At 42.3% G+C, this 111,945-nt stretch overlaps 3 protein-coding genes across 4 annotated transcripts; 2 read left to right on the top strand and 1 right to left on the bottom strand.

Moving 5' to 3' along the window:
- The first annotated feature begins 52,860 nt into the window (after positions 1-52,860).
- Positions 52,861-73,870, top strand: HNF1A (HNF1 homeobox A). Of its 2 annotated transcripts, none has more exons than XM_075276401.1 (9): positions 52,861-53,180; positions 65,651-65,850; positions 65,930-66,116; positions 66,525-66,730; positions 66,811-67,122; positions 68,636-68,824; positions 70,917-71,038; positions 71,240-71,354; positions 73,746-73,870. In XM_075276401.1, exons 1-9 carry the CDS (start codon positions 52,861-52,863, stop codon positions 73,868-73,870), a joined length of 1,776 nt encoding a protein of 591 aa, XP_075132502.1. The 2 variants fall into 2 exon arrangements, with proteins under 2 accessions (XP_075132502.1, XP_075132509.1); XM_075276408.1 differs by having other exon boundaries at positions 70,917-71,068.
- Positions 73,871-74,212: 342 nt separating this feature from the next.
- C1H12orf43 (chromosome 1 C12orf43 homolog) lies at positions 74,213-94,336 on the bottom strand. The gene is made up of 6 exons (XM_075276519.1): positions 94,210-94,336; positions 86,536-86,599; positions 86,372-86,470; positions 85,840-85,907; positions 78,008-78,098; positions 74,213-74,693 (listed from the first exon to the last, which is right to left on the bottom strand). The coding sequence occupies exons 1-6, from the start codon at positions 94,301-94,303 to the stop codon at positions 74,213-74,215; spliced, it is 897 nt and encodes a 298-aa protein (XP_075132620.1). The 5' UTR covers positions 94,304-94,336.
- On the top strand, positions 94,333-106,710 carry RNF185 (ring finger protein 185). The gene is made up of 7 exons (XM_075276521.1): positions 94,333-94,429; positions 101,435-101,653; positions 101,835-101,853; positions 102,243-102,355; positions 102,459-102,513; positions 104,186-104,303; positions 105,876-106,710. The coding sequence occupies exons 2-7, from the start codon at positions 101,484-101,486 to the stop codon at positions 105,971-105,973; spliced, it is 573 nt and encodes a 190-aa protein (XP_075132622.1). The 5' UTR covers positions 94,333-94,429; positions 101,435-101,483; the 3' UTR covers positions 105,974-106,710.
- The last annotated feature ends 5,235 nt before the right edge of the window (positions 106,711-111,945 follow it).

Below are 111,945 nucleotides of genomic sequence, written 5' to 3'. Positions count from 1 at the left end.
ACTGTGAGTATAAGATGGTAGGCGTACAAAAACACGTGTGTATACTGCACACATCTGCTGTGTCCACATATGTATGTGTGCAGTATGTACATATACATGTGTGCATAGAGATCGTATATGTATGTATGTTACTTGAGTTTCTGAGAGTGTATATAAAGTGCCTTGCAAAACGATTCATACTCCTTGAACTTTTTCACATTTTGTCACTGTACAACCACAAACTTAACTGTATCTTATTAAGATTTTGAGTGACAGACCAACACATAGTAGCAGATAATTGTGAAGTGGAAGGAAAATGATTCACAGTTTTCAAAATTTTAATCAAATAAAAATCTGAAAAGTGTGAGGCGCAAAAGTATTCAGCCCCCTGTTCTCTGATACCCCTAAATAAAATCCAGTGCACACAGTTGCATTCAGAAGTCACTTAATGAGTTAATGGAGCCCAGCTGTGTGTAACTTAGTCTCAGTATAAATACACCTGTTCTGTGAAGGCCTCAGTGGTTTGTTAGAGAACACTAGTGAACAAACAGCATCACAAAGACCAAGGAACTCACCAGACAGGTCAGAGATAAAGTGGTGGAGAAGTTTAAAGTAGGGTTAGATTATAAAAACACATTCCAAGCTTTAAGCTTCCCAAGGAGCATTGTTCAATCCATCATCTAAAAATGGAAAAGTATTCTACAACTGCAAACCTATCAAGACATGGCCATCCACCTAAACTGTCCGATCGAGCGAGGAGAGCACTGATCAGAGAAGAAGCCAAGAGGCTAATGGTCACTGTTGAAAAACATAAGAAGTGCAGTTTGCAGTTTGTCACAAGCCATATAGGGGAAACAGCAAACATGTGGAAGAAGGTGCTCTGGTCAGATGAGACCTAAGATGAATTTTGTGGCCTAAATGGAAAATCCTTTAATAGTCCCACCATGGGGAAATTTCAGTGTGTTATAGCAGCAAGATAATACGGATACAGGATAATAACAAGTAATATATTACAGAAGGAGACACACATAAGCTCAGAATAGCAGATGGGAGAAAAATACTAAAAATCATAGCAGCTAGAGAAAAAAAGAAAGAAGACTTCAGGATCATTTAGCTCTTTCTCTTCACTTGGTCTGATGTAGATTATTTAGCCTGACCGCGGTTGAGAAGAAGGACCTGTGATAGCGCTCCTTCTCACACTTGGGGTGAAGCAGACGGTCACTTACAGTGCTGCCAAGTCCCATCAAGGTCCCATACATGGGGTGGGAGTTATTCTCCAGCATGGAGCTCACCTCGTACAGTATCCTTCTGTCACCCACCACCTGTACTGGGTCCAGGGGGCTCCCCAGGACAGAGCTGGCCTTTCTGATCAGCCTGTCAAGTCTATTTCTGTCCCTGGTTGATATACTGCTCCCCCAGCAGGCCACACCGGAAAAGATGGCTGAAGCAACCACAGAGTTGAAAAAGGCCCTAAGAAGTGGCCCCTGGACTCTGAAGGCCCTCAGCCTCCTGAGCAGGTAGAGCCTGCTGTGACCCTTTCTGTGCAGCACATCCAGGTGATCAGCTCAGTCCAGTTTATTATTGAAGAGCACACCCAGATACTTATAGGTCTTGACTCTCTCAATGCCTGACCCTTGGATCTCCATCGGAATTGGAGAAAGTGCTATGTGTAGTGGAAAAGTAACCCTGCTTATCTCCCTGAAAACACCATCCCCACTGTGACACATGGTGTTGGCAGCATCATGCTGGGGGGAGGAATTTTCTTCAGCAGGGACAGGGAAGCTGGTCAGAGGTTATAGGAAGATGGATGGAGCTACATACAGGGCAATCCTGAAGGAAAACCTGTTGGAAGCTGCAGAAGATTTGAGATTAGGAAGGAGATTCACCTTCCAGCAAGACAATGACCTTATACTTACAGCCAGACTACAGTGGAATGGTTTAGATCAAAGAATATTCATGTGTTAGAATGGCCCAGTCAAAGTCCAGACCTAAATCTTATTCTAGGTCTGACATGAACATTGCTGTTCACAGACTCTCTCCATCCAATCTGGCGGAGCTTGACCAATTTTCAAAGAAGAATGGACGAAAATCTCAGTCTCTAGATGTGCAAAGCTGGTAGAGACATACCCCAAAAGACTTGCAGCTGTGATTGCAATGAAAGGTGGCTCTACATAGTATTGATACAGGGGGCTGAATACTTTTGCACATCACAATTTTCAGATTTTTATTTGATTAAAATTTTGATAACCCATGTATCATTTTCTTTCCACTCTACAACAATCTGCTACTTTGTGTTGGTTATCACTTAAAATCTCAATAAAATACATTTAAGTTTGTGGTTGTAAGGTGACAAAATGTGAAAAAGTTCACGAAGTTTGAACAATTTTGCAAGGCAAATATCTATATTTAGATACGTGTGTGTGTGTATATAGATTTATATATGTATAATATACTACAGTACAAAAGTTTTAGAGTTTTAGGCAGGTAAAACTGCAGAAAAATGGGTGAGGCAGAAGCACAGATATTATGATTCCGATTGTATCCATCATTCTCTACAGCTCACGGCAATCGCTTGAAAGTTGTGCCAAGCAGTCAAACTCTGGCTCAGACTGCTACCTCATTGTCCAATCCTGAACTGATGCGGGGTATTTAAATACTTGTTGGATACCTGGATTACATTGTAATTTGGCTATGTTTTTTAGTACTTATCTGGTACTGACTCCTTGTCTCAGACCTGGCTTGGAGCCTGTTATGCTTCTGTCGTTTTGGATATTTCTGAGCTCTACTGGTTTTGTCCTGCCTCGTATTTTCACTCTTACCTTCAGTATGTTATCTGGTCTTCATGGGAGCCTTCGGGGACGTTCACACTACCATTGTCCGTTGTTAGCATCCGTCATAAAATGTTAATAACGGACACTAACAGATTTGTCAAAACTCTGTTAAAAATCCCATTGATTTCAATGGGATTTATTCTGTTGTCTGTTAGTGCCTGTTTTCACCAAATCTGTCACAGCTCCATTATTTTGCTGGACATAATAACGCAAGGTACAAGACTTTTCGGTCAGTTCAAAATAATTTATGACTTATGACAGTTGTTAAGTGTCCGTTATTTTTTAACATTAATGTCTAAGGATTACGGAACAATATCAAATAATGGACACTAACTAATTAAATTAAACTAAATTAAATTAATCAGGTAAAAAGGGGACACATTAAAAGCAGTTAGTGTCCTTTCATGTCCGTTATGATAGAGCTCTTTTTTTTTTTTTTTTTTTTTTTTAAAGAACCTTATCATAATGGACATCCAGCAGTAGTGTGAACACCCCTTAGACTCTGCTAACCAGAATAGTGTTGGATTAGGTAGCTTGCTTTGGTTTCTGCCTTTGATGTGCCAGATTCCTGCAGTGTATTTGGAAATGGCTTAAGCAGCAATTCCATCACTTGGGAATTGCTTAAAGGGGTTGCCCAGGCAAAAATGGACAACTCTTTTAAAGTTTAAATAAACTGGGGACAGTGAAAAAAAAAAAAGTATACTCACCTGTCCCCGCTCTCCAGTGTCCTCCTGTGCCTCCTGTGTTATCTGCTCCTGTGGTGTCTACCAGTGTTGTGCTGAAGCCTCTGATTGGTCTCATGACCATTGAGGCCAATCAGCGAAGGGCCTGAATGTCAGTACCTCTGAAATCATGGGACCACATCCTGAGGCCTGCTGAGGCCACTGATTGGCCTCAGCGGTCACATGACCGCTGAGGCTAATTAGCAACTTCAGCACAATGCCAGAGAGACCTAGGTGAACAAATGCACCACAAGCAGCGGGACGACAATGGAGCAACTGGGACAGGTGAGTATGGATTTTTTAAATAAATTTCAGTGCCCCCAATGTATTTAAACTTTAAAAAGTTTAGCTTGTACAACCCCTTGAAGAGGTAATTTCATTACAGTACGAATGTCTTAGGCTAAGACCCCACGTTGCAGAAACTCAGCTTTTTTTGTTGCAGAATTTGCTGCAGTTTTTTGAGCCAAAGCCTAGAATGTCTACAAAAGGAATGGGAAATATAAATTAATTGTCCTTATACATCTTCCTTCTGCTCAATCCACTCTTGGCTTTGGCTCAAAAAACTGCAACAAAATCTGCTGCAAAAAAAGCTGCTTTTCCGCAACGTGGGGCCTTTTTTAACTCCCTTAAAGGGAGTGTGTTGTGTCTCAAATGCCTTCCAAACCAATAATAATGCTTTATAGGGGCCTTTGATACAAGCAGACACAAACTTTTCTGGCCACAAACTACTGAAGCAAGGTAGAGAAAATCATCTTTTCATGGATATGTAAATCAGCCTCAAGTGCACTGGCTTAGAGCCTTATTTGCCTACACATGGCCACAAGTGCACTGATGTAATCTATAATTGCCACTCAATATCACCCCTTTAGCAGTGAATGACATTTTCAGCCTCTACCTGTGTCACAGCAGTTTGTATGTAAATCTAGTAATGGGCCTGCCCCCAATACATTTGCAGGTTCATTTGCATATTCAAGATGGTTATTTCTGCATTGCTTCAACAGCTTCCCCTGCATAAATACATTTCTGTTCCTATTAAAGGTCTCTATACAGCACTATTAATGGCTGGCAGCACTATTAATGGATTAGGAGGCATTTTGGCCTTGACAAGGGGTTGTCTATCTCCCATGTGGTGTAAGCTACGATAAATATCTAAACATTGTTTACAACTTTATTGCAGTTTTGTGAGTTTGTGTGTGTTTGGATGTTCGGATGTTTGTTCCTCAATCACGCAAAACCCGCTCGACCGATTTGGCTGAAATTTTCCACAAACATAGTCACTACACCCGATTGCGCAATAGGCTACTTTTCGTCACAATAGCACACATACGTTTGTGCCAGGACCCCCACAAATCCCAAACTCACACCACCATCTCTGCAATCTCACACACTTTGGACCATAGCAAGCCACAAAATTCATATTGCCCTCTGCAGCTTAGGCCCTAACCCCACACAATCACATATACATATACTTTGCCACTTTGCCCCTCACCTTAACGATACTCCAGGAGGCGCTCTATAACGCTCCGGAGCAGCCAAGTTTGCCGACCCCCACCGCTCTGACAATCCGCGACACCGCCCACCCATGCCAATACCCCTAGCCGGTCTAATAAATGCAAAAAAAAAAGTTTAAAAAAAAGTAAAAAAAAAAATAAAAACAAATAAAAAGGATTACAAATTCTAATCACCCCCCTTTCCCTAGAACACATATAAAAGTAGTTAAAAACTGTGAAACACATACATGTTAGGTATCCCCGCGTCCGAAATCGCCTGCTCTACAAAGCTATACAAATATTTTTCCTGTTCAGTAAACGCCGTAGCGGGAAAAATGGTCAAAAGTGCCAAACCACCGTTTTTTCACTGTTTTGATTCTGATACAAATTTGCATAAAAAGTGATCAACGCAATAACAGTCCCCGAAAATGGTAGAAGTACAAAGTACACCCAGTCCCGTAGAAAAAGACGCCCTATGCATCCCCGTACACGCACGTATAAAAAAGTTATGCCTGTCGGAATATGACGACTTTTAAAAAAAAAAAAATTTAACATAGTTTTGGATTTTTTTGAGGGGTCAAAATGTCAATAAAACCATATAAATTTGGTATCCCCGGAATTGTAACGAAACACAGAGTACAGGGGACATGTCATTTTGATTGCACAGTGAACGCCGTAAAACCAAAGCCCGTAAGAAAGTCGCAGAAATGCATTTTTTCTTCAAATCCATCCCATTCTGAATTTTTTCCCTGCTTCCCAGTACATTATATAGAATAAATAATGGTGGCATCGGGAAGAAAAATTTGTCCCAGAAAAATTAAGACCTCATATGACTCTGGGAGCGGAGAAATAAAAAAGTTATGGGGTTTAGAAGGAAGGGAGTCAAAAACGAAAAACCAAAATCAAAAAATGCCATCGGCGGGAAAGGGTTAACTTCAAATACTTCTGTCCCAAAGTCACTATGTAAAGTTTCTCACAACACCGTATATATAGCAGCTCAAATACAAAATAACTTCAACACAAAAGTCTCACATACTCTCTGAATTACAGCAAAAACAAGATACACAGTTACATTTCATATCCCATACCCTATACACACTACAAAAACCTTACCCACGCCTGTATATACCCACTTCTACAATCACCGCAGACGAAGTCGCGGGTACCAGCTAGTGTTACTTTATATTTTTCTTTTCAATTCAGCGGCTTTCATTGATATGCTGATATATGAATTGCTGTCCAAACTGTAAAGACTTCCTGTAATAAATTTTTTCATACAGAAACTAGAGTACGTACAGTCATTTGGACAGGAGTCACATTTGGAACAATGGCAAACATCCAAGATTTATTATCTAGAGTTATAGGCACTTGCAATGACTGACTATAAGAAGTGAGAGCAATTTCCCATATTTACCTAGTACAGAGGAAGAATAAAAGTTGTGATTTAACTTGACTATATAAACCATTAAGAATCACTGCATTCTCTCTAAGCAAAAGATAAGGAGAATGTAATATCTTACAATACATTGTATATCCCTCATCAAACTGCGAGTTCTGAAAGGTGTCTACAACCTTCTTCATGGTTACCTTACCAATTACAATTGTAGGATCAAAGTTCCAGGTTAACATGAAAAAAGAGAAACACAAGTCTTATAGGGCCTCGGCTGTAGTCATATATACAGGTTTAATATGCTCACTATAGACACAGATGGATCACAAGACAGGAGCTAAGGATTCCTCATCATTCCAGAACTTTAAGCTAATATGTTCACTTGCTCTTGTTGCAAAGTTGTATGCCAGACCCAAATATTTGTGAGAAACAGATGTTCACAGGGTGTGGGTGTATGTACCGTATCTCCACCCGTTTTTAACTTTTGTTATGGGGTGTTTTAGATCTAGCCCTGGGCAAACAACACTGTAAGTCAGTCAGACTTGAATTTCCATAGTTACCAAATTTTATGTGTCCCATCACTTGTTTTAAAGGGTGCCTGTCCAAAGTAAAATTAGATATAAACCTTATCCCAGTACCTTATAGAGGTGATTCTAAAGTTTCCACATTTGCCTCTGTTTGTTGGTTCTGGAGCTCATTTTCATGTAAATTGGCATTCATTCATATGCAAATGAGGGAGAAAATGCTTTGTTCAGGAATATAGAGCTAAAACCCATTCCTAGCAAGCTCAGTCACAATTCTAAAGGACCTTCATTGGCATATGAACAAAATATCTAGCTAAGTAAAATGGGGCTCCAAAGCTAAACAACAGAGGCATATTTGGAAACTATAGAATCACCCCTACAAGATACTATAATAAGGTTTATAACATGTTTAATGCTGACAGACTCCCTTTAATGGACTGTACACAATTGCAACAACATGGCTGCTTGCTTCTAATCGTAGTCCCACACTTATCTAAAATTTGTGGTATTAGAGCTCATCTCAATTCCACTTATTAGAGCTCATCTCAATTCCACTTATTAAAGGGAGTCTGTCATCAGGAAGATCATAATCAAAGTAATTACGGTACCATGTGGTGTTCCTCACACTTTCTAACCCTATCTATCCCTATATTAGAATTGCAACTTGTTATCGAGAGAATTGCTGATTTATTCATATGCAAATTTGGTGAAAGAGATTTTGGAGCATTTCTTAAGCTAGGTTCCCCTCTGTTCTGGGCTCTCTGTCATTTAGAGTAGACTGTAGACTATATTGGGGTCCGCTGGGTGTCAGTGAGGTTTCTGCCAGTTTTGTACTGAAACCGGTGGAGAGAAAAATCCTCCATGCAGGACTTTTCTGTCTCTGATGATTTTCATCAGTTTCTGGAGTGGATATGAACCTAGCCTTATCTGCCCCACCCGGACTTCACTCTGAACTGTAGATAACCTTCCCTAACTGCTGCCCAGCTTTACCCACCAGCCTTTGATTGACAACATTCTCCCTTGGAGAGCTGGGCAGCAGTTATGGGAGGAAATCTATAGCACAGAGCAAATTCTGGGGAAGATATTTTGCTAAGTTACACATAACTAAAAAAAAGTGGTTTCTCTGCAATGCTGAATGAGAAAGGCATCTTTAGAAAATGTGTAAGGAGCACTGCAAAGTATTGTGATTCTTTTGATTACAATGTTCCTGCTGAGAGACTCTCTTCAAGCTGAAGTATGCTACCAGATACCACACGTTAAAGGAATTATCCAAATTTTAAAAAATATGGGTCAAATAACAGGATGCAAAGGTGAAAAACACTATCTAATATTTATCCTGTTTAAATTCAGCCTTGTTTATCTGCTTTATTTTCAGGTCATTAACCTCAGCCGTGGTTATTCCTTTGCAAGCTCACTGTGAGCAGTTCAGCCAGCAAACAAAACGTCACATCAGCAAGTGACCTCCTTGCTACTCCAAGCCCTATATTCTTGCTCCTATATTCCTTGATTTTTCCACTGTGCTTTATTTGTGACACATTTGAGGAGTTTTTTTCCCAGATGTTATTCTGCCTTTACCACTTTTGAATTTTGTCGTAGAAGGTTAGCGTAGGTTTTCTCACCGTATAAAATCACAATTCCATGTGCTGAATTTTGCACAATATTTATTGCACAATTGTCTTTTTGGAAAAGTTAGGTGCACAATAAACCAAAAATAACTAACACACGTATACAACATTATACAAGGAGGTGCACAAAAAAGTCTAAGAAAGGCACATTTGTGATAAATAAGGGGAAAAAAAGCACAAATGATAATTAATAGAGATGAGCGAACACTGTTCAGATCAGCCGATCCGAACAGCACGCACCCATAGAAATGAATGGAAGCACCTGTGACGCCGGCCGGCCACCGGCAAAGTCAGCGTCACAGGTGCTTCCATTCATTTCTATGGGTGCGTGCTGTTCGGATCGGCTGATCCGAACAGTGTTCGCTCATCTCTAATAATTAACACCCCAAAGGCCTAAACTCTAAAAGTGACAACATCCTAGAAATTCAGACTCTAACCTCATTTTTCAAGTTCATTTTGAGAATTTTACCATAGATAAGTAACTCATAATTTCGGGATATCTAGATATAGTTAGAATATAGCTCTAATATGTATCGTGGTTAAAATATATTAGAAATCCCAATACAAAAGTCCTGTTGAGAAGGCATAGATATGTAGGATACTTAGGGTCCTTTCACACGGAGGAAAATGGTGAGGAATTTGGTGTAGAATTTCAGCGCTGAAAAAAGCCTGCCATTGACTTCAGAAAAAGCAGAAAAAGGAACCCATTGAAGTCAATGGGAGGCTTTTCTTCAGCACTGAAATTCCACACCAAATCCCTCACCATTTTCCTCCGTGTGAAAGGACCCTAAGGGCTAGTTCACACGTGAGTATAAGGGGAGGTTTTTGACAGCGGATTTCGCGTCCAAAACCTTATAATGGTGGTCTATGGAGACCGCCGGGCTTCTGTTCTCCGCTAGCGGCGAGCTGCTGCTAGCGGAGAAAAGAAAGGACATGTCCTTTCTTCAGGCGGAAGCCGCGCAGGCTCAGCCGCGCGGCTTCCGCCCCCGGCAGCTCCCTCCTATGTCGGCTCATTCGTTTGAGCCGACAGCAGAGGGTTAAGCCGCGACAGCGATGGTCGCGGCGGGCGGGTTTTGACAAGAGAGAGACGCGTCTCGCCGCGTCTCTCTCTGTGTCAAAACCCGCGCGGGCAGTTCACGTGTGAACTAGCCCTAAGTATCCTACATATCTCAACAAGACTTTTGTATTGGGATTTCTAATATGTTTTGACCGCAATAAATATTAACTATATTCTAGCTATATCTAGCTTATAATAGCAATTTGGATTCACTTAGATGTTTAGGATAAGTACCATAAAGATGGTTGGATATATTTTACCTAGTGCATTTAAAATTGTCTGTACCTTGATGTAGAACAGCACTATATGATGTCATTAGGTCACCAGTAGATACACACCTTTTCTAATAACAGATGAGTCAACAGTAGATAATTTGCCTCTAACACAAGCTGTAATGCTGGTTTTGTAGGTAGAAGTTGAAAGTTAGTGCAAGGTTAAAGCTGTACATTAGATTCCTGAGTACAATTAGCAATGTATTATGTTCTGCATATTGCTGTTTGCAATGAAAGAGGCACAAAGAGGAAAGGGTACAGTCCGAAAGAGGGCTGGTCAGCTCTCTTGACATATCTGACTTAGTAAATGCTGAAGATAAGCAAATTAATTCATTATGTGGCAGGTTAAACCTGAATATTACAAATTGTTTGCTTTGTAACTAAGCCAAATACTTTGAGGTTTAACTCAGATGAACTAAAATGGCTGCTGTTACATGCGTCGCACATTGAATATACAGAGGAGAGGTGTGTGTCATTCTGGCATCACAGTATCTTTTTCTCAGCCAATAATGAGTGATAGGCGAGACCTTACAGTGCTGATGTCAGTCATAATGTAATGCTTTTTGCAAGGCGGAGAAGAGCCATTTTGTAATAAAGAAAGCTAATGAAAAGACACGTTATTCATCATTGCATAATCCACAGCAATGACTCCATTTTCTACTAGAAAAAAGCAGTAACACTTGTAACATAACTGTAGAATAACAGGAGGAGATGTAGAACAGGCAGATAGATAAATCATAGGAGTGGAAAGAGGGAGAATTTCTGCCCTGTACTGTGAGCCTGTGTCTGCATAATGTTCCACATATACTGGACAGTTAACCTGTTCATTGCCAACAATCTAATTTAGCTATATCTCTTTTTTTTTTTTGCTGTTCTAATGGCAAAACACGGATGTAGCCTGTGCTAATTTGAAAAATCTCCATTTCATAAGCTTTTTTTTTGTTGCCTAATATACATGAAACTGCCATTGTAATGTCAAAACACTGACTCAGCCTGTGCTACTTTAAAAATCTCTGTTAGGCTAAGGCCCCACGTTGTGGAAACACAGTTTTTTTTTGTTGCAGATCTTATTGTGGTTTTTTGAGCCAAAGCCAGGAGTGGATTGAGCATGAGGGAGAAGTATATTTGTTTTTTTTTATAGAGATCCCATTCCTTTTGTAGCCATTCTTGGCTTCGGCTCAAAAACACTCAACAAAATCTGCAACAAAAAAAGCTGCATTTCCGCAATTTGGGGCCTCAGCCTTAAGAGGGGTTTTTTTATTGTTAGATAATAGCTATAAACTGTTATTTCACATCTGCTCCCATGAAGGAAAATTTTTGACAACTGTAACATCTTTGCCTGTTTGGTCCTCTGCGCCCCCCTCACTTGCATGCTGCGGCGCAGGAGGTGTGTTCAGTTATGATTCCTTACTTTAGGAATAGTACAATACTGTCTGTTCTATTCCCTCTCCCTTTAATTGCTTTTTCCACCACACCCATCTCTTACACCTTTGTTTCCCTCTGCTCCTCAAATAGTTGATCTCAACCTTACTTATGAGATTGACATCTTTCTTTCCAGTCAAGTCTGAGGCGGGTTCTTTCTTTCTATATATTTTTATTCTACAGTCCTATGAAAAAGTTTGGGCACCCCTATTAATCTTAATCATTTTTAGTTCTAAATATTTTGGTATTTGCAACAGCCATTTCAGTTTGATATATCTAATAACTGATGGACACAGTAATATTTCAGGATTGAAATGAGGTTTATTGTACTAACAGAAAATGTGCAATATGCATTAAACCAAAATTTGACCGGTGCAAAAGTATGGGCACCTCAACAGAAAAGTGACATTAATATTTAGTAGATCCTCCTTTTGCAAAGATAACAGCCTCTAGTCGCTTCCTGTAGCTTTTAATCAGTTCCTGGATCCTGGATAAAGGTATTTTGGACAAACAATTCAAGTTCACTTAAGTTAGATGGTCGCCGAGCATGGACAGCCCGCTTCAAATCATCCCACAGATGTTCAATGATATTCAGGTCTGGGGACTGGGATGGCCATTCCAGAACATTGTAATTGTTCCTCTGCATGAATGCCTGAGGATTTGGAGCGGTGTTTTGGATCATTGTCTTGCTGAAATATCCATCCCCGGCGTAACTTCAACTTCGTCACTGATTCTTGAATATTATTCTCAAGAATCTGCTGATACTGAGTGGAATCCATGCGACTCTCAACTTTAACAAGATTCCCGATGCCGGCATTGGCCACACAGCCCCAAAGCATGATGGAACCTCCACCAAATTTTACAGTGGGTAGCATGTGTTTTTCTTGGAATGCTGTTTCTTTTTGGACGCCATGCATAACGCCTTTTTTTTATAACCAAACAACTCAATTTTTGTTTCCAAAATGAAGCTGCCTTGTCCAAATGTGCTTTTTCATACCTCAGGCAACTCTATTTGTGGCGTGCTTGCAGAAACGGCTTCTTTCTCATCACTCTCCCATACAGCTTCTATTTGTGCAAAGTGCGCTGTATAGTTGACCGATGCACAGTGACACCATCTGCAGCAAGATGATGCTGCAGCTCTTTGGAGGTGGTCTGTGGATTGTCCTTGACTGTTCTCACCATTCTTCTTCTCTGCCTTTCTGATATTTTTCTTGGCCTGCCACTTCTGGGCTTAACAAGAACTGTCCCTGTGGTCTTCCATTTCCTTACTATGTTCCTCACAGTGGAAACTGACAGGTTAAATCTCTGAGACAACGTTTTGTATCCTTCCCCTGAACAACTATGTTGAACAATCTTTGTTTTCAGATCATTTGAGAGCGGGCTGTCCATGTTCGGCGACCATCAAACTTAACTGAACTTGAATTGTTTTGTAGAAAGAAATGGTCCAAAATACCTTCATCCAGGATCCAGGAACTGATTAAAAGCTACAGGAAGCGACTAGAGGCTGTTATCTTTGCAAAAGGAGGATGTACTAAATATTAATGTCACTTTTCTGTTGAGGTGCCCATATTTTTGCACCGGTCAAATTTTGGTTTAATGCATATTGCGCATTTTCTGTTAGTACAATAAACCTCATTTCAATCCTGAAATATTACTGTGTCCATCAGTTATTAGATATATCAAACTGAAATGGCTGTTGCAAACACCAAAATATTTAGAACTAAAAATGATTAAGATTAATAGGGGTGCCCAAACTTTTTCATAGGACTGTATAATACGCTGCTCGACTATACTACGCTTGACTGGTTCTGACCTTGGCTAGCTGACCTCCCATTTGTTGTTGTTTGTCTTTGGCTGCATTCTATGTTATCACCTAGATCAGGGGTCCTCAAACTTTTTAAACAGTGGGCCGGAGGCAGAGCAGGTCGCACAGACATCGGGAGCGGTGCCCTCCAATAGGTAAAGTGAAGTGCGCTCCATGGCCTGGCCCGAGCTCCCCAGGAGCTTCATTATAAATGCACGCCTGCCGGCGTTGTCGGCAGGGCCAGACAGAAGTGCTTTGCAGGCCACATGTGGCCCGCGGGCTGCAGTTTGAGGACCCCTGACCTAGATCATAAGAAGGGACAGCCATCCACTTGTTCTCTGCCACCTAGAGCAGGGACAGGGGACGGGTTCAGCTTAGGACTCACTGTCTTGTCATTCCCTTCCTCCTTTTAGGATTGCAGATGCAGTTCCGAGCCAATAGAGAGAACCAGTACCACTGATCAAAATAGCAAACATGATGCTGAGCATCCAGCGCTCCCTGAGCCACATCAACTCTGACCCCTGTGGGAAACCGCTCAGGTAGATGCTTGTAGCAGTGCAGGAAACAGAGACACAGACACTGGATTGCACACAAATTCAGGCTTTATTAACTTGTAGTGCATTAATTGCCTTTGCAAAGGCACAAATAAACAAAACAAAACCTTCTCGGCTGAGAACTACACTAAACACAAGCAAACTTTTCCCTGTCTGTACAGAAGCCTGGCTACCAGACTCCCACCTTGGCAACAACAACGGGTGGCACAGTACCTTGCTCTGTAGATTCAGTTTGGACAGGTCAGCTCTGTCAGTGTGGTGCCACACTTTCCAGTCTTCACTCACAGACAATTATCAGGCCTTGATTAGTCAGCTGACCTCCCTGGTATGGGCCTTTACTAAACACCCTTTAGGTGCCTGGCTTGGAATGTACCGGTCTTCCCAGACCACTCCCTTCACTCTCTCACATACCCTCCACCCCTCCAGTTCTGACCCCTCAGGGCGAACTCCAGACACCAAACAATAAGCCCGGGACAAAGCATCTGCATTGCCTTGCAGTCTTCCGGCTCTGTGCTCCACTGTGAATCTAAAGTTCTGAAGTGACAAGAACCACCTAGTGACCCTGGCATTCTTGTCCTTGGTCCTGCTCATCCAAGTGAGGGGTGAGTGGTCGGTCACCAGACGGAACTGCCTTCAAAGCAGATATTACCTCAGGGCCTCTAATGCCCATTTTATGGCCAGACACTCCTTCTCCACTATGCTGTAGTTCTTTTCTGCTCGGGTGAATTTCCTGCTCAGGTAGGTGACTGGATGTTCTTCTCCATTCACCTCCTGAGACAGGACAGCTCCCAGCCCTACATCTGATGCATCCGTCTGGACCACAAACTCCCTCCTAAAGTTGGGTGTAATGAGGACAGGAGAAAATGTCCGCTTGCACAGTGTTGTAATATTGTAAGCGGCCATTTTCTTGTGGCCTGTGGGCTGCTCTGCCCAAGGCTCGAGCTCTAGAAGTTACAAGCCACTGCCAGAAGAAGACGCTGAAGAGGACGCTCCTGACGAAGATGGAGGCGGCGCTGGAGTTCTCTAACAGCATTGGGGACTCCCCCAGTGCTGTTTGAGCACTGGGGCCCGCCCCCAGTGCTGAGAGAGATCTAATTTGCATACCAACAAGAACTGGGATTGTAGGCGAACAGCGGCATGGAGAAGACAACAAAAGGTAGGAGACAAATAGCCTTTCTTAAGGCTATTCCAACGAGGTACCTAGAAAAAATAGTGTGTGAATGATAGGATCCCTTTAAAATAATATAAAATATGGCTAAAAAAAAATCTCACATACCTCCATCAACATAAAAATAATGTGTAGGTGTCAGAATATGGTGCCCCTCCAACAGCATGTAAAACAAATAAAGAAGTTCGGCATGGGGTGGAAAACATTGCATTTGCACAATTTTCTAATGCATTTTGTTTGTACAGCATTCACTATGTAGTTTTTATGTACACCATTTTGGGGATGGTCAATGTTTTTATCTTTTTATTCTCTTTTTCTAGCTTTATTTATTTTAAAGGGGTTCGTCTATTTTTTTTTTTCTTCCCCCACTAAGATGTTCACCATATGGGATAAATATTTTTTTAATATGTTTATAGCATTTTCAGAAGTGGAGATACCTAGTGGGGAGAATTTACTATTCTCTCTCCACCAGAAAACTCCCATAGATGGCAATGGTTGTGACATATCTTTGCTGTGGGGGCCTTTTATGTGCCAAAGATTTACTACTTTCTGTACTCCAGTTGCCACATTGTATGAGAGCGCAGGGACCTGGACAGAGACCTGCACTTATCTGTAAAATGAGCCCACCCAACCTCCATGTCCTGCTACTTACCTGACTGCGATCTCGCTTTGAAGACTGTCAGTTATGGTTGGCTTTACTGAAACAGCATAGCTCTGAGCTATGCAACGCTGTTTCTGTATGTTCCATAGAAGTGATTGGCACTTATGGAAACCGAGTAGAACCGTGATCTACGTTTTATCCGTAAGGCCTTGTCCACTTTGGGCTCCCCCGAACGGAATAATGAACGCATTAAAAAGTGAAAAAGTGGTGAGCAATGAAACCACACAGAGCCCATAGACCATAACTGTTTTTTAATGCGTTCAGTATTCCGTTCGGGGTATGCCAAAGTGGACTCCCTGAATGGAATACTGAACGCAGATGTGAACCAGGCCTAAGTCCCATTCACTTTTACAGGAGATACAGAAACCTTTCCATAACGCCTAACCATACCTGACAATGTTCACAGCAAAGTCATGGTCAGGTAAATAGTGGGGCATGGCGGCTGGAAGAGGCTCATCTTAGAGGTGGAGATCCTAGAGGTGGGACCCACATCTATCAGACATTTTTATATATTTCTATAATCTATGAGCTAAATTAGTTATCAGTAACTAAATAAGGCATCGTGCAGTTGTGAAAGGCACTAAAGTTTGAGTCAAAACAGAAAATTCCAAAAGCGGAAAGTAGAGAAAGAAAGAATTAGAAAAGAGAAGGTTTAGAGGGTGGGGTCAGGGAAGGTATAGGGTGTATAAGCCGATGGCTGGTCAGGTAATGGAGGGGGTGTACTTCTCACCCAGACTACTAAGGTGGGTGAAATGAGAAAACTCCAGAAAGAACGTTTCTCAGCAGATAACTATTGTCTATTGAGGGTTATTTCAGAGTTCTGGTTACTGGGATGGATTTTTAGGAAAGGCAGGTAGGTTGGTAGTGGGACCTGTCATTCCACCCGCCTCCAGTCCACACTTTGGGGATGTTCCGGCAGCGACTCAGCTGCAGAGAGTCTGCTCATCAAGGGAAGCTTAAGAAGTCAGCTCCAGCAGCAGACTGGGGGAAGAGCTTGGCTGGAGAGCCAAAGAAAGAGGTCATATTTTTGGAGCTGTGTCCTGAGTGATTGAACTGACTTTTTGATTTCTGTTATCCTAGGTGAGGTAACCTATTCTATGTTGTTTAGTTAGAGCCTAGCCAGGCAGGTATTTATTTTTGTATTGTTTCCTTTTGTTGCTGCACTATATTTTTGAGTAAAAATAAACTCTACCTTTGTTTTAGACTAAAGAAACTGGACTTGTGTGTCTATGCCACCCCACCTAGCAACCCCAGATCCTGACAGGTGGGTAGGGTGGATTCCATCTCTATCTAGATAAAGACAATGGACAGATTCTCCAAAGCTCCTGGACCTTCTCAAACTTGTTTAATGTGGTAGATAGAATTTGGGACAAGTGGTCCTTCACTATTAGTCATTTGACTTTTGTAGCCAATAAGACTAGTGACGGAGTAGGAGTATGGCTGTTATGTCCACACCCATTTGAGCTTCTGCGCCTTCCACTCGCATGCTGTGGCGCAGGAGGCGTGTTTAGTTTTCATCCCTTGCTTAGGGTTTTTGTTGCTTTGTCTGAACTCTGTCCTATTTCTTCACCTCTGTAATTGATTTTCCACCACACCCATCTCCTTCACCTTGGTTTCCCTCTGCTCCTCTAATAATTAATTTTAGCCCTACCTGTATATCTGACAGCTAACACCCTGCTCCTTAACCCCCCATCGGAGCTCAGCTCCAATGGGCTTTTTTTTAACCCCTTAGATACCGCTGTAATGTTTGACGGCGGCATCCAAAGCGCTCTGTTATGTTGCATGCAGCGAGATCAGGGGGTGCCGGCATCTATAAATTGCAGCCTGGGGTCTGGCCAGTGATCCCAGGCTGCTAAGTGCCCTCAAGTACCTGGTTGATTCTGTCTGTGATGGAGGAAGTGAGCCTATAAATCTGGAAAATCTGTTACACTTCAAAGCCTTCTAAAATCCAAAATAAATTAAAGAACGATTAAAAGATGATGCCAATATAAAGCAGAGATATTTTTCCAAATTTCCATCAAATTTACTATTTTTTTTTATAAATAAACACAAAAATATTGATTCGTCTTTTCCGCTAACATGAAGTACAATGTGTCATGAAAAACAATCTCAAAATCATTTGTGTAAGTTACAGCGTCTCAAAGTTCTTGCCATATAAAGTGACACATGTCAGTTTTGAAAAATTAGGCCTGGTCGTTAAGGCACTTTTAGGCCTGGTTATGAAGGAGTTAATAAAGCCACTTTAATTAAATTAATTGCCCCCTCATTTTATGCTGGTTCCTGGAATCTTCTGCATTTGTTTACCTGGTGCAGCTTACTGCTGTCTTAGCTAATGCATCATGGTACTTGTAGGCTGAACTGGGGGCCCCCTACCTCATCCCTACAGTGAATTCTTGATAGTGATGGTTATGGGAGCTAAGGAGTTTAATCAATCTTAGTGTGTGACGATAATCTGTGGGTCTCCTTGGCTTATGGGCTAGATGGAAGCTGCAATCTCAATACTGATGCCAATGTTGATGGGCTACCTAAGGCTCCTGGGCTCCAGCGTGACTGCACCTTCTGAACCTCCCCAGTTAGGCCCCTGCATACTCGCACTCTCACTACCTCCCTGTCTCTCTAGCTATCCCACCCACTACTAGCCCTTCCTAACTAACACAGCTCGCGCCTTTGCAGTAGAGGTGGATTGTCGGCTGCAGAGCACAGAGCAGCGCTGGGACCATTGCGCACGCCGGCAAAGTCAGGAAAGAGGGAGGAGTCATCCTGCAGAAGGAAGTCTGAAGGGAAGAGAGATAAGTATGATGGGGTGGAGGATGGGAGAAGTAGTGACGTTCCATTTCCAGAAAATGGTAACCAGAAAATGTCCTTCGGGTGGTCATTTCTGGGATGACTGGAAATCCCTACACTAAACACCCTCCCACCTTCTACTTTCTAAATAACATAATCAAAAATGTATATTTACCTATAGGGATATACAGTATATTTACCCAGGGACATTTTCTGATTATCTGGTGATGATCCGTTTCCCCATTGCCAGACAGGGATCATCACTACTACTTTCCCCGCCATCCACCCCATACTTACCCAACATGCTTCTTCCAGCGATTCTGTACTGATTCTGCAGGGTGCACGCTTTTCTCCTCATCCACACATGCACAGTAAAGGTGAATCATCGCTGGAGGAGAAGAGCAAGCACAGAAAGAATCAGTACAGGAGGAGGAGCCATCTCGCTGGAAGAAGCTTGGAGGGTAAGTATAAAATGTGGATCGGGGGTTGGGTTGAGTTGGTAAGATAGGGCAGGATAGCTAGAGAGACAGGGAGAGGCGTATGGGTGTGGGGAGAGATAAAGGAGAGGATGAAGAAGGATGGGAGAGTGAGAAAAGAGGAGGGTGAGGAAGAAGAGCGGAGTAAGGTTAGATGGATTAGTGAGGAAGTTACATTGCAGGAAGCATGTAAACAAATGTAGGAGATACGAGGAGCTCCCAGAGACCCCCAGAAATCACTCAAAACACAGCTAAAGGTATATGCGTGCATTTATAGCACTAACAGACATTTAAAAAAAAATACATTTTTGTCTGGAAAACCTCTTTAATTCACACAATGGGATTGAGGACTCTGCTAGCAAGAGTTTACAATCTGTGAGGTAGAGGGGATGATACAAGAGGTAAGCAGGTCGGCATTGGAGGTAGCTTTGCTTATTCAGTGGTCCAGACATATTTGTCATAGAGTTTGATTTTCCGTTCTTTGGACTCCATAGACTATAATGAGGTCCGCTGGGTTTCTGCCTGAAATATGCAGAGAGAAAAGAACTGCTTGTAGGATTTTTCTCTCCGCCTATTTCAAGCAGATTCGGGGGCGGAATCCCTGAACAGAGTGCAAATGTTGGTGTGAACCTAACCTTACATAGAACAATTCATCCCCCTCCATCAGACTTCAGCTGACCATCAACCCCAAAATCTTCACCCCTATATCCTCAGTTTTATTACCCTACCTTATCTTACTAATATATCACCTCATGAGTGAATTGCCTTTATGTAGCATCCTGCCAGTGCTGTTCTGAGTTCATTTGGAAATGCCCAAAGAAGAAGCCTTTGTGCTTTGAAAGCTTACAAATGTAATGATTCTGGTTAGCCAATAAAAGTATCATACCTATTACACTTTTTCCACAAAAGTATTACATATACTGCATATTTTGTTCCAGCTAACACAGTAATACTCTATTTTTCCCTACATTTTTACAGGAAACCTAATTATTGTGGCCAGCAGGTGGCAGCATCACACAAAGATGCTGCCTCTTATAAATGGGAAGCTTGAGGACTCATGCAGGCAGTGCTATTGACTTGGCAATAAAAGGTGAGGGGATGAGAAGGGAGTGGAGGGGCAGTCTGTTGTTTCCTTCCAACTCTCCCTACTACCATGAGAGTGGTTCATCTGTGGTGCTCTGGATGCTGAAGCTGCTGAACACAGACAATGCACTACCTATTTCGGCCTTCACAACTACGCATACTTTTAGCTCTTTTCACCCCTGTGATCTGAGAGCCATAACTTTTTTTTTCCCATTGGCACAGCCATATGGTGGCTTGACGTTGCCGAGACAAGTTGTATTTTTAAATGGAAGAATTATGTACATATAATTCAGTGCTTTGTTTTTACATCACTCCCCACATGATATTTTATGTTTTTTTTTAACTTATTTTTTAAAATATTATCATTATTGAATAGAGTAAAGCTGGTCCGCACTAATCCAAGGCTCAATAAAATTTAAGAACCAAACAAAAAGGGGTATCCCCAAAGCAAAAAATGTCTAAAACCTAACTTTTATTAAATATTGTTAGGTTTTAGACATTTTTTGCTATTGTTAGGTTTTAGACATTAACTTTTATTAAATATTGTTAAAAAGTGTCTAACAGAAAATGAGTACAGCCCCTCTGATTAAAGAGCTAAATACTAAAACCTACACAAAGCTGTAACACCCTATTCTGCCTGTGACAAAGTAGAGTTATATCTAATGTTGAGCTGTACCGCTAGATCTGCTCCAACATCCTAGACCTACATTTAGAGTAGTGGCAAAAATGTATACATGGCAGTTAAACCCCAATCAAAACACTAGGGTTAATGAACAGGCTAACCCTGTAACTTCAGAGAGTCCACAACCCCAGTGTAAGATACCAATCTTGGGTTAACTTCCACCACCTTAGGGAAAAGCTTTGGTGGGCAATAAAAATAACTGTTGAACGACTAGATGCTGTGTTCACACTGGATTAATGTCTCAATGTCTCGACGAGTTTCATGTCCCTAAAAATTCATCAGGAGACTATAATGGGACTCCTAGATGCATCCCTGTATTGTGGTGCATCCCGTCTAGCCTGCACCTTACGTTCAAAATTAATTGCGGTGAGAACCGCAGTTGGACCGGGACCCTGATGGTGGATCCCGGTGATACAAAGAGGCCGACACTGCGTTACCTACCTTCCGCTCCTAAATACCTCCGGAGCGAGACTCAGTTCCACCCTCCCTTGGAGGCGCGCCTTATCAGATGTCCCTACTGGGAACAACGCCCTAAGGCATCACACAGGGGGCATGTCCTGGGAGGAGTTAACATCAGAACCTGCCCAAGGAAGACATCGCTGTCCACAGAGAATGTAAAGAATGTAAAACTATTCATAGGTAAGTATCCAACAACCAGTAAGTGCTACAACGGTAAAACAAAAACAAAACAATGATATCCTCATAATTCCGGAGGAATCTGATAACTACTGTACTGGTTGCATGTGGCAAATTTTGTAATCACATAGGACCACCTAGTGAAAGCACCGGAGTCATCAATCTGCCAAGGATGACTGATCCACCCGGCCCGACCCCAATATAGCCTCCTATTTGTCAGATTATGGCCAAAATCTGCCCGTACACCCCCTGCGTGAACTAAGCCTTAGGGTGCTCTAATAATGGCTGGCATAGTGGATTATATTTCCCTTAAGATGTCAAGTGATTATAGACACATACATTTCCCCAGTTTAGTGTCTATTATGTGGGCTTTAGCTATCTCGATTCTAATGTGGAGATAGGGCAATTTTAAATAAATGTTATATCATCCTGATTAAAATAAGTGACAACTTAATGTACTGACAGCTATTAGTTAAAGTTCCTTTTTTGTAAAATGATAGTGAATAATGAAACAAACTGTCTCTCTGCTATTGTTTGACCCCCGTACATCATAACACTAAAACTTTTATTGCTGGTTTAATGCAGAGCACCAGAAAATGCATAATTGGCAAGAGACACGTTCATTCTTATGTATTTTACCGTTTAGCGTTCAACCTTCACATTAAATTGACATTCCTTAACATTTCTCCTGGGAAGGATTTCCCTTAGGGTGCATTCACACGATGTCTTTTGGCACGTAATGTGCCACGTAGACGCCGCAGGATCTTTTGCGGGCCGTATACGCTCCCATTGTTTTCAATGAGAGCCGGTACCGTATACACGGCGCTATTTTGCAGTCGCTGCAAAATCACGGCCGCAAAATAGCGCCGCGTATACGGTACCGGCTCCCATTGAAAACAATGGGAGCGTATACGGCCCGCAAAAGATCCCGCGGCGTCTACGTGGCACATTACGTGCCAAAAGACATCGTGTGAATGCCTCCTTTGGGGGCATTCACATGGAGAAAAATGGTGCTGAACTTGGTGTGGAATCCACGTTACATTCAGGGCTGAAAAAAAAAGCCTCCCATTGACTTCAATGGGTTCTTTTTTCTGCTAGCACACCAAATTCCTCACAATTTTCCTCCGGGTGAATGCTCCCTAAGGCTAGGGCCGTATCCGCAGCACTAAAGCACTGCGGGAAGAACCGCTGCATGAATGCATTGCGGTTCTTTCCGCAGCGCTTTTAACAGAAAGTTCACAGAGTTTTCCTCTGCGGACTTTCTCTTAACATTATATCTATGGGAAAGCCGCTGGCGTTTTCGTAGATATAATTGACATGATGCGATTTTCACATGAATCCCATCCACTTTGCCTGCACTGTACAAATCGCGGCATTTCCGGTCCGTGGGACCCCGGCCTAATGGGGCATTCACATGGAGTAATGCGGTGCTGATTCTGGCACAATAACTCGTGTAAGAATCAGCGCTGATAAAAAGTCTCCCATTGCCATTGACAATGGGTTTCGTTTTCCGCGCGGAACACAATGAAATCAAACGGAGGCATTTTAACCCATTGATTTCAATGTGTTCTGCATGGAAAATGAAACCCATTGAAGTCAATGGGAGTCTTTTTATCAGTGCTGATTCTCACGCGAGTAATCGTGCCAGAATCAGCGCCGCGTTACTCCATGTGAATGCACCCTTACTCTGGGATCCATTCCTACGTTTGGTGGCAAACACAGTGTGAAGAACAGATTGTTCTGGCAGGCTATACCTACGCTGGTACCAAGTTTCCATTGTGTTCACCATGTTGGATACAAAATATGTTACATTTATCAGTGAAGTCCTGGGTTTGAATCCAACCAAAGACAACATCTGCAAGGAGTTTGTATGTTCTGCTGGTGTATGCCATGATTTCGTCTGAGTACTCCGGGTCCTCCCCCACTGACAGGGAACTTACATTGTAAACTCTTAATGGGACAGTGACTGACAATGTCTGAAAAGCGCCATGGAATATGTTGGTGCTATACGAGTAGGAGAAATAAATAATAATAATACAGGTGAAAGCGGGAATATTAAACATGTAATTTATTTTTTTACATTATATACCGTGTTTCCACGAAAATAGGATGTACCCCGAAAGTAAGGCATGGCAGACATTTTGCTGCCTTGCCTAATATAAGGCGCTCCCCCGAAAGTAAGACGTAGTGAATAGAAATGAATGGAAGTAGCCGGCAAGCGGGGGGTTAATCGGCGTGCCGGGCGCTTCCATTCATTTCTATGGGAGCGTGTGTGGGCACCGACCGGAGGCATTAGTGCTGGTTAAACACCCTATGCCGGCCACCCGGGAGTCAGGCGGCCGCCATAGCCGCCTGGTGTCTGCTGGTGTCAGCAGACATCCAGCGCTAATGCCTCCGGTCGGTGCCCACACCGACCGTGGGCATTAACCCTTCTGGCGCCGGTGATTGCCGGCACCTGGAGCATGCTCCAGGGCCGACGTCACGTTGGCATGACAGCCGGGAGTCTTGTAAAGGCTCCCCGGCCTGTCTGCAGTGCTTTTGTTTTGCAGGCTTTTGCAGGCTGCTCTATGCATTGCATTGCATTAGTGATCAGACCTTTGCAATTGCATTGCAAAAAATCGTCATTTCTTTTGAAAGCAGGTTGCCTGTCTGTAACGTATTACAGGGGGTTAATAAATGCAAAAAAAGAAAAAAAAATATATATATAAAAAAAATAATAAAAGTATTAAAAATTCAAATCAACCTATTTCCCTAGAACACATATAAAAGTATGTAAATACTGTGAAACACATATCGTACATGTTAGGTATCCCTGTCTCCAAAATCGCCTGCTCTACAAATCTATAAAAATATTTTTATACTGTACAGTATTTATTAAATGTTAATTTTTATATTTAGCAATATATGTGAATTCTTCTTTGAAAAAAATAAGACACCCCCTGAAAATGGCGCATCTTTGGGAGCAAAAATTAATATAAGACACAGTCTTATTTTCGGGGAAACAGGGTAGATGGTGGACATGTTTGTAACTGGATTTTGTTGGTTACTTGAAGCGCTTTTATTTTTTAACATGTTAAAACATTTTATTTTTTTAACCTCATAAGATCATGGGGTCTTCTGATCCCTGATTGAATACGCTGCAGTACTAATGTAATATGGTGTAGTCTGGCTGAGAGCCAGCCAATCAGGATGGAGAAGTAAATTTGGCAAACCAGGGAGCCTATCTCAGGCCTGGGATGCCATAGCAGCATATCAGCTCCACCAATCACAATATGGGGGAGCCAATGAGGGGAGCCACAATGGTTAATAATTTCTTAGATGCTGCAGTTGCCCGTGATGGTTCCATCTAAAGGGGTTAGACAGTTGCAACCACAGTGGAGACCTGTTGCTTATGTTGCTAGCTCAGCCCCTGACCTGACACCATGTCGGTGCAGTACATGTACCACACTGAGTATTAAGGAGCTTTGCTCTGCACCATACAAGTATTTCTGAATGATATAGTCATACATCAGTATTTATGGCTACATATACAGAATATGCCATAAATGGTTTTCTCCTCTGGGATCCATATCTACATAGAGATCAGGACCACAAGCTACTGTGAGTGGGCCGAACATGTGCATTTTACTCCATTTACTTGTATAGGAGTTCCAAGAAACAGCTAAGGCTGCCTGCTAAGTAAGCGTAGCCCTCATTCATTCCCTTAAAACTGCATTCCTCTGTGAGAGGATCAGAAGATGGGACTGCCAGAATTATAGGTACAGACTGAACACTTTCCAGAGAACCTGAAAATTTTGGAAAATATGTAATGAACCTGAAATGACAGCTTGCTCATTTCTAGTTAAGACGGAAAAACTAAAATAAAAAAACAACTACTTTGTTAGTTTGTTTTTCAATCCAAATGATAAAATTCTTGGTCTTCGCTTTCATCTGTCACTAACTACAGTTATAAATGTGAGGTTCTTAGCGCACAGTTTGATGAATTGTGCGAGCCCATCTGCCCCGTCTCGGCGACCTCATTCAGATGGGTCCCTACACTAAGACTAATTTACCTCTATAATAAATGCTGTACTGCCCCAATAGGCAAGACCCCAGAGAGCAAGTACTTATAGACTGAACTGTAACAGTGACTATATAAGAAGATTATCTCCTGTCCTGTATAAAGTGTGTCAGGGTCTGGGGCTTGTTAGGTGGGGTGGCATAGACACAAACGTCCAGATTCTATAGTCCAAAAACAAAGGTAGAGTTTATTTTCACTCAAAAAGGTAGTGCAGCAACAAAAGGAAAACAATACAAAAATAAATCCCTGCCCGGCTAGGCTCTAACTAAATAGAATAGGTTACCTCACCTAGAGTAACTGTCACATTATCACGAGCATTAGCAAGAGTGGGATCTCTCAACTGTGCAGTACCAAAATTATCCCGTGAGACCTCTAATTCAGGTATATTAGGCTCAGGAGCTGGGGGAAGAGGATTCATCTTCCTCTCCAGCTAGGACCTCTAATGGAAAGGTGTCGCCCTCCTCATGCACTTTGGGCGTGGGCAGGGTTTCCACATTTGGCTTCGTAGTTTTACCTTTTCCCCACAAATTCCAAAACAAAGGGAAATCACGTTCCAAAATCACATTATGCATAAGGTTTTTTACAACATCCACTTCATAATAAACAGATCCTAATATAGTCTCTATTGTGACCTTGGACATGGGGTAGTCCTTGACATACCCATGGATGCAACAAGCACTCATACGTTTGTCCGGGATAAAGTCCCCAGCTATCAAGCTGGTATGCACCAGAGTGACCAGACTACCAGAGTCCAACAACGCCTGGACAGAATGGCCATTCACCACAACTTGGCAGACCTGAGGCCCAGTCTCTAGTCCCGGTGCTGCAGCAGAGACAGGTCTGGCAAATAATGATCGACGCCCAGCAGCGTCACAGTCCATTGGCTCAGAGGTGAATGGGCACTGGGCAACAATATGTCCCCGCTCATTGCATCTCCAACACTGTACCAGCCCTGGTTTCTCCAGCAGAGAGTCCCTTCTTGGGCTGGTGGACTGCCTAGAAAACACATCTCCAGCTCTTTTCCCTCCGCTCTCAAATAACGGAACAGTCTTTCCGGCAGGTGCCCTCCACCTGGTGTTCCTGGGGGATGGTCTTGCAGTAAAATCATCATGGAGTTCTGCCTCAGCCGCCAGGTACCTCTCCAGAAGGCTGACAAGCTGGTTGGCATCTTTAGGGTCTCCATGTCCAACCCAGTGCTGCAACGCAGGAGGAAGAGCTCTGGTGAATCGGTCTAGGACCACCTTCTCCACCATTTTTGCAGGGGGTAAAGTGTCTGCTTCCAACCACTTTTTCACCAGATGAATTAGGTCATACATCTTGAATCTGGCAGGCTTGTCCATATGGTAACTCCAGGTATGTACCCGCCGGGCACGGACAGCAGTGGTTACCCCTAGCCGAGCAAGAATTTCCGCCTTTAGTTTGTCATAGTCCTGGACATCTTGCTGGCAGAGGTTATAATAGGCCTTCTGGGGTTTGCCTGTCAAATAGGGTGCAATGACGTATGCCCAGTCAGCAGCTGGCAGTTTCTCCTGTTCGGCCACTCTCTCAAACAGAGTCAGGAAGGCCTCCACGTCATCATCTGGGGTCATCTTTTGCAAAGCTCTTTGCACAGCCCACTTCTCATCTCTGTGCTCCACAGGTGTTTGCAGGCCAGTGACACCAGTCTCTTAAAGAAGCATAATCTGCTCCAACGGTTGGTCTCCTGTTGCTGCACATTGGACTGTACGAGATGCTTCAGTATCTCCTCCATAATCCAGGCTAGTATAGCGGCAGCAGCCTTTACCCAGGACATAAATTTTTTTTTTCTCCAGCAAGGAGTCGACGTGTCATTGCCCCTATCAACCGCTGTATGCCCGCATCCTCCACCAATTGTCAGGGTCTGGGGTTGCTAGGTGGGGTGGCATAGACACAAAAGTCCAGATTCTATAGTCGAAAACAAAGGTAGAGTTTATTTTCACTCAAAAAGGTAGTGCAGCAACAAAAGGAAAACAATACAAAAATAAATACCTGCTTGGCTAGGCTCTAACTAAACATAGAATAGGTTACCTCACCTAGAGTAACAGAAATCAACAGGATGTAGAATCATTCAGGACACAGCTCCAAAAATATGACCTCTCTCTTTGACTCTCCCAGCCAAACTCTGCCAAAGTGTTGCTGTTGGAGCAACTTCTTAAGCCTCCTTGACGAGGAGACTCTCTGCAGCTGAGTCGCTGCCGGAACATCCCCAAAGTGTGGACTGGAGGGAGTGTGGAATGACAGGTCCCACTACTAATCCTACCTGTCATTCCTAAAAATCCAGCCCAGTACTGAACATTTACCAAAATGCTCAGCAGGCGAAAGTTGTCTGCTGAGAACAAACATTCCTGGAGCTTTCTCATCTCACCCATCTGAGTAGTCTGGGTGAGATGTACACCCCCTCGATTACCTGACCAGCCATCGGCTTACAATTGTTAGTATAGGGACCCATCAAAACACCAAGTGGTCGATGGGATGCACCTTTGGCCTTTTTTCAGAGAATATGAATGATAACATAAAACCTTTTTCTCCACTCATGGTTAGTGGTTGGGTGAAGCCATATATTTTCAAACTTCTGTGTTTTCTCTTTTTAAATCATAATGACCATGTTCAAAAGTTCACATACACCAGTTCTTACTACCGTGTATTACCCCCTCTGACATCAATGACAGCTTGAAGACTTTTGTGGTCATTGTGGATGAGATTCTTTATTTTCTCAGATGGTAAAGCTGCCCATTTTTGTTCCTATAATTTCCAGGACTGTCAAAAACAGTCCTGAGTGTACTATGCTCTCCTAACTGGAGCGGAAGCAGACCACGAACTTTTGAACAGGGTCATTTTGATGTTTTTGATCTTCATCATGATTTAAAAAGAAAAAACACAGAAGTTTGACAGTAAATGACTTCAACCAACCACTAACTATGAGCGGAGAAAAAGGTTTTGTGGTATCATTCATATTCTCTAAAAAAAAGGCCAAAAAAACAGAAAATCTGCAGGGGTATGTAAACTTTTGAGCACAATTGTATATAATGGTACTAATTACTAACATGTCTTTCAGTCTTTACATATGCATACCTATATAACCATATCATATAGATAAGATACACTAAGTAGTAGATGGGATGTAGAGTGTGTGGATAAGATATCATTATTCACTAATTAGTGACATCACTATATCACTAATATAAATAGATAAATAGATAGATAGATAGATAGATAGATAGATATAAGCACACACTGTACACCTAGTGTATATACAGGCAATTATTAGGGTTGAGCGATCGGGATCGGAAAAGATCGGATTCCAATCAACAATTGAGTAAATTTCACGATTGCGATCGGAATTCCGATCCCGATCTTTTTAGGTGGGATCGAGGTCGGAGGTTATTTCCCACAATGCTTTTCTACTGGCCAAGCATTGTGGGAAAAGCTAACAATGAGATGAGCGAGTTTCGAATAGCACTCTCCAATACGAATGAATGGATGCAGCCGGCACACAGGCTGTGCCGACGTCCGGCCGCTCAACCCCCTGTGCGCCACCTGCGCCATTCATTCTAATCGGAACGTGCTATTCAAAACGGCAGTTTTGAATAGTAGGTAGCTAACACTTACCTCCTGCACAGATCGCTGCCGCTCCCCGCTGTTCTTGCTCATCTTCTCGCCTCGCTGCCCCCCGCCTCCCAGGTTAGTGTTACAGACCTAGGAAGAAGGCAAGGCTTGTGGCTTAGGAGAGTGTGAGCGGGTACTGGGAGGGGAGACGCATCAAGACGAGAAGTTGCGTGAGAACAGCGGGGAGCGGCAGCGATCTATGCAGGTAAGTGGACACCAGGGGGGACTAAGTAGCCAGAGGATTTTTTTTTTTTATCACTACACAGCGTGGAGTCTAAAAAGTAAAGCGTTCAATTTTTGGATTCCATGCTGTGTAGGGAATAGGATCGTTGTTAAAATCTGATCTTCGATTATTAAAAAAATCCCAATGACTTGCATTAGGATTGGAATTGGGATCAGGATCAGGTTTGAATGGAAAATGATCGGAAATTGGATTTTAAAAACGATCCTGAAATCTCAAGATCGGCTCAACCCTAGTAATTATGTTACTTACAATCTCTAATTATACATTTATATAGATAAGTATGAACAAACCTTACACATACTGTAAGGTATTATAGAGAAACCTTTTACTACTACTACTTACAATCTCTACATATGTAAATATATAGATAACTAAAGAATTTAGATTTACTTATTAATGACATTACTTACACATTTCAGATATACAGTCCTATGAAAAAGTTTGGGCACCCCTATTAATCTTAATCATTTTTAGTTCTAAATATTTTGGTGTTTGCAACAGCCATTTCAGTTTGATATATCTAATAACTGATGGACACAGTAATATTTCAGGATTGAAATGAGGTTTATTGTACTAACAGAAAATGCGCAATATGCATTAACCCAAAATTTGACCGGTGCAAAAGGATGGGCACCCTTATCATTTTATTGATTTGAATACTCCTAACTACTTTTTACTGACTTACTGAAGCACAAAATTGGTTTTGTAACCTCAGTGAGCTTTGAACTTCATAGCCAGGTGTATCCAATCATGAGAAAAGGTATTTAAGGTGGCCAATTGCAAGTTGTTCTACTATTTGAATCTCCTCTGAAGAGTGGCATCATGGGCTACTCAAAACAACTCTCAAATGATCTGAAAACAAAGATTGTTCAACATAGTTGTTCAGCGGAAGGATACAAAAAGCTGTCTCAGAGATTTAACCTGTCAGTTTCCACTGTGAGGAACATAGTAAGGAAATGAAAGACCACAGGGACAGTTCTTGTTAAGCCCAGAAGTGGCAGGCCAAGAAAAATATCAGAAAGGCAGAGAAGAAGAATGGTGAGAACAGTCAAGGACAATCCACAGACCACCTCCAAAGAGCTGCAGCATCATCTTACTGCAGATGGTGTCACTGTGCATCGGTCAACTATACAGCGCACTTTGCACAAATAGAAGCTGTATGGGAGAGTGATGAGAAAGAAGCCGTTTCTGCACGTACGCCACAAATAGAGTTGCCTGAGGTATGAAAAAGCACATTTGAACAAGGCAGCTTCATTTTGGAAACAAAAATTGAGTTGTTTGGTTATAAAAAAAGGCGTTATGCATGGCGTCCAAAAAGAAACAGCATTCCAAGAAAAACACATGCTACCCACTGTAAAATTTGGTGGAGGTTCCATCATGCTTTGGGGCTGTGTGGCCAATGCCGGCATCGGGAATCTTGTTAAAGTTGAGGGTCGCATGGATTCCACTCAGTATCAGCAGATTCTTGAGAATAATGTTCAAGAATCAGTGACGAAGTTGAAGTTACGCCGGGGATGGATATTTCAGCAAGACAATGATCCAAAACACGGCTTCAAATCGACTCAGGCATTCATGCAGAGGAACAATTACAATGTTCTGGAATGGCCATCCCAGTCCCCAGACCTGAATATCATTGAACATCTGTGGGATGATTTGAAGCGGGCTATCCATGCTCGGCGACCATCAAACTTATCTGAACTTGAATTGTTTTGTAAAGAGGAATGGTCCAAAATCCCTTCATCCAGGAACTGATTAAAAGCTACAGGAAGCGACTAGAGGCAAAAGGAGGAGCTACTAAATATTAATGTCACTTTTCTGTTGAGGTGCCCATACTTTTGCACCGGTCAAATTTTGGTTTAATGCATATTGTACATTTTCTGTTAGTACAATAAACCTCATTTCAATCCTGAAATATTACTGTGTCCATCAGTTATTAGATATATCAAACTGAAATGGCTGCTGCAAACACCAAAATATTTAGAACTAAAAATGATTAAGATTAATAGGGGTGCCAAAACTTTTTCATAGGACTGTAAGTTGCAAAAGACTGAAAATCTGCTATATTGAAAGGCGGCCCATTGTCAGTCTTCACTGTTTCAGGTATGCCATATGCAGAGAAAATCTTGTCCAGTTTTGGTATAAAGGCTCTTGTAGAGGTGGTGGAAACAGGTTCAATGACTGAAAACCTAGAAAAATAATCTATGACAAACAGTAAAAAGGAATGATCTGGCAAAGTGAAGAACAGTCCACGGACTTTCTGGCAGAGGAGACATTTGAACTGGTGCTTGACTATGGTCCCCCCGTAGTTGCTCGGCAAGGTATACATGTGGTAATAAGTGCTTCCACTTCTAGTCCTGGAAACCATACTTTCTCGCTAAGCAATTGCTTTGTTTAAACTATACCTTGATGAGCCTGATGAGCCAGATCGATCACTCTACGTTGAAGTTTCTGAGGTATGACCAGGCGGTTGTCACGCAGTAGTATGTTTGAGTCAGATACAGAGAGAGAGTGTCTTGCATGAAAGAAGGTCTGCAAATGTGCTGTTTTACCCTGTGGTTGAAGACGAGTCTCAGCTAGAAAAGAGCGCCAGTTCTTAGACCGAACAGCATCAATAACTAACTGGAGTTGGGGGATCAGAATCCACCGCATGTTTAATTTCTTCTATGGTCATTGCTCTTGGCACAGAATGTGTAACAACAAAATTTACATGGGCAAGTCATCTTTGGCAGCCTGTGGTGAAGGCTGTCTTGAAAAATAGTCCGCAGAGTTCCCAGCTCCTGCCTCATATCTCAAATGAAAGTGGTAGTTCTGTAGGTGGAGTAGCCAGCGTTCAAGTCATGGGGGTGGCTTTGATGAATCTTTATTGTAGATTGGAACGAGAGGTTTATGTAACTTACCACTGTGAATGGACGACCAAAGAGGTAAAGATGAAAATTAAGACATCCCCATACAACTGTAAGAGCTTCTGCTCAGTTTGAGAATAGCACTGTTCTGTCTCTGTTAAAGCCTTGCTCGCATAGGAGACTGTGGAGATGCTGCCAGTTTTGGACACCAGAGTTAAAATTGCACCAAGGCCTACAGGACTGGCATCCACAATGAGCTCAGTAGACTTTAGTTGGCCACAATAGGCCATGCCTTTATCACTAATCAGACTGGACTTTAGTCTGTCAAATGCTGATTGATGTTCAACCATCCATGACCAAGGAGTATCTTTTTTTATAGGGGTTCAGAAACAGCAGCCAGATCAGGTATGAATCGTTCACAGTATGTGACCAGACCAAGAAAACTCCGAACATCTGAGACATTTTGAGGCTGGCTAGCAGAGGTTATAGCAATTATTTTCTCAGGGTCTGCAGAAACACCATTTTCAGAAAAAATATAGCCAAAAAAAAATTAATGACATCTGGTTGAACTCACATTTTGACCGATTTATGGTTAGATTTCAGGTTTGCAGTCTCTGAAAGACTTGTTCTAGGTGATTGTCATGTTCCTCTTGGGTTGTGCCAAAGATAAGGATGTCATCACTGACATTGAGGACTCCAGCTACTCCTGAAAGAATCTGTGATGAAATTCTGAAATATTTCTGAAACCGATGAAATGCCAAAGTTCAGCCTCTTGAACCTTCTTAGACTGACATGACTGCTAAAAGTTGTTATATATCTGGAGTCTGGATGCAATTCAAGATGATGATAACCAGATTTTAGACCAATTTTTGAGAATATTTTTGCACCATTTAGATCTGTGAGAATGTCAACAATGGTAGGCGTAATGTGCCTTTCTCTTTGAATGGCTCGATTGGCATTGTCGCATATCCACCCATAATCTGATTTTACCAGGCTGCTTAGGTTTAGGTGCAGCAACAATTGGTGAGTCCCAGGGAGTTGGGCCCTCCACACGTTCAATGACATCAGATGTCTCCAGGTCTTGCAGCTCTTTCTCCACCAGCTTGCAGACATGGATGCACCTGTGAGGTTGAACTGACGGCTGGACTGACTGGTCAATGTGTAATTTCACTTGAAAGTCTTTCAGCTTTCCTATGCCTTGAAAGAGTTGAGGATATTTCTGCATAATAGTTTGGACAGAAGAGTGTGTTACGCTGTTTGCCAGTTTCACTAGGCCCAGAGATACCGCACTACTGCAGCTATGAAGTGTGTCTGCAGAACACTCCACTACATAGAAAGTGTCCGTGATGGATTTCCCATCAGCCATTAGTAATGCCTGAAATTTGCCACTTAGGGGTAATGCAGTAGCTGAACCATAAGAATATATCTTCAGGTTAGTGCATTGCAAAGCAGGTTTGTTCTTTAGCTAAGTAAAAGTGGCATGACTAATAACATTGACAGACGCCCCTGTATCTACCAGTGTCTCCACCGGATTGCCATTTATTAAGATGACTTGTTTGGGATTAGTCATTGCATGCACATTGTGAGACCCCTCCTCAGTCACTGAGAATGCAGAGGAACAATTACAATGTTCTGGAATGGCCATCCCAGTCCCCAGACCTGAATATCATTGAACATCTGTGGGATGATTTGAAGCGGGCTGTCCATGCTCGGCGACCATCTAACTTAACTGAACTTGAATTGTTTGTCCAAAATACCTTTATCCAGGATCCAGGAACTGATTAAAAGCTACAGGAAGCGACTAGAGGCTGTTATCTTTGCAAAAGGAGGATGTACTAAATATTAATGTCACTTTTCTGTTGAGGTGCCCATACTTTTGCACCGGTCAAATTTTGGTTTAATGCATATTGCGCATTTTCTGTTAGTACAATAAACCTCATTTCAATCCTGAAATATTACTGTGTCCATCAGTTATTAGATATATCAAACTGAAATGGCTGTTGCAAATACCAAAATATTTAGAACTAAAAATGATTAAGATTAATAGGGGTGCCCAAACTTTTTCATAGGACTGTACATATAAAATACATATACACAACATAAGGACCTCTATATACATTATTACTGACATGACCTACAATCTATTAATACACTTACATACCTAAACCTTACACATACTGTATATAGAAATACTCATCACTAACATTACTTACAATCTCTGACTATGCATATTTTCATATATTCACTGACACCTTACTCACTATATACACATATGTGTGTGTGTATATATATATATATATATATATATATATATATATTTATACACGCTGTACACATATTATAAATTGAGTTAATTACTTACAACCTTTAAGTATACATAAATGTCTATATATACTGTATACGTCCAGTTGTCCTCCTCTGCATACTGTATGGAGTGCACCTAAAGGAGAATACACAAGGGCTCGGATGAATTACATGACAATAAAGAATGTTGAACAATTGCTCAGCATTTACATGATAGGGAATAGAAACAATGGGTTTTATACAGAACTAAAAGAATTATGAGCTTCGAAAGCCGACAACACGGATTAGTTATTAGAAAGGAACATTCGAACCTCAGGGAATCCAACACTGAGAAACCTTAGGAACATTTATCACCATTTTTCATTAGAATATCCTCAAATTAAAAAAGAAATAATACAAAATATCTCTCCCTATCTTATCTCTAGAGCCTGTCACTAGGGAAATACTCAGCTATCTAGGCCTGTTCTTAGATTTCAGTCATCATTTATATTTAAAAAAATTGGTGTAAATGATGATATATCTGGTGATCCACTGGCCCCGCCCACAGTAATGCCTCGCCATTAAAAGGAAGCAGAGTAAAAGAAAAGGAAGCAGAGTAAGGCTGAGGAAACTAACAATCAACAGATAGATAAATAAGGTGATGCACGTGAGTAGAGCGTAAAATAATATAAAATGCATTAAAAATTTACTTTTAATAAATATTGTTTAAATGTTACATAACCACACAATAACATGGTAGAGTATAAATGGGCTAAACTGTGTGTGTGGCAACACGTATGCTACACTCTGAAGGTTGTGTCAAAACTGATTCAATGATGTTGGGTAACTCCCTAAAGATTGACTATTATTGGGAGGCTTTTTTTTGGAGGCTGACTTTGAGGTGGATCTCAGCCTTACAGATTTTTTTGCTTTTTTGACCCAAAGTCAGGAGTGGATTGAGTAGAAGAGAGAAGTATAAGAACTTTATATAGAGTTCCCATTCTTTTTAGGAAGCCATTCTTGGCTTTGGCTCAAAAAACTGCTACAAAATCTGCAACAAAAAAAGCTGTGTTTCTGCAATGTGGGGCCCTAGCCTTAAAATGCCAATGTCTCCTGTATGAATGTTGCAGCGGCTGAGCATTTGTTATGTGAGAGAATATCTGTGCTACTTACCTGGACTGGACCTCTACAATCTGTCAGACACAGGACATGTAGGTTGTGATATAGAACTGATGATGTCATGTGCTTTGTGAGGTCATAATGGTTGTCATGGCAGCAGGGGCCTCACAATGTCTTCCAGACCAGAGGCTCGTCCTAATAGAATGCCTGTCAGATAGATGCTGATAGATAATAATATTTTGATATAGTATGATATGAGTATATAAGATTATAAGATGACACTGTGATGTCACCTAGTGGGACCTACAAAATACTGGTCCATCATATTAGTCTCTGCCGCACTTCCACACATGTTGCACAGTTACCACCACACAAACAGACATGTCCTGCGGCCTGGTCCACCATCACATTCCACTATAGCACGTTGTTGGTGCCTCTAACAGAGTATTGGTATTAAAAAAAACCTAAATTTTAATTTTGGTGGCTTTAAATAAAAAAATCTACATCAATACGATGTTGTTATAAGTATGTTCTGTATGTTCTTTTCTGCTTACTTATTTTGCTTTGTCTGCCTAGCAACAGTGAGGTAGTAATGGAGGAGGAGCTGAGCTTAGTGGGAGGAGTTGTTAGACAGGGAGCCATGATGAAGCATGGAATAAAGAATGCTGATCTATCGCATAGTGGACTTGTTCCAGGTGATCTACATCCTCGCTACAACACTGCAATTGGCGATGAGGATTAAGAATCATCAACTAAATGGCTGAAACACTTTGAGATATTCCTGCAAGCACTGAACATTACTAACAATGCAAGAAAGAAAGCCATGTTGTTACATTATGCAGGGGAGAAAGTCTATATCTTCACAACTCTGCCCAATACAGGGTAGAAAATATGCAAATCTAGTCTCCTGGATGGAATTAGGAGAACAGAGTGCACTCTGTACACCACCCTATAGAGGGCAGCATCCTTAACATCATGAACGACTCAGTTATAAAGTCTTTTAATCATAATGTGGATTTAATTGCTAAATCAGTATTTCTGTCCCAAAAGGAACAGATTCCCAACTATGGACAGCGCTGTTTCGGCCTATTGGGCCATCCTCAGCATAGTGTAGGGTACAATACAATACAATAGAATACAGGGTAGGACAGTGACCATGAGATATGCAGAGCAGCATTAACTAAGCATTTCAGTCAGTCAGCAACAGAAAACATTGATAGATATCATGTCTGCTTAAAGAGGACCTTTCACCACTTTTGGGCACATGCAGTGTTATATACTGCCAGAAAGCCGACAGTGCGCTGAGTTCAGCGCACTGTCGGTTTTCCCGATCTGTGCCCGGTGTAAAGAGCTTAGGGTGCCGGTACCGTAGTGCTCTATGGTCAGAAGGGCGTTTCTGACCATTAGCCAGAGACGTCCTTCTGCCTCGCGGCGCCAATCGCGCTGTGCTGTGGAGCCGGAAGGAACGCCCCCTCCCTCTGCTCACACAGCTCGTCCATAGACGAGTATTATCAGGAGCGGGAGGGGGGAGTTCCTCCCCGCGCCACAGCACAGTGCGATTGGCGCCGCGAGGCAGAAGGACGTCTCTGGCTAATGGTCAGAAACGCCCTTCTGACCATAGAGCACTACGGTACCGGCACCGTAAGCTCTTTACACCGGGCACAGATCGGGAAAGCCGACAGTGCGCTGAACTCAGCGCACTGTCGGCTTTCTGGCAGTATATAACACTGCATGTGCCCAAAAGTGGTGAAAGGTCCGCTTTAAGACAACTTGCAGCTTACTGTGAGTTTGCAGATATAGACAAGGAAATTCTGATGCAAATCATACAAGAATGTGTCTCATCTAAAAGAAACCAGGAAGAAAGAAGATTTTACAGCAGTGAAGACTGGTGAGTATGCAAAGTGGGAATACCCCTTTAAGGAGACAAACACTCAGAGATTCCACCATGACTTTAGCAAAGTTACTAGACATTGCACGTATTCATGATGCAGCAGAGAATCAAGCTAAACTTATAGAGAACACAGACTGTATACCAGAGCAGCCATTTTCTGTAGCAAAGCTCACTCAGAAGCCACGTATGCCTCACACACAGGCAGCAACCTGCTACAACTGTGGAGGTCTTTATCTTCATCAGAAACCATGCCCAGCAAAGGGAGTAACTTGTCATAACTGTGGGAAACAAAATCACTTTGCAAAAGTTCGCAGATCAAAATCACAATCTTCTTTCTCTCTGAAAAACAAGCCAAGCAACAGAAAGTTCAGGCAGTGCAGTGTCCCCTGCTGATGAGCCCAGCAGCACCTGCTTATTCTCAGTGACTGAGGAGGGGTCTCACAATGTGCATGCAATGACTAATCCCAAACAAGTCATCTTAATAAATGGCAATCCGGTGGAGACACTGGTAGATACAGGGGCGTCTGTCAATGTTATTAGTCATGCCACTTTTAACTAGCTAAAGAACAAACCTGCTTTGCAATGCACTAACCTGAAGATATATTCTTATGGTTCAGCTACTGCATTACCCCTAAGTGGCAAATTTCAGGCATTACTAATGGCTGATGGGAAATCCATCACGGACACTTTCTATGTAGTGGAGTGTTCTGCAGACACTCTTCATAGCTGCAGTAGTGCGGTATCTCTGGGCCTAGTGAAACTGGCAAACTTTGGCATTTCATCGGTTTCAGAAATATTTCAGAATTTCATCACAGATTCTTTCAGGAGTAGCTGGAGTCCTCAATGTCAGTGATGACATCCTTATCTTTGGCACAACCCAAGAGGAACATGACAATCACCTAGAACAAGTCTTCCAGAGACTGCAAACCTGAAATCTAACCATAAATCGGTCAAAATGTGAGTTCAACCAGATGTCATTAATTTTTTTTTGGCTATATTTTTTCTGAAAATGGTGTTTCTGCAGACCCTGAGAAAATAATTGCTATAACCTCTGCTAGCCAGCCTCAAAATGTCTCAGATGTTCGGAGTTTTCTTGGTCTGGTCACATACTGTGAACGATTCATACCTGATCTGGCTGCTGTTTCTGAACCCCTATAAAAAAAGATACTCCTTGGTCATGGATGGTTGAATATCAATCAGCATTTGACAGACTAAAGTCCAGTCTGATTAGTGATAAAGGCATGGCCTATTGTGGCCAACTAAAGTCTACTGAGCTCATTGTGGATGCCAGTCCTGTAGGCCTTGGTGCAATTTTAACTCTGGTGTCCAAAACTGGCAGCATCTCCACAGTCTCCTATGCGAGCAAGGCTTTAACAGAGACAGAACAGTGCTATTCTCAAACTGAGCAGAAGCTCTTACAGTTGTATGGGGATGTCTTAATTTTCATCTTTACCTCTTTGGTCGTCCATTCACAGTGGTAAGTTACATAAACCTCTCGTTCCAATCTACAATAAAGATTCATCAAAGCCACCCCCATGACTTGAACGCTGGCTACTCCACCTACAGAACTACCACTTTCATTTGAGATATGAGGCAGGAGCTGGGAACCCTGCACATTATTTTTCAAGACAGCCTTCACCACAGGCTGCCAAAGATGACTTGCCCATGTAAATTTTGTTGTTACACATTCTGTGCCAAGAGCAATGACCATAGAAGAAATTAAACATGCGGTGGATTCTGATCCCCCAACTCCAGTTAGTTATTGATGCTGTTTGGTCTAAGAACTGGCGCTCTTTTCTAGCTGAGACTCATCTTCAACCACAGGGTAAAACAGCACATTTGCAGACCTTCTTTCATGCAAGACACTCTCTCTCTGTATCTGACTCAAACATACTACTGCGTGACAACCGCCTGGTCATACCTCAGAAACTTCAACGTAGAGTGATCGATCTGGCTCATCAGGCTCATCAAGGTATAGTTTAAACAAAGCAATTGCTTAGCGAGAAAGTATGGTTTCCAGGACTAGAAGTGGAAGCACTTATTACCACATGTATACCTTGCCGAGCAACTACGGGGGGACCATAGTCAAGCACCAGTTCAAATGTCTCCTCTGCCAGAAAGTCCGTGGACTGTTCTTCACTTTGCCAGATCATTCCTTTTTACTGTTTGTCATAGATTATTTTTCTAGGTTTTCAGTCATTGAACCTGTTTCCACCACCTCTACAAGAGCCTTTATACCAAAACTGGACAAGATTTTCTCTGCATATGGCATACCTGAAACAGTGAAGACTGACAATGGGCCGCCTTTCAATATAGCAGATTTTCAGTCTTTTGCAACTTACAGTCCTATGAAAAAGTTTTGGCACCCCTATTAATCTTAATCACTTTTAGTTCTAAATATTTTGGTGTTTGCAGCAGCCATTTCAGTTTGATATATCTAATAACTGATGGACACAGTAATATTTCAGGATTGAAATGAGGTTTATTGTACTAACAGAAAATGTACAATATGCATTAAACCAAAATTTGACCGGTGCAAAAGTATGGGCACCTCAACAGAAAAGTGACACTAATATTTAGTAGCTCCTCCTTTTGCCTCTAGTCGCTTCCTGTAGCTTTTAATCAGTTCCTGGATGAAGGGATTTTGGACCATTCCTCTTTACAAAACAATTCAAGTTCAGATAAGTTAGATGGTCGCCGAGCATGGACAGCCCGCTTCAAATCATCCCACAGATGTTCAATGATATTCAGGTCTGGGGACTGGGATGGCCATTCCAGAACATTGTAATTGTTCCTCTGTATGAATGCCTGAGTCGATTTGAAGCCGTGTTTTGGATCATTGTCTTGCTGAAATATCCATCCCCGGCAAAACTTCAACTTCGTCACTGATTCTTGAACATTATTCTCAAGAATCTGCTGATACTGAGTGGAATCCATGCGACCCTCAATTTTAACAAGATTCCCAGTGCTGGCATTGGCCACACAGCCCCAAAGCATGATGGAACCTCCACCAAATTTTACAGTGGGTAGCATGTGTTTTTCTTGGATTGTTGTTTTTTATTGGACGCCATGCATAACACCATTTTGTATGACCAAACAACTCAATCTTTGTTTCATCAGTCCACAGGACCTTCTTCCAAAATGAAGCTGGCTTGTCCAAATGTGCTTTTGCACACCTCAGGTGACTCTTTGTGGCTTGCTTGTGGAAACGGCTTCTTTCTCATCACTCTCCCATACAGCTTCTCCTTGTGCAAAGTGCGCTGTATTGTTGACCGATGCACAGTGACACCATCTGCAGCAAGATGATGCTGCAGCTCTTTGGAGGTGGTCTGTGGATTGTCCTTGACTGTTCTCACCATTCTTCTTCTCTGCCTTTCTGATATTTTTCTTGGCCTGCCAATTCTGGGCTTAACAAGAACTGTCCCTGTGGTCTTCCATTTCCTTACTATGTTCCTCATAGTGGAAACTGACAGGTTAAATCTCTGAGACAACTTTTTGTATCCTTCCCCTGAACAACTATGTTGAACAATCTTTGTTTTCAGATCATTTGAGAGCGGGCTGTCCATGCTCGGTGACCATCAAACTTAACTGAACTTGAATTGTTTTGTAAAGAGGAATGGTCCTAAATACCTTCATCCAGGATCCAGGAACTGATTAAAAGCTACAGGAAGCGACTAGAGGCTGTTATCTTTGCAAAAGGAGGATCTACTAAATATTAATGTCACTTTTCTGTTGAGGTGCCCATACTTTTGCACGGGTCAAATTTTGGTTTAATGCGTATTGTACATTTTCTGTTAGTACAATAAACCTCATTTCAATCCTGAAATATTACTGTGTCCATCAGTTATTAGATATATCAAACTGAAATGGCTGTTGCAAAGACCAAAATATTTAGAACTAAAAATGATTAAGATTAATAGGGGTGCCCAAACTTTTTCATAGGACTGTATTTTGATTTCACCCACAGGAAAATAACTCCTTACTGGCCTCAAGCCAATGGCGAAGTGGAACGCTTCATGCAATCGATCAACAAAACTCTTCAGTTTGCTACCATGAAACACAAGGATTTTCAGCAACAATTATACAGATTCCCTAGACAGTACAGAGCCATCCCACACTCTACTACAGGAGCCCCACCAGCAACTGTGCTTTTTGGCAAGCTTCCAAACATCCCTGTAATTTCCGCCCAGACTCCATTGATCCTCAATGGATGAAAAGATAATGGACAGACTGTTGCACATTCATTAGCAAAGGGCACTTGGCAGATCACCACTTCTTAAAAATTCTTCATGAAACCTACTTGGTTCCCTCTAGATTACATAGTTTTTACCCTACGGTTTCACCTCTTTGTTTTTGGGGCTGTGTGACTTCAGGCGACACCCTCCATATCTGGTGGACTTTCCCCTTAGCCCAGCGCTTCTGGACATCTATCAATAGGATAGTGCAATAATGTTTACACGATCATGCTATACAAAAAGATTAATGCCACTATTTCCAATACCCATCCACATTTGATAGGGTATGGTCTTCCTGGATTAATAGGTCCAATAACCTAGGTCTGTCACACTGTCTCCAGCTTTAATTTATGACCTGGTAGAGTGATACATTTCACCTCCCCCGACCTGTGCACTACAGCGCTGTATACACTTATTTTCTCCACTTTATTTTATTAGTTAATTACATTTTTATCCCTATTCTTCTACAGGATCCTTATTTTCGATTGGTTACCCTGCATAAATACAGCGCTCTGTGTGCTCTAATCTCATTTGATTTGTTTCATTCACAGCTGTTTTGCACTGCTGCTTTATTGTTGCTGTATTTCAATAAATACCATTGAAACTATAAATGGCACATTTACACATTTACATTGACATACCTCTTTCTGTGGTTCCAAAGTTCTCTGCTGACTAAGGTAATAACATGACTGTATAAAGGCTGGAGCACAGAATCACACTGGTGCGTGACACAAATCTAAAAAATATCACTGAGGGAGTAACTATTAAAATCTAACTTTTATTAAGTCCGTTTAAAATTGATTCATAAAAATGAGTAGTCTAAAAAAACAAAGTGTAAGAGGACAGAACAATTACTGATATGCCTGTGGTATAATATATTCACCACTCTATTTTTGCAGCTATTTCAGTCCTACAGACACTCTAACACAAAACCCTTATGTGATGCTAAGGGAGTTTTAAACAGGTGCATATAGCACACATAATCGGGAGCCTGCGATCCCTTTAGGCTGCCGATGTTGAGGCTAGGAAGACTCAGATTCGTTCATCAGGAGGAGTTATTAAACTCACGATAGTAGCAAGAAATTTGTGGTCAAAACCACGATTCCCCTGCCCCAAATGGTAGGACAGGGTACTTTGTTGATATATAAAGTACCCTAGAGTGGTGAATATATTATACCACAGGCATATCAGTAACTAGCAGTATCCGTGACTTCGTCAGCGCCGCCCCTAGTCCCTACGTAACATGTATGTGTTTCACAGTATGTAATGATATTTTAAAGTGTTCTAGGGAAAGTAGTGTTTTGTTTTGTTTTGTTTTTTTTGTTGGAGGTTGTTATTTTTGTGCATGTTTGTGTAAATTTTGTTTCTGCATTTATTGCAGTCTGTAGGGGTCTGGAACCCCAGGGTGTGTGATTCGTAATGCGATGCATTACAATGGTAATGCATTGTAATGCATTGCATAATAGCGGCACTTCGATTGCAGGCCATGTAGCATAGGGTGCAATAGAAGCGCCGGTTTTATGCAATGCATTGCATAATACCGGCGCTGCTATTGCAAGTGACGTAGCATCGGGTGCAATAGAGGCGGCAGTGTTATGTAATGCATAGGCTGCAAAAGCAGTGTGGGTTTTATGCTATGCTTTGCATAATGGTATGCGCAATGATGTTCCACATTAACCCTTGCATCGCCTCAGTCACAGCTGACTGAGACGGCATTTCCTCCGCCGGCGCTGCTATGTTCGTTTTCCGCTCCGGGGCCGGCGTCACGTTGCTATGGCAGCCGGGAGCCATGCTCAGGGTCCCCGGCCTGTCGGTCTTTCGCTCCTACTGCAGCCTATGCCACGTAGCCTGCAATATAAGCGCCGGTTTTATGCTATGCTATACCAGCACTTCTATTGCAGTGAATGTAGCCTAGGCTGCAGTAGGAGCAAAAGACCGACAGGCTGGGGACCCTGTGCAAGGCTCCCGGCTGCCATAGAAACATGACGCCGGCCCTGGACCTTGGTGTGGGTGCCGATGCGGAGAAGGAACATAGCGGAGAAGGAGCAGTGCAGCACCCACGCACCGGGGGAGGACATCAGGACAGGTCAGCTGTGACTGAGGCGGCATTAGGGTTAATGGAGACGATGATGACAACGGACACCCCCCCACCCCGCTGGACTCACCTTGTGTATGGTGTGTAGTCCGCAACATCTGCCGGTCCTGTGTAGCCGGCCGGCATGCTGGCAGTGTGTAGGCGGCCTGCCGCCATGTTGACTACGGTCTCCCCGGTCAATCGGCCCGCCCACACTTTGCAACGTATGGTGCCGCTGTGCTGGCTCCATAGCCCGCCCACACCCTGCCATGCACCAATAGGAGGTGCGTGGAAAGACCTGGGCTGGCGTAATGCCAGCTCCTACAGCAGAGCCGGAGAGAACTTTTGAGGGTCGTGGTGGCGATTTGGGGTGAGTGACCCACAATTAGAGTAGCCTATTACCCCTTCCCTTCCTGGGCATTGTGTGTGTGTGTGTGTGTGTGTGTGTGTGTGAAATTTCAACAAAATCCATTCAGCCGTTTGGCTGTGATTGAGGAACAAACATCCAAACATCCAAACTCACAAATATTCACATTAGGATTGTTCTGTCCTCTTACACTTTGTTTTTTGGATTACTCATTTTTATGAATCAATTTTAAACTGACTTAATAAAAGTTACATTTTAATAGTTACTCCCTCAGTGATATTTAGTATTTTGAGTGACATCCCTTCAGTGATATATATATGGCACAAATATAATTGCCACCACTAGGTGAGCTCAGTAGGTTTTCTACTGCCCCTATTGACCTCTTTAACAAATCTACGTACACTAAGCGCCCACTAGTGGCAGCAAAAAGAATGTTATCCAATCGCTCATAAATGGCTCAGGGAGGGATTTCCAAGAGATACAAACCCCAAATGCCCCCCTCAGCCATCAATAAACAGACTTCTCCCATGATGGATAATAAAGATGTTTATATTCTGTCTGTACTTATTGGATTGATATATATCTAGCTTGTGTGATTTGCTTTTGGCTACATTTTCCTTAGTGTGTGTCTTTTATGTCTGTAAGTGGAGCCCAGCATAATATGGTGGTGCTAAATAAAGAATAATAATCTTTTATAGAAATGGAAACAGATGCACAGAGTAATCTCCTAGCAGATGTAGCATAAAATACTAAAACGCAATTTGCAATTGAAACAAAATTGGTTTTAAAAACAAACTATAAATAGCAGCACTTACATTACAGAAATATAGTTATAGGGTGCTAGTAAATTGTAAACTGTCTTTACTCAATGTCTACTCAATAAATAAATATCTAACTGTCTATCTATATATACGTGTGTGTGTAGATGTGTGTATATATATATATATATATATATATATATATATATATTTACTAAAAACTGTATTTGCATGGGCATACTTATCATTTTCGGTGCACCAAAGCAAAATTATACCTGGGGCCCCTATTCAAGATTTTTAGGGCATAAGCCCACTTTACCGAAACTACTCGCTCATTTGCAGGTCAAATGCCCCACTACTGGCCTCCAGACAATGTATTGTCCACTTAACTGACCCTCCCAATATAGTATATTGCCCCTTTTATGGCTCCCACTTAATATATTCTCCCTTTTTATTGCCATCCCATGGTACATTTCTCCCTTTATTGGCCTCATATAGAGCTCTCCATATTAGGCTATTTGTTGGATTTTTACATTTTACTCAGGAGGTGCAAAACACTATGTCCAGACACTGAACAACATCAGGACATGATGGTGCCCTTTGAGGCCAAAGTGGAGTGGGCCCAGACAGGAGCCAGGATGGGTGAGTAATTTAACAACTGCTACCTGTTGGAATAATCCAATAGGTAGCAGGTGATTTGAATAAAAAAGCCATAAGCCCTAGGCAATTGTGTGGGTTGCGTTATGGCCAAATACACCCCTGACAATATGCACTGTACTACTGTACTCTATAGATAAAACAGGCCACTTTCACATTGTCAGTATTTGGTCAGTATTCTTCGTCAGTATTTGTAAACCAAAATCTGTAATCATTACAAAACACAGAATAGATACAAATGTTTACATTATAGTTTTGCTCTGTGTATATATACAGTTTCTGAAATTTCTTCCCTTCTAGATATTCTAACAGTTAACTGTGAATGGTGTTATTGAAAATTGGAAGTGCTTGGGAACCACAGAACGTCGCCACTGTGCCATGGAGCAGTGGAAGCATGTTCTTCATCTGGTATCCTGATGGATGAGTTTGGGCATGGCGAGTGCCAGGAAAAGATCACCTGCTTGACTGCAATGTGCCAACTGTAAAGTTTGGAGGAGAAGGTATAATGCTATGGAGTTTTTCAGGGGTTGGTCTAGGCCTTTACTTCCAGTGAAGAGAAAGCTTAATGCTCTAGCATACCAAGACATTTTGGACAATTGCATGTGTACAATTTTGCAGGTTCTGATTGGAGAAGACCCCTTACTATTCCATCATGGCTGTGCTCTGGTAGACAAAGCAAGGTCTATATTGGCATTTGTGGATGAATTTGATGTGGAAGAACTTGACTATCCCACACAGAGTCCTGACCTCAACCCCATCCAACAGTTTTGAGATGGGCTAGAATGGAGATTATGAGCTAGGTGCTATATCAGTGTATATGATCTTTTGGATGAATGGACAAAAATTCCTAGCGACACTCTCCAAAATCGTGTAGAATGACTTCCCAGAAACACAGCAGTTGTTTTAGCTACAAAGGAGGGTGAACGCTATAATGTGTATGGATTTTGAATGGGATGCCTTAAAAGCTTCAATAGGTGTACTGTATAGGTGTCCAATACTCTTGTCCTTATAGTGTAGCTGTCATATGAACACATGTTCAACTGATGCTGTTTATCCATGACTATGTGTGAACGAGTCCTTAAAGAAATATTTTGCAGTTCAGTTCATGGGGCTTATTCACACAACCACAATAAACAGCTGTGTGAAAACCATTTTTGCAACAGCCATCATTTGATAGTTTTGACATCACATTAAATTCAATGTGTATATTAAAATGGCCAATTTTTTGCTGGTCTGTTTTTGGGACATAGATAATGGTGTGTGAAAATCATGGGTTCTAATGGCCCTGTCATGGCCATTACAAAAACAGCACTTGCATGGACACCCACCGCCGTTTCATGAACATTAGGAATGGTGAAGTTTTGTCTATTTCACATATTTATGAACTTGAGAAACTCGATTTTGGGGCAGATTTTCAGGCGGCTAGACCAAGAACAAACACAGTGTAAGGGCCCATTCACATGACTGTGTCCAGGTTTTTCTTGTATAGCACACTGACCCATTCATTTCTGTCGTCCCATGCACATGACCGTGTATTAGAGTCTGGACCGCAAAACCCATTCTACAAAGATAGGACAAAAAAAAAGTACATTGTGATTCCTATATGGGGCTCACAATCTACATTCAGAAAAAAAAACTTTACAGAAAAAGACAATGTGGGGCCTTAGTCTATAAAGTGGGAAAATATCTGTACAAAACAATAGTGTGGTTCAAAAGTCAATGTCACATAGAATCAAACATAAGGTATATTAATCCTGAGGTTTTTTTTAAACTCTTTCTGAATCCTTCCTCATAGAACATGAGTATTTATATGCTAAGTATTATACAATATTTATGTATTACACCACATCCGCATAATCCTGTGCTGTCAACTATGACTTCTAATTATTTCCACTTGGTATTTTGTCAGTTTCTCAGGAAGTATAAACCATCAAAATGCAATTTGTCGATCCTACGAATCTGGACTACAACAGTTGAATATTCTCACCCTATATGTTCTACAGTAGAACACTCCTTTTCCTGGGGTTTGGAATGTTTCATTGTGGTTCATAATTCTGCAGTATTCTTTATAGTTTTTTTGTTTGATTTTACCATCATCCTGTTTTACCATCATCCTGCTTGTTTGGTTTTTTTTTGTTTTTTTTTTCATTGTTTATTTTCAAGCAAAAATGTAAAACCCTTAAATTTGTCTTGCATTGTGCCGATCTCAGTAAATTCTTTTTTGGAGATGTTAATGATCAACTTTTTCTTAAAGTAATTTGGCTTATGCTGCACTGATGGTTTTAGTAGCACAATATAAAATTGTTTCCAGTGTGATGAATTGTCACTAAAATAAATACTTTCTGTACATTCTTTGTTGGGCCTCATTTACACATAGGTAATGGAGACAATCTTGAACTAGACACTAGACATAAAAAGTGAGTTCATATAGTGCAGTCAGCTTTCTTGGGTACTAATTAGAGATGAGCGAGTAGTATTCGATCCAATATCGAATACCATTATAGTCTATGGGAGAAAGCGGGAATGTTGTTCAGGTTTCCATGGAAACCAAAGTTCGACATATTGGATCCTCCAAGTTCAGGAAGTAGCAGGATGAGGAGCACGAGGAGGTTTTTGAGTTGAATTCAATGGAATTTTCCTGTGTGGTATTCGACCGATACGAGTTGTAAGCCGATGGCTGGTCAGGTAATGGAGGGGGTGTACATCTCACCCAGACTACTAAGGTGGGTGAGGTGAGAAAACTCCAGGAATGTTTGTTCTCAGCAGACAACTTTCGTCTGCTGAGCATTTTGGTAAATGCTCAGTACTGGGCTGGATTTTTAGTAATAGCCGGTAGGTTGGTAGTGAGACCTGTCATTCCACCCCCTCCAGTCCAAACTTTGGAGATGTTCCAGCTGCAGTGAGTCTCCTCATCAAGGAGGCTTAAGAAGTCAGCTCCAGCAGCAACACTTTGGCAGAGTTTGGCAGGAGAGCCAACAGAGAGAGGTCATATTTTTGGGAGCTGTGTCCTGAATGATTCTACTGGCTTTTGATTTCTGTTATTCTAGGTGAGGTAACCTATTCTATGTTTAGTTAGAGCCTAGCTGGGCAGGTATTTTTGTATTGTTTCCTTTTGTTTCTGCACTACCTTTTTGAGTGAAAATAAAACTCTACCTTTGTTTTGGACTAAAGAAACTGGACTTGTGTGTCTATGCCACCCCACCTAGCAACCCTAGACCCTGACAGAGTATTTGATCGAATAGTAGTATTTGATCGAATACTATTCGCTCATCTCTAGTACTAATAATGTCTCGTTCTCAAATACCTCTAAGGGTGCATTCACGTGGAGGAAAATGGCGCTGAATTTGGTGTGGAATTTCAGTGCAGAAAAAGGAATCCATTGAAGTCAATGGGAGGCTTTTTTTCAGCGCTGAAATTCCACACCAAATTCCTCACCATTTTCCTCCATGTGAATTGACCCTAAGACTTTAATAGGCATGAATGGTGTAACAGCCAGAGAGCTGCAAAAAGAAATATATGAAGAATCACAGTTAACAGGTAATGCAAGGAAATGGGAACTCAACATCAGATGGAGAACTACATGGATGACGATAACAGACGAGCATGATAGCATTGGGTAATGGAGCAGACAAATGATGATAACAAACAGACAAACCCAAGAAATACTGAATATAAGTAGCATAAGAGAACTGAAGTAAAGCAAGCAGGTGCAACAAGGAGCAACAAAGAAGAAATACAAGCCTCAGACTAGATAAAACTAAAACATATCAAAAAGATATAGACAATGCACACGATGCCAGACTAAACCAAGAAAACTATGCTATAACTGGAATAGAGCTGCTTAGCCCTTGTCATTTTGATGAAGGCTAGCCAGTCTGAACTCTTCCCTAAACAGTCTACTCAGGATCAACAGTTAAGAACAGTTCGCCTATCAGATAGTGCATAACAATACTGAAACTAGTGTAAGGGGAGGGAACGTCTGCCGATACCTAATAAGTACTTATGGATAGTTGATGAAAAATCTGCTCAAATTGTGTTCAAAATTAGTTTACATTTCTGGCAAAGATTAGAAATTAAGCATGTGGGAGGAGTTAGAGAGTGAATGATACAGCACCGCCGTTCCAGCAGGCTCACTCCCTGGCACACCAATACTTGCTCTTGAGCAACGCAGCCCAGCAAATACTAACATAATGATGATGATGATAATAATCTCATATTGTATTGCCTAGACATAGTCCATAGAACTCACCTGCTTTTTGTGATACAATTTAGTTAGTCCAGAGGTCCAGTCTTGCTGCCCCCAGCTCTGTGCTAAATATGATTGATCCTGTTATACTGCTTTTCAGTGCTCTCATACATATTCCGCAGGAGTCTGTACCATAGATGAAACTGCTGTGCTCAGCCATATGCACCTGATTAAACTAGACGTTCATGAGTTGTGCTCCTAGCACATTGATTCATTCAATTTAGTTAGTTCCCGCCATACATTCCCTATCAGCCTACCTAGGCCACAGTGCTGAGTGCTTTATGGAATGCTATAGGCTGTACGCTCTATCAGGTATCTTCTCCTTGTTCTTATTAAAATCTTGAGGTTTACTACACTGTCTGTCACCAAACTGCTAAACAATAATTCCAGGTTATAAGGTTGACAATGAAAATGTTCGGATTGTCCATTTAAAACATTAATAATGATCAGAAATATTAAAACTGTTTGAACATTTTAACAGATGTATAACTGTTCATCCAAGGAACTCAGGGGTGGTAGTGCTGCTTCCGATCACGTGATCCGGTGTCTAGCATGAGGCTGGTACCTCTGGGTCCATCATCAAAAGTCTGCCAGAAAAGACTTTTAGTTAAATATTATTTGATTATGTAGGATTGTGATTCATAGATTAGACAAGTAATGACAGTGTATACAGAAACCCATACATAAAATCAGTAATTAAAACTGTATCTGATGTGAGTTGGAATGTTTATGATGGTTTTCTATGTGATTGCTAAAAATCTATATATTTGTAGATTGCTTATCACCCTGTTCATCAATGGATAAGTGTACGGCCCCTTTCAGCAGGGCTGTTTTAACTTTTTTAGTAGGCCCAGTTCAAGTGCCTTCCCCCCCCACACACACACATAATGTAATGTTTCCTCAAGTAGCCCCCACATAAGGCCACCTGCCCCCTAATTTAGTATCAACATATATTAAATACAAATAAAAAAAAAACAAAGTTGTACTCGTCTAGCTACCATTCCCAAGGTATTGTCTACATCACGTCACCCTGCAGAAGACAGTATCAGCCAAAGCCTGAATGGTGGAGCATAGATCTATATTCAGCTCTATCTGTATCTAAGGACGCAGATAGTGTTGAAACTGCTACCTGCTGCCCGGAACAGTGGGGCAGCACCTAAGATGTGGGACTGTTCCTCTTGATCCAGGTCAGTTGAGGGGGCCCCCCCACTTCCATAGGGCCTGATGCAGATGTGTAGTTTGCCCTATTGTTAAAGTGGCCCTGCCTTTAGACTGAGTTCACATGAACGTTATGCAAAACAGCCTTGAAAAATGTACATGCTGTTTTGCACCCAAGGGACGCACATTTACACAAATTTCTCATACATTTATGTGGACTGAGGTATCTGTGAAAAAGGATATAAAGTAGAAAAAGAATTGTGTTTTGATGGTCTATTAAAATGGATTGTCAAAAAATTGGTCATGTGCAAAGTTCCCACTCACATGAACAGATTGCAATGCACAATTTAACATGGACGATTATGACATTTATGCAAATGTAGTCAAGATTTAACTTTTTTATATTATGGATCCCAAATTTTCTTTTTCTTATGTGCAAGAAATCACACATTCAGATTACAAGACTGACAAAACTGGTGCAGGGCTTAAAACCTAGACTGTTCTTAGGTTTGTATCTCCAGCTTTTGTTTATGGTTCTATTGACCTTGCTGGGACATATTAATGAAGTCTGTGAACCTGCTAACAGGAACTGCCTTACACTGCAGCAGAAGGCGACTGACACCTGTGCTGAGTTAACCCCTAAACTGTTAGTCATCTGCTAGTGCGCATTAACTATGCACTACATTGTGTGAATATTAACTATGTACTGCATTCTGTGAATATTAACTATGTACTACATTCTGTGAATAAGTCATCTATAAATGGAAGCACATTGTTGTAACAAATCTTTATTCATTTAGAACCAACATAATCCACATCACTTTACACTTTGGAGTAGCAGTAAAGATAATATACAGATAAATAAGGAACAATGAGACAAAAGAGTAATTCATCTTTAAGGGCGTACAATCTAAATGTAATTGTTAATAACTTTTTTCTAGTATAGTTTGGATGAAAAGTAATTCTGCTACCAATAATACACCTGCTGAAGCTGTATCACAATTGTGTCCCCAAAACACGATTTATTAACATTGTCAACATGCAGCAACCAATAGCAAACACTCATATACTATGATTTTAATCTTTTAGGCCTTGTTCATACAGTGCTGGTGTGAAAGCAGGATTAGATTGACAAAGGTTTACAGATTTCTATTATACTTTTAGAATCCATTTCTAAGTAGAGTAAAAACCAGAAGTATAACCAAATCTGCACTGTGTGAAGGCCGTCAGAAAGATCATCGGTAACAGGTTCCCCTAAATCAACTTATGAACATTTTTGAAAATATTATATATATATATATATATATATATATATATATATATATATATATAACGTTTTTTCAAATATGAAATGAAAAGCAGTTGTTTATTAATACTAATACTATAATACTATACTACATACCATGTATGGTAAAGACAACAGTTATGGTGCCATGTAGTGGACCAAAATTTCATGCCTGTGTTTAATGTACCCCAGAGATTTACGCCATGTCTTTAGTGGGTGCTCTTAGTGTCCTCGTGCTGTGCTTTAAATGAGCAGGCCAGTGTATGACCATAGACTTGGGGGGCTTTTATGTATTATATTTCAGTAAGGGGTCTGTGGTTATAAGCACTGAGAAACTTTGTTTTAAGTTATAGGTTGAATTGTTTTAATCGTAATCTAAAAAAATGAACATTTTATGACCCACGGTAACCTAGTATCAGTTATTTATAATCTCTATATCCTTATCTGCTTCCTTGGGTCGTTTTTGAATGTCTCCTCTTTTTCTCTCTGATTTTTAGTCTTTCCTACTCTCATTTCTTTATTTCCTCTTACTTGCTCTTCCCTTTCACTCCCCCCTCTCTCACACATGCACTTTGTGCAGAGTTGGGGTCCAAAGTTCAGTAACTTGTGAAGCGCAGGGATAAATATGAACCTTGGAGGATTTACACTGCTCTGATGTAAACAGAGAGTGACAAGGGTCCCTTATCTGCTATGTCTCAGTGAAGACAGTCCGGGGGGTGACCACTTGCTGGTTGTGGCCGCAAAGCAAGTATTTTTGGGGGGAGGAGGAGACAGAAGGTGGGTAGAGCATGGGCTCCCGCCTGCTGATCCCTATTGCAACCGCAGGATGGTGAGATGTTAGCAGGTAACATTGAGGATGGCGTCTCAACTTACTTACTTGCAGCAGGAGCTACTAAAGGCATTGCTGGAGTCAGGTGTCACTAAAGACACTATTATGAAAGCTCTGAATGATGGCAACAATTATCAATACCCCAGAGATCCCCTGGACGATATGAGTAGTCTGGAAGATGGAGAGCACTGTGTACAACTTCCCAATGGGCTAGGGGAGCCTCATATGTCAGAAGACGACAGTTCCGAAGATGGGGGGGATTTCACACCTCCAGTTATTAAGGATTTGGAAAGACTGAGCCCAGAAGAAGCTGCTCACCAGAAGGCCGTGGTGGAACGTCTGCTCCAGTAAGATCTTTGTACTCTCCATGACACTTCCCTACACTCAATACCTTATTCTCCATACTTTTCTTCACAGACTGTTTTCCTATTCCATCCACCTTTTTCTGCATTTATTTATTAAGTATAAAAAATGTTGTAAATTGTAAATGTTAAAATAGTAACACCATGAATGTGGTCACTTGCATGCAGAATACGATTTATCTTCAATATGTACACGGGAAGGACAATCTAATGCAAAGCTCGCAGACCATCAATCCATTATTCGATGACATGTATAAACCACAATCTTTCTTGATCCTGAATCTTAATGTCTGGCAATTTGTCTGCAAATCCAGTTATTTTTCCCAGAAAGTGTATAGCCTAGAAATAGTTTTTCTTTCTCAAATGAGATATCTTGTCATGGTTCAGTCTCCCAACGCCACGTATTAGGATACCAGGGTTCCAGATATTTATATTTTGTAAAGTCCTCTTTTGTGAGTCTTTTCCATCCATTTTCCCAATTGAGTATTGTCTCTTCTTTAGTGATGCTGATCTTTCTTACCCCCTAATTGAGGTCCTATTCCTTCTGCTTATGTTGCTGTGGGTCCTGCTCTGAATCTCCTCAGGGTGCTGTGGGTTCTCCTAATCAATGGGGCTCAGGGGGCCTGATCTGGTTACTAATTATCTAGGCCCTCCATAATTTGTGCACTTATAAACCAAATGGCCTCTGCCTTTTGTGATGATTAACTCTGATGATTAACCGCTCTAATGCTACTTTGAACTGAGATGACAGCGATAGTGCTGCTGCGGACTGCTCAACAAAACTGTTCTGCTTGACTGCCTGTATAGGGCAAACCATTCAGCTGGGCAGATACAGTTCACTAAATTCCTTCCCTAATCTGGTTTATTAAGGTCAAGTTTTTAACATCTAATGTTAATGACAAACTTTTCCCGAAGACCGTGTTGAGAAATCCCCTCTACCCATTAGCAGCCCTGACTAAGTATATATTGGGACGCCCAATCAATCTTACCTGTAACCATGTCCACATTGCAATTCCAGGTTCAGTCCAGTTCTAGAATATGATCTGCTCTCTGGATAGCTTAGCAGCAAGATACTGTGCTCCAGCCACGTGTAACCTAAAGAATGAACTGAGAGACAGTGTCTGCCTGTTTTGGGTCTACTCAGATAGAAATCTCTTCATATGAACTTTCCATTTAAATTGGTTAAGGTGCTATAAATTATCAACCAGCCTCTTGTTTCCTCTGAGTTGATAACTAACTAACTGGGTTACTTATTGTTCACGGAACAAAAGGGAGGTGAAAACGCCCTTAGAAATGACCTTTAAAGATAGAATATGGGGCTGTGGGGTATCACCTGTACCCAGAGAGGTGTTTGTATATTTCTAGCAGGTCCCATTCAACAGTGGCTCCAAGCAAGACACTGTACATGTTGTGCTGCACAAGATGGCTATTACTGAAGATCACAGTGTAGATAACCATTACTACTAAGGGACGGAAAATCTGAGGTTTTTTATATGGCTTATGATATAGAATATGCAAAAGTAAATCTAAAGAGTAACTATGTTATGTAACATATTATTAAGTATATGCTTGTTTTTTAAAAAACCCTATGGGCCACAGATGGCCCCTTGGTATACAGTAAATGTAGCTCCCTGTTCCCCGTACATAGCAGTTATTGTTTACCGTCGGGTTGGACTTTGCGCTCAGATAAGCTGGTATCAGTAGCTAAGAGAAGCACCATTTGGCGCTGGGGGAGGGTTTGCTTTGTGTGCTCAGGTGTGTATAGACACACTCTCTGCACGTATTGCAGCTTTGCAAAATTTAAAATTTACTGCTAATATATCACGTATGCAATAAAATCGTAATGTGCTTATTAGTATTTTTGATAGGTGTATATGGCCTTTTTATATGTGCTCATCGTTCTTATATGCACTTTAAAAATCAATGTTCCCTTCCATTATATACAAACAGTAATGGATCCCAGCAGGGGCAAGAATAAGAGAACAAGCCCATACACTACACATGATGCCATTTTTGCTTCCAAGGGGTTGTCACATCAAAACAATACCTGTCCATACACCCTAGTAACCCATGTGGAGTTCAGCAGGAAGAAGAATAGGCCCATTAATTTATTATATGGTTGGCCATTCAGTATGCAATACACTCCTCTTATAGTCAGGCCCACATGGTAAGCTGGCTAGGGGGTATAGTTGTGTGTGTGTGGGGGGGGGTATTTAGGTACAGAGTAAGTGACTTAATGAGTAAGGGACACTTTGTTCCAGGTGAAATCTAGCTACAGCTCTGAGCTCACACATCAGAAACAAATGCCATTATTGACAATACACTACATCAGGTGCCCCAGATACTATACAACTATTGGGGGCATTATCAAATATCTAAATTTTGATTACCTATTTCCATATACACTCAATAGAATGACCACGCTCAGCTTAATATCTATCCTATATAGCACATCATCTTTCCTATATTTCTGAGTATGTGTGTAACTCATGGTCTAATGTTTCACTTACCTGTGCTGGGCGTAAGATGCACAAATGTCCTTTGGCCTATACATATCATTCTTTGTTCTGCATTTCTGTTAATGTGGACACATGTAATATTGAAAATCATTATTCTACAGCCTAAGAGTACATTCACCTCACATCTCTTACATCTGTTTAGTAGGTGCATGTAATGTATGCAAAAATCAGATGCAAATCAATGGTAATTTTATTATATAGTCTTAGTTAAAGAAAAAAGATGGACAGAAACTGATTCTTTTTTTTTTAACATTCACTTTATGTCAGTGGATGATCATACTAAACAGATGTTAAAAATGGGACAGTAATGTACCCTAATACATAGATAGATAGATAGATAGATAGATAGATAGATAGATAGATAGATAGATAAAACAAAATCCTGCTCGTCCGAGCGACTAAATAAATAGAAATGACAACCTAACTATACTTGTGGCTTACTCTCCTCCATGCGTAATGATCTCTCCACAAGTCACAGAATGCCTAGAATTTGAAGGTTGTTAAAAGTGTTTTCCAGGACTTATATATTGTTGACCTATCAATAGGATAGGTCATCAATATATGATTGAACAGCTCAAACATTCAGGAGCCACACCAATCAACTGTTTGAAGAGGCCACAGTGCTCAAAAGCATTACTGCCTTTTTCCTGTGCCAATAACATGTTCATCAGTCAAATGGTACAGCAGCATTGGAAATGAGTTACAATTCCAAGCACAGCCCCTGCCATATGCACATCGTGATGCTTAGTATTCTGTAAAGGGGACACAGTGCCTACACAAATGTAGCTTTTTCAATCGGCTGATCTGTGGGAGTTTTGTGTGTCTGACTCCCACTAATCCCATATTGATAACCTACCCTAAGTCCTGGAAAACCTCTTTAACGGTAGCTCAGGCAAAATGGCTGACCCTATAATTAATTAGAATATACATCTATAGAATAAAAAATTTAAAAAGTCTTGAAAGATAAGAAAAAAAAGTATAGTTAAGGAGTTTCAATCAGTAAAACAATACAAGTAATAGAAACTAGAAAATTTAGATACATAAAGTATTTAAAAATATTTTCAAAAATGTAAAAAAAAAACTATTAAAAATCACCCCACTTTCCCAAAACCAAACATAAAGAAATTAAGCATACCCACTGTCTGAAAGTACCTGAAATACAAACATATAAAAATGTTTTTACTATGTCTCCAATGCTGTAGAAGGGAAAGTAACATCAATGGCCAAAAAAACTAAAATAAAAAGAGACAAAACCATCAAGTGTTACCTAAAATGGTATAAATAAAAAGTACATCTGGCTCCACAAAAAATATAATTTACTTATAAAATTGGTGACGGGTTCAATACTCATTTCACCCGCTGTATACCTGCTTGGTTTGTGGTGTTGATCAGATAGTTAAGGGACAGTATTGTGTTGCTCCCAGTCTTGTTAACCCTGCCATGTAATATTACATACTTGGTGTTGGTAGTTTTAGATGAAAATGAACCTTTGTGATGTTTGGGCGTTGTCCTATGGGCGGAGTTTGGCCAAGCCCGCTTCATGGTATGTCCCCACATACTTATGGCTTTTTGCTAGGTTTGACAAAGTGGGCAGTGTTCTATAAGTTGGAGTTCTTACATAGCACTCGATTCTGGCACTATTATGACATATAACTAGAGATGAGCGAACAGTAAAATGTTCGAGGTTCGATATTCGTTTCGAGTAGCCCCTCAATATTCGACTACTCGAATCAAATATCGAACCCTATTATAGTCTATAGGGGGAAAATGCTCGTTTCAGGGGTAGGCAACATTCGATCAAATTATACTTACCAAGTCCACGAGTGAGGGTCGGGCTGGATCCTCCGAGAAGTCTTCTCCGTGCAGCTTCCTCGCAGTGTCTTCCGGCTCTGAATTCACTCTGCCAGGCATCGGGCACTACAAGCGAACATGTGCAGTCAGCTCTGCCCAGGCCCAATGCCTGGCAGAGTGAATTCAGAGCCGGAAGACGCCGCGGGGAAACTGCACGGAGAAGACTTCTAAAGGTAGGAGACGAACCAGCGTTGATTGGCCGACTGTATAGCATTCGGCCAATCAATGCTGGTTCTGCATCGAACTTTTACATTCGAATAGGGAGTGGTACTCGATCGAGTATGAGTATTTCTAATACCATAGTATTCCATCGAATACCTACTCGATCGAATACTACTCGCTCATCTCTACATATAACCCATCTGCTGTCCTCCAGAGTGAGGCTGATGTGGCACAGATGACTAAGCAAGTGACTAGCTTTATTACAACGGATGCCGGGTCTGTATTGGCATTGTGAAGGCTGGATAACTGACTGGTCTCACCATCTATGAGCGCGCACGCAGGGCCAGTGGCATAGAAGCGACGTCATCTCACCGCTGGCTTTGCATATGTAACCCCACCCACCAATGACGCAACAAAGCAGGAAGAAAGAAGATTTTACAGCAGAGAAGACTGGTGAGTATGCGACGTGGGAATACCCCTTTAAAGCTATTGGACAGCGAGTTGCCAACTTGAATATCCAGAAGGCTTCTCTCCTGAGTAACTTTCTACTCCAATCCACTCTATGTAATGGCTTGCTTATTTTTCCATAGCAACAAATTGAAAAAAAAAGATAGTACTCCCTGTATGACCAGTAATATCATACACCAGATTGTCATTATTACAGTCAGACAAATGCTCTAAGATACGGGCTGTCAGTAAGATTGTATATCCCACATAGTGTAAATTGAAAGATGCACATGAATTCAGATAAACAATGTATTTGGAATTACAGTTGATAAAATCTTTAATATTATATGATTTGGATCCATCTCAATTCATAAAACTATTAGATCTCTTGGCAGTGGTGTAACTAAAGTCTTGGGGCTCCGGTGCAATATTTTGTCCAGGGCCCCCTACCTCAGCCCTACAGCGAATTCTTGATAGTGAAGGTTACAGGTGCAAAGGAGTTTAATGTGGTTAGTGTGGTTAGGGGAATCTGTGGGTCTCCTTAGTTTATGGGTCAGATGGAAGCTGCAATCTCAATACTAATGCCAGTGCTTATGGCCCCCCTAAGGCTCCTGGGCCCCGGTGTGAATGCACCCTCTGCACCCCCTCAAGTTATGCCCCTGTTTCTTGGCAAATTTGCATACTTGACACTCGGGGGTTCCACATGAAGCCACTTTTTTGGGTACGAGATGTGGTTTTTATTGGTTTTGGGTTTCATATTACTTATTGATCACTTTTTTTATTGCATATTTTGAGACGCAAGTTGGCAAAAAAAATAGTTCCTGCTTTTTTTACGACATTCACTGTGCATGTTAAATAATGTTTAAGTTTTATTGTATGAATTTTTACAAACATGGCGATGCCAAATATGTACAGGTTTTTTACTGTTCTTTTTATACATAATTATTGGGAAAATAGGAACTTTGGGGGCTTTGTTTATTAAATATTAAAACATAGGAACTTTTTTTTTTTACAATTTTCTTTTTACCCAACAGAGGATTTGAACCAGCAATCTTGTTCTTGTGTTTAGTTTTATTAAAGACACTTTCCTCCTGAAGCTTATTTGTACTTTTAACCCCTTCCCACTCTGTGCCATACTATTATGTCATGCTGAGTGTATAGTTAACGCTCAGTGCTGTAATAGTACGGCGCTGTAATGCCACAGGCACAGAAGTTGTGCCCACAGCATTACCTCCAGCAGCATTTAACATAGCCAAGGCCCAGGACTAGTCACCAGAGTCAGAAGATACTCCGATTCTGGTTGATTAACTCCCTGGAAGCCACGATCAATAGCGATCACGGCATCCAGGAGGCAAGGGGCAAGAACGCCACCCCTGGGATCCCTCCCTCCTGACTGCCATTCCCTGATACTCATAATATTAATACATTTTATTTACATTTTTAATATTCTGCAGAACTTTACAATTTGTAAGGTTCAAGTACAGACACAATGAGGCATTACAGAGTAGTAAGTCAATTCATAGGGAACCTATGTGCGATGTGCTGCAATACTATGTGTATTGATGTACATTGCACTGAAGATCAGAGATCCCAGTTTGAAGTCCCCCTGAGGGACAGTAAAAAGAAAAAAAAAAAAAAAAACATAAAAAAAATACCTTAAATTACATAAATAACATTACAAAATTATAAATAAATATGTCAGGTATTGCATGTGCATATAAGCCCCCACTTCCCAAAAATAGCATTATTTATTTATGGTGAATGTCATAAAAAATATATATTTCAACGCACAAAATAATGTATTTTGGTCACCAAGCTTTACCAAAAATTAGCAATAAAAAGTGATCAAAAGGTCATACCAACCAAACATTGCTACCAATAAAAAGTACAACTTGTCCCACAAGTTTTCATTTTCAAATAGTGACGTTTTATTTATAAAAGCTGTAAAACATGATAAAAGCAATATAAATATGGTGTTGCTGTAATTATAATGACCCAATGAAAAAAGTTGCGAGGTCATTTTTAATGCAGAATAAATGCCATAAAAACAAAATGAAAAAATCTATGAAAGAATTGTGGGTCTTTTCACATGGACCCCCCAAAACCATTGAAAAAAGCTAATCAAAAATGATATGTACCCCAATATGGTGCCAAATGAAAGTACAACTCCACAAGCAAAGAATAAGACCTCACTAAGCTATGGCAACAGAAAAATAAGAAAGTTAGGAATTTTGGAAGGAGGTGAAGAAAAAATATGAAAAAAGTTGACGAGCATTAACATACAAATTACCCTGCGTCCTTAAAGGGTTCACTTTTCAGCCATGTCCCTCCTTTCCCTTCTTTTCTCAAAGCTATACATATTACGTTCTTTAAGCTTCTCCTGATATTATTTATTCTTCAGACATTTTTGCAGATCACCTTTGCACTCGTTATCTACTTAGTAAAAAAAATAAAAATAAATCAATAAAGTTTGTTTCACAAACTTTGCCCTTAGTAAATCCATGCTCCAACATGTTGCTGTTTATAAGGGGGTCAGTTTTCTTCCTGTTTAGGAGGGTTTCCATTATCAGGTCTATTAGTGAGAGAAAGAAGAAAGAGTGTCGGACTACTAAAATGAGAAATGGGAAAAATAACTCTATTAATGGGGATAAGGCTGTCGCTCATTATTTTTATAGTTACTTACCGTAGTTCTGTTTCAGAAGGGGCATCGCAGTGGCTTGGTGGTTAGCACGGTTACCTTGCCACGTCAAAGTTGTTGTGGTTAGTATTGTTGCTTTGCAACAATCATTCGGTAAGGAGTTTGTATGTTCTCTCAGTGTTTGCATGGGTTCCGTCCCATATTTATTTTGCTGACCTATTTAGCACCATCATATTTGGTAGCGCTCTACAGACGTTGTCAATTTATATCCTATATAGGGCTCCTAAAGATAGGCCATCAATGTTAGAAACCAGATAACTCATTTTAGGATTCTGAGGTGGATGCCATCTAGACCCATTGCCTTATGTGACTTTAAAGTGTCAATTCACCCATAACATCAGTTTCCAAAGACTCTGGGACTGATCCTTTACAACTAGTGGTAATATCATACCTATACAAGTTACAATTCTGAAAGCGGCCTTCTGAAAGTGAACTAAACTAAAGTTACTGTTCAAATGGTCAGTGACAGCCCTATTCCTATTAATATGGGGATTTTCCCCATTTCCAATCTTAGTCTTTCTTCTTTCTATCATGAATATACCTAAATAAGATTGTATCCCCATTCTTGATATTCTTGGCCATTTCTTCTTCTTGTGCTGCTTTAGCAGTATTAATAATGTTTGGCATCCTTCTATCTAATTTTATACAGACACTTCTGGTTTCTTTCTACCTCTTATTTGCCCCTTCCTTTCTTTTACTATGTTACTTACTTTCTTAGTAAACCATAGTGGGCTATTTCTCTTCTTACTTTTGCTAGTCTGCCTAACATACAATTTAGTTGCAATAAGATGGCTCTTTTATCCATTGGCCATACACTTCTACTGTTTTATTCCACCTTTTTAGTCTTCAGTAGTTGATACCTTTTTTTGGCTAACTAATAATGATGACAGATTACAAGCTTTCAAGGCTCTAGGCCTCTTCCTCAGGTACAGTATAAAAACAATTTCTGAAGGATGCATATTTATGTACAAAGGGGACACATACATCCACCCTCCCACCTAACATTCTATTCTTATGTGTCCCCTTTGTAAATAAATATGCATCCTTCAGAAATTGTTTTCATACTGTACCTGAGGAAGAGGCCTAGAGCCTCAAAAGCTTGTAATCCGTCATCATTATTAGTTAGCCATTAAAAAAGGTATCAACTACTGAAGACTCAAGTTTTTTTTTTTTTTAATATTTCATACCTACTGGCTGACACGGTACAAAAACATACTTCCACCTTTTTAGTCACTCTTCCATTTAGTTGAAATTTGTTTTTCTAAAGTATAATCCTTTTGTAGTAGAGTGCTGTATGTCAAACCATAAGCATTGGTGGTCACTGGAAACCACAAGTTCTTCCACCATAACCTCAGTCCCCATTTATGATGATTAAACCTAGATTTTTTTCAAGTATGGCATGCAGATCCCCTTTGAAATCTTTCAATGAATTAACCATGACAACTGACGCTGAGTTCACACTAGCACCCGGAATCCGTTTTCAGGTTTCCGTCTTCTGCAGCTTTCCGTCTCCTGCGCTGTTTTGTGCAGGAAACGGAAACCTGTATGAACAGAGACTGGGTGCAGATGTGAACGAGCCCTTATAGTGGCAGAAATAAAATCCATATTCTCACTGCTCTTACAGTAAAGAAGCCTTATTTATGATGGTGGTGAACTTTTCTTTCCTTTTTTCTGTCAATTTATTTTGTGTATTTGACACACGGTATAAAAGTGAGATGACATTACAGTGCAAATTCTAAGGATATCCTGATATCAGACATTGTATTCCTTCTAGAGATACAGAACTACAGAGATTCGGGCAAAAGCTTTACAAGAACAAGTCTTCAGCAATAACTATATTGTGTTAACTGTAGCTCTAACCCAAAGGTTGCCCTACCCTCTATTTTTATTTTATAGCCATGTTTTTCTTGATAACTCTTAACCCTTTTAGCGCCACCTAGGTGCCAAGGTTCATTTATTGATTATCATACAAGATACTTATTAAAAAAAACAACTTCACCTTCATAACATATGAATTATGAAGTATATGTACATATACACACATATATATCTATAAATATACATATTCAAAAAAGCATCAGCAAAGTCTCTAAGCCAAGGCTGGTAAAGATATTTGCCTAGTCATTAGGTTTTACTAGGTTGCATGAGTCTGTGTTCCATTTCTCAGCAGTATCATGTGAACAGAACTCAGACTCTCCGAATCCTACAGCATCTTTATTGTGGACCTGAAGTCAGTCTTTATTTATTACTATGAGACACTCACCATGCATCTCATAGGAATACATAGTAACTATCGTGTGGTCCACACAGAAGACACTCTAGGGTTCAAAGGGCCAGATAGTACAGCTCAAGAATGGAAAGGAGATGCATAATCCTTATCCTTACTAATATTATAAATGTAAAAGTTTGTGTGTTTGGATGTTTGTTCCGCTATCATGCCGCAACGGCCGAACGGATTTCAATGAAATTTTCCTAGAATGGCACCCGGAAAAGAACATAGGCTCCTCACAATCCCCGTATATTGCCGGTTTGGCCGTCTGCGAGCACCGAATTCACGGTCCGTGTAGGCTGAAGGACCTCAGATTACGTCACCACGTCAGGCGCAGGGCTCCGATTGGATCAGGCCACTGCGGGGGCAGAGCTATAGAGCCACAATCTGGCCGCACACTGATATGAAGAAAATGGCGTCATGCATGCCGGCAGCCAACAGCCACACATGCCGGCATCGCTGGAGCCCGGCGCACGGCGTGGACTGGTGAGTCCACCGGGGGTCGGAAGGGGTAGACGGCACTCTGCCGAGCTCCTGCAAACTGCCGTCTACCTGTGCCGCGCGCCGTGCATGGCCGCAGCCGCTGCACAGTCTCCCAAACCGATGCACCCCTGCAACCTTGGCAAACGGGGAGCTCGGGGTGGGGTGAGCCCGCGGTCGCAAGTTTGGGTGTGGGGATTGGTTTCGGGAGGGCAAAAATGGGGGGGCACAGAGTGTGGGAGGGTATGTAGAAGGGGGGGAAAGGGGGCCCAGGGTTGTGTGGGAAAGGGGGGGGGAGGAGGCCCGAGGTCACAGGTTGGGGAAGGAGGAGGGAGCGAGGGAATGGGGGAGCGGGTAGGGAAAAAAGTGGGGGGAAAGGGGCGAAGGAGTGGGCCGGCGGGGGTCCATGGGTGCACTGGTGTTGAACGGGCCCGCTGCGCCCACAAGGCAGAGGTGGGGGGCCCGGGACGGCATTGCAGGTGGGGCACGCAAGGGGTGAGGGGGCCGCGGACGAAGTCGCGGGTATAGCTAGTTCATAATAAAAATGCTGGAAATAAAAAAAAAAGAATAATAGCAGTTTTGATTCATGTAACATGACTACCAACCAAACAAGTCAAACATTTTTTTCTGGGGTGCTTCTTTAACCTTTTAAGGGTGCACAAAATTTTGTCCTTAACATTTGATAATTTTTTTCAGTTTTTCTCTTGGCAAAATTCTGAAAGCCATATCTTTTTTATCCCACTGTAGCTGCTTGAGGGCTTATAATTTGCAGGATATGTAGTGGGGTTTTTTTCGGTGCTTTACTCATGTTGCACAAAAATAAACACTTTTCAGAAAATTTTTTAAAAAAATGGTCTTCGATTGCCATGTTCTGAGAGCCATAACTTTTTTATTTTCTATTAACCGAGCTAATTGAAGGCTTGTTTGTTTGTGACACTAGATGTTCTATTTATTGATAGCATTTCTGACATATAGCTTTATTTTCATGACATGCATCTTATTGGATAAATAATGCATTGTTTTTCTAGTAATGGTTGTTATTAGAGATGAGTGAATATGCTTGATCGAATATGTCGGCAGCATAGCTCCCGGCGGCCAGGAAGGTGGGAGGGGCAGTAAAAATTCCAAGCCCTGGAAGTGTTTTTGCAGCTGGAGCTATGCGGCTGAGGTATTCGATCGAGCATATTCGCTCATCTGTAGTTGTTATGAATGCAGATATACGAAAAATGTTTTATTTGTTTGCATAATAAACACGTGGAAATGTTCATAACTGGATTTTGTGCTTATTATAATTTGTTTTACTTGTTAAACTTTTTTTTTTTTTTTTTTTTAGCCCCATTAAGGGACTAGACCATGGGATCCTCTGATCCCTGACACATATTCTATATTCTATCTGATGACATGTAACCAACCAATCAGGTCCTGTCTTGGGCAGGACCTTATAGACAAGTAAAGATGGTAGACCTGGGAATTTTGATCTGACCCCAGGTTGCCATTGCAGCATATCATCTCCCCTGAGCGCTAAGGATCTTTGCTTTTCGCTGTACATCTACAGCACAGTGTTAAGTGGATATATACTTAGATGATAGCCACTTTCTATATAAAAAAAAATAGAAGAAAGTCCAGAACAGCACCAGGGTAATAGTGAAATATATTCCATGTGTGTAGTCAACATTTCAGCTCTAGTGAGCCTTTGTCAAGCTTTCCTAAGTCAAACTCAGCATCTCAATAATTTATAATGCTGTGAGTTCCAGAAAGACTGCAAGTCTACTGACCTGTACTAAAATAATACAGGGAGTTAAAAACATAAGAAGGGTTCTGTGATACTACTTCTTCAAAAAATCTTCTAAAAATGCTAAAACTCCTGCATGTCTGGTTGAGGCCCGGTTAACATCTGCATTTGGGTTTCCATTTGGGGAGTCCGATTGGTGAACCCCCTCCCCGGAGCAGCTAACTTTTCCAGCATAATGATCAGTTTGTGCTCTTCAATACCTTTTATACAGTTAACTGGGTGTTTTTCAACTTCTAGGGAAGACCCCTGGCATGTAGCCAAACTGGTGAAATCTTACTTACAGCAGCACAATATTCCTCAGAGAGAAGTGGTGGACACTACAGGACTCAACCAGTCGCATTTATCTCAGCACCTCAACAAGGGTACACCCATGAAAACTCAAAAGCGAGCAGCTCTGTATACCTGGTATGTCGGTAAACAGCGAGAGATTGCAAGGCGTGAGTATGACTAAATACCTAAGAGTCCTGATGTTGCGAAACATATATAGTGCCCTCATATATGTTTTTTTTATGACAGAGTTCACACATGCAGGCCAAACAATGATGTCAGATGACATGTCTTGTGAAGAAGTACCAAATAAGAAAATGAGAAGGAACCGTTTCAAATGGGGTCCAGCTTCACAACACATCTTGTTCCAAGCTTATGAACGACAGAAGAATCCCAGCAAGGAAGAACGTGAAGCACTTGTTGAGGAATGTAACAGGTAAAGAACAGCGGCAGAGATGGCTATAAGCAAAATATAAGAAGTCAAGACTGAACACAAAAGAAAAATGAAAAAGCTCATCTGTGTCTGGTGAAATACATACACCTAAACAAAGGGGCTCATGTCAACTTAAAATGCTATAATGTATTTGATACCAAAAATCACATATAAAAAAACAAACCGCAAAACAAAAAGTAGAAAATAAGTATTGTCTTTCTTAATATATCATCTAATATATAATGTATAGTTCATTTCTAAATGACAAATATCCAAATACATAGGTCTCTTCATGGCTTAGGCATATACTGCATTTACCACATAACATCCTTTGTATTTATATAGAATAACAATGTATTCCTACTTTTCATAAATAATAGCCTTTATTAATTTTCCTATGTAAACTTCAAGGGCAGAGTGTCTACAGAGAGGGGTGTCCCCATCACAAGCTCAAGGCCTCGGCTCTAATCTGGTGACAGAAGTGCGAGTGTATAACTGGTTTGCAAATCGACGCAAAGAAGAAGCGTTTCGACACAAGCTTGCAATGGACACATACAGTGGCCAACAGACCTCTGCACCACCTCTGGCAGCCCATGAACTTCCTACAGCTAAAACAGGTAATAAGCACATATATGTCCCAAAAAAGTTCTGATGGGTTATTACATCACTTAATGCTATATTATTTATCTGTAAACAGGTCTTCGTTATTCCCAAGACTCTGGCACTGACCGAGTGACCTCCATGGTGACCAGCCAAAGCAGCCTTTCGCCATCTGTTATAGAGCATAGCCACAGTCTCATGAGCAGCGACAAGCTGATTCCAACAGCAGGGGGCTCCCTTCCACCTGTCAGCACACTAACTGCTCTGCATAGCCTGGACCATGGACAACATGCTCTGAGCCAAGCGCAAAATCTCATCATGGCTTCACTCCCCAGTGTCATGACAATTGGCACAGAAGCAACACTTGCACCGGCATTTAGCAATTCTGGCCCTTCAACTTTAGTTATAGGTAAGTGAACCTTTTAACCTATTATATTTAGAAGGTGTTCACTCATTGACATTACAAATACTCGTACCCAGACAGCAATGTCAGATTTCTGCAATTCAATGGGTAGTTATGTCTTAGAGCTAATTCACACGGAGTTCCACGTGTACACATTCTGTCGCGGCTGCCGCGTCGGGATGCCGGTGCAGTGCACTGGCATCCCGTCATGGCATTCCGCTCTGGATTAGGCCCAAATAAATGGGCCGGAGCCTCACGCCGCGGCTGATTTAGCTGCGGAATCCGCGGCAAGATAGGGCAGCTCGCTTCTTTTTTCCGCTACTAGCTAGTGGAAAAAAGAAGCGAGCAGCTCCCATTGAAGTCAATGGGATCCATTTTGAGGCGGATTCCGGGTCAAAATCTGCTGCCAACTTCCCCCGTGTGAACTAGCACTAAGACAGATACATAAATAGTTACAGGTGTGGTCCGATCAGACACTGGGTCTTACCACAAGGTGATGTAGAAGTACACCCCCACCTACAGATGCTATTTTGGGTAGTCTACTACTTGAAGAGAGATCGTTGACTGCTAGACATGCCTCCACAATGCACTGAAAGACATTTTGGGGGGAACATCACTAAATTGGGAGAAGCAGGAAGATCTCTTTGACAAATTGCTAGTTTTCTAGGCTCCTCTGACCTGGCTTTTAGAAGCTGTTGAGAGCAGTGGTTACTTGAGGGCACACACACAGTGATCAGAAAGTCCCTACAGACCACTAGAAGAGAGGATTATTTGATCCTCCAAGCACAAGTAGCTTCCAGTTTCATTGTCCACCATCCAGACACAGTTGGCTCATTCATTAAACACCCATGCCTCTGTCTGCTGTTAAATATCATGAGTTACAATATTCACATGAAAGGGACACAAAATCGTTAAATATATACTGTTGACATCCATTTCTGTCTGGATATGTCATGGGTAAAAGCTATTTAGTGACAGGAATCTCTAAGTTCCTAAGACACACATACACTATGGGCATAAATGATTGGCAGACATTGGTGGGGATCACACTTATAGGCAATGCACACATGAATACACAGAGAGCTGGGTGCAGTCCCTGACCTCTAAACATGACAACTGTAACTAAGCTAGAAGTTTGACCATTGACCAATACATTTATCGCTCATCTGTTTTATCCCCATATCTTCAAGAAGTCTTCAATAAATTTCCAGAAACTGTGAGTCCTCCTGCTATACCCCATACGTAATCTATGGGTAAGAATTAGGATCAACAATATTATTTTTTACATTTGGCCAGCATAGCTGTCCCTCAGCTTGGTAAGAGAGATATCTTTTACACCAGCACCATTTCCAGGCACTTAGCAGAAGGAAATTTGATCAACTGAATTGATAACCATGCCCATTGCCTATATTAAACTTTATAGATACATGTTATGGATGAAGCTGAAATTAAGAAGGATATGCAGATTTGTGATATATTGTAAAGCAGATTTTTACTCCATGTTAACTTTATGTTTCAGGTCTTACATCCCAATCTCAGAGTGTCCCTGTGATAAACAGTGTTGGGAGCAGTTTGACCACCCTGCAGCCGGTTCAGTTCTCTCAACAAATTCATCCTTCTCACCAGCAGCCAATAGTACAGCAGGTCCAAGGCCATATGACACAGAATCCATTCATGGCCACAATGGCTCAGCTCCAGTCTCCACATGGTAAGAGACTACTTAGATTTAAAGAGGTCCTGACATTTAATGAATATATGTATTCCGCATGAAGCAACAATTTGGAAACAGTTTATTTCTACTCTATATTATTCTGTTCTGCTTATTCCTCCTTAAATCTGACAAGTAATCTACTGGGTAGCACCATCTGACGTGTCCATATACAGTCTGACCGTGTCCGATCAGTGCCAGACTATATTGGGACACACTCCTTTCATAAGGGTAACAGTAACACCCAGTTGTCAATTTATTCATAAAGATTCAGTAGCAATAACAGAAGAAAAGCAGAATGTAGACCAGTGATGGCGAACCTATGGCACGCGTGCCAGAGAGGGCACGCAGAGCCCTCTATGCTGGCACGGTTGCGGTCTCCCAGATCGCTCAGTAACGGGGAATCCGGTACAGGATTCCCCGTTAGTGAGCAATCGCTGCTTTCAGCTGGATGTGCAAATGCACATCCAGCTGAAAGCTGTCAGTGTAGGCCGTGCGGTACGCACGGCCTACATTGACTATACAGAGTGTGACCTCTGCACTGGTGCGGACATGATGACGTAAGTCATTAGCACCCGTAGTGAATAGGTGAGAGGACGCCTGGCGGCCCTTCAGGTAAGTATATATGTGTATTGTCTGGGGAGGGGGCTGCTCTGGACCATTTTGTGCTGTTGGGTAGAGGGAACTACTGTGGAATATTTCATGCTGTGTGGGGAGGGGGCTACTGTGGAATATTTCATGTTGTGTGGGGAAGGGGCTACTGTGGACCATTTCGTGCTGTTTGGGGAGGGGGAACTACTGTGGATCATTTCATGCTGTGTGGGCAGGGGGCTACTGAGGACCACCTCATGCTGTGTGGGGAGGGGGCTACTGTGGAATATTTCATGTTGTGTGGGGAAGGGGCTACTGTGGACCATTTCGTGCTGTTTGGGGAGGGGGAACTACTGTGGATCATTTCATGCTGTGTGGGCAGGGGGCTACTGAGGACCATCTCATGCTGTGTGGGGAGGGGGCTACTGTGGAATATTTCATGCTGTCTGGGCAGGGGGCTACTGAGGACCGTCTCATGCTGTGTGGGGAGGGGGCTACTGTGGAATATTTCATGCTGTGTGGGGAGGGGGCTACTGTGGACCACTTCATGCTGTGTGGGGAGGGGGCTACTGTGGACCACTTCATGCTGTGTGGGGAGGGGGCTACTGTGGACCACTTCATGCTGTGTGGGAAGGGGGCTACTGTGGAGTATACAGGTATAATCCCTTGGGGGGGGGGCCACCGCGGGGCAAATTGTACTGTCTGTGGGGGTCACTGCAGGGCAGATTGTAGTGTGTGTGGGGGCCACTGTGGGGCAGATTGTCCTGTGTCTGTGGGGGCCACTGCAGGGCAGATTGTACTGATTATGTTTTGTTTTTTTATGTAGATTGTGAGCCCCACATAGAGCTCACAATGTACATTTTTCCCTATCAGTATGACTTTGGAATATGGGATGGAAATCCATGCAAACACGGGGAGAACATACAAACTCCTTGCAGTTGGTTTTATGCCCTTGGTGGGATTCGAACAGCAGGATTCCAGCGCTGCAAAGCTGCAGTGCTAACCACTGAGCCACCGTGTGGCCCCCTGGCAGATTGTACTGTCTGTGGGGGCCACTGCGGGACAGATTGTACTGTGTGTGGGGGGGCCAGTGCAGGGCAGATTGTACTGTGTGTGGGGGCCACTGCGAGGCAGATTGTACTGTGTGTGTGTGGGCCACTGCAGGGCAGATTGTACTGTGTGTTGGGGCCACTGCGGGGCAGATTGTACTGTGTACAGACCTTTCAGTACAAGCTCTGTAAAGCCCAATTCACACGACTGTAATTTGTGAGTCCGCAATTGTGGATCCAAATAGTTTTAAGGTTAAATTGCCGTGTTGGCACTCCGTGATAATTTATTGGGTTTTGGGTTACAGTTTGGGCACTCGGTCTCAAAAAGGTTTGCCATCACTGATGTAGACCCATGGCAAATGATGCTCCACAACAGATATTACATGTGAAATGCAAGTATCAAGAAAATAAGTAATATTGGGATTTTCTCAATGACACTTTTATTTCTACAGCTCTCTATGGCCATAAACCTGATGTTGCACAGTATGCTTCTGCTAGCTTCTTTCCACAAACAATGGTCATCACTGACACGTCTAACCTGGGAACATTAACCAGTCTGACCCCCAGCAAACAGGTAACAGTCCACATAGTACAGCCGTCATTTGTTGTACATACAAATGCATAATATATGAGACTGCATAAACATTAATTCCCTAACACATATGATTAAAACTCTCCTTTCTTCTGGAAGTTATGTGAGAATGATCTTTCAGGGAAGCCATGCTTGTTATTTATTATATTTCATAAATTTATTGGAATGTTCTTCTTTCCACAGATCCATTCACTGCACTCGAGTGCACAAGGAGATTCCCAGAGTTCTCAGCTTCAGAGTCAGGACACCAACATCCTGCATCTTACTTCCAGCCACAGACTCTCCCCAAGTCCAACCAGTAAGGAGCAATCTAGGAGTAAGAAACAGTTTGATGTACACACAATAAGTCATCAGGCTAAGTTATTCCTGAATCTGAGTTGCAGATGTGTCTCTGGAGTGGTGACCCTACAGTTTCTGAACTCATTAGGATGGGATCCCACTAAGTGATGGCACAATTACACACCCTTCAGTTTCCCTTGTCGCAGGATCATGGTAAATCCCGTACAGAGGACTGATGGAGAATGGGGTCTGTAGAAATCAGGGTCTTCAGACACATGCAAGTCAGGAAGGAAGTAGATGGATTCCACCAAGCTCTGTTGAAGGGAATGTTGCACATCTAATACATTGACACTGGTGTGGTTGGGGGGGGGGGGGGTGTTATATTCTTTATGAACATTCATCTGAAATAGTTAGGGACATGTATTAGACATGGAGATTAGAACCCCCCTTCATCATGTTGTCTGAGGTGCACTAAAATAAGTATCCATTCACACTGCTAACATTAAAATGTTATGGGGTTGATCATTCTCTGTACATATCTCAAAGAAAGCCATAGATCCCTGACCCTTGCAGGGCTTTCTGGCTTAGTGGGATGAGGAAGGTGGTTTGAGGCCCATCTCCCTTTAAAGAGGGCTTGCACATACCACATCCTTGTATATGGTTTATGTAGCACACTGCGGCTTTATCTTTAGTAACGCTGGGTTCACACCAGCGCCTGAACTCCGTTTTCAGGTTTCCGTCTTCTGCATGCAGAAGACAGAAACCTGTTATGCCGATTCCGGCTGTGAGCGCCGGTGACCGTTTTATGCGCTCCACGGCGAAACAGTTTTTTTTAAAACCGGACAAAGAGTACTGCAAGTCCGATTGTGTCCGGTTTAAAAAAAAAACGGTTTTGCCACAGAGCGCATAAAACGCTCACTGGCGCTCACGGCCAGAGACTTTTCAATCCCATTCAAATGAATGGGATTGAAACATGCCGGCAGGTTTCCGTCTCCTGCCCGTTTTGTGCAGGAAACAGAAACCTGCAGAATGGAGTACGGGCGAAGATGTGAACGAGCCGTTAGGTGACGAAACTCAAAGAAAAAAAAGATAGGCACTGATTTACTTTGTTGATAGTGAAAGATGTGTTACTAACAAAGATAGATAATGTTTGTGTATCTCATACAACACTATTATTTATACAATGGGATTTATACATCTAATATTTGTAACAGTGATTATAGTTAGTCATGCTAACTATAATGTCAGTGGGGATCCATTAAATCTTGTGATTGAACAGGGATATTCACACTGATCACACCGTAAACCGCTACTGTCTGTGCAGCAAAAGTGTACACAAGTCACTGCCAGACAGTTGATTATGATAAAAGGATGCAGCCAAACAAGGTAAGTATATTACAGTGGAACTCAGGGTAGAACAGGTATAATTTTAATATCCGTGCGTAGTAGAATACTGTGCCTCAATATGCATCTAAGACAACCACTACACCACTCGAGGGCGACGGGGCCGAAAGGTTGCTGATGCCCATGGCAATATGCTAGTCAGCAGCAGTCTGGGATAAATTTCTGATACTGGGGAAAAAAATATTAGAAGGTAAATAAGGCATGCTATATGACTGTCAGAAATTTTTGACCACGACAAGAAGAGTATTTCATTACTTTTCCAACCATGCCCCAAGTGTTAAAAGCTGCAGAAAAAAAATGGAGTGGAAATGCATTGGGGTTTTTTCCCCGCAGCATTTTTGCTGAGTTTTTCTCTGCAGATTTTATTCTATTAAGCCTATAGAGAAAACGCAAGCGTTTACACAGATATAATAGACATGCTGTGCTTTTCAAAAAGCGTTTTTGAAAGCACTGTTTTTCTATAGCGTTTTTTTTCTGCAATGTGCGGGTAATGCAAAACGCTGCATTTTTTACTCTGCATTTCCACAAAGGGGGCGATAGCCAAAAGAAGCTTTTCATTCACAGCTCATTTACATGGATTAATATAGAAGAATGGAAGCATGCTGAGAGACCAGACATGTTGATTAGTTTTTCCACTATCCAGCCTCACAGACTTGACAATGCAGAGACAAATGTGTGATGTAGTGGTATTAGCACATGTGTGATGTAGTGGTATTAGCACAACTGCAATCCTGACAATATATTTCCAAGGTATAGCTACAGCATGTATAACAAAAGATGCATTGAAGCCAGAGTATGCTTATAATGAATGTTGAAAAAAAAAATTGCATTATTATCAATACTATGCCATCCATATTATTATGGTTATAGTAAGAGAACAAAACCACATCCCACATTAATGAATAAGACTTTACTGTCAATGAATAATACAAAATATATTAGACTAATGGCTCATGCCCTGATCGCCCTCTTTTTTTTTTTTTTTCTAAAATCTTTCTTCATACAGTGTCTTCAGCAAGTTTGGTACACTACCAGAATTCCAGTACCCCAGATAGCCACAGCCACCTCCTATCCCCTTCACACAACATGGACAATTATATGTCTACGCAAATGACATCTTCGTCGCAGTAGAAGAACTGCAACCACAGCTCTAACTGCCAGTACGTTCCTTGGACTCATGAGACATAAAGGATGTGCAAGAGCTGATCAGTCATTGTCAGACAGGTTGCAGGAATACAGTCCATGAAGATTATCTTCTTCATCTGGAGATTTGGACAGAATCATCTTGTGTAGAATGACTATTGTGTACCTACTCTATTGCGTGGACAGAAAACTACACAGTTGAAACCACTGAACACTTTACCATTTCTGATGAACTTTTATCAATATAAAATAAGATTTGTGTTTATGAAACACACAGTATTTGCCTGGATAAGTCATGGATCATCCACAAACAAGAGCTACACATCAGTCTCATTCATTACAGTTTTCCTTCTTTTTCTTCTGTTTTGTCTTACTTTTTCCGAACACTGGATTTACAGTCTCATTACTAAATTCTATTTCCTTCTTCTTTTTCTTAGGTCCATCCTTTACAACTTCTGACTTATGACAATCTGAATGAACCTTATTCTTTTTAGATTCTTTTTCAGATTCTGAATGAATTTTCTGGTCATCTGATTGAGTCTCATCACTTGGTGCTCTTTCTTTCTTTTTCTTCTTCTTAAACCCATTCATTTCACGTTTCGGCTCCATGTTCTGGTCATCACTTTCAGTATCATCACTCAGTCCTCTTTCCTTCTTTGCCTTCTTTTTTTTCTTCTTTTTAGGTGGGTTATTACCGGATGTATCCGTCATCTCCACTGGGGAGATCTGTAATGCACTGTGTCTAAGAATATCTAAACCTGACACAGCTGCTTCACGACACCTTCTTTGTTTCTCCTCTTCACTGTCCTCACTGCAAAGATGAAGAAATATAGTGAGCCATTATATTCACTGTGTTATTTATTACACAACCAGTAGATAAAAAAAAAAAAGCTTAAAGAACAATTAATCTGAAATGGAAAATGAAGCCATAGGAGGACTCGACTGCATCATGGCGTTATACTCAGGGGACTTACACATCAGAGTGATTATGACTTTTCTTACTTACAAGTTGCTTGACTTACAGAAAGCCCCTACTAACTAATTATGGTCTCTGATTCTAAGGCCATGAAACAAATGTATACATGGATGCTGATATATAAATATTTTGTAGGAATAGCCCATTGTACAGTACTTAACGTATAATTATGAACTTTTAATAGAAGATTCCTTTCGTAGGTTGTCATTCATTCCGTCTGATAAGGCATCTAGATAGATTTTGGTGGGTATTCGTATCCATCATAAATCACTTAACTGTGGAAGATGACATGATGTATATATATATTACTATTTATATAGCGTCACACGATGTATGCTGCACTTTATAACAAACCGAACAATAAATAAATATAAGACTTGTTCCATAGTTTTTGTGATATCGGATACGATACATTGCTGACGTCCTAGTTATTCACACAGTGGACAACTGGGTAACCTTATTTGCACACGAGTTGCATCATTGATTTCCTGCACCAGGACAAAACATTAGAATATTAAAAAGGATCTGTCACCATACCTGCCATTTCTACTTTAGTAAATAATTAATTTCCCTAAAATAAAATATAAAACATAAAATTTTGAAGCATCTACTCATAGCTCTGTGTTGTACAGTTCCTCTGATATTCCTAGTAAAAACATATCAATAATTTGATGGACAACTGGGTGTAAATGGCATGTGCACCTTCATATTGTCCAATCGTGCCGATAATGGTTGACTGGGTAGAAGCACACCTCTCCCCTTCCCGACATGCGCCGTAATAGTACGGCGCATGTCGGGTCTGTAACTATGGCGACCGCCAGGTGTCTACTGCTTTAAGGAGTAGACAACTGGCTCTAACTGGCATTAACCCCTCCGGCGCCACGGTCAAAGGCGCCGGGGCGCCATTTTCCCAGTGGCGCATGGGCGCCGCCATTTTGCCCGGGATCGCCGGCTCCTGGAGCATGCTCCAGGGCCGACGTCATGTTGTCATAACAGCCGGGAGCCTGTACAAGGCTCCCAGGCTTGTCTACAATTTCTCCCTGGTCTATGCAGCCTGCAAAAGAGAGGATGATTTTTTGCAATGCATTAGCATTGTAATGCATTGCATTAGTGATCAGACCCCCTGGGGTTCAACACCCCTAGGGGGTCTAATAAATGCAAAAAAAAAAATATATAAAAAAATATAAAAAGTATTAATAATTCAAATCACCCCCCTTTCCCTAGAACACATATAAAAGTAGTTAAAAACTGTGAAACATATACATGTTAGGTATCCCCGCGTCCGAAATCGCCCGCTCTACAAATCTATAAAAATATTTTTCCTGTTCGGTAAACGCCGTAGTGGGAAAAATAGTAAAAAGTGCCAAACCGCCGTTTTTTTCACTGTTTTGATTCTGATAAAAATTTTAATAAAAAGTGATCAAAGCAATAACATTTCCCGAAAATGGTAGAGTCAAAAAGTACACCCGGCCCCGCAAAAAAAGACGCCCTAGGCATCCCCGTACACTTACGTATAAAAAAGTTACGGCCGTCGGAATATGGCGACTTTTAGAAAAAAAAAATTTTTAAACACAGTTTGGGATTTTTTTTAAGGAGTCAAAATGTAAATAAAACCATATAAATTTGGTATCCCTGGAACCGTACCGAAACACAGAATATAGGGGACATGTCATTTTGGCTGCACAGTGAACGCCGTAAAACCAAAGCCCGTAAGAAAGTCGCAGAAATGCATTTTTTCTTCAAATCCACCCCATTCTGAATTTTTTTCCTGCTTCCCAGTACATTATATAGAATAAGTAATGGTGGCATCATGAAGAAATTTTTTATTTTTTTTTAATGTAGATTGTGAGCCCCACATGGAGCTCACAATGTACATTTTTCCCTATCAGTATGTCTTTTTGGAATACGGGATGGAAATCCATGCAAACACGGGGAGAACATACAAACTCCTTGCAGATGGTTTTTTGCCCTTGGCGGGATTTGAACACCAGGACTCCAGCGCTGCAAGGCTGCAGTGCTAACCACTGAGCCACCGTGTGGCCCTGAAGAAAAATTTGTCCCGCAAAAATTAAGACCTCATATGGTTCTGGGAGCGGAGAAATAAAAAAAGTTATGGGGTTTAGAAGGAGGGGAGTCAAAAATGAAAAACGAAAATCAAAAAATGCCATCGGCGGGAAGGGGTTAATGTCATATTCATACAGCAGAAACCGATTTTTGGCTAATGTTTTTCACAAATCTGTGAGAGATCCATTTTTTTTTTTTTTTTTTTTTGCATAAACCCCCTTCACCTCTATGGGTGAATGATTAGATGATCCAACAACCAGACGAGCAACCCAGTCATGTGAATACAGCCAAATATTCAAAGATTTATAGGAGGAATAACAAAGGAGAAGAAAAGATGCACCAGAATTATTATATTATGGGACTGCTACAATGTCAAGACATGTTAAGAGTGGTCACAGGTCACCTTTTAACAATTTTCAAGTAACTCTAAGTCAATAGTAAAAAAGTAGCTTTTGTCCAAAGTCTGAGAAAAACATGCCACCGAAGTTTTATGTACTTGCCATTCTAAAGATCCCCTTCCGTCCTATACCACAGCCTATACTGTTCACTACAACTGGACATTGCTGGCCAAACAAGTATCAATCTTCTAAAATACCAGAATGATCTCTTTTTGATGCTGAAGCTTTTGTACTGTATGGTTAATAGTTTGTAGCATATGTACAGCATAATTAGTATATTGTATAATGTAATTTTTTGCTACTCAAGTTTACATATTTTCTTCAGAAATGGTAATTACTAGGGGCAACGCGGTGGCTCAGTGGTTAGCACTGCAGCGCTGGAGCCCTGGGTTCGATTCCCGCCAGGAACAACATCTGCAAGGAGTTTGTATGTTCTCCCCATGTTTGCGTGGATTTCCTCCCATTCTACAATGACATACTGATAGGAAAAAAAAAAAAAAAAAGTACATTGTGATCCCTATACAGGGGTCACAATCTACATAAAAAAAAAAAGAAAAAAAAGAAAGAAAGAAAGAAAGAAAGAAAGAAAGAAAGAAAGAAAGAAAGAAGTGGTAACTAATGAGAGAGCAAGTATTTTGACATTTGCTCAGCATTGTCAGACTGCTCCGATTCTGAAATACATCTCACCTGGTAGAAGATGCCACTCTGCGTTTCAAAGCTGGGGGAGGTGATATTTCTCCTGAGCAACCAGGAACTGATGTAGTTAACAGCCGAAAGCCTTAAATATGAGAATAAAACAAAGTCCAATACCACTTCAAATGACATAAGACATATCTAGAAAGGCACTGTATAATACATCACATAAAACGCAGTGAAAATAAATAGACTGATAGCCTGGCCTCAATAAGAAAAATCTATTAAAAGGTAGACGTGTCGGTTACTACAGTGCAATCCTCACTTACCAGAAGGGACACTAGACAATAAGCCTATCAATGCGTCTCCCCCCCCCCCCTCCATCTCCCAGAGTGCTACTGTGCACGCGCCGACGCCATTTTTATTGTAGTTCTAAGTATACCTTAGAACTACGCGAGCATGCGCAGTACGCTTGCGAACTTCTTCACTCCGGTAGAAAAGAAGATGAAGGCGGAGAAGAGCCAGGGCAGGAGGATGTCGCTGAAAGAAGAGGAAGGCGGGACCGAAGAGGACGTCGGATCGTGCACGACCGCCCCCTGTGCATGCAAAGGTATGATTTACATATATGTTTTTATAGTTTTATTTTAAAACGGGCGGGGTTTAAAATTAGATTACCGGTGACCGAATAGCCTTTTTAAAGGCTATTCACGCCTTCTTTCTTTGCTTTCTGTGGTTTCTTTGTTTCTGTATCGTCCTTGTCTCTGCCTTTTTGTCTTTGGTCCTCTTCCTCTTGTTTTTCCCTCTCGTCTTCCCTTCCTCCCCTGTTTCCTTTTTTCCCCTTTTTTTTTCTCTTCCTCCTCAATCATGACCTCTCTTAATCTTTGTACTCTTAATGTCCGTGGGCTTAACGTCCCCCAGAAACGTAGTCAGATCCTGTACCAACTTCATAAAAAGCGCTCCCATGTTCTTATTTTACAGGAGACTAACTTCAGGAAGGACCGCGTCCCGGATATCCGCAGTCGCTATTACCCTCTCTGGTTCCACAGCGTTAACCCGGTCGCCAAATCCAAGGGAGTAACTCTTGCACTTCATCGTTCACTGCAACACGAGGTAATGGACACCCTGATTGACCCTGACGGTAGATTTTTATTCCTTAAACTGCACACTGTGGACACTGTCCTCACTGTTGCTGGTTGTTATCTCCCAAACCAGGGTCAGCTGACCTTCTGTAGGACCCTGATTGGCAGGCTGGCAGACTTTTGTGAAGGTGTGGTAGTCTTGGGAGGTGATTTTAATTTTGTCCTGGATCCTTTAGTGGATTCCTCCCCTTCCCGTCCCCCCCACGCCCCGGCTCAACTGCGCCGCCTGATAGTTGCGCTTCACAATGCTCAGTTGATCGACATCTGGCACATTCTGCACCCAAGCGTTAGGGATTATACTTATCACTCCCCTGCCCACAACTCATATAGCCGTATTGACTTTTTTCTAATTAGTCACCACGCCCTTACCTGGTCTCCCGCTGTCTGTATCGACTCTGCTCTTTGGTCGGACCATGCCCCTGTGTTCCTATCTTTGGAGGTTCCGGGCCTGGCCCGTTGACCTTTCACGTGGAGACTCAATGAGAATCTACTGAAAGATGCTACCTGTAAGGCAGCTGTCGATACTGCCATTGGTGACTTCCTTAGTAACCATGCCCACGACTACTTCCCTCCCGATACAATGGGAGGCCTTGAAATGTGTTCTCCGTGAAGTCTTGATCCAACATGGCGCGCACTTAAAAAAGGAGCGTGCCACCTAGGTCTCTGCCCGTCTTCAGCTTATCCACTCTTTAGAGCTGTCTCACAAGCGCACCAGATCCCAGGAGACTTTGACAGAGTTCCTCAACGCGAGGAAGGAGCTTCGCTCCTTCCTTGACCAGACGTATCTCGGAGCTAAGGATTGGGTCAGGAAACATTACTATGAGTATGCGAACAAATGCGGCCGCTCTTTAGCACTTCATCTGCACCCCCGCGACGCCCTCTCTTATAATCCCACGGATATCGCGGCGGAATTTTGCTCCTTTTATAAATGACCTCTATAACATTCGAGGCCATTATGCTGACTTAGCCCCTTCCTCCCTCCGTGATAAGATCTGGAAATACGTTACTGCCACCACCCTGCTCACCCTCATGGCCACTGGTAGGGCTACCCTTGAAGCGTCTTTTTCCCTGGAGGAGGTTTCTCAGGCTATCCTATCTTCTCCGCCGGGTAAGGCTCCTGGCCCGGATGGGATTAGCGCCCGCTTCTATAAATGCTTTAGTAATCTTCTTGCCCCCGTAATGACCCGTGTCTTTAATAGTGTCGATGATTCCGCCTTGTTCGTCTCGCAGTCCCTTTCTGCTCTGATAATGGTGATCCACAAGCCTGGCAAGGACCCGGTTTGCCCGGCTAGTTACCGGCCCATTTACTTGATTAACATTGATGTTAAAGTGTTCGCCAAGCTACTTGCGAATCGCTTGTCTCCGCTCATGCCGGCCTTGGTCCATAATGACCAGGTTAGTTTCATTCCAGGTCGTGAGGCACGGGATAATGTTTGTAAAACTATCTTGGCCATTTCTGCGGCCCGCTCTCCCTCTGTGTCTGTTCTCGGACGACGCTGAAAAGGCGTTCGATAGGATGCATTGGGGTTTCCTTTGTGAGACTCTTGGCCAGATTGGAGTGGGTCCCGGTTTTCTGAACAAGGTGTTTGCCCTCTACGGTGATACGACAGTGCACGTTCGGGCTAATGGAGTCCTCTCAGATTTCTTTGTGGTTCGTACGTAACGTTACGTAAGGTAACCTCTGATTTATGATCTTATAGCGCCCGGTCCCTTTCCTGGTTTGGATGGATTCACACCCTTAAAAAGGACACACTCCCCCGGTTCCTGTACCTGTTCCAGTCGCTTCCTGTCCCACTCCCGCGCGATTTTCTTGCTCGGGTTCAGTCCCTGTTTGGAAAATTTGTTTGGGGCGAGTCGCAGAGCAGACTTCGTTACCGGATGTTCCCCCGTCGCAGGGGGGGGTTGTTTCAGGCCTTCCAGACATCAAATTATATTACCGCTCATCGGTGTTGCTTCGGCTCTTCGACTGGCGCTACCGGGGTGGTGACAAGCAGTGGGTCTCTACTGAGGCCGACTTGATCGCTTCGCTTCCCTTCCCTGGCTCCCGCCACATTTCCGTCCAAGGTCCTCTGGTCATTCTCTCCTTTCTCAACATTTTCTTCATGTCCCAGGCCCTCTGACCCCTCTCTTTCATAACCCTATGTTCCCCCCAGGATGTTGGGTTGACAGATTTCTCTTCTGGCACAGAGGCGACGAGGTTCGCTTCCAACAGGTGGCTGGCGACCCTCCACTCCCTCCATTTGACCAACTGTGTCTCTCCAATCCTGACCTCCGCCTATCCTGGCTGGAGTACAGTCAAATTTCCTCGTTCTTGCGGAAGTTCTCCCTTTTGCCCCTTCTCTCCTCTCCCTTATCCGCCCTTGAATCCATTCTCGCGGTTTCTGACCCATCTGCGCGAGCGCTTTCCATCCTATATGACGTCCTTCTCAGTGATGCCACGCCTGGGCTTCCCCCTTATGTGGCCTCGTGGAACTCTGATCTTCCCCCGGGTCTGTCGCCTGCTGATTGGAATAAGTCCTTTCTGCTATCACATAAACTGGCCTTGCCTTGCAGTGCGCAGAAAAGGAGTTTTAAAATTCTTACCCGTTGGTATAGGTGTCCCGATCTCCTCCATAGGATATTCCCCTCTGTTTCTGACCGGTGTTGGCGCTGTGAGGGGTACTATGCTCCACATTTGGTGGGAGTGCGACGTCCTTCAGCCTTTCTGGGACGTGGTTTTCTCCCTGTACTCTAGATTGTGTGACCGCCCGGTTGTTGCCTCTCCCCAGCTGGCTCTGCTGTCGGTCCTCCCTGGTAAGTTCTCCGAAATTAAGAAGGACCTGCTGGGGCATTTTCTTACGGCCGCCAGGGCTGTCATTCCTAGGCACTGGCGCAGCACTGCCCCGCCTCCTTTGCTTGAATTCCTGCAGGAACTTCTTATCCGGAGAATGGAGGCCCTGGTCGCGGAGGATTCCCCAGATTCCTCCAGGTTTGAAGGCCTCTGGCGGCCTTGGGTCTTGTTTCAAGAGTCTCCTGATTTTTCCTCTTCCTTTTCTTGAGGTGGGGTCGGAGGACATTCCCCCCCCCCTCTTTTCTGGTCTTTGATCGTGCCCTCTCTTCCCTCCCTGGTCTCCCCTTTCTCCCTGTTTTTCCATTTCCGTCTCCACTTGTCGTCTTGTCTTTAGCTGTTTCTGTGTCTGTTTGTGCTCTTTGTTTCCTGCCTTATTGTCTTCCTCTTTGTCTCCTTCCATTTGTAGGCCATTTCCTGTGGCTTGCGGTTGCTGGTTTTCATTATTTTGATCATATCAATGTTTGTATCACGTTGTACTTTGGGAGTCGGGGATGCTTCCTCGACTCTTTTCTACTTGCTGGGGCCTGCGAGCCTCAAATTTTGTTGATTATTATTATTTTTTGTTTCTCCTCCCTGTTTAAAAACCCTTAATAAAATTTGATTATACATAAAGGCTATTCACGCATATGTGGGGCTCATAAAGCATAATTTTGCTGATAGAGCCCCTTTAATAACAAGAATAGGAAGTAAAGATGGTGTCAATCATGTGACCCACCAGACATTTCATGTGATCTTGGTATTCAGTCACCACTGTCCTAATAGATCAAAGGTGAAGAGTAATTTATTGAGGGCCAGAACATATACAGTATTGTAGTAATAGCGTTTCATCATGTCTGTAACTGTGTGTGAAGAAGCAGCTCCAAAAGACTTCCCCGTGTGAAAAATAATGGACATATGACAGATTTGGTGTAAAATGGTCAATAATGGACATCAGATAAAATCCCATTCAAATCAATGGAATTTTTAATGGATTTGTGACGGTTCGGCTATTGTCTGTCGTTAAAATCTTGTAATGAACAACAGCAATGGACACTACTGAGGGGTACAAGCAGTAGTGTGAATGACCCTTTACTTCCTAAAACATCATGCCATAGTTGCTTGCTAACCTGCTGGGACTGTTAAAGTCATCTACATGCAGATGCAGGGCAGGGAAGCCGGCTAACAACACAGAGGAGGATGAGATGGTTTATTACACCTGGTGCCGTCCCGATCTTTCTATACACAGGCTCAATGGCATAGATATGACATTTAAAGGGGTTGGCCACTTTCAGACCTATTTTGAGAAGCAAATGTTATGGTTTGTATAATACATAGTTATAGAATTTTCCAATATAGTTTCTGTATCAATTTCTTACAGTTTTCTAGATTTCTGCCATTCATTCGGCTTACTTCTAGTGGATAAAATCCATGGCCATGTGATTAGCCCACAGTTGCACAGCTCGTTATAGTCACAGCACAGTAATGAGACATCTGCCTGGTAATGAGCTGTGCACCCGTGTGCTCATCACATGACCATGGACCTAGTTTTATACTCTGGAAGTAAAAAAGAATGAATGACGTAGAAACTAACTGGTTACAGCACTCTTATGGAAATGTGTTATTATAAAACAAAAACAAACAAAAAAACACACCTTCATGTAAATTACTGTTTATTAATTAGTATTTTGTTTTCCATTTTTACTTTTTCCACATTTCAGGAAATATTAAAAATTGTAAGATAATTTTTAACATTTCCCACTGTTGACCACTAGAGTGCGTCATATATGTCCTGAGTCAATGCACAGAGAGAATAGCCCATAGGAGAAGTAGCATATATTGCTGTATATATGTATATTGTATGTACAGTTCTATGATAATGGTCCATAACAGAGACCAAGTGCTGAACATACATAAACCACGTATGCTTCCCATCTCCCTGAGCTAGATCTAGCTGGAAGATCACGAGTAGACGGAAACGCTGCGCCATGCTTTGATCTGTATTCAAAACTGCACAAGTCTGTACTTGTGGGAGAGTTCCTCACAAAGCAAAAAAAAAAAAAAAACACAGCAGAGATAGCTCTTTTCCCATATTTATAATAGATGCGTCTGTAACAACCCATATTATAAAAAATCCCACAAGATGAAGTAGAGCTGAGCGTTTATGATCCAACTCTAAATCACGCTTAAAGGGGCTCTATCAGCAAAATCATGCTGATAGAGCCCCCACATATGCGTGCATAGCATTTAAAAAGGCTATTCAGGCACCGTAAATGTTAAATTAAACTACCCCCCCGTTTTAAAATAATAACTTAAAAAAGAATGTGATTTACTTACGGAACGTGCACGCTGGGCGGGCATTCAGGGTGTGTCTTCATCTTCTTCCCCGCCTCTTCTTCCTCCGATGTCTTCAGGTCCCATCCTCCTCCGGTGCTTGCTCGCGGACACTGATAAAAAAATATAGCCCGGGCGCATGTGCAGTAGCCGTAGTAGAAGCCGCATGCTACTGCGCATGCGCCCGGGTTATTTTTTTTTATCAGTGTCCGCGAGCAAGCGCCGGAGGAGGACGGGACCCAAAGACGTCAGAGGAAGAAGAGGCGGGGAAGAAGAAGACAGCGCACCCTGAATGCCCGCCCAGGGTGCACGTTCCGTAAGTAGAGAACATTCTTATATAAGTTATTATTTTAAAACGGGGGGGTAGTTTAATTTAACATTTACAGTGCCTGAATAGCCTTTTTAAAGGCTATGCACGCATATGTGGGGCTCTATCAGCATGATTTTGCTGATAGAGCCCCTTTAATTGAACATTTACTTCAATTACAGTTAATGAAAAGTAAGTAGGTAAGTTGTCTATTTATGAAGGACAAGATGGTGTTTCAATTGATACTATTTTGGGGTAGGTCTGATGGTTTGCTCGCTTTTTATTCCATTTTTGTAGGAAGCAAAATCAGCCATTTTGATTTTCTTTCACTCTAAGCCATTCAGTACATGGGATAAATATTTTAATAGTTTGAATATTTTTGAGTGCAGTGATACCTAAAATGTTTACCTTTGTTTATTTATTTTTATATGTGATCTAGGGAAGGGGGGGGGGGGGTGATTTAAACTTTACGTTTTTTTTATACTTAAAAAATAAATAAAAATAAATTATTTTATTTTCAGACCCCCTAGGGGTCTCTGAGCACTTCTTGTGTGAGGATGTGTAAAGAAAGGGGAGGTGAGAGCAGGGAAGGCTGATGACATAAGTAGTGCTCAGGGAACATCACAAAGACTTCCAGACTTCCGGGTGCTCCGTGCTGGATAATTAGCATATCAATAAAAGCGGACTAATTCATAAACAGCTGGAGGATTAATTAATAAAAGATATGTCAAGAATAGTCTTTCTAAAGGCTACGCAAATATATGCTTAGTTAAAAAAAAAATCACTATAGCCAATGATAGACTCCCTTTAACTCTGTAGTGGGATTGATGTCCGCATGGACCCCTCAATAGACTCAAGTTTATGAAGGATCAGTGAAAATGGATGCCTCACGTGACAAATGTTGCTTCTGCATGTTTGTTTTGAGTGACTGTCATCTGACAAGAGCCTAAGGCTAGGTTCATACCAGCGTCTGGATTCTGTTCAGGGTTTCCTTTTCCAAATCCGCTTGAAAAATGCAGAGAGAAAAGTCCTGAAAGCAGAGCTTTTCTCTCCACATTTTTAAGGCAGAAAACTGGTGGTCCCCATTATAGTCTATAGGGTCCGCAGGTGACTGCTTTTTAAGTGGATTGGATTACCGTTTTTCAGGTCCCTATGAACAGAAACCCGAAAGCAGGTGTGAAACAAGCATTAGTGTAACTAGCAGAACTATTAAAGTTGAAACTACTAATAAGTGAAAGCAGGAAAATATGACCTATATCCAGATGTAGATATGACTAGGATGTGTCCCTATGTTATTTACCTTCATCTCCGGAATCTGATGCTGCTGTACACGTCAGGCTGTTACTTCCAGGAATTTCTCTGATGCAGCTAAAGAACAAAGGCAACAGATATCATACTTTTTACCACCTCTGCATTGTCTAGTTCTTTGCATCATTTAATATGCACTACTCTACTGATTCCAGCATAACTGGAATCTGTCTTTTCTAGCCCCCACTATTCCTGAACAATAAGTGCTGTTAGTTTTGGTGCCTGTACTGTCAGGAGGGCGGGTGTGATTCGGAACTCTGACTCTGATTGGAGCTCTGAATCACACCCCTTGCCTGCTCCTGCTTGACACTGACCACCTGACAGTAAAGAGCCTAAACAGCAAATCAGACACCACACATTTCCTTATTTATTGCCGATAATTGTTCCATGTAAACACTAAAAAGCAATGATCGACATGGAATTTTGTCAATCGGTGCTCATTAACACCAGTCCATCATCCCATGTATTAAGTTAAATAAATAAATAAATCAATAACCCCTCACATACACAGTTCTTTTGCTTACCTGTCAAGCATGGCAGAAAGCTTCTTGGCGACATGAGTGCGGAATTCTGGGGTAGTTTGTAGTTCATTCCCATCATGTTCATGGCTATCTGGTCGAACCCTACAAACAATGCAATGTTTAGAGAACTGTGGCAAAGTATGGTGGAGACAATTTAATTTACATACCGTAAACTTGGAACAGCGGGAGATGCAGAATTCACAGGACAATGCACTGACTTTTTCACTGAACCTGCAACATAAAAGGAGGTACAAAAGAAAACTCTATATAATGGAGGCTTAACAGAACATGAGGCAAATTAAGATAAGATAATCCTTTAACAGTCCCACAATGGGGAAATACAGTGCGATACAGCATCATGATAGTACAGTAATATATAGCAAGAGAGAAACACATGCAAACTTATAGCAGATAGAGAGATACTAGGAGTCATACCAACTAAAAAGAAAGAAACAAAAGACAAACTGCAGGATCATTTAGTTCTCTGTGCGAAGTGATGTTGATAATACAGCCGGACTGCGGTTGGAGAACAAGAGGAGGGAGGTCACGGCATGTGGCATAACAGGCAGAAACAGTTTTTGCAGAGGTGGGCGACATATGCAGCTGTCACGATACCATGTGGTAGAATTAAGGCAGAAATGTAAGATATTATTTTGGTTTTACTTTAGTTATTGATATAGTGCCAACATATTATGCAGAGGGAAAGATGATAGGATGTGAATACGTGATTGTGTACCATGATTTTGTCTGAGCCACTATGTTTGATATGCGATTGATCAATATTTTTACATAGCTGTTTCTTCAGAACATTTACCTGTAATCTCAATTAGTCACTAAAAAAGAAAAAAAAATTCAACTCAATGAACCATGAAACAGTAAATCTACCTGACGATACCTCATGTCACATTTTTTCAGTGGGCTGAAAAAAAATTAGAGGAAAAAAATCTGCTACTGACCCCCATTGAAAAGAATGGGAGGCATTTTTTGAGGCAGATTTTGCCTCAAAATCCTCTTGCAAAAAACTCCATGTTATCTCTAAGAATTAACCGCAGCAATATAAATATCCAGAGTCAAAACTCGAACATGTGTGGAATTAATCAATCACCAGGGTCAGCTGGCGGAGACCATAGTCAACATAATATATACTGTATATACTCGAGCATAAGCCGAGTTTTTCAGCACAGTTTTTGTGCTAAAAAAGTCCGCCTTGGCTTATACGCAAGTCATTACGGCAATATTATAGTTACAGACACGGCATCCGGACCCAGCATACAGACACCGGGGAGGGTACTGGGCCTGCAGCATTGCCACGCTCCTGCCATGCTGTTCATTTCAAACTGCAGAAGTACTTACGGAACTTCTGCTAGCAGGCTCGGAACTCAGACCCCTCCTCCACACTGCTCTATCACACGCAGGGTGACATGGCCACGTAATTTCAGGCCCGCACCCGGCGTGTGACTGCATTCCGGGCCTGCTAGCAGAAGTACTTCTGCAGTTTGAAATGAACAGCATGCCAGGAGCTTGGCGATGCTGTGGGCCCGGCACCCGTCCAGGTGTCTGTATGCCGGGTCTGTAGCTATAATGACGCCGCTCTGCTCCAGAGCGGACACCATGGCAACCAGCACTTCCGCTGTAACTCTTACAGCCGTAATGCCGGAGCTCATGTAAGAGTTACAGCGGAGATGCCCTCCACAGGTGGAACTTGAAGCCTCCGAGGGGAACCGCTGTGGGGAAGTGGCAGGCGCCGCCATGCCTCTGGAGAGAGGAGGGAACAGGCGCGACCGCTCTCTCAACGGTGGACCTGAAGCACTGAGGGAGATCCCCTGCCGCCGGCAAGAGCGCTGAGGGCGGACCTGAAGGAAGACCTTGGCCGCCGGACCTGAAGGGAAACTGCGGTCGGCCGCCAGCAGAAGCACTGAGGGGAATCCATAGGGGTTCTAATAAATGATAAAAAATAAAAAAAAGTAAAATAAATAAAAATAAAAAAAATAAATTATAAATTCAAATCACCCCCCTTTCCCTAGAACATATATAAATCTAATACTGTTAATACTGTGAAACACATACACGTTAGGTATCCCTGTGTCCGAAAATGCCCACTCTACAAATCTATAAAAATATTTTTCCTGTACGGTAAATGCCATAGTGGGATAAAAAAGTTGTCTAACTGCCCATTCACTGAGGCTGGGTTCCCCCCCCCCACACACTTGGAATTCAGCCCGACTACAGCCAGGCTAAATATAGGGTATCTGCAGTGCTCCTATTCAGTTCAGGAAGGGGCACTGCAGATACCCTATATTCAGCCAGGCTGAATTCCAAGTGGGGGGGAAAAACCCCAGTCCTCAAGCCCAGGGAAGGGGCAGACAGACAACCAAAACACCCCCTCCCCTTCCCCAGTGTCTACTGCACCCAAAAACTCTGGCCATTTTAATTTTTGAAATTTTCCAGTAGCTGCTACATTTGCCCCCCTCCCCTTATACTCGAGTCAATAAGTTTTCCCAGTTTTTTCTGGCAAAATTAGGGGCTTGGCTTATATTCAGGTCGGCCTATACTAACCTTCATTTTGGATTTCAGACATGTGGTCCTGCCATGTGCTCACAGACTCCATTTTGGATTTTGAGACACCTTTGTTCAAGAACTCACATCCCCCACTCAGCCCTCAGGGAGGTGTGACCCTTCTCCAGTTTCTTATCCAATAGGGCTATTGTTAGAACACCTCCACCAATGTTATGCTAATTATGCAGATCCAACCTGCTTTGTCTATGCAATGTGTTATATACTGTTGTATTGCTAACATTAAACACACTTTACACACACAAGCGGTTTGTGGAGCGAGTTTCTCTTAACCTGGATTATGAAAAGAGAAAAGACAACTTTATTCATTTGGACTTCAATGCAGTGATACTTACAGCGATTGGCGCTCACAACGGTATGTATGCGATAAAATATGATACAGCCAGATGAACGGACAGGTGCAAATTCAATAAAAATACATTCAACTCTGTCATTCATACAATCTAGAGCATTTAACCCTTGCTCTGGTGATGAGATAAACCCAAAAGATTCCAGTGATCCTGTTGATTTATCAACTCCAATTTAGGGTCTCAGCACTGGAGATTTATATAGTTGCAGCCAATGCTTAGAGTAGACCATGAATAAGATTCGGTGATACAGTTTTATATTTTGTTTGGTTTTTTTTACTGGATGTACATCAATTTATATGGGGTAAAAATTGTTTTGAAGCATAACTAAACTTTTGAACAACTTTAGGGTATGTTCACATGGCGGAAACTGGCATCCCGTTCCTAACTAGGCCTGAATGACTGGGTCTAATTGGGAGTGAGTCTCGAGCTGTGGAATCCATGGGAAGATAGGGCATGCTGCTTCTTTGTCCCGCTAGCTAAAAAAAAACCGAGTGACTCCCATTGTAATGAATGGGAGACGTTTTTTGCAGGCAGATTTTGAGGAAGATTCCACCTCAAAATCTGCCTGCAATAAACTCTGTGTGAACCCCTTTCCTCTACAGCAATTTTTTTATTTTAGTTTTTTTACTCCCCACTTTCTAAAAGACACAATTTTCTAATTTTTTCATTCACAGAGCCATATGAGGGATTAAGGTTTGCAGGACAAATTGTTCTTTGTATTGGTTCTATTTAGTATGCTGTCCAATGTATTGGGCAGTATGATGAGTTCTATAGGCGCTCGGGCATGTGCAGTGCAAGCTGGCCCTGGGGAACGCCCAGTGTGCTTAGTGAGCTTCATTAGCATATCGTTTTTATCGACTTTTACTAAAAACATGAGGGGGGGGGTTCTTTGGAAGAACTGGAGGCAGCACCTGAATAGCCTTTTTAAAGGCTATACAGGCATATGCTTAGCTCAAAATCCGTTTTCTGAATGATAGAGCCCTTTAACAATTTTTTGGTTTATTCTGTGAAAGCCTGTATTTTTTACTGTTCCTCTATGTTATGAAAATTATAATGTAATTATGTTTCATATATGTTGCTGAATATACTGTTTGCATTCCATTCATTTGAATTGAATTTGTTGGTAGGAAGGTCAGATGTTGGGCATGTATAGAGGTACGCAACCCCCGGCACTCCAGTTGTTGTAAAATTGCAACTCCCAGCGTGCATACTTTTGGTGCTGTTGTTGGAACTCCCATGAAAGTGAATGGAACATGTTGGGAGTTGTAGGTTTACAGCAGCTGGAGTGCTGAAGGTTGCTGATCCCTGCATTAGTATATTAGAAGGAAAAAAATATATATCTTTGTATATATCTTTGTATTAGCCAGTGGATATCCTATCCTATCCTACTAATCCTATCCTATCCTACTAATTTTATAAATGTGAAAGTTTGTGGGTTTGGAAGATTGTTCCTCAATCACGCAAAATCGTCTGTACGGATTTGCATGAAATTTGCCACATACATAGATAGGAACCCCGATTAAAACATAGGCTACTTTCTATCCCGGTAAATGACGTCACTACACGACCGCAGTGAGGGAATTTAGGTTCACACAACACTAAAGGACCTGTGATGACATCATCACAGGACCTTCAGCCTTTCTAGGATAGGATCATGCTAGGCAGTGGGCGGAGCTATGTGCTATTTTGTGGGCGGAGCTATATAGGATGAAGCTGGGCAGTGTGAAAGCTGAAAGAAAATGGAGTCTCATCGACAATCAGGAGACTACAGAACATGCAGTCTGTGTGTGGGCAAGAGGAATATATCGGATGTAGAGTTGAAGAGAGTACGACGAGGAATGTGTTGTTTTGCCTCTGATGGAGGAGGGGGGAGAACTTTGGCACATTTCAGCAATATCCGTTCAGCTCTTTGTAACACAGAAGCTGCTTAGACAGTCACATAACAAAACCCCTGTAATCACAATTGCCCGATGTAGCAGAGCTTACGCATCGCTGTAACACACCTCTGTAGGCTCTCCATATGCAAACCTGTACATACAGCTGGGTATCCAACGCATATGCAGCGATGTAGCAGAGCAGAGATGCGGGAGCAGGCTGATCGAACTTTGGCACATTTCAACAACATCCATTCAGCCCTTTGTAACACAGAAGCTGCTCACACCGACATAAGAACACCCCTATAATCCAAATGGCCAGATGTAGCAGAGCATAAGCACACTGTAGCACAGCTGATTACGCTCTCCATATGCAGAGATGTATATACAACTGAGTAGGCTGCGCATATGCAGCGATGTAGTAGAGCTGAGACATGGGAGCAGGCTGATCATCCACAACAGCAATTGGCTAAGTATAAGCAGCTCAGCGCCAACATCAACCCGCAGACAAAGTCGCGGACAGATGCTAGTGAAGTATAAAAATTGAGTCTTCAGTAGTTGATGCCTTTTTAATAACTAACAAAAATGATGACAGATTGCAAGCTTTCGAGACTACTAGGTCTCTTCATCAGGCATGGTATAACACAATTTCTGAAGGCATTCATATTTAAGCACAAAAAGGGTATGGAAATAAAGTGTTCGGTGCGACAGGTGATGGAAAGCAATTACTCCAAATTGGATTCAGACCCGACAGAGGAATACTCCAGAGACCTAAAAAAAAGATAATTTCCGGACTATCTGATGGAGCCAAAAGCCTAAATGTCCTCATACCAGCAAGTCCAAGGATAGGTACTTTTTATATACTAGCAAAATTGCACAAACCTGGAAATCCAGAGAGACCGATTATTTAATGTGTGGGTACACTCACTGAGCAAATATCTGGATAGGTGGAGGGCATTCTTAAACCCTTAGTGCAGGATACAGCCAGCTACCTTCAGGATACAACAGACCTATTGAATAAACTACCGTATTTTCCCGTGTATAAGACGACCACCAACTTTTCCAGTTAAAAAATAGCGGAGACCCAGTTGCTATTGCGACCGCTCAGAGCGGTTGCCATTAGCTTTGCATACCCGGCGGATGCCGTGGACGCCGGGACTGCAGCATCGCTCCACTCCTGCTGCTGCAGGAAGTTGTGGGGATTAAAAAGTCGCCTTATACGCCGGAAAATACGGTATCTACCATAAATCCTCTTCCAGAGGGATCCATCCTGGCTACCATGGACTGTGTAAATGCCTGCCAGGTCTTCATGGAAAAGCAAGGTATGAACGCTGAAGCTGTGGTGAAACAAAATTCATCCTCACCCATAATTACTTTTCCTTTGGTGACTGCAGCTATTTACAACAGACCGACACTGCAATGGGGAGCAAATTGGGGCCACAGTATGCTAATCTTTTATCAGAAATACGATAATTAGGAGCCCCCTGTGACCTCCAACTACAACAGGAACATTTATGTGCAGACAGAAAGTGCAAAATATGCCAGCACATACTGACTACCGACAAGATAAAGATACCCAACTCTAATCAGGACTATAAGATCCCAAGTACCGTCATTTGCAGCACATCTAATGTGGTGTATTTAATAATATGTACCAAATGTCCTATTGGGGGCCTTTATGTAGGGGAGACAGGGCAGACCATCAGAATACGGATGAGCTCACACAGTAACACGATGACAGAGCAGAGAATGGACCTCCTTGTGCCAAAATACTTCTGCAATCAAAATCATAATATCATCAATGAAATGAAGATTTTGGCATAAGGAGGAATTTCAAATGTAAAAGATACAGAAGAATATGGGAGTATAAACTCATGACCACTTTTGACACGTTCCAGAGAGGGTTAAATCTATTGCATGGATTTATGTCCTTCTACAAGAGTTAGACATCACATCACCAAAGGGACTATAAAACTCAGACTATAAATCCTCTGAACTGATTTATTTTTTAACTTATTTGTTTGTACTGCTTTCCATCACCTGTCGCACCGATCACTTTATTCCCATGCCCTTTTTTGTGCATAAATATGCATGCCTTCAGAAATTGTGTCATAACATGCCTAATGAAGAGACATAGTAGTCTTGAAAGCTTGCAATATGTCATTGTTTTTGTCAGCCATTAAAGGGGTTGTCCCATCACAAGGATCCTATCTATACTGCTAGTTTATGTGGATTTAAGACTTTTCTTAAATGCATTGCTTTATCAAAACTGCTTTGTTTGGCCGCTATCTTAATTTATTCACTTCATTGTTTACACTCCGTTTCTATGGCCCTTGAGATTATCTGCTCATTTGTCAAGTGATGTAGCTGCCTGCTCTCAGGGGGGAGGGAGGGGCTGGGAGCAGCTCTGAGCTGTTTGTGTCTGATAAGTAGCGGAGCTTCTCAGATAGGGGAGGTGAGAGCTCTGGGATTTCTGAGCTCTTATCAGTTGGTTTAATTGAATTTGGCTGATAAGGGCTGAAATAAGGAGTCCGTTACCTCTGTATGTAATGCAAACTGACTCAAATCCAGCTCTGCTACATCAGCTTCGCACTGTGGTAATTCATTTACAACCAATCCCGTGCAAGTGAAACCCCGCCCACCTATGTGCCGAGACAAGCAGGAAGTGAAGAGAGCACAACAGCCTGCAGGTTAGTGAACAAGCGTCATGGGAATACCTCTTTAAAAAGGTATCAACTACTGAAGACTCTTAATCTTTATATTTGTATATTATGTGAGGTGCCACAATCAGTTGTGTTCCTCTAAGTCCCCATACACAGCTGGACAATCTGGACTGTATACTGCCCACATGATCCCAGGCGATATATGTTCCAGATGTGTCTGTGTGCATGGGGCCTATGTGTGTGGTACCGTACAATCCGCTAGTGCCACATCTTTATTAGCACAGTGGGGCAGAACACATGCACATATACCAGTAGAGACCTCCATGTCTCCCGCTACTATGTACAGACGCTCTCCTGTGCAGGACTAGGCCATGTCTCACCAGGAGGTTCCCAGGTCACCTCTCGGAGCCGCTCCATATCCTCATCACTGCTACTACTGGCAGCCTCCTGCCCTGCTCTCCTGTGCGCCGCCATCTTGTATCACGTGTGCTCGCCGTATAGCAGTTGTGGTTTCTTCCTCAGATCGTGCCCCGGCAGTGACGACTATAAGGGCCGGCCTCCAGGTGACGCTTGGTGATGGTGGATCTCGACTTATCGGAGGTGAGCAGTAAGAAACTTCCTTGTCGTACATATGTTTCCAAGCACTGTGACATTTACAGATGTGAAGAGTGGGCCGAGTGTCCTCATCCACGTGGCTCCCTAGTATCGGGGCTAGTGCAGCGAATGGTTTGTTGTGGGTTAATCCGCTTAATAAGATCCGCAGTTCCTGCTTATATAGCAGCTTTTCCGAGTTCGTGGAGTCCGGCAGTCCCTTCCCCCTCTGTGGAACTATAAGTCCCAGCAAGCACTGCAGTAGAGGAGAGCTGCAGTCCAGGGGGTCTCCGCAGCTGCTGGCCTCCCCTAAAGCTTCTACTGCAGGACAGCTGGAGCCACTTCATTCCCTCCCATAGACAGGCAGGGAAGGATTATGTAACATGCAGCTTTTCCCATTGACTTGTATGGAGGATTAGTGTTGCATCACTGCCATATTGCACAGAAGTTCCAGTCAGGTGCAAGTCATGAGGCTGCAGATCTGTAGCCTGTTCCAGATGGGCTCCTGACATTGGCTGCCTATACACAAGCACTAATATAGAACACTTCTTGTCTAGAATATTATGATAGTAATATTGTTAGTAGAGGCTACTTTTCTGTCTGACCTTATTCTTTAAAAAAAAATAAATAGAAATTGCTCTAAAATGCAAAAAAAAAAAATAAGTTCGTTCCCGCTATAATAACCTGCTGGTCTTTGTGTAAAATCTGCCATGCTGTATAAAGTCTTCCTCTTAATCTTCCCATTCGGCTACCTGTCACAAAATGTAACTGATAAATTGGAGTGGATAAGCTAAGATGTCATATGTGCCGTGTAGATACTCAATAGTAGCGCTGTCTCTATGACCGCAGTTCACAGCCTTGGGGAAGATGAAGACTTGATCCACAGTGAGGAGAACTCCTCCAGTCATTCAGGAATGCTCAGTGACTTCCAATGTCTTGGGACAACCAAGGCTACATCAAGATTAGGGTTGAGCGATTGTGCTCGGAAAAGATCGGATTTCGATCGGCGAACGAGAAAATTTCACGATCGCGATCGGAATTCCAAACACTATCTTTTTAGTTGGGATCGAGATAATCGTGATTATTTCACACAATGCTTTGCTAATGGCCAAGCATTGTGGGAAAAGCTAACAATGTTAGCCTTCATACTGAGTATTGTATACTCGGTGTGAGGGCTACTGCTGCAGTTCCATAGGAATGAATGGAAGCAGCCGGCACACAGCCTTAACCCCCTGCACGCCAGCTGCATCCATTCATTCTAATGGAAGACTAGCTAACCTCTCTAGTAGCTACTTACCTGCAGAGATGGCTGGACCGGTGTTCTCGTTCTTCTTCTTCACCTCGCTGCCCCCACCTCCCAGGTTAGTGTTAAAGAGCTAGGAAGAAGGCAGGGCTTGTGGCTTAGGAGAGTGTGGGCGGGTACAGGGTGGGGAGACGTGACGTCTCCCCTCCCAGTACCCACCCACACTCTCCTAATCTGGGAGGCAGGGGGCAGCGAGGCGAAGAAGAACGAGAACACCGGGCACCGGACCAGCCATATCTTCAGGTAAGTGGACACCAGGGGGGACTAAGTAGCCAGAGGATTAATAACAAATCCTCTGGCTACTTAGTGATTAAAAAAAAAAATCACTACACAGCGTGGATTCTAACAATTAAAGCGTTCAATTGTTAGATTCCATGCTGTGTAGTGAATAGGATTGTTTTTAAAATCCGATCTCTGATTAGTAAAAAAAATTCAATTGACTTGCATTGGGATCGGAATTGGGATTGAGATTGGGTTCGAATGAAAAATGATTGGAATTCGGATTTCAAAATCGATCCTGAAAAGTCAAGATCGGCTCAACCGTAATCATGATAAAAAAAATTGCATTTCCCCTAGTTTCATTTACTGTATACGGCATAAACTAAATTTTATATGTATATATATATATATATATATATATATATATATAATATCCTGAATTTGTAATGCTCGAAGTGCAAGGTATAAAGAATGAGTAAGTTTAAGATGCTGTGACCGCACCAAAAAGCTTCATCAGTCACACCAGAAAACTGATGTGGGTTATGAGAAATGCCAAGGAATGCGCAGTATGCAGTACCACACTATGCATCAGCATATAGTGATTAATAAATCTCCTGCATTACTTTCACCTGAAACATAAATTTGGGCAGCTTTCTTTTATTAATTCATATTAAATTTCTTCTAGACGTGACTGGCTGATGGGTACTTGGTTACCAATTTTCTTCATATGAGTCGTGTACCAACAAATTCAATGACGCAGTTACATACTATGTTACAGTTGTGTATCCCAAAATAGAAGGATTTGGGTCTGGACGAACATCTAGATCATATCTTAGTTATTCTTGTAATACATCAGCAAGTATTATCAAGTCTACATTTACAAGTTTTTTTTTTTATAAATAATAGTTAAAGGGCTCTATCATTGGGAAGTATTTTTTAACTAAGCACATCCTTGCATATCCTTTACAAAGGCTATTTCACAATCTATCTTTTGTATGTAAATCACCTTTGCAGGTTTCTGTCTTCTGCCTGAGAAACTGGACAGGAGACAGAAACTAGCAGTCAGTTTTCAAACCCATTCACTTGAATGGGTTTGCAAAGTGACCGCCCGTGAGCTTCTTCAGCCTCTCCGCAGCGAAACTATTTATTTTAACTGGACACAGTCGGACATGCAGGACTTTGTGTCTGGCAAAAACAAACAAACAAACCCGGTTTCGCCGAGGAGACCAGAAGACGCTCACGAACGGACACTGACTACCAAGTTTCCGTCTCCTGTTCAGGTTCTCGGACAGAAGACAGAAACCCACAAATCAGAGACCGGGAGCAAGTGTGAACCCGCCCTCAGTAGTTTTTGAATGAGCCCTTTTTTATTCACATGCTAATTAGCTTCTACCGTGCACTGCGGAAGTGTCTGAGTGCTCCCTCTGCTATTCTCTATGTGTGTGAGAGCAGAGAGGCTGCTGCTGATAAGGACTCATCTCCCTGCTCACACACACATAGAGAATAGCAGAGAGGGTGCACGATGAGAATGTCCGGGTGCTCGCTGGAAGCTAACTAGCATATGAATAAAAATGGGCTTTTCCCAATGATAGAGCCCCTTTAAAAGTTTGAATGTCTTGACATGAGACTCATTTTGTGTGTGAGCCAGATTTACCAGACTGTATATTATACTGAAGAAGGCCTTGTAGCATGATAGTTACAGTTGATGCAAAGAGCCTTGCATTCTGTCCTTTAGCTGACATGAACACTACATTTGCAGTAGTTTAGAAATAAAAATCCGTGTAATATAAGTTTGATGCATGCCATAGTTTTTTAGCCACCTCGACAAAAATAGCTACTTGGTAAACCTGAGAGCAGACTAATATTTTATCTCCTTTAATGGATGTTTCTTTAATAAGAAAGTTACTATCTTAAGTGGACTCTAAACTTCCTTCTAAACCACTTGTGCTGGTTAGTGGCATAGTGAACGAAGGGCAATCTTACTGTACAACATATAAGACATTAAGACCACACATTGCAGGATAAAACCACTTTTCTATAGTTGCCTCAGGCAGCAGAGAGACTAGGATTACCCCTGTTTGGCAGAAAAATCAGTATAACTGTATCTTGTAGGGTTACTTCTACTTGAAAAACATGGCTAGTACACTGACAGTGCACACAGCCTTAGTGTATTTCACAATTTGTTTTGTAAGTATATTACAAAATCTATTAATAACACAAATGCCTTAAAATCAAGTTTGGTTCCCTTTCTGATAGTTTAAATCGTGCCCCTTCTGTCTCCATCCTTCATCGTCTTGTAGCGGCTATGGCGGATTTGAGAGATTTGGCAACTCAGGCTACCCAACGCCTTCTCCTGTATAGCCGTCAGCACTACTTTGAGAGGGGCAATAAAGCCCACACCCTTCTGGCCAAGACCTTGCGTGACCACCAAACTTCCTCTGCCTCACATGCTGTACGAGATCCACAGGGAGTCCTCCATTATCATCCCGACTCTATAGCTTCCTTGTTCAAGGACTGCCACACGAAACTGTATAATCTCCCTCGCTCCCCCCCCCCCCCACTCCAATGCTGACCCGTCACAACAGGCAGCTGCATTGCACTCATATCTAGAGGCTTGCTCCCTCCCTAAGCTTTCTCCTTCAGCATGTACTGTGTTGAGTACTCCTATTACGACTGTTGAGATTAGTTCCACCCTTAAAGAACTTCCCAACGGTAAGGCCCCAGGCCTAGACGGCTTTACATATCTTTATTATAAAACGTTCCAGGCTGATTTGCTTCCTCATTTATGTCGCCTCTTTAATTCCTTTCTAGAAGGTGCCCCTATTCCCCGGTTGATGCTCCACTCTCACATTACTTTAGTTCCTAAACCCCACAAGGACCACCAAGAGTGTTCTAACTACCGCCCTATAGCACTGTTGAATACTGACCTGAAGCTCTTCACTAAAATCTTAGTCAACAGACAATCGCACTGCCACCCCCACTGTCCTACTAAGCCTTGATGCGGAAAAGGCGTTTGACCACCTCGATTGGTCGTTTATGAAAGCCACCCTGGGTAGCTTTGGTCTGTCTGGGGCCTTTCTCAACGCTATGGAGGGGCTCTATTCTTGCCCCTCGGCAGTGGTGAAACTCCCTAACTCAGTCTCTGCTCCGTTTCCCATTCATAATGGGACTTGGCAAGGCTGTCCTTTATCACCTCTTATTTTTGCCTTATGCATTGAGCCCTTGGCTGCCCAGATTTGGTTGAATCCTGATATTTCGGGTGTTGGTTAGAGATAAATCCTTTAAAATTAGTTTATTTGCCTATGATCTCCTGACCCTTACAAAAATCCACATATTTCTCTCCCCAACCTTCTCCAGGTCCTTAAGATTTATGGAGATTTCTCCGGTTATAAAGTTAACCCCACCAAGTCTGAAGCCCTCCCCCTTAATATTCCTACTGCTGATTTACTACTGTTTCGTTCCAACTTTGACTTTCAATGGAGGAAACGCTCTCTCTGATATCTTGGGATCCAGCTTTCCCCTTCCTACTCCACCCTCTATTCAGTTAATTACCCTAGCCTATTTAATGAACTGAGAGCCCTCTTGGATAAATGGCGTCCGCTCCATATTTCGCTTATAGGTCGTATTAATGCGGTCAAAATGTCCCTCCTTTTTTGAAACTCTTCTGGTTGCAGTCCCTCACTCTGAATTGCGCTCCCTTCAAAAATCCATCTTTAAGTTTATTTGGAATGGCAAGCGTCACCACATACCCGTTCGGTGATGTTGTCTGGTAGGGAGGAGGGGGGATTGGTGGTACCACACATATTGCATTATTATTGGGCTGCTCACTTGCGCTGCCTGCCATTTTGGACAGCCCTGCAGGCCTATACCAAATGGGTTGAGATAGAGAAACTCTTTTAGTCTCTGATACTTCCCAATGCGTTTCTGTGGTCCCGTTCCTCCCCCCTTATTTATTATTATTTATTATGCTTACTTACATAGCGCCATCATATTCCGCAACGCTTTACAGATATTGTCAGTCACTGTCCCATATAGGGCTCACAATCTACATTCCCTATCAGTATGTCTTTTGGTGTGTGGGAGGAAACTGGAGGAAACCCATGCAAACACGGGGAGAACATACAAACTCCTTGCAGATGTTGCCCTTGGCAAGATTTGAACCTAGGACTCCAGTGCTGCAAGGCTTGGGTCCTATACACTTAACAAGGGCCATTTGGATTACCTGCTCTAAATTATTTCCCCTGGCCTCCAGTGTTCGTCCATGATTTCTTTTTTGTACAACCCCCTCTTACCGGATGAACTTACGTCAGCTTTGGTGGGACCATGAAGTAGGCTAGGCCTATTCCGTGTCGCTGACTTAATACAGCAGCTGACGTTGGTGCTTAGGTCCCTTGAGTATTTTTGTGTCAGAACTACATCTACCCTGCCACTGAATGGTTGCATTACCAGCAGATTGTCCATTTTGTTTTTACCCAGTTCGGCTCTCTGAAGGTGTCCCCACCGACTGTCTTTGAAAAACTATCTGCCCCATCAAATTTCTTATTTAGACCAATTTTTTTAGGCATAAATGATAAAAATATTTGCTAATTATTATTTAGTTACATGGACCCAGGAGGATGCGTCTAGTCATAAACTCGGGCAAGGATATGTATGTATGTATGTATTTTTTATTATACTCTCCTGTCCCCGGAGCTCCAGTGCCTCCCATCGCAGTCCAGTCCTGCAGAAATTTTTTAGCCCAGCGAATAGCTGCAAAAAAATTCCATAGATATAATTGACATGCTGTGATTACAAAAAGCGATTTCTGCTGCAGATTTTTTTTTTTTCCTGCATTTTTGCAACATGGGCCACTGACTTCACACAGCCCACCATTCTGAGATTTGCTCTCGCAGAACAGTTCTTGTATGCCTTATTTGTAATCTGTACAGCAGTGAGTGCTGACATTTTACTTGAAACTGGTCTTGCTGAAAGTTGTGACAGTGCATGCACTTGACTTCCTATTGCTGTCTATGTAATTGCATGACAGCTGTGAAGGCAGTCCCCTTGGACAAGGGATTAGCCGGGTTACCTATGTACACAGAGGCGGTCCAGACAGGTGATAGGGTTTATTGTTGGTCTCTATAGCATTCTCAGATTTCTCTGGTTTAATTGCTGTCTCTTTAAACCCTCCCCATTCTCTTATTTCGTTTTTCTCCTTTCTCAAGACTAATATCTTCTATTGTGCACGTCACTCGACACATTTTTTTTTTTTCTCTCCTGTCATCATTTTATTCTTTGGGGACATGATGTAACAGAGTGAAAAAGCAACACACTCACTTATAGCATAATATCTTCTTCCTCCAACACTAAGTGACACAACTTGCAGCAAGGACAGTCTAACGTAGCACAGATCAATTGTTACATATTTGGTAAGTTTGCCTAACTTTTAAGATTGGTGTAATCTTGCTATACATGTATAGATGCCTTCATTACTTTCTTTTGTGTCCTGATAGGTCCACTATCTTGGGTTAGTTATCTCATTCCTGTGGTGCCCTGGGTAAGATGGCAAGTGCAGGTCCAGCCACATCTGCATCTACAGAAAATTCTGGCCCTGGTGGTGCAAGTGGAAGTAGCAATGGCGAAGGGGGCAGCCAGGACAGTACGTTTGAGTGCAACATTTGCTTGGACACAGCCAAGGATGCAGTGATAAGCTTGTGTGGCCATCTCTTCTGGTAAGTAACCAATTTTGTGTGTCTATAAAATATATACATTTACAGTGATCATTTTACACTTTTTAATGTCCTATATGAATTATAAGTTGATCTATCTTGTATATAAAGATGAAAGTGACTGTTGATCATCCTAAACCTATCATATAACAATCTTTTTTTTTTTTTTTTTTTTTCTTTTTAGCTGGCCATGTTTGCATCAAGTAAGTTTTTATACTATTTTACATTGCATACTGTGTTGCTCAGTGATGTAGATTAGGGGTAAGGGTGGACAAAAGGACAGAACAAGGGAGCAGTTACATGATGTGAGAGGTATAGGGCAAATGTGCAAACTTATGTGGGTATGACTTTTTTTTTGAGGCAAAATCAAATCTAGACATACCTAAGTTTATGGGCTGTCTTTAAAATAATGCAAACAATTTTATTTAATGATATTCTTTTTAATTATACGTATTTATTTTTTTTGTATACCTGGCCTTTAGGGGGAAGGGGGGTGTCTTATTTTTTTTATTTATTTATTTTTTTAATATCCTCTCCCCTTGTATAAGCCAGTGGTTAAAGAATTTACTTTAAACATCTGTCTTGTCTTCAGTGGTTAGAAACTCGACCAAATCGCCAGGTGTGTCCAGTGTGTAAAGCTGGAATTAGCCGTGATAAAGTAATACCTTTGTATGGAAGAGGAAGCACGGGTCAAGAAGACCCTCGGTAAGTGCAGATTACCTGTATTTCTATATAAGCTGAAAAAGTGTTTCTGATCTCTATCTGGCATTGCATATTAATTCATCTTGTACAATCCTCTTTCCTTTAGGGAAAAAACTCCACCACGGCCTCAAGGGCAACGGCCAGAGCCAGAGAACAGAGGGGTGAGTTAAGGGTGAAGGTTTAAAGGGTTGGACGTTATGTGTCACCTGATGAAACGATTGCTTCTAATCTGTAATTCTGTATAGTCTCCTGGGAATTGTTAGTTAACACATAACGAGCTTCCCGCGAGAGAACCTAATTAACAATAACAAGATGACACAGGCCGCACAGCACTTCCTGGCATTCATTTTTTTTGCTTCTAGAGCTGCTATTGGCCACTTCCTGCTTTTTTTTATAATCCATTCAGTCTGGCATATATGTAAACCACAGTACCTTGGTGGTGGCTTTTCCAACTTGTCAGTTTCACCAGTTAAAAAAAACATTTGCGCTCTAGTGTGGGACAGATTACCTTTATACTAGTGTGCGCAGCGCCTGGCATTGTTTATATACCAGGTGTGCTGTTATAGGTACTGCAGTGGTGTCCCAGTCAAGTCTATGGGACACCACCACAGTACCCATATCTGCAACTACTAAAACTATAGCAAGTAAGCGGTGCAATGCCCAGCACTCCAGGAGACCTTTGATTTACCTTACTGCCATTACCTAAGATAAATTTATCTTAAGGAAAGGTGTGTGGTGTTTGATTTATTTATTTTAAACTTCTATCTCTGGAAATACAGGTAGAACTGTAAAGCTCTCGTAGTTAGAAAATGCTGAAAGGAGCCAAAATTTGTTAAAGTATATATTACAGAATATCAAGATATTCAAAAGTTAAGTGACCCTTTAGGCTTAGTTCCGTACGGGCGGAAATATCGCTAGCGGTCTCCATAGACCACCATTGTGAGGGGGCCGATTATGGTGTGGATTCTGCGCCATAATCTGCCCCCTCTGTGCCCGTGTGAACGGGCCCTTAAAGGCTTTAGTGCTCCTGTGGCCTTCACTATAGATATGGGGAATTCATTTACTCTACGCCACTTCTCTGGAACACATGGGTGATGTAGCACAAACCCCTTTCTTGTAAGAATCTCCCATTCTGCCTCTCTCGCCACTTTCTGTGAATGCGTGTGGGACAGATTGGGATTTCTCAGCCCAACATATTCATCTGCCACCACCACGTTAGGGCAGGGAGAGAGCCTTCAACCCAGGATCAATCTTCACTGCATAGTGTGGCACAGGCAGAAGATGATGGCAGTCTCAGTGGCCAAAGCAATGCTCCAAGAAGCCAGCTCTCAGTGCAGCAGTTATCTTACTTGCGTTAGACTTCATACAGCTGTTTTTTTCCAAATTTACAAAAGTGTTGTATATTATGACGGTATGTTTATCACTGTAATGTGCTCTAACACAGTGGTGATAGTTGAATATGCTTGGCGGAGGTAGCAGACTCCCTTCAAAGAGGTTTTGCCAGACTTCAAAAACATGGCCGCTTTCTCCTTCTCAGGATGTAATATAATGTCCGTTGGTTACATGTCTATGCGGCATCAGTCTCACTTATTTTAATGGGACAGAGATGTGGCAATGCTATGAGACCACAGATGTGAGGTCACTTCCTGAGAGGAAGAAAGCTATGTTTTTGATTTCTGTACAACCCCCTTTCAGATTGCCATACAAAATTACTTAAAACTGGAGCCCCATGTTGTGAAAAAAGCTGTGTCTTACACTACCTTCAAACTAGATGTGAAAGAGGCTTCTTCAATTTCAGAGTTTTTTAATTTATTTATTTATTTTCCCTCCAAGGGTTTCCAAGGATTCGGTTTTGGAGATGGAGGCTTTCAGATGTCCTTTGGCATTGGAGCATTTCCATTTGGAATGTTTGCCACAGCATTTAACATCAATGATGGCCGCCCTCCACCAGGTATGCTATCTCTATACATTGCTGCCTACTAAAACACTGTGCAAAAGATTGTCGTTCGCAGGATAAGCCACTTGTTAGACTATAGTGAAGCACTCCAGCAATTTTTTGTTTGCCTTTATAGTGCAGAACACGATACAAAAAAGCTCTTGTGAACGTCTGTACCATGTATGTTTGACATCTTAAGGGCTAGTTCACACGGAGTTACATGAATTCCGCGTGTGAACATTACACCCGGCTAGTTGCGATGGGATGCCAGTGCAGTGCATCGGCATCCCGTCACGACATTCCGCTCTGGATTAGGCCCAAATGAATGGGCCTAATCGGGAGGGAGCCTCGCGCCGTGGCTGATTCAGCCGCGGGAAGATGGGGCAGGTCGCTTCTTTTTTCTGCTAGCCAAAAGACTGTGTGTAAACGAGACCTAATTATTCCCTTAATACAATGAATTGTGTACTTTTGCATAGAATACTAGGTGATCACTTAGTAGTTATTATTTTGTAACCATTTTAAAGGGAGTTTATTGCCCTGGAATTGGTTATAAACTTAATCCCCAGTACCTTGCAGAGGTGACTACAGTTTCTAAATATGTCTGTTATTCAGCTCTGGAGCAATATTTTCATGTAGATCAGCTTTATTCATATGAAAACAAAATAAAGAACTTTGGGAATGTCTTGACTAGTCCAGGGTTCAGTCTCTGCTTTAGAGTCTTGGTCTAAGCACTTTCTACTTGCTTGCTTATTAATAAAACTTCAATTTACATGACAAAGGAGAGCAAAATGGAAGAATATATCTGGAAACTGTAAATTCCTTCTACAATGTACTCTAACTAGGCTTACAACCAATTTACTGCTGAACAAACCTATAAAATTTTGGAAAGAGAGTTGTTGTTATTATTATTAATAATTTTATTTTTTATACCATTCTGACATCCACCATTCAGCATATGTCTGGTATTTAAATATGATGGCAATGCCTGCAATCAGTGGCTGCAGCAGGAAGGTGTTAAAACATTATCAGTTGCCATGGACCTAGCTTCATCCCTAAAGGGGTTGGACAATACCCTATCCTAAGGATAGTTTAACTTGAGATCTACGACCCAGATGTAGCTGTTCTGTACACTGTGGAGTGGCCAAGCCCCATTACAGCTCAGTTCCCATGAAGGTAAATGGGAATGGGAGAGTTCTGTGTTTTTAGCACAATATGATCAGTGTGGACCCTGGTGTCTGATCTTCACCAATCTCAGATTGCTGACTTGTCCTAAGTTTTGGACAACCCCTTTAAATGATGATGTAAATACTAAACTATGACCTTTTTTTTTTATATTACCCACCTACATGTGACAGAATAGTCTGACATGCCAAGGCACCATGTTGTAGAAGCATAGCATCTTCTTTTTTTTGCTGTGTGTGAGGGGTTTGTAGTGTGTTGTGTGGGTTTTTGTTTTTTTTGTCTTTTTTTGTTAAAAAAGAAAAACGATGTTTCCTCAATGTGGGGCCTTGGCCTACAGTAGTTGACCCCTTACTTTGGGTAATTTTGGAATTGTTTCTTATTCTATTCTCTTAACATGTTTTGCAGCTGTCCCTGGGACCCCTCAGTATGTGGATGAGCAGTTCCTATCTCGTCTCTTCCTTTTTGTTGCCTTGGTAATAATGTTTTGGCTGCTGATCGCTTGAATATCATCACTAACTCTGAGAATGGCAGTAAGGACTGAACGTCATTCATGGATATTATCCTAATTCCTGTGATATTTTACCCTGAACTTTGCCCTGTATCCTTCCCTGGCCTCTAAAGTGCTACTCTCTAGTCACCAGTCTTTAGATTGAGAGAGGACTGTTAGACAAGGGGAAAAAAAAAAACAAAAAAAACACGAAAGTATTAAAGGCTATGGAGGAGTACTGTCGCAGACAAATGGCATACATTAAATATACTGTACTAGAGGAACAATAATCACTTGGAGGGCAAAAAGCTGAAACTAATGAACATATGCAAATCAGAATAATTGTCTGACACAAAGAAAAGAAAATGGACAGTGAGCAAAAATGGCCCTCAGGACATTAAAAGCAAATATTCACGAGTACATTGCATACTGGAAACTGGCAGCAAAAGCATTTCTTCTGGGCAAGATGCGGTGCAACACAATATATGCTGCAAAGTAAGAAGAGGTGGAAAAGATAGTTATTGAGATTCAGAGGCAATAAGACTGACATGAAGTCTATGAGTTAAAGCTCTGGAAGAAAAGTGAAGAATTTTTGTCCAAATGCATGTTCCAAGATCTACCTCTGAGCTCCAATGGAGGATGCCTTGCAGTCTGTATATACTCTTAATGTGCTTTGGGATTCAAGGGTGTTGATTCCTCAATTTTATGAGATTTTAATAATTCACTGGGATTAAATCTTAATTTTAAGATACATTCTGGTATTTTTGTAGTTCTTTTATTATGCTGCTTATGCTTTTCAATGCTGTAGAATAATTAAAGGGGCTAATAAAATATTCCCTATCCAGTAAATGGGGAATATTTGCTTGATGGGAGTCTGACTGCTGGGGCCTCCACACTCTGGATAGGTGGAGGTCCCAAGTCCCTCCATGTGAATGAAGTGTAAGCCGATGGCTGGTCAGATAATGGAGGGGTGTACATCTCACCCAGACTACTCAGGTGGGTGAGATGGGAAAACTCCAGAAAGACGGGTTCTCAGCAGCTAACTATTGTCTGCTGAGGGTTATTTCAAGTTCTCTCTATTGGGCTGGATTTTTAGAAATGGCAGGTAAGTTGGTAGTGGGACCTGTCATTCTACCCCCCTCCAGTCCAATAGAGAGAACTTGAAATAACCCTCAGCAGACAATAGTTATCTGCCGAGAAACAGTCTTTCTGGAGTTTTCATCTCGCCCACCTGAGTAGTCTGGGTGAGATGTACACCCCCTCCATTACCTGACCAGCCATCGGCTTACAGAAGCTACAGTTACACATGTTAGTCTGTTCAGTTCTTTGGGACTCCTGAATGTCTCTTAGAAATGGCAGCACATATGTGCAACTACTTCAAATGGGTTCTATTTGTGAGGGTCCTCCTGTTTTGTACCCTCACAGATCTAGCAGTTATTCCCTATCTTTATCATTATTCCAAGATCCGTTTCTAGTAAAAACAGAACATAAATGGGGATTATTCTTGAAAGGGTGTATTTTTTTTTGGCTAGGTTTAATTTTTCACAGCTGATTCTTCACATAGACGTTTGCTACTTCAAGAAGACATAGTTGTGAAGTGTTCTGAAAACTACAGCGAAATCCTTATGAGCTATATGAAGGTTTTGAAGAAGATTTCAATAGACTTTGCTAAAAAGGTTACCCTGCAAGTGTGTGTGTGTGTGTGTGTGTGTGTGTGTGTGTGTGTGTGTGTGTGTGTGTGTCTCTGAGCGGACAGTGACTATGACTGTAGAAACCTCCCATGATCAGCTAGCTCTGCACATGCATTGTGCAACTTTTCTTAGGTTATGTAGTAAACTGCTAACTCTTCCAACAGAACACGCTAAAGGCTGTAAGACAGTTTGGTTGAATGCACACAAAATATATAGAGTAGTAAATCATACCCGTTTCACATTAACTTTCTGTTTAAATGGCTATGTGAGTAGTAATACTAGCCATTATGTGACGTGCCACTGTGCTTTTTCTCACTCTACAAGTTCTATCTATAGTGTACCTTTCTCTTTTTTTTTTTTTGTTTTCCTTCCTTCTCCACTTCCCCTTGAATATAGCCTTTGCTTCGTTTTTGTGTGCCTCCACGCCCCCCCCCCCCCCTTCCCCTAAGCCAAGACATGGATGGTCTTCAGATGTGTATAGCAGGGACTTTAAGAGTGAAGACATGGGGGTGTGACCTGGCTATGGAGGAATGAGGACGCTTTTCGCCTCAGGTTCGTCTCTGGCCTCTGGATCGCAGCGCTTAAAGTTTCGACTGACGCTTTCCTGGACATGGGGAAGCAGCGCAGGAACATCCAGAGGTCCTCTTCGACCCCTCTGAGGGTACCACGCGATGCCTCCATAGAGCCCTTCCTCCAGGTCCCGAGAGCCGACGCTGCCGTTTCTCAGGCCGGATCCAAATTGGCACCCGCCACTGCGCCGGCACCATGCGGCCGAGCTGACCGGCCATCTGCAGTGAGCCCCGCTTCGGTGCGCGGCCCTCCAACATCGCCTGGACTGCTCCCGGCTTCTCCCAGCGAACTCTGCCGTGCTCCCAGTCCCCAGGCTCCCTGGTCTGCAGGAGTCCCCAGCATCAGCTCATCTCCTTCCATGGCTGTGGGGGGTTCTGACGCGGCCTGGCCTTCCCTGTCGCCATCACCTACAGCTCCTCTATCTTCACCAGGCCTCGGTCCCAACCAGGACTCTCCTCTTCCACTACTATGCAATGGAGGTAGGCCTGTGCAGCTCTCCTCTGGCTCAGATGGCTTTAGCGCCCGATTCTATAAATGTTTTAGTAATCTTCTTGCCCCGGTAATGACTTGCGTCTTTAATAGTGTCGATGATTCCGCCTCGTTCACCTCACAGTCCCTCTCTGCCCTGATCATGGTGCTCCCCAAGCCTGGCAAGGACCCGGTTTGTCCGGCCAGCTACCGGCCCATTTCTTTAATTAACATTGATGTTAAAGTGTTCGCCAAGCTGCTAGCGAATCGCTTGTCTCCACTCATGCCGGCCTTGGTCCATAATGACCAGGTTGGTTTCATTCCAGGTTGTGAGGCACGGGACAATGTCTGTAAAACTATTTTGGCCATTTCGGTGGCCCGCTCCGCTGCTTCCCCTCTGTGTATGCTCTCGGTCGATGCCAAAAAGGCGTTCGATAGGGTGCATTGGGATTTCCTTCGGGAGACTCTTAGCCAGATAGGAGTGGGTCCCGGTTTTCTGAATAAGGTGTTTTCCCTCTATGGTGAGGCAACGGCGCACGTTCGGGCTAATGGAGTCCTCTCGGATCCCTTTGCGGTTCACTATTGCTTTATGCCCTGGTTATGGAGCATTTGGCGGTGGCGATTCGGCGTTGCCCGAAGATCCACTGTCTGCAGATGGGCTCCCATCAAGTTAAGGTGGCGCTCTATGCGGATGACCTCCTCCTGTGTTTTTTTTTTTTTTTTTCAGCCGCGGGTGTCATTCCCTGCCATACTCAAGTTTTCCCATTTTGGCCTCCTCAGTAACTTTAAAGAATCTCTCTAAAAGTGAGGCCCTTAATGTTACGCTCCCTCCTGCGGAGGCGGCCTTTCTTGCCCATGAGTTCCCATTTCGCTGGCAGACTACCTCGTTTAAATATTTCGGGATCCATATCCCTCCCGAACCCGCCCATCTGTTCCGGCTTAATCACCTCCCGCTCCTCGATAAGGTAACCTCTGATTTATGATCTTATAGTGCCCGGTCCCTTTCCTGGTTTGGGCGTATTCACACCCTTAAAATGGATATACTCCCTCAGTTCCTGTACCTGTCGCCTCCTGTCCCACTCCTGCGTGACTTTCTTACTCGGGTTCAGTCTCTGTTCGGAAAGTTTGTTTGGGGTGCGTCCCGGAGTAGACTTAGTTATCGGACGCTCACCCAACGCAGATCCGGGGGGGCCAACCAGACCTTAAATTATATTACCGCTCTTCGGTGTTGCTTCGCCTCTTCGACTGGCGCTACCGAGGTGGCGACAAGCAGTGGGTCTCCATTGAGGCCGACTTGATCTCCCCTTTGCTCTCTTCCCTACCCTGGCTTCCGCCACATTTCCGTCCGAGTTCCTCCGGTTATTTTCTCCTTTCTCAACATTTTCTTAAAGTTTGGGATCTGGTGTGCTGTTCTGGGAGATTGGTTGATTCATGTCCCAGGCCCTCTGACCCCTCTCTTTGGTAACCCCATGTTCCCCCCAGAATGTTCGGTTGACAGATTCCTCTGCTGGCACAGGGGTGACGATATTCGTCTCCGACAGGTGGCTGGGGACCCTCCCCTCCCTCCATTTGAGCAACTGTGTCTCTCTCATCCGGACCTCTGCCTATCCTGGCTGGAGTATAGTCAACTTTCATCATTCCTGCGAAAATTCTCCCTTTTGCCCCTTCTCTCGTCTCCCTTGTCTGCCCTTGATTCCGTTCTCGCGGTTTCTGACCCTCCTCCGTGAGCACTTTCCATCCTATATGACTTCCTTCTCAGTGATGTCACGCCGGGGCTCCCCCCTTTCGTGGCCTCGTGGAAATCTGACCTTCCCCCGGGTCTGTCGCCTGCTGATTTGGGATAAGTCCTTTTTGCTATCACATAAACTGGCCTTGCCTTCCAGTGCGCAGGAAAGGAGTTTTAAAATTCTGACCCGTTGGTATAGGTGTCCTGACCTCCTCCATAGGATTTTCCCTTCTGTTTCTGACTGGTGTTGGCGCTGTGGTGCTGCGAGGGGTACTATGCTTCACATTTGGTGGGAGTGCGATGACCTTCGGCCTTTCTGGGATGCAGTTCTCTCCTTGTACTCGAGGGTGTGTGACCGCCTGGTTGTTGCCTCTCCCCAGTTGGCTGTACTGTCGGTTCTCCCTGGTAAGCTCTCCGAAATTAAGAAGGATCTGTTGGGGTATTTTCTCACAGCTGCCAGGGCTGTCATTCCTAGGCACTGGCGCAACCCCGCTCTGCCTTCTTTGTTTGAATTCCTATAGGAGCTCCTCCTTATCTGGAGAATGGAGGCCCTGGTTGCGGAGGATTCCCCATATTCCTCCTGGTTTGAAGGCTTCTGGCATCGGCGGGTCTTGTTTCAAGAATCCTCTGAATTTTCCTCTTCCTTTTCCTGAGATGAGGTTGGAGGGTATCTCCTCTCCCCCCCCCCCCCTTCCCCTCTTTTCTGGTGTCTGATCGTGCCCTTTCCTTTCTCACTGGTCTCCCCTTTCTCCTTGTTTTGCCTTTCCTGTTTCTGTTTGTCGTCTTGTCCTTGTCTTTAGCTGTCTCCATGTTTTTCTGTGCTCTTTGTTTTCTGTTTTTTTCATCTTCCTCTTTTTTGTTTTCTTCCGGTTGCTGGCCATTTCCTGTGGCCTATAGTTGCTGGTTTTCATCATTTTGTCTATACCAATGTTTGTATCACATTGTATTTTGCGAGTCGGGGATGCTTCCTTGACTCCTTTCCGCTTGATGAGGCCTCGAATGTTGTTGATTATTATTCTTTTTTGTTTTTCTTCCCTTTCGTTCTCGGACATTACCATATAGACCCGAAGCCTGCTAGGATTAACATCGGGTCCTGGAGAGGTGAGTAGCATTGTTTATTATGTTCCCTCACCTTCCCTGGGGCTCTGATTATTATACAAGGAGGGGGGTATAATAATAGCGGTAGTGGGATTGCGGCTTGGGCCTGCTCACAGCCACCCTCCACAGCCTATAGTAAAAGGGAAGTGGGGGCTGCAGTGAGCAGGCCCGGGGAGGTAGGTAAAAATGGTAGGTTCTTAAAATGTGCAGTGACCAGCTGTGTGGAGTTATTACGCACATGTACAAAAGCTGGGAGTGGTACCTCAACTGTGGAAAACATCTTGTGTGGTACCAGTCCCAAAGAAACCCAACCAGATGGTCAACAATGACTACCGACCTGTAGCACTGACATCGCACCTGATGAAGGTCCTAGAGAGACTGGTCCTGACACATCTACGCCCTCTAGTGTGCCCCGCTCTGGACCCCCTTCAGTTT

This window comes from Leptodactylus fuscus, chromosome 1 (genome assembly GCF_031893055.1).
Source record: "Leptodactylus fuscus isolate aLepFus1 chromosome 1, aLepFus1.hap2, whole genome shotgun sequence".
Classification (NCBI taxonomy): domain Eukaryota; kingdom Metazoa; phylum Chordata; class Amphibia; order Anura; family Leptodactylidae; genus Leptodactylus; species Leptodactylus fuscus.
Note: the sequence above shows the minus strand (reverse complement) of the source record. Positions and strands in the feature narration are given on the sequence as shown.

Bases quoted from the DNA above. Each gene is read 5' to 3' on its own strand.
- C1H12orf43 (XM_075276519.1), bottom strand. From the start codon at position 94,303: ATGGCGGCGCACAGGAGAGCAGGGCAGGAGGCTGCCAGTAGTAGCAGT. The intron at 86,471-86,535 runs GTATGTAAATTA...CATTGTTTGTAG, and splicing joins CCCGCTGTTCCAAGTTTACG to GGTTCGACCAGATAGCCATG. The intron at 74,694-78,007 runs GTGAGATGTATT...TCATCTTTGCAG, and splicing joins AGAGTGGCATCTTCTACCAG to TGAGGACAGTGAAGAGGAGA.
- RNF185 (XM_075276521.1), top strand. From the start codon at position 101,484: ATGGCAAGTGCAGGTCCAGCCACATCTGCATCTACAGAAAATTCTGGC. The intron at 102,356-102,458 runs GTAAGTGCAGAT...TCTTTCCTTTAG, and splicing joins ACGGGTCAAGAAGACCCTCG to GGAAAAAACTCCACCACGGC. The intron at 102,514-104,185 runs GTGAGTTAAGGG...TTTCCCTCCAAG, and splicing joins CAGAGCCAGAGAACAGAGGG to GGTTTCCAAGGATTCGGTTT.
- HNF1A (XM_075276408.1), top strand. From the start codon at position 52,861: ATGGCGTCTCAACTTACTTACTTGCAGCAGGAGCTACTAAAGGCATTG. The intron at 66,117-66,524 runs GTAAAGAACAGC...GTAAACTTCAAG, and splicing joins CTTGTTGAGGAATGTAACAG to GGCAGAGTGTCTACAGAGAG. The intron at 66,731-66,810 runs GTAATAAGCACA...ATCTGTAAACAG, and splicing joins ACTTCCTACAGCTAAAACAG to GTCTTCGTTATTCCCAAGAC.